General features: G+C 47.1%; 2 protein-coding genes across 3 annotated transcripts in view; both read left to right on the plus strand.

Annotated features, from left to right (window-relative positions):
- Nucleotides 1–5,821: 5,821 nt before the first annotated feature.
- Nucleotides 5,822–108,695, plus strand: STARD10 (StAR related lipid transfer domain containing 10). Its single transcript, XM_030199981.1, has 6 exons — nt 5,822–6,654; nt 92,058–92,205; nt 96,358–96,461; nt 99,433–99,550; nt 102,551–102,603; nt 108,125–108,695. The coding sequence occupies exons 1-6, from the start codon at nt 6,496–6,498 to the stop codon at nt 108,350–108,352; spliced, it is 810 nt and encodes a 269-aa protein (XP_030055841.1). The 5' UTR covers nt 5,822–6,495; the 3' UTR covers nt 108,353–108,695.
- A 24,129-nt stretch (nt 108,696–132,824) lies between these two features.
- The window catches only part of ARAP1 (ArfGAP with RhoGAP domain, ankyrin repeat and PH domain 1), a 319,552-nt gene continuing 308,197 nt past the window's right edge, over nt 132,825–144,179 (plus strand). For both annotated transcript variants that reach the window (XM_030199983.1, XM_030199984.1), the window contains exon 1: nt 132,825–132,950. The gene's annotated coding sequence lies outside the window, so the exon portion shown is untranslated. The remainder of the gene's footprint in view (nt 132,951–144,179) is intronic.

Consider the following 144,179-nt stretch of genomic DNA (forward strand, 5'->3'; position numbering starts at 1 on the left):
GTGGCTACGCCACTGAGAATAGCTAGTGGAGGGAGGGGACCACTGGATCACCAGGGCATATTCTTTTTTTTTAATTGGGAGAAGGGGAGAGGATCATGCTCAAAATGGGTTAGGTCAGATGGGGGTCATTAGACTACTAGGGTATTTAAGGGGTGCCAGAGCAGCAGGATGATTGGAGAGAAGGGGAGGGTGCTGCTAGACAACTGCTCCTCTCAATTAACCCTTTGAATGCTGCCCTGGACTTGGCAAAAAGCTTCCACATTTATAGAAACTTTTTTTTTTTTTTTTAGCATGGATGCGGGTGTATAATGGCCTCATTAACATGTATTTTAATGTGGTCTGCATTAAAGGATTTAATGCCCAGCGGTTTAGTGTATCTGGGTTTAAAAAAGGTTTGGAAAAATTCCTGGAGGAAAAGTTCATAGTCTGCTATTGAGGTAGACATGGGAAGAGCAATTGCTTGCCCTAGAATTTGTAGTATGGAATGTTGCTACTTTTGAGATTCTGGATGGAACCTTGTCACTCTTTAGGATTCCAGAATCTTCCTATTCTTTGGGGTTCTACATGGAATGTTGCTACTCTTTGGGATTCTGCATGGAATCTTGTTACTCTTTAGGATTCTAGAATCTTGCTGTCCTTTGGGGTTCTACATGGAATGTTGCTAATCTTTGAGATTCTGATTGGAATCTTGCCACTCTTTAGGATTCTGGAATCTTGCTATTCTTTAGGGTTCTACATGGAATGTTGCTACGATTTGGGTTTCTGCCAGTTACTTGTGACCTGGCTTGGCCACTGTTTGGAAAATAGGATACTATGCTAAATGAACCATTGGTCTGACCCAGTATGGCTACTGTTATGTTCTTATGAGCATTTCGCACACAATAACGTGTGCAAACCCAGCACTAACCCCCTTTAGCATCATAAATGACACCAGTGGCGTACCAAGGGTGGGGGCGGTCCACTCCAGGTGCACGCCACTGGGGGGGGGGTGCCGCGGCGCGCGCCTGCTCCGAGTTCGCTAAACTTTGTCGCTCATTCGCTGCAGCTCCCTCTGCCCTGGAACAGGTTACTTCCTGTACCGGGGCAGAGGGAGCTGCAGCGAAGCGAAGTTTAGCGAACTCAGAGCAGGCGCGTGCCGCGGCACCTACTACTACTACTTAACATTTCTAAAGCGCTACTAGGGTTACGCAGCGCTGTACAATTTTAACATGGAAGGACAGTCCCTGCTCAAGGAGCTTACAATCTAAAAGACAGGTGTACAATCTAAAAGACAAGTGTAGAGACAATATGATAGGGCATACTATATTTCTCGAAAGGTTAGGTGCCGAAGGCAGCATTGAAGAGGTGAGTTTTAAGCAGAGATTTGAAGATGGGTAGGGAGGGGGCTTGGCGTAGGGGTTGAGGAAGATTGTTCCAGGCATAGGGTGAGGCAAGGCAGAATGAGCGGAGCATGGAGTTGGCAGTGGTGGAGAAGGGTACGGAGAGGAGGGATTTGTCCTGTGAGCGGAGGTTACGGGTGGGAACATAGGGGGAGATGAGGGTAGAGAGGTAGTGAGGAGCCGCAGACCGGGTGCATTTGTAGGTAAGGAGGAGAAGCTTGGTATGCGGTAACTGATCGGAAGCCAGTGAAGTGACTTGAGGAGAGGGGTGATATGAGTATATCGGTTCTGGCGGAATATAAGACGTGCGGCAGCGTTCTGAACGGATTGAAGGGGGGATAGGTGGCTAAGTGGGAGGCCAGTGAGGAGTAAGTTGCAGTAGTCAAGGCGAGAGGTAATGAGAGCGTGGACGAGAGTTCGTGTGGTGTGCTCAGAAAGGAAAGGGTGAATTTTGCTGATGTTGAAGAGGAAGAAGCGACAGGCTTTGGCAGTCTGTTGGATATGCGCAGAGAAGGAGAGGGAGGAGTCGAAGATGACTCCGAGGTTGCGGGCAGATGAGACGGGGAGGATGAGGGTGTTATCAACTGAGATAGAGAGTGGAGGAAGAGGAGAAGTGGGTTTAGGTGGAAAGACGAGGAGCTCGGTTTTGGACATGTTCAGCTTCAGGTGGCGGTTGGACATCCAGGCAGCAATGTCGGATAAGCAGGCCGATACCTTGGCCTGGGTCTCCGCGGTGATGTCTAGTGTGGAGAGATATAGCTGGGTGTCATCGGCATAAAGATGATACTGAAAACCATGAGATGAGATCAGTGAGCCTAGGGAAGAGGTGTAGATTGAGAAGAGAAGGGGTCCAAGGACAGATCCCTGGGGAACTCCAACAGATAGTGGGATGGGAGTGGAGGAAGATCCATGAGAGTGAACCCTGAAGGTGCGGTGGGAGAGATAAGAGGAGAACCAGGAGAGGACAGAACCTTGGAACCCAAAAGAGGACAGTGTGGCAAGAAGTAAATTATGATTGACAGTGTCAAACGCCGCGGATAGATCGAGGAGAATGAGGATGGAATAGTGGCCTCTGGATTTGGCGAGGAGCAGGTCATTGCAGACTTTAGAGAGTGCTGTTTCTGTCGAGTGGGATGGCATGAGAGGAGAGAAAATCAAGGCAGCGACTGTGAACGGCACGCTCAAGTATTTTGGAGAGGAAGGGTAGGAGAGAGATAGGGCGGAAGTTGGAGGGGCAGGTAGGGTCAAGTGACGGTTTTTTTTAGGAGAGGTGTGACTACAGCGTGCTTGAAGGTGTCAGGGACAGTTGCAGTGGAGAGAGAGAGGTTAAGGATGCGACAGATGGAGGGGGTGACAGTATGGGAGATGGTGTTAAGTAAGTTGGTGGGGATGGGATCGGAGGAACAGGTGGTGCATTTCGAGGAGGAAAGAAGGCGGGAGGTTTCATCCTCGGTGATCTCAGGAAAGGAGGAGAAAGAGGCCATGGTTGGTTGGTTGTTGGATGGGGCTACAGGCTGAAGAGGAGGTGGTGGCTTGGTAGTGAACTCAAGGTTGATCTTTTGCACCTTGTCGCGGAAGTAGTCAGCCAGTGATTGAGGAGAGAGTGAAGGGGGAGTGGGAGCGGGGGGGGGGGCACTTTGAGGAGGGAGTTAAGGGTGGTGAAGAGACGACGAGGGTTGGAGCTGAGAGAATTGGTCAATTGGGTGTAATAGTTCTGTTTTGCAAGGAATAGGGAGGAGTGGAAGGAGGATAGCATGAATTTGTAGTGAAGGAAGTCTGAATGGGTATGAGATTTCCTCCAGAGGCGTTCAGCGGATCGGGTGCAGGAGCGAAGGTAACGGATGCAAGGGGTCAGCCAAGGCTGGGGATTAGTACGCTTTGTGGGACGGGAGGTGGATGGAGCAAGGGTGTCCAAAGCAGAGGAGAGAGCGGCATTGTAAGCGGAAACCGCTTTGTCTACAGTCTCGGAGGACATGATGGAGGGGAGGAGATTAGAGATACTAGAGGATAAAGTGGGGGGGGGGGGGTCAATAGCCTGGAGATTCCTGGAGGTGGTGGTTAAAGTTGGACGGGGCGGGGGGGGGGGGGGTTGAAGAAGTGTAAATGTGATCAGGTGATGATCGGAGAGAGGGAGAGCAGAAGCGTGGAAATTGGAGGGTGAGCCGGAGGAGGAGAGGACGAGGTCAAGACAATGGCCGTCACGGTGAGTAGGGGTGGTGGAGCACAGCCGGAGGTTGAAGGAGGATGTTAGGGTGAGGAACTTGGAAGCGTTAGGGTCGGTTGGGTCATCAACGTGTATGTTAAAGTCTCCGAGAATGAGGGACTGAGATGAGGGTTCAAGAAAGACGGAAAGCCAAGCATCAAAGTCGGTGAGGAAGGAAGAGAAGGATTTATCAGGGGGGCGGTAAATGACTGCGACTCTGAGTGGCAGCGGATAGAATAGCCGGATGGAGTGGGCTTCAAAGGAAGAGAAGCAGTGGGACTGCGGTAGGGGGAGGGGTTGGAAACTACAGGAGGGTGAGAGTAGTAGCCCAACGCCTCCACCGCGGCCAGCTGGGCGGGGAGTGTGGGAGAAGAGATAACCTCCATGGCAGAGGGCCGCGATTGAGGCCGAGTCTTCCGGGGAGATCCAGGTTTCGGTTACGGCGAACAGTTGAAGGGAGTGAGAGATGAAGAGATCGTGGGTGAAGGGTAGTTTGTTGCAGACTGAGTGGGCATTCCACAAGGCACATGAGAAGGGGAGGGAAGAGGGGGGGAGGAGGGGAATAGAGACGAGATTGGAGACATCCTGGAATCGTTCGCATGGATAGGACGGGGACAGGTGAGGGGGACCTGGATTAGGGTTAATGTCTCCCGCGGATAGCAGGAGGAGGAGCAAGAGAATGCGGAGGAGGGTGGGGGAGGTCGGGCGGCGAAGGCGACGAAGACGGGGTGAACTTAGGAGGAATGGGGATGGGTTAATGGCAGGAAGGAAGTGTTGAAGGTTAAGAGCTAGGAAGGAGGAGGGGGACAAGAGGGATGGTGAGGTGGTGGGGGATGAGGGTGAATAGGGTATTGCCGTGGCGGGTAGGGCGGGAGGGCAGCGAGTTCTAGTGGTAGACAGTGGGAGTGGGGAGGGGGGGGGAAAGAAGATTAGGAAGGGACAGGGCAAGGAAGAGAACGTGGACAGGGGCCATAAGTGTCTGAGGTGTAACAGGTGACTATGTAGTGACTGAGGTGTTAAGCAGTTAACAGGTGACTATGTAGTGGTTGAGGTGACTGAGGTGTTAAGCATATAGATAGAGCTGGAAAGCTGGGTTTTGGACTGGCGAGTAGGTAAGTCAATGGCTGACAAGCTAGCAGGCAGGTAGGTAAGTCAATGGCTGAGAGGTTCACGGGCAGGCAGGTTACTTGATGTGTTAACAGGCAGGCAGGCAGGTAGCAGCTGGAACAAGCAGTCAGGAACAAGCTGGGATAGATGGACAGGAGCAAGCTGGAACAAGCTGGGACAAGCAGGAACAGATGGACCCTCCCCCCCCAGCGGCTTGCACCCTGGGGGGGGGGGGTCATTTCGCCGGAGGGAGGGAAGGTGTAATTTAGCGGGGGGGGGGGCGCATCGGCGCTCCGCCCCGGGTGCCATCCAGGCCAGGAACGCCACTGAATGACACATTTAGATGCTACGAGTAGGGTGTCAGATTATAAGCTCTTTGGGGCAGGCACATAGTATAATGAACATTATACAGTACTGAGCCGCCCCCCCCCCCCATATTGAGCAAACTTCCCAAATTAGTGGGGAGGGATATTTTTTAATATGGCCTGTTTTTCTTGTAATAAAGATTTGATTTCCATTTATTACATCTCCTCCGGTTTTTTGAGAAGGAAGAGCCTACCCTTCCTACTCCTTGCTTCTGCATCTTTGACGTAGGATAGTAGGGCACCTCCACCCCCTTGGGGTGGTTATCCATTCCTCAGTCATGTGGGAATGTTGGTACTTTTAATAATAAATAAAGTACATCCCTAATGTCATGCCCTCTTCACTCACGGTGGCACAGCTGCTAAAGGCTGGTACCCCCCCCCCCCTCTTCCTTCCCGTTCACATTAATTGATTTGATTTGCTTACTTTATTTATTTTTTGTCTATTAGATTGTAAGCTCTTTGAGCAGGGACTGTCTTTCTTCTATGTTTGTGCAGCGCTGCGTACGCCTTGTAGCGCTATAGAAATGCTAAATAGTAGTAGTAGTAGTAGGTACCTGGACCTAGTGTCCAGATCAGAACCTGACCAGAGGCAGTGTGGGCAAGGGGAGAAGGGCAGCCGATCTTCTCCTCCTCCTCGTCTCGGAACCGGGGGAGTGTAGGACCCGGCGGCTGCCTGGAGGTGTGTCTGGCTGCGAGAGGGGCTGGATCTCTTGCCAGTTTTACCTCTCTCCGTTTGCGAGTCCGTCCTGCTTCCCCCCACCCCTCCCCCCTCCCGCATCCTGGAAAAGCGGAGCTGGCAGGCAACCTGCGCACGCACTGGCCCGGATCCAGCTCCAGCTCCAGCTCCCAGTCTGGACAGGTGCTGCCGGCGGCACAGCCACGATCCGAATTAACGGAGAGGGAGAGGGGCTGGGGGGGTGCGGATCGCCCTCTTTACCCCTCCTCCCCCCCCCTCCCAGGGAGGTCCGGCAGGGTGCGAGATCCTGAGCCGATTTGTGCAGCAAGAAGCTGAGTCATCTGTGGAGGAGCTGCTGCCTCATCACCCGCCTGCCACCTCCTCGCAGGGGGTGGGGGGAGATCCCAGGTCGCCCCACCTCAACTTTCCGCCTGCCCAAGTCACTCGGGGAGAGGGGAAGACGCTGCCACCGAAACTCCTGCAGGGTTGGATTAGTTTTTCAGTATATTTTGGCTTTCTTTTTCCACGAAGGAGCTGTTTTGAAAAATCAGTCTTTCTTGCTATCACCGATTGGGGGTTTTATTCCGCCTTCTCGGTTGCAAATCGATTCTCCTTATTCAACTTTACTGCGGAAAAGAAGAGAAAAACCTCAAGGACGAGGGGGGACGTCTGCAGGGGTCCAACACCTGCGATCGCTTTCATAAGACTTAAAAGGACAAGAACAGATCTACTTCTCAATTCCCCCCCTTCCCCCACCCTCGAAACATGTCTCGGGAGAGTGTGCAGATCCCCGATGACCGGGACTTCCAAAATTTCCGGACCGAATGCAACTCGGTGGCAGGCTGGAATCTCACTTACAACAAGTCCGGGATCGCGGTGTGGATTCAGATCCTGGAGGAGGAGCGGGCGCTGCACAAAATCAAGGTAACCCTGGGGGGGGGGGGGGGGTCTTTGGCAGGGTGGGGATGGGTCAGGTGATGCCGCAGGATCTAAGAGAGGGACACGTCTTCAGGTTTTCTCTGGTCAGGTCTGATCTGGCTGCCTTGAAGTGTAGCGAGCTGGGGCTGAGAGTGGCGCTCAAGAGTGGCCCTCACCACACCACTCTGCTTTTTTAGTCACTCCGTATTTGATACTGTTTAAGCGCTTGCATTCCATGAGCCTGGCTGTGAAAATAAGAAGCAACAAGTTCTGAGTGAGACCTGAGCAACTCAATACATGTGTGACAGGGGACAGAGACTCCCTTGAGATCAGTTAAAGAGACAACGCAGACATACTGGATTTAAGCATGACAGAGTTTGTCTGGATGTGCCATTACTGCTCAGGAAAGGTGCAGTGAGAAGGGTGACTTGTGACCCCCCCCCCCCCCAAGGACCTATATTTAATAATAGGTGAGAGAGGCAGTACTATTATTAAATCCTTCTGAGTCTGTTTTCAAATGTTTTGCCTTATGTACGCCTAAACTTCCGTTTAAGTAACTTGAGACCCAGCGACCTTGTGTTAATTGGCTTAAAAGGTAGTCACGGTCGGGTTAAATAAGCCCAAATAAAAAGTCCTGAGGTGGCAACCGGAAGACGCTTTTTAGGTTCAAGTCTGAGAGGAGTAAGATGCATCAGAAGCTTTCAGACCACAGGTCTCCTCCTCCTCCTTCTCTTGCGGGTGACCCAGTTCCTCCTCCTTTTCGTTTTCAACATGCCAGTTGGCAACACCAGAAACTTGTTGCACCAGAGGCTGCCTTCAGTCTGCAGTGGTGATCACAGCTTTGTGTCTGCCACTTAGCCGGCTGTGGTTCTGTCTGCAATATGGATCTTCCAAGGGGCAGCAGACACGCTGGGTGGCACTGGTCCACTTGCCAGCACCCCCTTTTCTTGCTTCTGTGGGTTCGTAAGGCAGGGAGGGCAGTCTGTCTGCACTGGTTAAAGAAGGGCATCTTTTTAGAGCTTGTTTCACCCACAGTGGGCGTAAAGCCAGGGCTGGATCGACCTGTCCGAAAGGAAGGTAGAATGCACCAGGCAGGAGTGGTTAGGAAAAGACAAACATTTTCTCTCTAATGTAGCTACATCAGAATTGTGTTTTCTGTGCAGGAGTGGAGGAGCGTCATGGTTAGGACAGTGGGCTAAGAACCAGGGAAGCCAGGGTTCAAATCCCACTGCAGCCCCTTGTGATCTGGGCAAGTCACTTAACCCTCCATTGCCTCAGACACAAAAATTAGATTGTAAACTCACTGGAGGCAGGGAAATACGTGGAGGGGCATAATTGAACGGGGGGGGGGGGGGGGGGGGGCGCCCAAGTTTTCCTGAGGACGTCCTCGCAAAGGGGCGGGGAAACCCGTATTGTCGAAACAAGATGGGCGCCCATCTTTCGTTTCAATAATACGGTCGGGGATGCCCAAATCTCAACATTTAGGTCGACCTTAGAGATGGTCTTCCCCGTTTTTCGGCGATAATGGAAACCGAGGATGCCCATCTCAGAAATGACCAAATCCAAGCCATTTGGTCGTGGGAGGAGCCAGCATTCGAAGTGCACTGGTCCCCCTCACATGCCAGGACACCAGCTGGGCACCCTAGGGGGCACTGCAGTGGACGTCATAAAAAGCTCCCAGGTGCATAGCTCCCTTACCTTGTGTGCTGAGCCCCCCAAAACCCACTCCCCATAACTGTACAACACTACCATAGCCCTAAGGGGTGAACAGGGGCACCTACATGTGGGTACAGTGGGTTTCTGGTGGGTTTTGAAGGGCTCACATTTACCAACACAAGTGTAACAGGTAGGGAGGGGATGGGCCTTGATCTGCCTGTCTGAAATGCACTTCACCCACTAAAATTGCTCCAGGGAGCTGGGTATGACATTTTAGGCTGGCAAAAACTATTTTTAAAGTGTTTTTTTTTTTTAGGGTGGGAGGGGGTTAGTGACCACTGGGGGAGTAAGGAGAGGTCATCTCCGATTCCCTCCGGTGGTCATCTGGTCAGTTTGGGCTCCTTTTTGAGGCTTGGTCGTAAGAAAAAATGGACCAAGTAAAGTCGCCCAAGTGCTCGTCAGGGACGCCCTTCTTTTTTCCTTTATGGGTCGAGGACGCCCATGTGTTAGGCACGCCCCAGTCCCGCCTTTGCTACCCTTCCGACACCCCCCCCCCCCCCGTGAACTTTGGTCGTCCCCGCGACGGAAAGCAGTTGAGGACGCCCAAAATTGGCTTTCGATTATGCCGATTTGGGCAACCCTGGGAGAAGGACGCCCATCTCCCGATTTGTGTCGAAAGATGGGCACCCTTCTCTTTCGAAAATAAGCCTGCTTGTGTACCTGAAAAAGGAGTGAGGTAAATGCAAAATCTTTTCCCTCCCTGTGCCTGAATTAGTTGTTCCTTTTATAATCCCTTGAATTATGCAACTGTACTGTCATAGCCATGTAACTTACTCATAGTCAGCACGGATTTAGTGAAGGGAAGTCTTGCCTCACCAATCTAATGCATTTTTTTGAGGGGGTAAGCAAACATGTGGACAATGGGGAGCCGGTTGATATTGTATATCTGGATTTTCAGAAGGCGTTTGACAAAGTGCCGCACGAAAGACTCCTGAAGAAATTGCAGAGTCATGGAATCGGAGGTAGGGTATTATTATGGATTAAGAACTGGTTGAAAGATAGGAAGCAGAGAGTAGGATTGCGTGGCCAGTATTCTCAGTGGAGGAGGGTAGTTAGTGGGGTCCCGCAGGGGTCTGTGCTGGGTCCGTTGCTTTTTAATGTATTTATAAATGACCTAGAGATGGGAATAACTAGTGAGGTAATTAAATTCGCCGATGACACAAAATTATTCAGGGTCGTCAAGTCGCAGGAGGAATGTGAACGATTACAGGAGGACCTTGCAAGACTGGGAGAATGGGCGTGCAAGTGGCAGATGAAGTTCAATGTTGACAAGTGCAAAGTGATGCATGTGGGTAAGAGGAACCCGAATTATAGCTACGTCTTGCAAGGTTCCGCGTTAAGAGTTACGGATCAAGAAAGGGATCTGGGTGTCGTCGTCGATGATACGCTGAAACCTTCTGCTCAGTGTGCTGCTGCGGCTAGGAAAGCGAATAGAATGTTGGGTGTTATTAGGAAGGGTATGGAGTCCAGGTGTGCGGATGTTATAATGCCGTTGTATCGCTCCATGGTGCGACCGCACCTGGAGTATTGTGTTCAGTACTGGTCTCCGTATCTCAAAAAAGATATAGTAGAATTGGAAAAGGTACAGCGAAGGGCGACGAAAATGATAGTGGGGATGGGACGACTTTCCTATGAAGAGAGGCTGAGAAGGCTAGGGCTTTTCAGCTTGGAGAAGAGACGGCTGAGGGGAGATATGATAGAAGTGTATAAAATAATGAGTGGAATGGATCGGGTGGATGTGAAGCGACTGTTCACGCTATCCAAAAATACTAGGACTAGAGGGCATGAGTTGAAGCTACAGTGTGGTAAATTTAAAACGAATCGGAGAAAATTTTTCTTCACCCACGTGTAATTAGACTCTGGAATTCGTTGCCGGAGAACGTGGTACGGGCGGTTAGCTTGACGGAGTTTAAAAAGGGGTTAGATAGATTCCTAAAGGACAAGTCCATAGACCGCTATTAAATGGACTTGGAAAAATTCCGCATTTTAGGTATAACTTGTCTGGAATGTTTTTACGTTTGGGGAGCGTGCCAGGTGCCCTTGACCTGGATTGGCCACTGTCGGTGACAGGATGCTGGGCTAGATGGACCTTTGGTCTTTCCCAGTATGGCACTACTTATGTACTTATGATGTTCACAGATTGGGGAAGGAAGTCCAAGATGGCTGACAGGTGGCCTTATCAGAGCTGAACCTCGATCCTGGGACAGCTTTGGAAGTTTTTGCAGGTATGGGGAAATGTATGGGGCAAATATGAATTTACTCCATGATGTCCTTGCATGGTCCCCAGCTTGGTACAGCCCAAAATTGATCGGTTTCCTGGCACTTGCTGAAGTGAATGTGTCTGGAGCCTGGGAACTAGGTGTTGGAGGGGACACCCAGAGTGGGGCAGAGACCGCACTGAGGCTAAAAAAAAGTCCATAGTTTGCTATTGAGAAAGACATGGGAAGCAACTGCTTGCCCTGGGATTTGTAGTATGGAATGTTACTACTCTGAGATTCTGCATGGAATCTTGTCACTCCATAGGATTACGGAATCTTGCTATTCTTTGGGGTTCCGCATGGAATGTTGCTACTCTCTGCATGGAATCTTGTCACTCTTTAGGATTACGGAATCTTGCTCTTCTTTGGGGTTCCACATGGAATGTTGCTACTCTGAGATTCTGCATGGAATCTTGTCACTCTTTAGGATTCCAGAATCTTGCTCTTCTTTGGGGTTCTACATGGAATGTTGCTACTCTTTGAGATTCTGCATGGAATTTTGTCACTCCATAGGATTACGGAATCTTGCTATTTTTTGGGGTTCTGCATGGAATGTTGCTACTCTGAGATTCTGCATGGAATCTTGTCACTCCATAGGATTACGGAATCTTGCTATTCTTTGGGGTTCCGCATGGAATGTTGCTACTCTCTGCATGGAATCTTGTCACTCTTTAGGATTACGGAATCTTGCTATTCTTTGGGGTTCCACATGGAATGTTGCTACTCTTTGAGATTCTGCATGGAATCTTGTCACTCCATAGGATTACGGAATCTTGCTATTTTTTGGGGTTCTGCATGGAATGTTGCTACTCTTTGAGATTCTGCATGGAATCTTGTCACTCCTTAGGATTACAGAATCTTGCTATTCTTTGGGGTTCCACATGGAATGTTGCTACTCTTTGAGGTTCTGCATGGAATCTTGTCACTCTTTAGGATTCCGGAATTTTGCTCTTCTTTGGTGTTCTACATGGAATGTAGCCACGATTTGGGTTTCTGCCACTGTTTGGAAAACAGCATACTAGGCTAGATGGACCATTGGTCTGACCCAGTATGGCTACTGTTATGTTTTTATGGTTAGCTGTTTTCCACAAGGACGGAACCACCTCTGTGGCATCCATGAGTTTGCCGATGAGTGAGCCTAGCATTAGTGCCTAGGACTGTGGAAGTATGAATAGAAGCTGCATTTGGCGGTGGATCAGATGTGGATTGAAACCTGGTCTATGTATAGATTATCGGCTAGAGCAGATCTCTGGTGGTCCCTTTAAAGACACTTTGCACTGCCATTGCTTTCTGGAACAGGCCTTCTAGAATTGACTGTGTCCTGGGGGTGAGTGCAAGGATCTAGCTTCATGTGAAAGATGAGCAAAGGTTTTGGGAGGAGAGCTGTGTCTTAAGTCATTAAAGCTGGATCAGGAGATTGCTGATCCGGGAAGCCTGTGATAATGTCTTAAGCACAATATTGTTATTCACCAATGGCAAGTCATTGTTAAAGGCTGAATCCCAGGGTTCTCAAGTTCCCCAAAACATCTTTGACTACAATCAGGAATAGGTGGGGGAGGGGGACTTTTGGAACATGAAGGGTTAAATGATTAGGTGCTCAGTGGATGCTGCTCCTGTGAGGTAATGCAGTACCTTCCTGCCACCAGCCCCTGTGGCAACACCTGAGGTACTGTATCCCAATTCCCATCCCCCTACCCCCAAAATAAAATTTGCTGTGAAACACAAAACATCTCAACACCATAAAGTGGATCACATGAGGTTATTTATCAAATTTTAGAGACCAGGCACACGAGAGCAGCAGGTGGAAAGGTGACTTCCGCCTGCATTGAATGGCCCACACCGGTCATCATGGTATCTCTCTCTCCTTTGTGGTCATCCATTAACATGACTTGAGCCCCATAGGAGCAACAGAATGCCCCCCCCCACCCTTTACTCCAGTACCGTAGTAAGCTTAGTACCCAGAAGGCTGGCTTGGACCCTGCAGTATTAGGGGGCAAGCTGGTTACTGTACCCAGCAGTCCTCCCAGATATGGAAATCTACTCTGGTTAAAAAGCAGTGAAAGGCAAGTGCAGACACCTTCCGGAATAGTCCTTCAGTAGAAGAGTCTTTCTTAAAGAACTGAATGAGAAAGTAACTTTTCAGTGACCCGAGGCCAGATGTTGCCTGCAGAATTCGAAACCTGCTGTTATGTCACAGGAAACCGGAGTCAGCCTGGGTACAGACTACTACTACTTATCATTTCTATAGCGCTACTAGACTTACGCAGTGCTGTACACGTGAACATGAAGAGACAGTCCCTGCTCCACAGAGCTTACAATCTAATCAAGACAGACAAACAGGACAAATAAGGGATAAGGACGAGTAGCAAGATTCTAGAATCCCAAACACTAACTACTACTTATCATTTCTATAGCGCTACTAGACGTACGCAGCGCTATACACTTGAACATGAAGAGACAGTCCCTGCTCGACAGAGCTTACAATCTAATTAGGACAGACAAACAGGACAAGTAAGGGATAAGGACAAAGAGTAGCAAGATTCCGGAATCCCAAAGAGTAGGAAGATTCTGTGTAGAATCCTAAAGAGTAGCACGATTCCGGAATCCCAAAGAGTAGCAAGATTCCAGAATCCCAAAGAGTAGCAAGATTCCAGAATCTCAAAGACTACTACTACTTATTTCTATAGCGCTACTAGACGTACGCAGCACTGTACACTTGAACATGAAGAGACAGTCCCTGCGCCACAGAGCTTACAATCTAATTAGGACAGACAAACAGGACAAACAAGAGATAAGGGAATATTAAAGTGAGGATGATAAAATAAGGGTTCTGAACAAGTGAATAAGAGTTAAGAGTTAAAAGCAGCATCAAAAAGGTGGACTTTTAGCTTAGATTTGAAGACGGCCAGAGATGGAGCTTGACTTACCTGCTCAGGAAGTCTATATGGTGCAGCAAGATAAAAGGAATGGAGTCTGGAGTTAGCGGTGGAGGAGAAGGGTGCAGATAAGAGAGATTTACCCAGTGAACGGAGTTCCCAGGGAGGAGTGTAGGGAGAGATGAGAGTGGAGAAGTACTGAGGAGCTGCAGAGTGAATGCACTTATAGGTCAACAAGAGGAGTTTGAACTGTATGCGGAAACGGATAGGAAGCCAGTGAAGTGACTTGAGGAGAGGGCTAATATGAGCTTAACGACCCTGGCGGAATATTAGTCGTACAGCAGAATTTTGAACAGATTGAAGTGGAGAGAGATGGCTAAGTGGGAGACCTGTGAGAAGCAAGTTGCAATAGTCTAAGCGAGAGGTGATAAGAGTGCGGATGAGGGTTCTGGTAGTTTGCTCAGAAAGGAAAGGGTGAATTTTGGTGATATTATATAGAAAGAAACGACAGGTTTTAGCAGTCTGTTGAATATGTGCAGAGAAGGAGAGGGAGGAGTCAAACATGACCCCAAGGTTACGAGCTGATGAGACAGGATGGATGAGACAGTTATCCACAGAAAAAGAGAGGTGCCTGCACCATCAGCCCTAGCACAGGCCTTCCTAGACCTGTCTTGGGGTCATCACGGCCAGTCAGCTTTTCATTACATTCACTATGAATATACATGAGGTACATCTAGGTCTCCAGGACACTCTGTCTGCATCCTGGGGCTTCTCTTGCCGTAGGGTAGCCAGAGCTTGACTTTTTTCACTGGGTAAAGTGATCACAGCTGTCTAGAAATGGAAGGATAGTTTCCTTAGCCATGAGAACGGTGCACAACCTTGTGGGTTGGCAAGCCGGTGGTCCCCCTTGCCCTCTCTGTGTACTGTTCTTCCTCCTGTGTTTGTGTGTGGCTGCGTTACCATGTGTGTGAGAGGTCTGTGCCCAGGAATAGAGCTCCTCGCCCTCCGAGGCCTGCTGGTAAATAGGGCATAGAGCGGAGAAGCAGGCACTGACGTGAGCAGAAACATCTCCAGAGGCTGCTGCCAGGGGAACCAGAGCACACGCATGTTTATTGAGAGAGAGAGAGAGAGAAGAGACAGTGAGAGCAGGCTTTAATTCCTCCTGAGAGGTGAAGGACAGGGAATTTGGCAGATTGAGATGCTGAGGGGGCTGGAGTTGTGCAGGGGCTCTGGTGAATGAATTGGGGTTCTCTGTCAGGATATGGTCAGGCTTGGTTATGTCCCTTAAAGTTAACTTAACCATCTCTCCCCCCCCCCCCCCCCGGGTCCTGGTTTTGCGCCGGTGTGTGAAAAGTCGAGTCGGTGGGGGGGACCGGGAGCAGGTGACTGTACATTATAGAGGTCTGGTGGGAGGAGGTCTTTACTTCCAGCCCTCTGTAAATGGTTTTAACTGTTCAGGCCCCCCCAGCGTGAGCTCATCTCGTTCAAGAAAAGTCTCTGCACTGAAGGTTCTGCCCCCTGGACTGATGCCCAGTTCAGGTCTGAGAGGGCATGCGGGGCATTTGTTCTGGGTTTGTAGAGGAGTGTCAGAATGATTGAATATTTTAACACCCAACAGAAAGGACTTAACAAGGATCTGGGGTTCCTAGCCCATTATAAACCATAAAGCTGTATGTCTCTGTTGATCACCCTCCCCTCACCTATCCACACCCATCCTGTTAGAATATCAATGATATGCTTTGATGTCCCCATGCATACCTCCGACCCACCCCCATCCTCCCACCCTGTCAGACTGTCATAGTAATGCTTGAATGTTTTCACTTATATACACTGTCAGCTAGCACATTTGGGCAACCTTCGAAAGCTAATCAAGAAATGTATTAAGTTATGTCCAATAAAAAAGGTGGTATCTTATTTTCTTTTCCATGTTTTATTTTGTTTGATTTCTATTGATAACCTTCTTGGTTTGTGAAAGTTATTTTTCTGCTCTGAGCCCTGTTGTAAACGGCTCTGTGATGCTGTGGCTTTGAGGGCAGTGTATCAAGTACCTGAGATGAATGAATGAATGAATAAATAAGGTACTTTCGATCGCTGACAGAATCCTGAACTGGTGAGGGCTGCCTGGAACAGACTGAGCGGTGTTAAAAAACAAACAAACCATTCACGCTAGCTCACTTTGCGGATCTTGTGCTGCTGGTGTTACTGCACATTATCTGCCATAGGGCTCCTATGTATGTATCAGTTTGACTCCGTTGCTTCCCCATTAGATCTCTTACCTGTTTTTTTTTTCTCTTTGCCCATTTTAATTTTGCAGACTTAATTTTTTTAACCCCTTCCACTCAGTTTGCAGTTACTGTACAGTACTTTGCTTATAGCCTATGGATCATGACTCACTTCCTGGCCTGGCCTGTAGATGTCACCGTGGAGCGACTGACTGAGATGCCTTTTCTTATGGGGGCTTGTGACTGGTGTCTCTGTGGGTCCGATTTGCATCCAGGGCTCATGCCCCGTACTTTTTATCTGGTGATACATATTTCTTTTTTTTTTTGTTACATTTGTACCCTGCGCTTTCCCACTCATGGCAGGCTCAATGCGGCTTACATGGGGCAATGGAGGGTTAAGTGACTTGCCCAGAGTCACAAGGAGCTGCCTGTGCCTGAAGTGGGAATCGAACTCAGTTCCTCAGGACCAAAGTCCACCACCCTAACCACTAGGCCACTCCTCCACTGTTGCTACTATTTGAGATTCTACATGGAATGTTGCTAGTGGAATAGCAACATTCCATGTAGAATCTCCAATAGTAGCAACATTCCATGTAGAATCTCCAATAGTATCTATTTTATTTTTGTTACATTTGTACCCTGCGCTTTCCCACTCATGGCAGGCTCAATGCGGCTTACATGGGGCAATGGAGGGTTAAGTGACTTGCCCAGAGTCACAAGGAGCTGCCTGTGCTGGGAATTGAGCTCAGTTCCTCAGTTCCCCAGGACCAAAGTCCACCACCCTAACCACTAGGCCACTCCTCCACTGTTGCTACTATTTGAGATTCTACATGGAATGTTGCTATTCCACTAGCAACATTCCATGTAGAAGTCGGCCCTTGCAGATCACCAATGTGGCCGCGCAGGCTTCTACATGGAATGTTGCTAGTGGAATAGCAACATTCCATGTAGAATCTCCAATAGTAGCAACATTCCATGTAGAATCTCCAACAGTAGCAACATTCCATGTAGAATCTCCAATAGTATCTATTTAATTATTGTTACATTTGTACCCTGCGCTTTCCCACTCATGGCAGGCTCAATGCGGCTTACATGGGGCAATGGAGGGTTAAGTGACTTGCCCAGTCACAAGGAGCTGCCTGTGCTGGGAATTGAGCTCAGTTCCTCAGTTCCCCAGGACCAAAGTCCACCACCCTAACCACTAGGCCACTCCTCCACTGTTGCTACTATTTGAGATTCTACATGGAATGTTGCTATTCCACTAGCAACATTCCATGTAGAAGTCGGCCCTTGCAGATCACCAATGTAGCCGCCTGCGCAGCCTTCTACATGGAATGTTGCTAGTGGAATAGCAACATTCCATGTAGAATCTCAAATAGTAGCAACATTCCATGTAGAATCTCCAATAGTATCTATTTAATTATTGTTACATTTGTACCCTGCGCTTTCCCACTCATGGCAGGCTCAATGCAGCTTACATGGGGCAATAGAGGGTTAAGTGACTTGCCTGTGCCTGAAATGGGAATCGAACTCAGTTCCTCAGTTCCCCAGGACCAAAGTCCACCACCCTAACCATTAGGCCACTCCTCCACTCATTTTGGAATTAGAAGTGTGTGCTTTTCCCACATGTCAGTTTCCTTTGTTCTTTTTTTTACTTCATTTCACTTGGAACCAGTTCTGGGGTCTGGTGTCTTGAGCCTTCATTCACTGTAACCCAGGGATTTCCCCTGCCCCATTTTATAGCCTCTCCTCAGGAGCCTAGTTTGGTCATTGTATGGCCCTTAGCCAGGACCATCCCTACACCACGCCTGTTTCGGGTGTCACCCTAAACAAGCAATGATCGTCCTCTCTTAGAAGCCGTGAATGCTGCCACCTGAGTCAGCTCAATTTTATATACATTAAAATGCCATTCTTCTGCTGTCCATGTTGCATTCATGCCTGCATGAAGCTCTAGTAAAGATCTGCTCTTCTGCTGTCCGTGCTGTATTCATGCTTTTGCGATGCCTGCGTGAGACTCTGGTAGAGATTTGCTCTTCTGTTCATGTTGTATTCATGTATGTGATACCACAGTCTCATGCAGGCAAAGATCTGCCCTTCCACTGTCCGTGCTGTATTCATACTTTTGTGATTCCTGCATGAGGCTCTGGTAGAGATCTGCCCTTCCATTGTCCATGCTGTATTCATACTTTTGTGATGCCTGCATGAGGCTCTTGTAGAGATCTGCTCTTCCACTCTCCGTGCTGTATTCATGTTTTTGTGATGCCTGCATGAGGCTTTGACAGAGATCTATCCTTCTGCTGTCTGTGCTGTATTCATGCTTGACAGGCATGGGGTTCTGATGACTGTCAGCACTTAGCTAGGTGTCTGATTTATCAGCCTGCCTCACAAGCGCTTTTATGATTGTAAACATTAATATCCCCTGAGGTATTTATTTTTGCTATTATAACAAGAATCCACACATAGGAAAGCAGCAAGATACGAGGAAATCAGGATGTCATAGTGATTTAGTGAGGAAATCACCATATTACAATGATCTCCCTCACCTATCGGTTAAAATAATAGAAGAATTTAAAAGGACTGTGGTGAGTTAGAAAGAGTTTAAAAAGGCAGCACTGACCCAGCCAGGGAGCTGGGATTGGGCTCTGCAGCCCTGGGTTAGCTGGTACTTCTGACATCGTCCACATGCTGTCAGCAGGGTCAGATGCCCAGACAGGTCACTTCTCTGTAGCTGTGGCCAAACTGCCCCTCTGGTGGTGATCTCCAGGGTCTCCAGGAGCACTATGAGTGGCACATGAGTCCAAAAGTGAACAAAGCTAGTCGTGACTGGGCTGGAGAGACCAGTATAAAGCAGGTTTATTTATTTATATTTTGCTCACACCTTTTTCAGTAGTAGCTGCCAACCCCCCCCCCCCCCCCCCGACCACAAGTTACCTTTGCTGGTGGGGGTCCCCAACCCTGCCAGACTTAGTCTTCTTCAGTGCCGGTCTCCAGCGCATTCGCTGATCTGTGCTGCAAGTCCTGACGTGCTGCACAGATCAGCAAACACACAGGATGTGGTTGAGATCAGATTTATTTGGATTTGCTCACACCTTTTTCAGTAGTAGCTGAAGGTGAGTTACGTTCAGGTACTCTGGATATTTCTCTGTCTCAGGAGGGCTCACAATCTAAGTTTGTACCTGAGGCAATGGAGGGTTAAGTGACTTGCCCAAGATCACAAGCAGCAGCAGTGGGATTTGAACCAGCCACCTCTGGATTGCAAGACTTGTGCTCTAACCACTAGGCCACTCCTCCACTCCAGAATCTTGCTATTCTTTGGGGTTCTACGTGGAATGTCGCTACTCTTTGAGATTCTGCATGGAATCTTGTTATTCTTTAGAATTCTAGAATCTTTATTTATTTATTTAGATTTTGCTCAAACGTTTTCCAGTAGTAGCTCAAAGTGAGTTATATTCAGGTACTCTGGATATTTCTCTGTCCCAGGAGGGCTCACAATCTAAGTTTGTACCTGAGGCCATGGAGGGTTAAGTGATTTGCCCAAGATCACAAGGGGCAGCAGTGGGATTTCTGGTGCTCTAACCACTAGGCCATTCCTCCACCCCAAATAATCTTGTTACTCTTTGGGGTTCTACATGGAATGTTGCTACACTTTGAAATTCTGCATGGAATCTTGTTATTCTTTAGAATTCTAGAATATTTATTTAGATTTTGCTCACACCTTTTTCAGTAGTAGCTCAAGGTCAGTTACATTCAACTCTGGATATTTCTCTGTCCCAGGAGGGCTCACAATCTAAGTTTGTACCTGAGGCCATGGAGGGTTAAGTGATTTGCCCAAGATCACAAGGGGCAGCAGTGGGATTTGAACTGGCCACCTTTGGATTACAAGACCAGTGCTCTAACCACTAGGCCACCCCCCCCCCCCCTCGAGAAGGAAGGTCACAGCACTTCAGGCCCTCCGTGGCCAAGTACTACTCCCCCCTGCATTGGGTACTGATGCCTAGACTATATAGCTGCCTCGGTTATTGGTTAAAAAACATAACATGGCAGATGATAGTAGAAAACCCAATTAACTTATCTGGTCTGTGCAAGCTGCCAAGGATGTATCCCAGCTGCCAGCCTAAGCACGTGATTACCTGTCGACTATTGCTTTTTACCCAGGATGACATTTGGCATTCTTGTTAGCATGCTGTCATTTTAGGCTGATAACCTGCGAGCCAGACCTGGCCACATGAGCACCTGTATTTCTGCTGGAATCTGGTTCTTACTGTACCTGCAGCCTGCCAGAAAGACCCGGCGGCTGGCTAATTCAGTCATCTCTATATATAAAAGGCACCACCAAGGTTCTAAATGAAGCCTCCAGCCGGAAGTGTGAAGGGGGAGAGATATCCGGTTTCCCCATGAGTGTCTGCCCCGCCCTCACTCTCTCTGTAACACAAACAGTGAAGGAAAACACAGCAAAGCAGGAAATCAAATTGCTCTCTCTGTAACAGTGAAGGACTCAGAGGGGGGAGGGGAGAGAGGGCAGAAGCCCTCACTATCTCTGTAACACAAACACAGCAGAGCAGGAAACTTAACACTCCGAGGGGGGAGGGGACAGAGAGCAGAGGGGAAGGGAGAGAGGGCAGAGGGCAGGGACACACACACTCCCACATGCACACAGAAGAAAACCTTGCTAGCCCCCGTTTCATTTGCATCAGAAACGGGGCTTTTTTTTACTAGTAAGTACATAAGTAGTGCCATACTGGGACAGAGCAAAGGTCCATCAAATCCAGCATCCTGTTTCCAACAGTGACCAATCCAGGTCACAAATACCTGGCAAGATCCCCATAAAATGCAAAACATTTTATGCTGCTTATCCCAGAAATAAGCAGTGGATTTTCTCCAAGTCCATTTTAATAATGGTCTATGAACTTTTCCTTTAGGAAGCCGGCCAAACCTTTTTAAAACCCCGCTAAGCTAACCACCTTTACCACATTCTCTGGCAACGAATTCCACAGTCATTACAGTGTGATCTAAATAGCTGCTAGTATTAAGGTAATGCTGACAAACAAATGTTGAAAGGAGAGATATAATTACACGAATATATATCTAACTATACTCCTGGTACTTGCCGTTGTTATATAACATATAAAGACCACCAAAGGCAAGTAAGATTCTCTGCGTAATCGTAATTTAGGTATAGAGGAAAAGACTTCAGAGACTCGGTCACAGCTGATGTCTGATTCATTAGCACAGCTGACCGGTTCGCTCAGAGTGTGTTAAATGAAACCTTAATGCACACGCTGGCGAGTATCGTCATTAGTCTAAAAAACCTCTGTTGACTATCTTAAATACAGTTTTATTCTAGGAAGTGCAATAGTACAATACCTAGTACTTAGCTGTGGTCTGTATCGAGACTATTGAGAACGCCCACGCCCAACAGTGAGCTCCTGTTTCGCTCAAGGCTTCATAAGGAGCTGGACCTCACGTGAGGTAGAATAAAACTGTATTTAAGATAGTCAACAGAGGTTTTTTAGACTAATGACGATACTCGCCAGCGTGTGCATTAAGGTTTCATTTAACACACTCTGAGCGAACCGGTCAGCTGTGCTAATGAATCAGACATCAGCTGTGACCGAGTCTCTGAAGTCTTTTCCTCTATACCTAAATTACGATTATGCAGAGAATCTTACTTGCCTTTGGTGGTCTTACTAATATATATCTCTCAAATGACTGTGTAGGACTCTCGCAGCCTGTTTGTACTGAAGTGACTACAAACAAACAGGTGACATCCTCTAAGTTTTAAGGGTAATATATATCACCATCTTCCTAAATGGTGGGTCAGAACCTGGCTGGGTTCTGTACCTGGTATAATAAATGTAAACCACTTTGCTTGTACCACAGAAAGATGCTATATCAAATACAATTATCTCTAATCTCTGTATAAGATAGCATTGGCCTCTGCCTATGGGGGGGGGGGGGGGGGGGGGGGGGGGGGGGGAAGGGGGGATCACATGCTTTCTGTGGCTCTGCAGATGGGGTCATGGGCACAGAAAGATTGATAAGCTCTACCCTAAGAGGTGTGGGATTATTTTTTTCCTCAGAGTTAGAACATAAGAGTAGCCATACTGGGTCGGACCAATGGTCCATCTAGCCCAGTATCCTGTTTTCCAAACAGTGATCAAGTCAGGTCACAAGTACCTGGCAGAAACCCAAATCGTGGCAACATTCCATGTAGAACCCCAAAGAATAGCAAGATTCTGGAATCCTAGAGTGACGAGATTCCATGCAGAATCTCAGAGTAGTAACATTCCATACTACAAATCCCAGGGCAAGCAGTTGCTTCCCATGTCTGTCTGAATAGCAGACTGTGGACTTTTCCTCCAGGAATTTGTCCAAACCTTTTTTTCAGATCCAGGTATGCTAACCGGTGTTAGTTCCTGAGCTTAACTACTCATTGAGTGAAAAAATATTTCCTCTTATTTGTTTTAAAGTATTTCCCTGTAACTTCCTCGAGTGTCCCCTAGTCTTTGTACTTTTAGAACAGTAAAAAATCAATATACTTGTTCTACACCAGGGGCGTAGCTATCATGGGAGCATGGGCCTCCGTAGATTTGGCCCTGGACCCCCCTGCCGCGACCCTCCCCCACCGCCATTGTGTACCTTTGCTGGCGGGGGACCCAAACCCCCGCCAGCCGAAGTCCTCTTCTTGGCCGTGCGGCGTTGCTTGCTGAATGATCTGATCAAGTTTCTGTGCATGCGTCTGACGTCAGACGCAGACACATAAACAGATTCACACTTGATCAGATCATTCGGCAAGGCCGCGCAGCCGAGAAGAGGACTTCGGCTGGCGGGGGTTGGGGTCCGCCGCCAGCAAAGGTACGTGGCGGGAGAGGGTTGGCGGCGGGAAGGGGGGGGGGGGTGAGCAACGCTGCGTGGCCGAGAAGAGGACTTCGGCTGGCGGGGGGTGGGGTCCCCTGCCAGCAAAGGTATGCAGCAGGGGAGGGTTGGCGGCGGGAAGTGGGGTGAAAATTGGCGGCCGGGGGGGGGGGGGGGGGACTAAAATGTGCCCCCTCACCTCAGGCTCTGGACCCCCCTCCCGTCGAAGTCTGGTTACTACTACTACTACTACTATCTGGCATTTCTATAGCGCTACAAGGCATACGCAGCGCTGCACAAACATAGAAGAAAGACAGTCCCAGCTCAAAGAGCTTACAATCTAATAGACAAAAAATAAATAAAGTAATCAAATCAATTAATACGCCCCTGTTTTACACCACTCAGGATTTTGTAGATCTCAATCATATCTCCCCTCATCTGTCTGTTTCCCAAGCTGAAGAGCCCTAACCTCTTTAACCTTTCCTCAGATGAGAGGAGTTTCATCCCCTTTCTCATTTTAGTCGCTCTTCTTTGAACCTTTTCTAATTCCGCTATATCTTTTTTGAGATATTAAGAGTTTTCTGTTGCCATCAGAACTAAGTCCATTCAAACGTGTACTGAAAAAGTGTTTACAGGATACGTTATTGGTGCATGTAGGAATATCAGAAAGTGATTCACTGTACTGGGGTTGGGGAAGGGGACACTTTTCATTGCTGTAGAGTTGTCTACAGACGGTGTTTTCATGCCGCCCGTGTTGCCAATTATCGTGGAGTGAGAAAAGATGGGTTGTGATGGGCCTAACCAGCTGTGTAATTAACGGAGGAGCTGGAAGATTTTGCATACAGAACGACTGTTCTGATCCTGTGATGGATGCAGTAGGTGGAAGTGTAGCAGGACTGCCGGAGTGTTACTTAGTTCGGGAGGACCTTTGGCGGTGGAGAAAGGATGGTGCCGCAGCTCTGTGACAGGAGGACAAACTGGACAGACGAGAGCTGCTGCCATTCCCTGTGTTTTCGGGAAGTCCGCTGCAGTGCTTGACCCGCTGTCCTAGAGTTGTGAGTACACCTTGGACCATTTGGTTTCCTGTCTTCGTCTTTCCTTGCACGGGTAGACCGAAGCAGACCTATTTCCTATGCTACAGACTGAAGTAGTGTGTCCTCATGTTGTGTAGCCCCCACTTCTGTGCCCTCATTCAGCAGAGGGGGGAGGTCTCTTCCCCAGCAGTATTCTAACAGATCACTTTTCACACATTCAAGCCGGTGTTTTAACAATTAACTCTGCTTAAAATTTGACTTCCCTAATGGTGACAATCTGAAACAAAGCACCTCTACATGAAGAGAAATCGGTTTCATCCACCTCTAAACTCACAAGGCACTCAAGCAGATTCGCTCTTTGCTTCTTTCTCACAGAATCTACTTATGGGTGTGATTTAGGGATTCCTTTACCACCATGTGCTCCATGGTACGTTATCTTAAGTTGGGTACAGTGTGGGTATAAGTTGCCTCTGTACCTCTGCACCTGTTCAATATTGACCCCTTTTCTTCCAGTTATGTGGTTGAAGAGCTTACTTGGAGACCCCCCCCCCCCACCCTTCATTCTTGAACCTTCTCTGTGAGCAGGATCTGTAACCTCAAGATCCCTTTCTGGTAAATCAACACAAAATTCATTCCAGTTCGAAAAGAAGGATTTTACTGTTGGGCAACAGGCTAGTCTGTCTCTCAGCCACGTCTTTGAGACTTACAGAAAAATCATGACTGGAAAACTTCAGGCTTGCTTTCCCCTCCAAGAGGGGCAGAGGACATGCAAGCCCCTTCCTTTGAACCAAGAGTTCCTGTGTTATCTGTCCATCTCCCGGCAGGGGTAAGAGGTAGAACTACTACATTGTTTCAGACTACCTCACAGGGCCACTGGAAAAATCTATTTTGGCCAACTTCCAAAAAGGCAGCCCCACAAACAGAGACTGTACCATCCTCCTGCCCACCCATAAGGGTCCCTACAGTGGCCTATGCTGAGGTAGTGAGAGGCTTGCTGATAGGGTCCCTTCCCATTGCACTGTTCTGAGTATTGTCACCTGTAGGCGATGGCATGGGGCAGAGAGATGTGTGAAAGAGTTACGTATCTAAAAATGAAGGTAGGTTCAGCCCCACTGTGTCTAAGGCATTCTTGTCCAAATTCAGTCCTCAAGGTCTGCAAACTGGACAGATTTTAAGGATGCCCCTAATGAATATGCACGAGAGAGGTTTGCGTGCAAATATCCCTCATGCATATTCATTAGGGAAATCCTGACAATCCGCCCAGGTAGGGAACAGGTTAGGAACGCCACTCGGGTCACAGAAACGTAGAAGTCTGCCCGACACTGGTCCTACTTCCCAGTCGCTGCAACTGCCGTCAAAGCCCACTCCATAAATCTGGACACAGCTTGTAAAAGTCTGCCTTGTTTTGCCATATTTTGGACTCAGACCTTAGAGTTCCGTCCAGTACTGGCCTCGCTCCCCTACTACTGGAACTGCTGTCCAAGCACCAAGGTTTTGTTTTCATTCCATCCTTTTTCCATAGAAGGACCCTTTGTGTTTATTCCTTGTGTTTTTGAACTCCTTCGCTGTTTTCTTCTCCACCCCCTCCCCCCTCGGGAGGGAATTCCAGGCATCCACCACCCTCGTGTGAAAAATGACTACCGGACATTACTCCTAAATCTACCACCCTGTAATTTCAATCCATGTCTTCTGCCACGTCCCTGTTTCTGGGAAAGATTTCTATGTATATTGTTAACCTTTCAAGTGTTTAAATGTCTGTATCATGTCTCCCCTATCCCTCCTCTAGGGTATATATAACATAGTAAGTGACAGCAGATAAAGACCTGAATGGTCCATCTAGTCTGCCCAAGCATAAAGACACAATGTACTTTCCCCTCCCCCCCCTTTCAGCAGTTCCCTCTCCCAAAGTCTCAAAACGCTCTTCCCTTGAAGAGGTTGACAGGCTACCAATCCACAGCAGTGCAGAGCCCTGCAGGGAGACCACAGGAGGAGTAGAGGGAGGGACCTGGCCACCTGAGTTTGACACCCCACCCTCGCCAAGGCTTAGGGAGACCCCCCCGCGGGCCTCAGCCTCCAGACACTGCACGAGACACAGAATAAAGTTACTTGCTACCAGTGGCGTAGCGAGGGCGGCTGCCACCCGGGGCGGTTCGCTGCTGCGCCCCCCTCCCGGGTGCAGCATGACACACACCCCCTCGGCGCATCAACCCCCCCCCTCTGCGCATCAAGGCCCCCCGAGTGCATTCTTGCCTGCCGTGTGCACGCCGCTTGGAGGGGTGTCAGTTCCGCTGGTTCCCTGCTCCCTCTGCCCCCGAACAGGAAGTAACCTGTTCCGGGGCAGAGGGAGCAGGGAACCAGCAGAGCCGACACCCCCTCAGCGGCGTGCACCTGGGGCGGACCGCCCACACCACCCCGCCCTTGCTACGCCACTGCTCCCTACCCCAAACAAAATAACATTTTTAATTTAAAAAACAGCAGAAAAGAAAAGAGACGAAAGACTGAAGGGCTCACCACCTTCCACCTGCTGGAGATATATTCAGGTCCTCATCTCTTCCTTTTGGCACACATCTCATTCCGTAGAGAGTGTCGCAGCATCAGAAGGTCCACATTTGCGCACACGTAAATCCAGAGCGGCCAAGGGGGTCAGCCTCCCGAGCGGGAGACTTAGGGCCCACCGATAGCTCCGCTCCACCCTGCCCATAGCTCCGCCCACAACCACCTCAGTTCTGCCCTGGCACCGCCTCCCTTTCCAGCGACAGCAGGAGACACCTTGTAAAACATAATTTCCTGCTGCTGCGAGGCCAGCGGCAGCAGGAGATGACGTTTAATGAAGGCATTTCCTGATGTCCCTTGAAAGTGGAAACGTTAGCTGTTCAGTGGGAGATCCCGGCACTCCGGCGGGAGGTGACTCGCAAAAGCGGGAGACTTGGCAGGCAGGGGCGTATCTAGACCTCGCCGATAGGGGGGTCCAGAGCCGAGGTGAGGGAGCACATTTTAGCTCCCCCCTGGTGAACCCCCCCCCCCAGCGCCACTGCCGCCATTGCCGCCACCCCCGCCGCTGCCAGAACCACCTTCAACAACTGTGGTCCGCCCGCCCGTTTGGCGACCCTCTCGACCCCCCGCCCGCTGTCGCCTACCTTTGCTGCCGGGGGACCCCAACCCCCGCCAGCCGAAATTGTCTTCCTTCATTCGTTTGGGTTTCTTCTTTCTGTTTCTGTGAGTCTGACGTCCTGCATGTTGTGTACGTGCAGGATGTCAGAGTCATACTCAGAAAGAAGAAACCCAAACGAACGAAGGAAGACGACTTTCCCCTGCCAGCAAAGGACGTTGATGGCAGGTTGGCGGTGGGAGGGGGGTTGCGAGGGTCATCGGTAGGGGGGGGGTCCAGGGCCAAATCTACGGGGGCCCTGGCTCCCGTGGCCCCATGACAGATACGCCCCTGTTGGCAGGTCTGTGAATCTGAAGCCTTTTTGCTTTTCCTCCGTTAAAACAACTTCACCCTTACCAGAATAAAGTATTTAAAACAGGGTAAGCACTGGGGCCTGTGACTGTCTGATCCTGACTAGTCCTCCATGGGTGGGCAGGTTACTGTACCTCTAACAGATGGGGAATCTGAAAAGCACTAGAAAGTAATTTGGGAGGAGGAGGAGAAGGTGGGGAAGGCCGATTAGCGGAAGATTTCAGGGTGTTATGCTTTTTTGAGGAGCGGCCCTTGTTATAAGGATGGATGGAAGGTACTAGCTGGAGAAGCCAAAGTGATCTGTTTCGTGGTAAGAGTCATGCTGGAAATTTCCTAAAATATTAACATAAAATATGAGAAAATTCTGCTCAAGTTCTGGCCTCACACCCACAGCGCCAGCTGCTTTCTTTCGGTCCTGGTTGTTCATTCTCCTCCCTTCCTTGCATCTTTCTCTGGTCTTCACTCGTTTCTCTTGTTGCCCCCTCCGTCCCCCCCCCTTCCGATTTTGTTCTCACCTTTTCGATTCTTGGGCGCAGACTTGCTGCAGCTGTAGGTCAGATTATTTTCAGGTTAGTTTGAGCAGTAACTGTAGAGTTTATGGGTTTTAGCTTTCAGAGGAAAATGAAATGCTTAGAGTTGAGTTTGAAGGGGGGGGGATGGGGGGGGGGTTAACCTGACAGTGCCGTGGGAGGTACAGAGAGCTGTGATGTGTGGTGGAGGGGAGAGAATCAACTTGGCAGAGATGCAAAAGCAGGAAGTAATTTGGTGAACTATTGCATGTATTTCTGGGTGTAGGTAGAGGAGTGGGCCTGATGGCTCAGAACCAGCACCTCTGTCTCTAAGCAGGAGGTTCTGGGTTCCAGCTGTGGGCCTGCTTCGGGTTTTCTGGGTTGGCAGGAGCTCCCTGTCTAACATGTGCCGGCTCCTGTCCCTGCAGCAGCTGCAATCTTGGTGATAGCTCCAGGGCTTTCAGACACAGGTATGCTGTGTTCTAACTGCTTTTACAATCAAACTGTAAACTATACTATTGAATACCTTTAAGTAATCATAGTGATATAAAAAGACCCTGAAATTACCTATTTAACCCCAGTTCCATCTTTTCTTTGAGAGAGAGAGAGAGAGAGAGAGACTGGGCGAATGCTGGGAGAGAGTACATGAGAGAGAGAGAGAGAGAGAGAGAGAGAGAGTCAGACAGACTGGGTGAAAGCTGAGAGAGAGAGACTGGGTGAACGCTGGGAGAGAGTACATGAGAGAGAGAGAGACAGACAGACAGACTGGGTGAAGGCTGGGAGAGAGACTGGGGTGAAGGCTGGGAGAGAGTACATGAGAGAGAGAGAGAGACAGACTGGGTGAAAGCTGAGAGAGAGAGACTGGGTGAAGGTTGAGAGAGACTGGGTGAATGCTGGGATAGAGTACATGAGAGAGAGAGAGAGAGACAGACAGACTGGGCGAATGCTGGGAGAGAGAGAGAGACACTGGGTGAAGGCTGAGAGAGACTGGGTGAAGGCTGAGAGAGACTGGGTGAAGGCTGAGAGAGACTGGGTGAACGCTGGGAGAGAGTACATGAGAGAGAGAGAGACAGACAGACTGGGTGAAAGCTGAGAGAGAGAGACTGGGTGAAGGCTGAGAGAGACTGGGTGAACGCTGGGAGAGAGAGACTGGGTGAACGCTGGGAGAGAGTACATGAGAGAGAGAGACAGACAGACAGACTGGGTGAAGGCTGAGAGAGAGAGAGAGACACTGAGTGAAGGCTGAGAGAGACTGGGTGAACGCTGGGAGAGAGTACATGAGAGAGACAGACAGACTGGGTGAAGGCTGAGAGAGAGACACTGGGTGAAGGCTGGGAGAGAGTACATGAGAGAGAGACAGACAGACTGGGTGAAAGCTGAGAGAGAGAGACTGGGTGAAGGCTGAGAGAGAGAGAGAGACACTGGGTGAAGGCTGAAAGAGACTGGGTGAACGCTGGGAGAGAGTACATGACAGAGAGAGAGAGAGACAGACAGACTGGGTGAAGGCTGAGAGAGAGAGAGAGACACTGGGTGAAGGCTGGGAGAGAATACATGAGAGAGACAGACAGACAGACTGGGTGAAAGTTGAGAGAGACTGGGTGAAGGTTGGGAGAGAGTACATGAGAGAGAGAGAGAGACAGACAGACAGACAGACAGACAGACAGACTGGGTGAAGGCTGAGAGAGACTGGGTGAACGCTGGGAGAGAGTGAGAGACACTGGGTGAAAGCTGGGAGAGAGAGAGAGAGAAGGAGTAGCCTACTGGTTAGTGCAGCACACATTGTCCCAGGTACAATTAAGTACCTGTATATACTATGAAATCCGCTTTGTAGTTGCAAAAACCACAGAAAGCCAGTAAATCAGGTCCCATTTCCCTTTCCCTGGTTGAGATTCAACAAAACAAATAGGCAGGTGATTCTCAAGATCCAGCATGGAACAGAAAAAAGATGTGAATCGCCAATGGCAATGTTGAGAAAAATAATTTATCCACCACATTATTTAAAATGGGCCCGACACGGCCGTGTTTCGCCCTCCTAAAGGGCTGCATCAGGGGCTGGCATATAACAACCACGAAATGCTTCTGCTGCTTCTCAGGAGAGGAATTGGTTTTACTGCACCACTGGGTTGTTATATGCCAGCCCCTGACGCAATCCTTTAGGAGGGCGAAACGCAGCCGTGTCGGACCCATTTTAAATAATGTGAAGGATAAATTATTTTTCTCAACATTGCCATTGGCGGTTCACATCTTTTTTCCTATTTGAGATTCTACATGGAATGTTGCAAGTGGAGGAGTAGCCTAGTGGTTAGTGCAGTGAACTTTGATCCTGGGGAACTGGGTTCAATTCCCACTTCAGCTCCTTGTGGCGCTGGGCAAGTCACTTAACCCTTCATTGCCCCAGGTACAAATAAGTACCTGTATATACTATTGGGCTCATTTTCAAAAGAGAAGGGCGCCCATCTTTCGACACAAATCGCAAGATGGGCGTCCTTCTCACAGGGTCGCCCAAATCGGCATAATCGAAAGCCGATTTTGGGCATCCTCAGCTGCTTTCCATCGCGGGGATGAACAAAGTTCATGGGAGTGTGTCGGATGCATAGCGAAGGCAGGACTGGGGCGTGCCTCACACATGGGCATCCTCGACCGATAATGGAAAAAAAAGGGCATCCCTGATGAGCACTTGGGTGACTTTACTTGGTCCATTTTTTCTTACGACCAAGCCTCAAAAAGGTGCCCGAACTGACCAGATGACCAAATCAGGGATGACCTCCCCTTACTCCCCAGTGGTCACTAACCCCCTCCCACCCTCAAAAAAAAACTTTTAAAATATTTTTTGCCAGACTCAAATATAATACCCAGCTCCATGACAGCAGTATGCAGGTCCCTGGAGCAGTTTTAGTGGGTGCAGTGCACTTCAGGTAGGCGGACCCAGGCCCATCTCCCCTACCTGTTACACTTGTGGTAAATGTGAGCCCTCCAAAACCCACCAGAAACCCACTGTACCCACATGTAGGTGCCCCCCTTCACCCATTAGGGCTATGGTAGTGTTGTACAGTTGTGGGGAGTGGGTTTTGGGGGGCTCAGCACCCAAGGTAAGGGAGCTATGTACCTGGGAGCAATTAATGAAGTCTACTGCAGTGCCCCCTAGGGTGCCCAGTTGGTGTCCTGGCATGTGAGGGGGACCAGTGCACTACAAATGCTGGCTCCTCCCATGACCAAAGGGCTTGCATTTGGCCGGATTTGAGATGGCCGGCCTTAGTTTCCATGACCATCTCTAAGGTTGACCTAAATGTTGAGATTTGGCTGGCCCCGACCGTATTATCGAAACGAAAAATGGCCGCCCATCTTGTTCGATAATACGGTTGGCTCCGCCCCTTCCCAGGGCCGTCCCCGGAGATGGCCGCCCTTAGAGATGGGCACCCCCGTTCAATTATGGCCCTCTAGGTCACTTAGAGCCTTTGTGCGGACATAATGTGTGTAGTTGCTAAGAAGCCTATTTTATACCTATGGGACTTAGCGTTTTGTGCAAGTTGGGTCTCTAATGCCCGTGTGAAGGCCCAAACTTTGCTTGATGAATTCCCCCTTTAATCCTTTACCATCTCGGGTAAAAGAAACTCTCTAAGCCCTTTGGCTCAAAGAGATACCTACTGTATTTGTATACAACTCATCCAGAGCTCAGATTGGGAAAGTAATCGCATTTAAATCTAAAATCCAGTATCTCCAGTAATCTACTGCTTTCACCATTTTAGCCTGCACCAACGTCAGGCTCACTGGTTTGTAACCTCGGAGCCTTTTTAAATATTGATGTTGCATGACCCACTTTGCAGTCCAGTGATAGTAGGTTATGCATTACACCTTTAGACCACATGTTGTCTGGGACCTGTTTCAGTGCAGGAGAGAACACAAGATGAAAACCATCCAGCGGTACCTGTGGAGGAGTGGCCTAGTGGTTAGAGCACCGGTCTTGCAATCCAGAGGTGGCTGGTTCAAATCCCACTGTTGCTCCTTGTGACCTTGGGCAAGTCACTTAACCCTCCATTGCCTCAGGTACAAAATTAGATTGTGAACCCTCTGGGGACAGGGAAATACCCAGTGTTCCTGCATGCAAAAGTTGTGAGCAAAATCCAAATAAATAAAAATACCCTAGAGAGATTTGTAGCAGGTAAAGCTTTGGCTGCTGTGAGAGTCTGTTTCTACCCAGATTTGAAAAGGCCAGAGATTAGATCACGAGTCCTGGGCTGAATTGAACCATCCAGAGCAGTGCATGCGTCACAGCAGGGGTTGTGACTTTGTAATTAGCTGTTGCTGGCTTCAGGACCTCTCTCATGTAAAGCTTTCTAGGTTACAGACATTTCTGAGTCTACATTTCAGTGGCAAGGTTTTGCCACCTCATGAATCCTCCCACGGGCCTCCTGACCTGGAGGTGACAATTTAATTTCCAGTTGTTTTAACGCCAGCATGTTATAATTCTGCTTGTCTTGTTCTTCTGTAGTGGAGGATGTCCTCATGGGCCCAGTGATAAGCAGGCTTGTTTCCTGTTCTTAGAAGAGTCAACAAGCTTTCATCTCCCTCTCACATGCGAAGTTTGATAACCATGTTAGCTTCCTACTCTGAGGGAGAGGAGTGTGGTAGCCGTGTTAGTCCACTCTTAAGGTTATCAATAGAAATCAAACAAAATAAAACATGGAAAAGAAAATAAGATGATACCTTTTTTATTGGACATAACTTAATACATTTCTTGATTAGCTTTCGAAGGTTGCCCTTCTTCCAGATCGGGTTCTACATGGAATGTTGCTACTCTTTCAGATTCTGTGTGGAATCTTGTCACTCTTTAGCATTCCAGAATCTTGCTGTTCTTTGGGGTTCTGCGTGGAACGTTGCTACTCTTTGAGATTCTGCCTGGAATCTTGTTACTCTTTAGGGTTCCAGAATCTTGCTATTCTTTGGGGTTCTACATGCAGAGAGGTGTGGTAGCCGTGTTAGTCCACTCTTAAGGTTATCAATAGAAATCAAACAAAATAAAACATGGAAAAGAAAATAAGATGATACCTTTTTTATTGGACATAACTTAATCCATTTCTTGATTAGCTTATTTCCGATCTGACGAAGAAGGGCAACCTTCGAAAGCTAATCAAGAAATGGATTAAATTATGTCCAATAAAAAAGGTGTCATCTTATTTTCTTTTCCATGTTTTATTTTGTTTGATTTCTATAGATTCTACATGGAATGTTGCTATTCCACTAGCAACATTCCATGTAGAAGTCGGCCCTTGCAGATCACCAATGTGGCTTTCTGCTTCTGTGAGTCTGACGTCCTGCAAGTACGTGCAGGACGTCAGACTCACAGAAACAGAAGCCTGCGCAGCCTTCTACATGGAATGTTGCTAGTGGAATAGCAACATTCCATGTAGAATCTCCAATAGTAGCAACAGAATCTCAATAGTAGCAATATTCCATGTAGAATCTCCAATAGTAGCAACATTCCATGTAGAATCTCCAATGGTATCTATTTTACTGTCATAGTAATGCTTGAATGTTTTCACTTATATACACTGTCAGCTAGCACATTTGCTTATTTCCGATCTGAGGAAGAAGGGCAACCTTCGAAAGCTAATCAAGAAATGTATTAAGTTATGTCCAATAAAAAAGGTATCATCTTATTTTCTTTTCCATGTTTTATTTTGTTTGATTTCTACTCTGAGGGGTAACGATGCTCTGATCTCCCCCTCAAACTCAAGGTGCAATAACCGTGTTAGCTTCCCACTTGGAGGGGGGGGGGGGGGGTAACAGTTCTCTGATCTTTTCCTTGTTTGCACAATGCTGCTCATGTCTCATGACCTAGGCCCCAACCTGCTTGCTTTTCCCAGCCCTGTTGCTGTAATCCTGTGAAATATCCCTAAGTAAATTTGTTCCACCCCTTGAATACACTTTCAGTTTGCCTGTTCCTTTCAGGGAACACTGTACTCTCATGCCCTGTGGGAAAATAAATCTTTCCTGAAGTAATCTCTGAGCTCCAGGCCTTGTTCAGTCCTTCGCTTTGCTCTAGTAGTTTTCACAAGGTCACTCCGCTGGCCTTGCCGTTGTTTTCCCTTTGTCATTCGGTATTTTTCCATGCTTCATTTAGTGACAGGTTTTAAGGTAATCGATAGAAATAAAATAAACCAGAGAAAATAAGATGATACCTTTTTTTTATTGGAATAACTTAATACTTTTTTTGATTAACTTCCGAAGGTTGCCCTTCTTCATCAGATCAGAAATAAGCCAACGTTGATAAATAACAGTATATATAAGCAGTGGCGTAGCAAGGGGGGGGGGGGGGGCGGGAGGGGCGGTCCGCCGCAGGTGTCAGCTCGGGGGGGGGGGGATGCTCCCTGCCAGCTCCCCCCCCCCCGGGTGCAGCACGATGACACCCCCCCCTCAGTGCATCAACACCCCCCTCCTCAGCTCCCTCCAACCATGAGCACCCTACCTTTAAAGACATTTCGGAAGCCGTGGAGAGGCGAGGCGCAGCGCCTCGCGCCTGCAAGTAAAAGAAGCGTGGATCGCCATCGGGCCTTCCCTCACGCTGTCTGTCCCGCCCTCCGCTGACGCAACTTCCTATTTCCGCAAGGGCCGGACAGACAGCGTGAGGGAAGGCCCGATGACGATCCACGCTTCTTTTACTTGCAGGCGCGAGGCGCTGCGCCGCGCCTCTCCAAGGCTTCCGAAATTTCTTTAAAAGTAGGGTGCTCAGCTGGTTGGAGGGAGCTGAGGAGGGTAGGCACTGGGTCGGGGGGGGGGGGGGGTGTCATCGTGCTGCACCCGGGGGGGGGGGAGCTGGCAGGGAGCATCCCCCCCCCCCCGAGCTGACACCCGGGGCGGACCGCCCCTCCCGCCCCCCCCTTGCTACGCCACTGTATATAAGTGAAACATCAAAGCATTTCACTGACAGTCTAACAGGATGGAGGGTGGGTGGGTTAGGTGAGAGACAGGGAGGACCGGGTGGGTGAGGGACAGGGAGACATGCATGGTGATAAGAGGGTGACAAAGCAGTAGAAGTTTATGGTTTACTAGTAAAAAAGGCCTGTTTCTGTATGAAGCTAGCAAGGTTTTCCCCCCCCCCCCCGCTCTCTCCCTTGCTCTGTCCCTGTGTTCCGTCCAAGTCCCATGGCCCCCTTTCCTCCCCTTTGATTTCCATGGCTTCCTCCCTCCCTCTGTCACTGTCCTTCACTCTGTCCTCCCAGTCCCCCCTCCTCCATCCCCCAACATAGACGTCGCCCCCCCCCCTCCAAAATCGCCATCCCGCTTCTCCCCCTCTCTTACCGGGGTCCCGGCGGCAGCATTGAAGAGCGAGCAGGCTCAGCGAGTCTGTTGCCTTCCCTTCTGTTCGCTGTGACTCTGGTCCCGCCCTCATTTCCTGTTTCCGCAAGGGCGGGAGCAGAGTCACAGCTCAGAGCGAACAGAAGGGAAAGCAGCAGACTCGCTGAGGCCTGCTCGCGCTTCAATGCTTCCTGGCCAGTGACGTCAGAGTTATCTACTGCATGAAGCAGACCACCTCCGGCGGAAGCCACGGTCCCAGGCAGCTTCAGAACGTTGGAGGTGACAATTATTATATAGGATAATGGACTAGAAAACCCAGATCTTTGTTAAGTCCTGTCTGGTGGATGTCAAAATATTTAATCATTCTGACTTCAAAGGTCTTACGTTCCTGGATTGTCTTAAAGTTTCCTTTTGTGTTCTGGTTTTGTGAAGTGCTGCCCCATAGAGGTGACATCCTGGTTGGCACTGGCATTTTTCACGTGATGTCTATGTAAATTAAATCTCTTCTTTAGCAACTTTCTTTGTTCAGATTTCTTGGTATCGGGCAGGGCAATCACCTCTCTCCAGCGGCGTAGCCAGACTACAGACTTTGGGTGGGCTTAAGCAAGAAGTGGGTGGGCACCAAGTGTTCTCCCCCCCCCCCTCCTCCACTACGCTGGCGGGAAAACGCTTCTTTCCACCTGGGCAGTCTGCAGCAGGCTTGCACTGAAAACTGAGCATGTGCGGGTGCCGGTATCGTGGAGAGTAGCATTTTCATTACCATCAGGGGGGAGTCTTCTGCTGGCAAAGCTTGGGATCCCTACCAGCTACCGCTAAACATGTGCTACTGTTGGGTGGGCCCTGGCCCACCCAGGCCCACCTGTGGCTACGCCACTGCCTCTCTCTCCTGTCCCGAATGGGCCTATAGTTAAGGTGTCCTCTCTTCTGGGGATTGTCTCGGATTTCAGACTTATGTCCCTGGCTCTGATGTCTTCGGCAACCTGCTGTCCCTAATTCTGACACTGGGGGACACAGGCTCCGGGCGGGAATTCTCCGATTGCTCCATGGATCAGTGAAGCCTGTTCCCCCCTCCCCCACCTGCTCTGGAGCCTTTAAGAGGGGCAGCAGTGTTTCCTGCTCATGGCCTGCTTCCTGGGACGGTCCCTACGGGATCGCACTGGTGCTACCATTCAGGAGAGCTTGGGGGAACAGGAAGAGTGAAAAAGAAGGAAAACAGGGGTGATAGAGAAGATAAAGCATGGAGGAGAGTGTGGTGGGAGTTAATGATAAGGCAGGGAGAGGGGAACCTTTTAGAATTGAAGGGAGGGATGGAGAGAATAGAGAAGGAGGGAAGGAAAGAGTGAAGGAGAGGAGAGGGAAAGGAAGAATGGTCTCTGTGGGGGAGGAGCAAGTGAGCAGTGTGTGATGGACAGGTGGAGGGGGAAAGCTGTATGTGTTTGAAATTTAGAGAGGGGGGTTTGAAGTGTGGATGCGAGAGAGGAAGGGGGAGATGTTTATGTGAAGACCAGGGGGAAGGGAAGAGTGTACTTAACGCAATAAACGAAGTAAAAATACAGTAACCCAAAATACATGATCAAAAAGAAATGGGAAGCAGAAGATAACCTCCTTAAAAATAAAAAGGCTGAGGGAATAGAATGGGTAAGAAAGGGAAACAGAAATCAGAGGGCAGAGGAAATGTAGCAACATAGAATAAAAACATAAATGAATAAAGAAAGGTTCGTTTTCAAATATTTAAAAGGTATTAATCCGCAAACGAACCTTTTCCGGAGATGGGAAGGCGGTAGAACGAGAGGGCATGAAATGAGATTGAAGGGGGGCAGACTCAGGAAAGATGTCAGGAAGTATTTCTTCACGAAGAGGGTGGTGAACGCTTGGAATGCCCTCCCGCGGGAGGTGGTGGAGATGAAAACGGTAACGGAATTCAAACATGCGTGGGATAAACATAAAGGAATCCTGTGCAGAAGAAAGGGATCCTCAGGAGCTTAGCCTAGAATGGGTGGCAGAGCTGGTGGTTGGGAGGCGGGGCTAGTGCTGGGCAGACTTATACGGTTTGTGCCAGGATTGGTAGTTGGGAGGCGGGGATAGTGCTGGGCAGACTTATAGGGTCTGTGCCAGAGCTGGTGGTTGGGAGGCGGGGATAGTGCTGGGCAGACTTATAGGGTCTGTGCCAGAGCTGGTGGTTGGGAGGCGGGGCTAGTGCTGGGCAGACTTCTACGCTCTGTGCCCTGAAAATGACAGATACAAATCAAGGTCAGGTATACACATAAAGTAGCACATATGAGTTTATCTTGTTGGGAAGACTAGATGGACCATGCAGGTCTTTTTCTGCCGTCATCTACTATGTTACTATGTAAAACGTTTAGACAGGCCTCAATGCAGAGAGCCATGTGCTAAAGCTCAGTGCGTGGTTTTGTATTGCATGTGAAAAAAGAACTGTGCGCAACGCAGTAACATTTCACATTGCATGCGAAAAATGTACAGACACGAGAATACGAGTCTGTACTGGCTGCAGCCGTCTTTTCAACAAACGAAAATCGTATCGGCGCTCAGAGTGCGTGCACATGTGCTTTGAACGCTGTTCTGTGCTTAAATATTATTGGCATCATTTCAGCGTCTGCAGTCCAGCACTTTACTGGTCATGGCTGCAGTACCTCCCCCTTAGTTCCTTATCCCCTGCCAAAACAAGGTGTAAGGTGTGTGGGGGGAGGGGGTCTGTTGCTTATGCCCAGAGACTGTATGGAAGGAACCACTCGGATAACAAATGTATTGATTTGGGACCATTGCCGGGACTGACAAACGCCGGGAGGCTGTAAGCAGTTAAGTCTACACACACAGCACATGCTGTACAGCAAATGAGTCAGACCTCTCTGGGATTGCTGTTCAAAATCAATTCGGTCAGTTAACTAGGGCAAATACAATACAAAAGGCAGTCACTTTGGCAAAGCAAATAGTATTTTTGCAAAGTTTCTCTAAATCCCTTGTAACCTGTCCTTTTGCGAGAATATCCTCTTCTTAATTCTCCTTAAAAACTGTGTATCGAGTATTCGAAGTATCTTTCAGTCGTCACTTACAGTGTCAGGGCCAGATGCACTAAACTTAACGAGCCAGCAGCGTGGTTTTTAAACTGGTTCTAGCCAGTTTAGCGCGCAAGTAGTAAACCGGGACATGCACAAAAGGGTTGTCCGAGCCATTTCCCTGTCACGGTAGCAGCTAACGAAAACGGAATGCAAAACAGCAAATTAGTATTATAATGTGTACAATTCGTATTACAATGAGATTCACTACCCTTTTCCGATCCCCTCACCGTGGAAAACCTAATGGGAGGTCTGCACCTCTTGTTGGGGCTGCTGTGAGGGAATCGGAAGGAAAAAAAACGTCCAAGTGCTCGTCAGGGCCGTCCTTCTAAAGTGCCTAACATGGACGTCCTTCACTAAAACAAAAAAGGACGTCCCTGACAAGCACTTGGACGTTCCCCCCCCCCAGATTTATTTGTGATGGGTGTCCTTTTTTAGTGCATCTACCCCTTAAAGACATATTTCTGACTAGGAAAAGGGACAACATGCAGCCCCCCTCCCCCACAGGAAATTACCCCCACCCCCACCCAGGGGTGTAGCTAGGTGGGTCGCCAGGGGAGCAGACGCTCCCCCAAATGGACTTCCAGTGGCCACAGTGCCTATTTTTCACATAATGTCGCGTTTAAAATATGCACTGGTGCCGTTGGCAGTCCGCTCTCCGTTCCCCCGTGCCCTGGCTACGCTTCTGCCCCCACCACACGTAGCTTTGAGATAATCTGAGCCAAAAGGGGTAAGGAAGAGACAGAGTGAGGACGTTCTTGGCATGTGAAAGTCTACAACGATTATGGGGATGACTTGGGTTTTTTTTTTTTAAGTGAAGGACGTCCATAAAGGACGTCCTTGGCATGTGCAGAGCAGCCAGCATAACGCTTGGCTGCTTTGCGCATGCTCAGCTGGCCAACTGGCTTGGAAGGAAATCGCATGCAAATGAGCTAGCAGCGACCAGCTCATTTGCATGCGATTTCCTTGATGCATGCCCGTTTCTTACCGACTCGCTAAGGAATCGGTAAGGGAAGGGCTTTAACGATTTTTTTAGTGCATCTACCCCTGAGTCTCCCAAGCAATGCTTTAGGTGATGTAGTCCAGGATGGAAGGTGAAAATCTCCAGGAGTCTTTACTTCGGAGCTGTTCCAGGAACCTGCGTAGACGGTGGACGTCCTGGCCACCCTGTTGGAAATACACAATTGAGCCAAGCTTATCCTTTACTCCTTTGTCCCAGGAATGGGAGCAGCAGGGTTCCCATTCCCAGTGTCCTAGTCACAGCCCAGAGGTTAAGTTGTTCCTGTAACTGAAAGGGGTCCTAAATTGTCCTGGCTAGACAGTTTATCCGTCTCCTATGCTTGGTTGGGCTTAGGTGGCTTGGGCCTTTGGACTGGATTGCCTTCCCTCACATGCAGGTCATTCAGCCAGGGAGGCAAGGAGCTAAATATAAGGATGTGAATTGAGTGCAGGGTTTTGTACCCCAAGCAAGTTCCCTCCAAAACCAGTCTCCTCCATGATACTGGTCCCTGTGGAAGCTCCTTTTCTCTAGCAACCAGTGATGTCATAGTAAAGTTAAGGGGAAATGAATTTTACTTAGGACAGCCAGTGGGTGTCACCGTGGGAACCCTTAAAGCAGGACCCCACGGTCTCTTTACATGCTTCAAGTTTATTTTAATTTACTGATCCGCCAGCTGGACATACCGTCAAGGCAGCTTACAATAAGATCAAATAATCAAATATAATGTGGGATATAAATGTCTAAATAAAATACATAAATATAAAGTAAGCAATAGTAAGTGCATACAAACAGACAATAGCGAGGTAAAAAGGGAGGAAATCCATATACTACTACTACTAATAACATTTATATAGCGTACGCAGCGCTGAACATGAGACAGTCCCTGCTCAAAGAGCTTACAATCTAGGTAAAAACAGACAGACAAGACATTTAGGGGCAAGAGAATTACTGGTAAAGAGGAACAGACGAGAAGGAGGGCAAATGAGTAGGGTTAGGAGCCAAAGGCAGTAGTGAAAAGGTGGGTTTTCAGCATAGATTTAAAAACAGGCTGAATATTTACCCATTATGTTTCTTCTTTTCTTAAAGATATATTTAAGAAAAAGAAAGAGGAGGGAAGAAATTCTTTCAAAGTGTAACCAGAAGCTCTTCTAATGAAGTAAAGGCATCCTTGAATAGGTACGTCTTGAGGTTGGATTTAAAAGTTGATAGGGAGGTCTGATTCCGCAAAGTAGAAGGTTCCATAGATAAAGGTCCCTGTACTGAGAAAATGGAGGCACGAATATGTTTGTGTTAAAGCTGTTTGTAGGTTGGAACAATGAGCAAATTTTGGTCGAGAGGGAGCGTAAGGGAGCAAGGGAAGGAGCAAACGGTAGAGATAGAGGGGTTCTATTGAAGCCAGAATTTTATAACCATAAGTAACAGTTTGTATGTGATACGGTGAGACACAGGAAGCCAATGAGAATTCTTCAAATGTGGAGTGATATAGTAACATAGTAGGTGACGACCGAGAAAGACCTGCACAGTCCATCCAGTCTGCCCAACAAGATATACTCATATGTGCTACTTTATATGTATACCTGACCTTGATTTGTCCCTGCCATTTTCAGGGCACAGACCGTAGAAGTCTGCCCAGCACTAGCCCCGCCTCCCACCACCGGCTCTGCCACCCAATCTCGGCTAAGCTTCTGAGGATCCATTCCTTCTGAACAGAATTCCTTTATGTTTATCCCACGTATTTTTTAATTCCGTTACCGTTTTCATCTCCACCACCTCCCGCAGGAGGGCATTCCAAGTATCCAACACTCTCTACATGAAAAAATACTTCCTGACATTTTTCTTGAGTCTGCCCCCCTTAAATCTCATTTAATGTCCTCTAGTTCTATCGCCTTCCCATCTACGGAAAAGGGGGTGTAGATTAACATTCTTCGCATTGTGTATTAATCGAACAGCAGTATTTTGGACGAGTTGTAGACGACGTAGATCTTTAAGTGGAAGGCATTTATAGAGAGAGTTACAGTAATCGATTTGAGACATGACTAACGAACGTACCAAAATAGTCAAAGCGGAACGGTGTAGAAGTGACTGAACTGAACGGATTAGTCACAATCGAAATAACAAGTGCTTTACCGCTTGTCCTATTGGTTCTCTGAATTCAAGTTTGGTATCTGTGAGTACTCCTAAAATACGGGTGACCGTCTGTTGTGAAACTGGAGCGTTACATAAAGAAACCGTTGATTGAGGATTATGAGTAATGCGGTTTGTAAAATGTAACTTGCTCACAGAAGGGAGAAGAAATGGACATGAAATCCTCACCAACGCCAGGGACAGAAGTACGAGCTAACTCCTCCTCAGACCGGGTGTTAGAAAAGCGTGTGCTCGGCCTTGCGCGCTTCTTTGCGTTGGGTTTAATCGCTAATGCCTTCATTGCCATGCGCTGATGCTTGTATGCAAAACGCTTTTTAGCACTGGGGGCGGCCGCAGTAGAACAGAAACTGAGCTAATCTGTGTGAAAAGCAGGGGTGTAGCTGCTATGGGGCCACGGGGGCCTGGACCCCTGTAGATTTGGGCCTGGACCCCCCTGCCGGTGACCCTCTCAACCCCCCCCTCCTGCCGCCAACCTGCCGCCTGCTACATTTGTTGGCGGGGGACCCCAACCCCCGCCAGCCGAAGTCTTCTTCCTTCGTTTGGTTTCTTCTGACTGAGTCCTGCTTCCTCCCGATCCTGGTCTTCACTGCATGTCTCCCCTCCCCCACTCCATGCTTCATCTCCAGTTACCATGGGGTTTGAAGGCTTGCAGTGAGACCAGGGCTCTTATCACACCCTAGCAGCAGCCTGAGATGAAATCCTTAAGCTGCATTGGGGGGGGGGGGGGGGGTGCGGGTGGGGGGGGGGGAGAACAGTGACGACCAGGATTGGGAGGCAGTGTGTTAGAGGTAAGTGCTGTGTTCATCTTCCAGGTCCACCACCGATGCCTCAGGTGCATAGCCAGACTTCAATTTTTTGGTGAGGGGGGGCACATTTTGCCCTACCTCCCCGTTGCTTTTCACCACCCTCAGCCACCAGCAGAAGCCTTCCTCCAGCGCTGTTCGCTGCCACGCCGCCTGCCCTGCTTCCCCCCCCCCCCCCCGTGGCACACGTGCTGAATTTCACTGAAACTGAGCATGCGCGTGGGGGAGTGGGGAAGCAGGGTAGGCAGTACGGCAGCGAACCGCGCTGGAGGAATGCTTCTGCTGCCGGGGCTTGGTGGACTCCTGCCAATCAAACCAGCAGACCTTGGGGGCAAAAGGCCCCCACCCCCACCCCGTGGCTACACCACTGCCTCAGACATTTTGTTACCAAAATAAAGCAATCTAGGTCCAACAGCAGTCAGCCCGATGGCAATGGTAAGTACACCCCTGCAAGGGGGTAGTAGAGAGAAAGAGAGGAGATGCTGGATGGAAGGGGAGGGGAGAGAGAAGGATGGAAAGCTGTACGTAGATGCAGTAGTGGCAGAAAAACAAAATGAATAAAAGCTGAAATGTCAGAGATGGATGAAGTGCAGGAAGTGAAGGAGAAAGATGACAGGAAACCCTGGAAAGATTTAAGAGAAGACAGAGGAAAGCAGACACCAGAGACTGGGTCCAGCAAGATTAGAAACCAACAAAGGTGAAAACAAGAATTTCACTTTTAAATTAGAATAAAGTAGTGTGATAGCTGCGTTCAAAAATAAAATAAGGTGATTTGCTTTTTATTGGACTAACTTAATAGATTGTTGATTAGCTTTCAGAGGCCAAAACCTCCTTCATAACGGCAATATATTGTCCTGACCTGAGGAAGTAGGTTTTGGCCTTCGTAAGGTAGTCAAATAATGTATTAAGACTCTCTCACCGTATTTTCTCTTTTTGTTTTTATTTTATTCATTAACTTTTAATTTAGTGATGAAGTTGCTTTGCACAGTACAGGGGGTCATGCATCACTGTTTTTCTTTCTCTAGTGTTGCATTGTATTCAGAGTCTGGCTCCTTGTCTACAATATTTCTATTTTTAATTTGTGGTTACTTATTCTATACTTGGTGAGAATTCATCTATGTTCAGCATGTGCGAAAGAGGCAGGTGTTCTGTTAGCAACGAGCTAGTAAGCCTGTGGTATGCTTGTAAACCCTTAGAAATCTTGTACTGCATATGGAAATACTTGAATAGTAACATAGTAAATGACAACAGATAAAGACCTGTACGGTCCATCCAGTCTGCCCAACACGATAAACTCATTTTACATGGTATGTGATACTTTATATGTATACCTGACCTTGATTTGTCCTTGCCATTCTCAGGGCACAGACCGTAGACGTCTGCCAAGCACTGTTCCTGTACTAAAAGTTCTGAAGATTCTGGAATCCTAAAGAGTTACAAGATTCCGGAATCCCAATTAGTAGCAACATTCCATGTAGAACCCCAAAGAGTAACATAGTAAATGACGGCAGATAAAGACCTGAATGGTCCATCCAGGCTGCTCAACAAGATAAACTCATTTACATGGTGTGTGATACTTTATATGTGTACCAGAGTTTGATTTGTCCCTGCCTTTCTCAGGGCACAGACCGTAGAAGGCTGCCCAGCATTCTTCTTGTACTAAAAGTTCTGAAGCTAATGTCGAAGCCACTTAAAATTTACATTCAAGCCCATCCGTATCTATTCAGTTACAATCAGGGCGTAGATCGTAGAAGTCTGCCCAGCACTGGTTTTGCTTCCCAATTACCAGCGTCGCCACCCAATCTCCGCTAAGATTCCGTGGATCCATTCCTTCTAAACGGGATTCCATTGTGTTTATCCCATGCATGTTTGAATTCCATTACCGATATATGTCCAGTGTGCACCTATGCGTGTAGCATCGATAGTGCGTAGTTTGAGGATGGGTGAAGTCTGGACATGTGTGCAAAGTTGCACATTTAACTTACAGAATACTTGAAATTATTGTGTTAGATTCTGGTTTCTCATGTAAGTCACAAGTTCAGTTGTTGATTCGCAGTTTTTATGTTAAGTTGCGACTGTTGAGTAAGTTAAATCCATTCTTACCTTGGTCTGTTTTTAAGCAGGTTTTACAGGCGATAGTACTAAGTGGAATAGATTATTGCAACATCATATTTGGGAGTGCATGTTACTTGTGTTCAGTCGCCTCAGATTGTGTTAAATTCAGCAGTATGATTACTGTTTGGTTTATCTAGGATGGAGCAGAGGAGTAGCCGGTGGGGGGGGGGGGGGGGCACATTTTGGTCACTGTCTCCCTTCCGCCACCCCCCCCCTGCCACATCGCTGCCCTGCTGCTCCCCACCCACTGCCTCCGCTGTACATCTTGGATGGTGGGGGTCCCCAAGCCCCGCCAGCTGAAGACTTCCAGCGCTGGACAACCCCCACCAGCCACCAGCCACCCATGGTCAGTCTTACTATCTCTGTCCTGAGAGGTCAGCCAGGTATGACCTTTCCCTCCAATCGAGGGCCGTCCTCTAGGACCACCCCTTGCTACCCGATGGCAGGCTCTGTCCCCATTGGTCTTTACCTGCTCCTCCCTGAGCCTGTGTGAGGCTTCTTGTTCTTGACAGTGTGTTTTTTTCTAGCAAAAAAGGTGCCAGTACTCAAATGCTAGGCCACCCTTCAGGAGAAGGGTGATCACTGAGGGACCCCCCCCCATAATAACCAGGCCGCCTGCAACCAGTTACAGAATCTATGACAAGGCAGAAATGGTGTGTAGAGCCTGAGCTCTATCATTAAAACTTGGGGTCCATGGGTCAATTTTGGCAGACAGTGGAAAAGGTGCTGGTACTCAGTACCCCCAAGTATCCCCTCAAAAAAAGCCCTGCTTCTTGACCTCTTTGTCCCTACAGACATGAGGCATTCACCATCTTACTTCAGACAGCTGTGTCCTGCTGAAACTCCCTGCAACGAACTTGGTTTTTTACCTTGAAAATATCTCTTCCCTAATGAGATATCGCACATTCCAGTCACCCAGCTCTGAGATACTTCTATCTGAACTATTTCTCACCTCCAACCACTGAAACAGCTCTCAGAATTACGGAGTCTCTGTGCCCTGGGACAGGACTTCTGAACATCTGACTGTGAGTAAATTATCATTTGTGATTTATTCAATAAAAGAGACTTCAGAAAAATATTAGAGACTTCAGGTGAGATTGGTGTGCCAAGGTTATACTCCAAGATATCATAGACTTTGCAGTAACAAGTCTATGAGAGGGTTGACACTGATTCTTCCATTACGTTTCCCAAGAAAAGCAAAACACAGTGCGTTCAGTGGAGTAAAACTAGGACTGGATTAGACTGTTCCTGGTGATATGGATGATATGGAGTCAGGTGGTCACCCAACAGTCCAAAACAGCTCCTTGTGTTATGAGTTTAGCGGTGGTCCCTCAATCCCCCTATAACAGGGGATGTCAAACTGGCATCAGAATATGTATGAGATGTATTTCCATACAGTGGAGACAGAGCATACAAATATTTCTCAGGATATTCTAAAATCTGACTGGCTTGTGACCCTACTACTACTACTCAACATTTCTAAAGCGCTACTAGGGTTACGCAGCGCTGTACAGTTTAACAAAGAAGGACAGTCCCTGCTCAAAGGAAATTACAATCTAATGGACAACATGTGCAGACAGTCAAATTGGGGCAGTCCAGATTTCCTGGATAGATTTCCAGGATGCCCCTTGAATACCCTGTCATAAAATGTCTTTTATTGGGAGTTTGGATGGTAGCAGACCTGTTAACGAAGTTACTTACCTGTAACGGGAGTTCTCCCTGGACTCTTTCCATCCCATGGGAGTGTCAGAGGATGTCACCTATATGTGGCTGACACATTCTGCTTGTCCTGGGAGACCCCCCCTCCCCTTTGTCTCCTTTCTTACCTCTGTGTTTGCATTTCTATGCTTGCACCTCAGGTTTCCATTCTCTTCCACTGTTTACCTAAGGCTGTGGAAAGCGGTGAGGTATGCAGTTTAGGATGACAGAGACGAGAGACCGGTGTGGGTGTGAGAGGAGAGAGCTGCTGAGTGCACAGGTCTGTGTGCATTAGTCGGAGGAGGAATTTCCTTCCAGGGCTGGGACGCTGCTTTCCCTGTAATGAAATGTATCATAGGGTCCGGTTAGGCAGGTTTACTTAAGCAAATAACTGGTCTGGAAGCGATTTGTTGGCTAATGTTTTGTATCGACTCTACCTGCTGAGGCCTGACCAGGCCTGGAGAAAAGTCAGTAAATTTGGAATCCATTTGCTGCAACCCAGAACAATGGAATTTATTTCGCATTTGTGCTGGAAGGAAGAACATGACCATACCAGCAACAACAACAAAAAACCCAAAAGCAACAAATATTTCAGCTGGCAGCTGAAATCACTAAGGTTTTATTTCTCCATTCTTTCTGCATAACAATTTAATAACTTTTTCTATAGGTTTAGACAAAACATGTTTTTTTGTAAAACTTGCCCACAGACAGAACCTCATGTAGACATGCTGCACGTAAAGCATGAATACAGCACGGACTGCTGAAGAGCAGAGCTCCATCAGAGCCTCAGGGAGGCATCACACTGCGTGAAAACAGCATGGAACTTTGAAGAGTGGATTTTAACCATAGCGCCACCTAAAGGTTAATACTAGTACGGGCCTAACACACCTTAGGGATCCTGGTTGCTGAGACTTCGTCCCAGTACTGGCCAAGTGCTCGGAACACCAACAATTATAACAAGGGGGTGGAATGTTGGACTTGGGAAAAATCCACAATTCCAGGAATAACATGTATAGAATGTTTGTACGTTTGGGAAGCTTGCCAGGTGCCCTTGGCCTGGATTGGCCGCTGTCGTGGACAGGATGCTGGGCTCGATGGACCCTTGGTCTTTTCCCAGTGTGGCATTACTTATGTACTTATGTAATGTTATTCTGGCATACATATGAACAGCAGAACCAAAAGGGAAACTTATTAACCCTTTTCTCACCAAGTTCTTTGTTTGCCTAGCAGGGGGTACAGCATATCTGCGTGCCAGTGCTGTTAAATGTGTATATTTTTGTTTTGATACTGTTTCACGGTAGTTCTGTTATTAGGTTTCAATTTACTGTTTTCAAGTTTACTTCATTTATTGTGTTTATGTTTATGGTTGGTTATTTTACTATGGTTATGCTGTTAACAAAATTGTAAGTTTTATGTCAAACTGTACCCGCTGTAGACCGCCTTGGGTGAATCTCTTCATAAATCCGGTTAATAAATCCCAATAAATAATGAGAAATAGGATTAACATGATAACAGTATCAGAAATATATATAATTAAACAGTACTGTAAAACAGTAATATAAAAATACTAGTAAAAAAGCCCCATTTCTGATGCAAATGAAACGGGGGCTAGCAATGTTTTCTTCTGTGTGCATGTGGGAGTGTGTGTGTCCCTGCCCTCTGGCCTCTCTCCCCTCCCCCCTCTGAGTCCTTCACTGTTACAGAGCCAGTGATTTGATTTCGTGCTCTGCTGTTTTCCTTCACTGACTGTGTTACAGAGAGGGCGGGGCAGACACTCATAGGGAAACCGGATATCTCGCCCCCTTCACACTTCCGGCTGGAGGCTTCATAGAACGTTGGTGTTGCCTTTTATATAGAGAGAGATGATAAATGATACATTTGAGTTTGGGCCCCCAAAATTGAGGCATTATTTTCTGCTTTGATTGGAGGTGGGCTCGGGGACTCTTGCCAGCTAAAGCCTGCCGCATTCTCCTGGGTTTTCCGCCATGTCCCCCCTACACAAGCTTGTTTTTTTGGAGAAACTAAGCATTCATGAGGGAGGCCTGCCTCTCACGCATGTACTACTACTACTACTTATCATTTCTATAGCGCTACTAGACGTATGCAGCGCTGTACACTTGAACATGAAGAGACAGTCCCTGCTCAACACAGCTTACAATCTAATTAGGACAGACAAACAGGACAAATAAGGGATAAGGACAAAGAGTAGCAAGATTCCATGCGGAATCCCAAAGAGTAGCAAGATTCTGGAATCCCAAAGACTACTACTACTAATCATTTCTATAGCGCTACTAGACGTATGCAGCGCTGTACACTTGAACATGAAGAGACAGTCCCTGCCTGACAGAGCTCACAATCTAATTAGGACAGACAAACAGGACAAATAAGGGATAAGGACAAAGAGTAGCAAGATTCCATGCGGAATCCCAAAGAGTAGCAAGATTCTGGAATCCCAAAGACTACTACTACTTATCATTTCTATAGCGCTACTAGATGTATGCAGCGCTGTACACTTGAACATGAAGAGACAGTCCCTGCTCCACAGAGCTTACAATCTAATTAGGACAGACAAACAGGGCAAACAAGAGATACGGGACTATTAAAGTGAGGATGATAAAATAAGGATTCTGAACAAAGTGAATAAGGGTTAGGAGTTAAAAGCAGCATCAAAAAGGTGGGCTTTTAGCTTAGATTTGAAGACGGTCAGAGATGGAGCTTGACGTACCAGCTCAGGAAGTCTATTCCAGGCATATGGTGTAGCAAGATAAAAGGAATGGAGTCTGGAGTTAGCGGTGGAGGAGAAGGGTGCAGATAAGAGAGATTTACCCAGTGAACAGAGTTCCCGGGGAGGAATGTAGGGAGAGATGAGAGTGGAGAGGTACTGAGGAGCTGCAGAGTGAATGCACTTATAGGTCAGTAAGAGGAGTTTGAACTGTATGTAGGAAAACCAAGCATGCACAGGAGGCGGGCCCTCTCCTGTGTATGCTCAGTTTTGTGAAACCTGAACATGCACAGGGGAGAGGGGGGCCTTGTGAACTGGTGGCCCAGGAAAAGCACTAGGCTTCAGCTGAAGGAGGGCCCCCCCCCCCGCCAGCTCAGGTATGTGGGGTCATGGCATGTACTAAAGCCCAAGTTTCCTAGTACTGGTCTGTTAGGGGCTGAGATAACTAGATTGTGGTAACACAGGTAGTTGTGTGGCTGTAGGTTTTTTTTTGCCTCTTGGAGGGGTGCATGAGGATCTTTGATTTACTAGGCTGAGACACAATCTTGTTATTACCATAGGTAGACTGTGAAAGGAGTTTCATCTGTGTCAGAGGACAATACATTTGTTCTCAGCTGTTTACTGGGCAGAAGTAGAGATGAGATCACAGAGCTCTCTAGCTATAACCAAAAAAGCCAGTTTCTTTGGCTGCAGTTAACAGTGGAGTGTTAATTATGCAACCGGTACTTGCTGAGAGCTTGTTTCCTGCAAGGGAGGATGGGTAGTCTCAACTCAGTCCTCAGGGCACACTCAGCCAGCTGGTTTTTCAGGATCCTCAGATAGTAACATAGTAGATGACGGCAGAAAAAGACCTGCACGGTCCATCCAGTCTGCCCAACAAGATAAACTCATATTTGCTACTTTTTTGTGTATACCTTGCCTTGATTTGTATCTGCCATTTTTAGGGCACAGACTTTAGAAGTCTGCCCAGCACTAGCCCCGCCTCCACACCACTAGCGCCCCCCCCCCCCCCCCACTCTGCCACCCAATCTCGGCTAAGCTTCTGAGGATCCATTCCTTCTGAACAGGATTACTTTATGTTTATCCCACGCATGTTTGAATTCCGTTACCGTTTTCGTCTCCACCATCTCCCGCGGGAGGGCATTCCAAGTATCCACCACTCTCTCTGTGAAAAAATACTTCCTGACATTTTTCTTGAGTCTGCCCCCCCTTCAATCTCATTTCATGTCCTCTAGTTCTACCGCCTTCCCATCTCCGGAAAAGGTTCTTTTGCGGATTAATACCTTTCAAATATTTGAACGTCTGTATCATGTCACCCCTGTTTCTCCTTTCCTCCAAGGTATACATGTTCAGGTCGGCAAGTCTTTTCCTCGCACAGTTTGCAGTGCAAATCCCATACCATTTTCGTAGCTTTTCTTTGCACCGCTTCCAGTCTTTTTACATCTTTAGGAGTGGCCTAGTGGTTAGGGTGGTGGACTTTGGTCCTGGGGAACTGAGGAACTGAGTTCAATTCCCACTTCAGGCACAGGCAGCTCCTTGTGACTCTGGGCAAGTCACTTAACCCTCCATTGCCCCATGTAAGCCGCATTGAGCCTGCCATGAGTGGGAAAGCGCAGGGTACAAATGTAACAAAAATAAAATAGATACTATTGGAGATTCTACATGGAATGTTGCTACTATTGAGATTCTGTTGCTATTATTGGAGATTCTACATGGATGGAATGTTGCTACTATTGGAGATTCTACATGGAATGTTGCTATTCCACTAGCAACATTCCATGTAGAAGGCTGTGCAGGCTTCTGTTTCTATGAGTCTGACGTCCTGCATGTACGTGCAGGACGTCCAGACTCACAGAAGCAGAAGCCTGCGCGGCCACATTGGTGATCTGCAAGGGCCGACTTCTACATGTAGAATCTCAAATAGTAGCAACAGTGGAGGAGTGGCCTAGTGGTTAGGGTGGTGGACTTTGGTCCTGAGGAACTGAGTTCGATTCCCACTTCAGGCACAGGCAGCTCCTTGTGACTCTGGGCAAGTCACTTAACCCTCCATTGCCCCATGTAAGCTGCATTGAGCCTGCCATGAGTGGGAAAGCTCGGGGTACAAATGTAACAACAACAAAAAAAACTGAACACAATACTCCAAGTGGGGCCTCACCAATGACTTGTAGAGGGGCATCAACACCTCCTTTCTTCTGCTGGTTATGCCCCTCTCTACGCAGCCTAGCATCCTTCTGGCCACGGCCGTCGCCTTGTCACATTGTTTCTTCACCTTCAGATCCTCTGACACCAACACCCCAAGGTCTCTCTCCTGAGTCGAGCTTACTAATCTCTCCCCTCCTATTCGGTATCTCTCTTTTGGGTTTCTGCACCCCAAGTGCATCACTCTACACTTCTTGGCAGTAAATTTTAACTCTAAAAGTTATACAAAGAAACCAGTGTTCATACAATGCTTAAACAGTGCAAGTGTCAAATATTTGTTTTCTTTTTTTTATTGCTAACCGTGCTCAGTAAGGAGGGGTTGTATTCACAGAACTCTCATGCAGTTTACTACTGCTGACACCCTTAACACATCACTGCGCTCCTTCCTCCTTACCACTTCACCATACTATGCAGAGACTTCTCCTTTTGTAGGTGACAAAAAATGAACCTGAATTCAAGTTGTACTTAGCTTTTTCCGCAGCGCAGGGGGTCACTACTGTATCAGGCGTTCTGTGGGGATCCCCATCCGTAATCGTGACTAAAATTATATCGGTAGCCTGCGCTACTCCCTAAAGTCGGGATTAAAATCCAGCTTCCAAGATGTTACTTATTGTTGGTTCCCAACACGCTGGCGTGTTTCGCTATAGTTGCGTCCTCAGGGGAACATTGTCTGCGGTGAGACTTCTCAGCTTCCACCACCCGTCAAAAAGACGCCGGGACATTTTAACTGCCAGACCCTCGACCATTCTTCCAATGTTCGGAGATCCCTTCTCATCGTTTCTACTCCCTCCAGGGTATCCACTCTACTGGCTATTTTCGTGTCATCCGCAAAAAGGCACACCTTTCCTTCCAACCCTTCAGCAATATCTCCCACAGTGGATATACAGAAGATAGATCTTACATATATTGGAGGCTAACCATGCAAATCTATCTTATGCATTTTCACTGTAGAAATTCTGGAAACCTGACTGTCCCGAGTGTGCCCTGAGGAGAGGGTTGACAACTACTGAGCTAGGAGAAAGAATGAGGTCACCTAGCTGAGTTCATAGCTTCCTGGTACTTTATACAGAGAGGTTACTTAACTCTTTGACCTAATTCTGCAGGCACTGGGTGTGCCATATTGACCAGTCTCTTCCCAAGATGCTACCCATTGGTGATGTTACCAAAGACAACAGTCCAATCAGCACCAACACGCCTCATTAAGGTGCTACTTTACATAGTAACATAGTAAATGACGGCAGATAAAGACCTGAACGGTCCATCCAGTCTGCCCAACAGTCACACTCATTATCAGTTCATGATTAAATCAACAGTGCGTGTGATATTATATACTTTTATCACAAGATTTTCTTTGGTGTTTCTGGGACATAGACCGTAGAAGTCCGCCCGGCTCTGTTCTTACGTTCCATCTACAGGAGTTGCCGTCAAAGCTCACTCCAGCCTCTCAAATCCGTCTTGTCATCAAGGCCGGTCTTAGCAAGTGCGGACCAATTTGGTGGGGCCCCATCCTAGCCCCTCCCCGCCCTAGCAAATATAATATAAATATATCCAATACAATAAAAATGAAATGAAAAGTTATACAATAAAATAAAGTGATGTGTAAAATATAATGTACAATATAAAAACATACAGACCACCAAGGTATTAAAATTGTTTTAAAATATATACCACAACTCTCTGACTAAAGAAGACTCCGACTCTGTCTGCTACTCTGTCTCTGACTGGCTGCGGCTGGAAGCTCAAGCTGGAACTCTCTGAACTCTCTCTGCCGGTCCCGCGCGGCCCGCCCTTGAAGAAGGAAGTTGTCGCGGGGGTGGGCCGCATCATCAGTGGCAGACCAGGACTGTCACTCAGGAGGACCGAGCAGGATGAATCTACTGCTCTGCTGCAGACAGTCTGTGGCACTCACGCACGCAGCACGCGTCGTGACCATCATGCCACGCGGCCCGGGGGGGGGGGTCATAGGTGCGGACTCACTCAGGAGGAGAGGTACAGTCCGGAGCAGTGACTGGGCGAGCAGGGCCAGGGAGCGCTGCAGCCCGGCTGCTGCAAGTCTCTGGCAGGCAGCCGGCTCACGCGCAGCAGAGCATTCTGGCTGGGTCTGGGTTGCGGGTGGTTGGCAGCGCCCTCTGACGTCATTTCGTCTTTACGCGAGGGCGGGACAGTGAGAGGGAAGGGAACGCTGGAGGCTTGCTGACGTCAGGATGTTAACGAACCCAGCCAGCCATGGAACGTTGACGGTACAAATTATTATATTAGATGATTGTATAAGATCGCACTTAGGAATTAAAGAGAAGGTTTGAATAGGAGACCAAACTTTATTGAATGATTGTAGAGATCCATTTTTTTTCGGCAGCATCAAGTCTTTCCAACAATGACATATCTTTACTGCTATTTGCATTAATATGTGCAATAGTTTGGCTGCATGGGGTTGATAGTAGTAGTTAATCCATGTTCGCCAAGGATTATAATGGTACTAGTAAAAAAAGGCCCGTTTCTGTTTGAAAGGAAAGGGGCGCTAGCAAGGTTTTCCTCTGAGTGTGTATGTTTGAGAGAGTGACTGTGCAGTGTTGCCAGGTGGAAAATTTTTTTCCCACCCAATCTGGCATAAAACCCGCCCAAAACCTGCCCAAACTCAGACCCCGCCCCTGACACCCCCACCCCCGCGTCATCACCCCCGCCCCCGCCGTCATCACCCCCGCCCCCGCCGTCACAGGCCCCGCCTCCCCCATCACCGGCCCCGCCTCCCCCGTCATCGGCCCCGCCTCCCACGTCATCGGCCCCGCCTCCCACGTCACTAACCCCGCCCAAAACGTCACTAACCCCGCCCAAACACGTCACTAACCCCGCCTCCCGCGGCTGAAAAAGCTGCCTAAAAAACCGCCCCGAAGCCCAAAAAGCAGCCCAAAAAACCGCAACCCGCCGCGGGCAAAAATTTCCCACGGCGGGTTGCGGAAAACTGCCCAATTGGGTGGGAAAACCGCCCATCTGGCAACCCTGTGACTGTGTGAGAGAGGCTTCTGTTCCTGCTGCTGTGCATTCCCAGTGTTGTGCTGATTCGCTGCTCCCTGTATCGTGGCTCCGCCCCTCTCCCTTCTACTGGCCAATCTGGTGTGGGTTGTGTGACATCACTATTATCTACTCCAACATGATCCACGGTTCCAGGCAGCCTCAGAATGTTGGAGGTGAGAATTATTATATAGGATAAGATAGAGAATCAGGAATATCTAAAATTCGTGATGATGTGCTCCACACTTGATTCCAATATGCTGTCAATAGTGGACAATCAGGGCCGTGCCAACACGGTAAGCGAGGTAAGCATGGCCGCACCATGCTTACCTCGCCCTCTTCTCCCCATATCCTTTTCCTTTTTTTTTTGGTTTAAATTTACCTCTGTCCGGTGGCAGCGTAGCGTTAGTGAGAAGGAGGCGGCGCTCCCCCTCCCCGACGTGTCAGTCTTCCCTTCGCTCAGTTCCGCCTTCTTCTGACATCAGAAATGACGTCAGAAGAAGGCGGGACACTGAGCGAAGGGAAGACTGACACGTCGGGGCGGGGGAGCGCCGCCTCCTCACTAACGCTACTCTGCCGCCGGACAGAGGTAAATTTAAACAAAAAAAAAAAAGGAAAAGGATCAGGGGAGAAGAGGGCGGGTAGTGTAGCGATCATTTTCGGGGGGGGGGGGGGGGCGCCAACCGCAGGGGGGCGCCGGAGACCCTAGGCACGGCCCTGTGGACAATAGTGGTTCCCAGACCTGGTCCTGGAGGCACCCCAGCCAGTCAGGTTTTTGGGATATCCACAATGAATATTCATGAGAGATCTTTCTATGCAGTGGAGGCAGTGTATGCAAATCTCTTTCGTGAATATTCCTTGTGAGTATCCTGAAAACCTGACTGGCTGGGGTGTCTTCAGGACCGGGTTTGGGAACGACTGGTATAATAGGTGGTCCAAATCTCCCACTTGGTATTACAGGACCAACATTTATTTTTTTGTGATTTTAGATATTTTTGATAGTTTATTCGGTGTCCGTAAAGCTCTGTGTAGTATAAAAAAGAATTTCTGAGTATTAGCTGCTGATTTGGTAGTTTTCTAAAGTAAAACGGGGGTCAATTTTCAAAGGGTTTTTTAGTGGGCAGGATCAGAGGGCTGTGTCCCTGAATATTCTGCAGTGCTTAAGTACACAGGGCCACTGAATATGCGGTTAGTGCCAGGGCAGAGTCAACAGCTAACCGGACAGATCGCACAAAAGACAGTGAGCATTGACCAGTGCTGGCATAACTTCTAGATCTGCAACTGACCAGGATGCTTCATGCCGGAATGACGAGTGAGTTGATTCAATTTGCAGATGACTCAAAACTATTCAAAGATATCAAAATTGCAGGAAGACCTTAGAAACTGGAAGACTGGGCATCAAAATGGCAGATGAAATTTAATGTGGACAAATGCAAAGTGATGCACAGTGGGAAGAATAACCCGAATCATAGTTGCCTCATGCTGGGGGGGGGGGGGGGGGGGGGTTCCACCTTAGGAGTCGGCACCCAAGAAAAAGATCTAGGTGTCATTGTAGACAATACGCTGAAATCTTATGCCCAGTGTACGGTGGCAGGCAAAAAACAAAAAGTGATGCAAAATAAGACCAAGAATATTATAATGCCTTTGTATCGTTCCATGGTACGACCGCACCTTGAGTATTGTGTGCAGTTCTGGTTGCCGTATCTCAAAAAAGATATAGTGGAATTAGAAAAGGTTCAAAGAAGAGCGACTAAAATGATAAAGGGGATGGAACTCCTTCCATATGAGGAAAGTCTAAAGAGGTTATAGCTCTTCATCTTGGAAAAGAGACGGCTGAGGCGGGATATGATTGAGGTCTACAAAATCCTGAGTGGTGTAGAACAGGTAAAAGTGAATCGATTTTCACTCTTTCAAAAAGTACAAAGACCAGGGGACACTCGATGAAAGTACATAGAAATACTTAAAAAAATAGGAGGAAATATTTTTTCACTCACTGGAGGGTGTGATAACAGCAGTTAGCGTATCTGAGTTCAAAAAAAGGTTTGTACTTTTTCCTGGAGTAAAAGTCCATAGTCTGCTATTGAGGCAGACATGGGGAAGCCACTTCTTGTCCCGGGATTGGTAGCATGGAATGTTGCTACCAACTGGGTTTCTGCCAGGTACTTATAACTGGGATTGGCCACTGTAGGAAGCAGGATACTGGGCTAGATGGACCATTGGTCTGACCCAGTTTGGCTGTTCTTATGTTCATAATGCAGAGAACTATTACTTGTCCTGGGATTGGTAGCATGGAATGTTGCTGCTCTTTGAAATTCTGCATGGAATCTTGTTACACTTTAGGATTCCAGAATCTTCTGTTCTTTGGGGTTCTACATGGAATGTTGCTACTCTTTGGGATTCTGCATGCAATCTTGCTGTTCTTTGGGGTTCTGCATGGAATGTCGCTACTCTTTGAGTTTCTGTCAGGTATTTGTGACCTGGATTGGCCACTGTTGGAAACAGGATACTGGGCTAGAAGGACCACTGATCTGACCCAGTATGGCTGTTCTTATGTTCATAATGCAGAGGACTATTACTTGTCCTGGGATTAGTAGCATGGAATGAGATTCTGCATGAAATCTTGTCACTCTTTAGCATTCCAGGATCTTCTGACCTTTGGGGTTCTACGTGGAATGTTGCTACTCTTTGGGATTCTGCATGGAATCTTGCTGTTCTTTGGGGTTCTGCATGGAATGTCGCTACTCTTTGAGTTTCTGTCAGGTATTTGTGACCTGGATTGGCCACTGTTGGAAACAGGATACTGGGCTAGAAGGACCACTGATCTGACCCAGTATGGCTGTTCTTATGTTCATAATGCAGAGGACTATTACTTGTCTTGGGATTGGTAGCATGGAATGTTGCTACTCTTTGAGATTCTGCATGGAATCTTGTTACACTTTAGGATTCCAGAATCTTCTGTTCTTTGGGGTTCTACGTGGAATGTTGCTACTCTTTGGGATTCTGATGGAATCTTGCTGTTCTTTGGGGTTCTGCATGGAATGTCGCTACTCTTTGAGTTTCTGTCAGGTATTTGTGACCTGGATTGGCCACTGTTGGAAACAGGATACTGGGCTCGATGGACCATATTGGTATGACCTAGAATGGCTATTCTTATGTTCTTATGCATGTTCTTGTCCAGGTCAGAATCAGTCCACAGTGGCCAGTGTCTTTAAAACCGCTGACCGCTGTGGGCTGAATATTGTTCCAGTTAGTTGATTAGAAATATTTTAATAATAATAATATGACAAATTACCAATCTCAGTGTAGAAACATCATGAACACCCAGAATAAAATAAATTAACAATAAAATATAAACAAATAACACAGAAAAAAATCCAGTGCTAAATACTGTAAAAATACTAAAACTGTACAATACACTTCATTGTTCTGATTTTTTTTTTCTTGCCATGGCAACTGAGCTGTTACCTGAGTAAATCCTCAGAACGGAATATTTCCCTCCACTCAGTGGCTGCAAATAGGCTCAGGGGAACTTTTGTAGCTGTAAACTTTGCTGCTCCAAATTTTCAAAAGGAAATTCTATTTATATGACATTGTCTCCAGTATAGGGACACAAACACACGCATAGACCGAGGGGGAGACACAATACAGATGGTGAGAAAAAGGAGCCCACCTACACAACTAGAGGAAGGAGAGAGATGCACAGATGGAAAGCATCAAAGGCAGTCACAGACACAGATGGAGAGGGAGAAAGGCAGAGATGGAGGCAGAGAGACTTAGATGCAGAGACATTGCACACAAGTCCTTTGATCTAGAAACTGCTGCATCATTTTTACGCTGAGGGCAAGGTTCAGTATATGGTGCTCAAAAACCAGCACCAAAATACATTGGCATTCCAACACTATTCTGAGGAGTGGAGGAGTGGCCTAGTGGTTAGAGCACCGGTCTTGCAATCCAGAGGTGGCCGGTTCAAATCTCACTGCTGCTCCTTGTGATCTTGGGCAAGTCACTTAACCCTCCATTGCCTCAGGTACAAACTTAGATTGTGAGCCCTCCTGGGACAGAGAAATATCCAGTGTACCTGAATGTAATTCATCTTGATCTACTACTGAAAAAGGGGTGAGCAAAATCTAAATAAATAAAGATTCTAGAATTCTAAAGAATAACAAGATTCCATGCAGAATTTGAAAGTGTAGCAACATTCCATGTAGAACCCCAAAGAGTAACAAGCGCCTTTGGGGTGGAGGACTGGCCTAGTGGTTAGAGCACTGGTCTTGCAACCCAGAGGTGACCGGTTCAAATCCCGCTGCTGTTCCTTGTGATCTTGGGCAAGTCACTTAACCCTCCATTGCCTCAGGTACAAACTTAGATTGTGAGACCTCCTGGGACAGAGAAATATCCAGAGTACTTGAATGTAACTCACCTTGAGCTACTACTGAAACAGTGTGAGCAAAATCTAAATAAATAAATGGGCACTGAAAGATAACACCTATTGCAGAATAGCATTGAGTGCTGGGATTTGTGCCAGCTGAAACCAGGTGTAATAACACTTTTGGGTTGCGCTCAGTGGGATTTGGGCGCGTATTGTTGTAGTGTGTATCAAGCTGTGCGCACAGTTCCAAATTGGTGCCGCTCATTGGCATCCAATTATTGTCACTAATTGACTCTTCAGCCAATTTAATTAGGGGCACATTTTGGCTTGGCGCACACTTTGGATGCCATATATAGAATCAAAGGGTTAGTTCACAAAGTTGTGTGCACAAGTTACATGTGTACCTGAATTGATAATTAACTTGTAATTGGCATTAACCACTGATAATTGGCTATATTTGGTGTTAATTGACACTAATTAGCTGTTACGCACATAACTGCTCTTAGTCGGGATTGTACAAATTGTGCACTTGAAATCTATAGTGTGCAGTTGGAAGGGGGTGTGGACCTGGGAGGGGTGTGGTTAACACTTATGCACACAGGTTATAGAATACGATCAGTTATGTGCCTAATTGGCAGCAGTTATATGTAAGCCTTTGCCCCAGCCAGGGGCATCTCAAGGCAATCTGCTGCCTGAGGCAGAGATGGAATGATGCCCCGGCCCCCCCCAGTCCAACAAGTCACTTAACCCTCTATTGCCTCAGGTACAAAATTAGATTAGGAGCCCTCCAGAGACAGGGAGATACCCAGTGCATCTGAATGTGACTCACCTTGAGCTTCTACTGAAAAAGGTGTGAGCAAAATCTACATAAAATAAAAAATAACTTGTTTCCACACTCTCTGTGCCAACTCCTTCCCGCCTCCCCCCCTCCTCACAGCCATGGTCTTGCAACTCTCCCCCCCCCCCCCCCCCCTCCTGAGCCTTCCTTCCTTTTTTGTCGTACTGTGGCCCACCTCCAAGGAAACAGGAAGTTACATCAGAGAGGCAGGCCGCCTTTTGAAAAACAAAAAAAGAAGGTAGGCTGTGGAGGGGAGTTGAGGAAGGAAGGGGGAAAGATGCCGCTCCACAATGAGTGTCGCCTGAGGCCCCCACCTCAGGTGGCCTAATGGCAGGGCTGCCACACTGAGTGTAGCTGTAGATATACACTTGTTAGGAGCGCTTCATCCTGGCACCTAACTTCAGGAAACCTGTAAAGAATTACCCCCATGCTCTTTATATACCTGCCTGTCTATTTTAATGGTTGATCTTTATCATACCTTGCCAAGGATTGTATGCAATAGGCAGGTGATAAGTGATTACATGCAAAATGCATGCATATGCACATATGGGATGCTTGCAGACTGCTTAGCTTGGTTTCCATGCACACATTCGCCTGCTCCCATGGGTGCCCTATACTCAAAACAATATTGCATACAAGCTACTTGTGCGTAAAGATTTGAATAGCACACAGCCATTTAAATGCAGTTGTTAGAGAAGGAGTTGGCTATTAAACCTAGATAAAAAGAATTGCACAGAAGACCTGAAGGGAGGAAGGGGATGTGCAGACTCCTCACTGGTCTCCCACTTAGCCATCTATCCCCCTTCAGTCCGTTCAGAACTCTGCTGCACGTCTTATCTTCCGCCTGGACCGATATGCTCATATCACCCCTCTCCTCAAGTCACTTCACTGGCTTCCGATCAGGCACCGCATACAGTTCAAGCTTCTCCTTCTAATCTACAAATGCACTCGATCTGCAGGCCTCCTTACCTCTCTACCCTCATCTCCCCTTATGCTCCTACCCGTAACCTCCGCTCTCAAGACAAATCCCTCCTTTCAGTACCCTTCTCCACCACCACCAACTCCAGGCTCCGCCCTTTCTGCCTCGCCTCACCCCATGCGTGGAACAAACTCCCTGAACCCATACGCCAGGCCCCCCTCCCTGCCCATCTTCGAATCATTGCTCAAAGCCCACCTCTTCAATGTCGCCTTTGGCACCTAACCACTACACCTCTACTCAGGAAATCTAGACTGCCCCAACTTGACATTTCGTCCTTTAGATTGTAAGCTCCTTTGAGAAGGGACTGCTCTTCTTTGTCAATTTGTACAGCGCTGCGTAACCCTAGTAGCGCTCTAGAAATGTTAAGTAGTAGTAGTATGTGCCACAGAACAGGAGGTGGAGGGAAGAAAGGAGGAGAGTGGCGGGGATGGAAAAGTATGGGGGAGGGGGAGTGCCTGCACTGGGCTTCCATTGCAATCTGACATCTTTATCCCTTGCCCCTCCACCCCCCCCTCCAAATCAAACAAACTATGCCTGTGGGATTGGGTCTCAAGATGGCATATTACTAAAGGTCAGCTGTTCCCCCTCCCCCCATGGGAAAGATGCTCTGTCTCTTCTGATGTCACTTGGCCTTCTTAACAGACCTGATAAGAGCCTTTCACTGTGGCTGGTTACATAGTAATAACCAGATAAACACCAGCAGTGGTCCTTCAACTCAAGTGACAGACAAAGCTGTGCTTTTGCCCCTGGATGTCCTTTTATTCCTAACTAACATCCAGGAGTCTCTTCCTTCTCTCGCTAATACTGTCAAGCTAAGGTTTATGATCTGGCCTTAAAATCAATGTTCTGAAAGTAGGAGGGTTTTTTTTTGTTACAGCTCTGAGTTTCAGGCTTGCTAAAGAATCCTTTTCACAGAAATAAATTACTGCTGTTTTCAGCCATCAAAATCCCCTTAAAATGTACTTCTCTCTGGTTATCGAGAAAATTAAACTGGACTGAAGCACTGGATAAACCATATTTATTTCTTAAGCGGAAGGTTCTGCCGTGTTTACTGTACCTTTCTCGCCATTTACCCTATCACACACTTGATAAAATTGACCCCTTTCAGTATTAGTAATTCAACTTAGGTACAATAGGTATCTCTCTGTCCCCCAGATGGTTTACAATGTAGAGGGTCAATGCAGTAAGCTGTGCTACCCATTAGCACAACGGTTTCACTTGATTTCAGTTTAGTACCCTTGTTTTATCATTCCCACCTTAGTAATTCCCTTATCTCTTATTTGCCCTGTTTGTCTGTCCTAATTAGATTGTAAGCTATGTGGAGCAGGGACTTTCTCTTCATGTTCAAGTATACAGTGCTGCGTACGTCTAGTAGTGCTATAGAAATGATAAGTAGTAGTGTTTGGAATTGTGGAATCTTGCTACTCTCTGGGATTCTTCACAGAATCTTGCTACTCTAGGATTCCGGAATCTTGCTACTCTTTGGGATTCCGGAATCTTGCTACTCTTTGTCCTTATCCCTTATTTGTCCTGTTTGTCCTAATTAGATTGTAAGCTCTGTCGAGCAGGGACTGTCTCTTCATATCCAGTGTACAGTGCTGCGTACGTCTAGTAGTGCTATAGAAATGATAAGTAGTAGTGTTTGGAATTGTGGAATCTTGCTACTGTCTGGGATTCTTCACAGAATCTTGCTACTCTAGGATTCCGGAATCTTGCTACTCTTTGGGATTCCGGAATCTTGCTACTCTTTGTCCTTATCCCTTATTTGTCCTGTTTGTCCTAATTAGATTGTAAGCTCTGTCGAGCAGGGACTGTCTCTTCATGTCCAGTGTACAGTGCTTTGTACGTCTAGTAGTGCTATAGAAATGATAAGTAGTAGTGTTTGGAATTGTGGAATCTTGCTACTCTCTGGGATTCTTCACAGAATCTTGCTACTTTAGGATTCTGGAATCTTGCTGCTCTTTGGGATTCTGGATTGTTGCTACTCTTTGGGATTCCGGAATCTTGCTACTCTTTGTCCTTATCTCTTATTTGTCCTGTTTGTCTGTCCTAATTAGATTGTAAGCTATGTGGAGCAGGGACTTTCTCTTCATGTTCAAGTATACAGTGCTGCGTACGTCTAGTAGTGCTATAGAAATGATAAGTAGTAGTGTTTGGAATTGTGGAATCTTGCTACTGTCTGGGATTCTTCACAGAATCTTGCTACTCTAGGATTCCGGAATCTTGCTACTCTTTGGGATTCCGGAATCTTGCTACTCTTTGTCCTTATCCCTTATTTGTCATGTTTGTCCTAATTAGATTGTAAGCTCTGTCGAGCAGGGACTGTCTCTTCATGTCCAGTGTACAGTGCTTTGTACGTCTAGTAGCGCTATAGAAATGATAAGTAGTAGTAGTAGATTTTCCTGTATGAACTCCCAAGGCAGGAAGAAAGATTGGCATGGGAAAATCAGAGTAAAATCACCGTGCTAAAGGGTAGCACAGTGGGCATTCAAAACACATGCAAACGGTTGAATATTAAAATTGCTATCCAATGTAAAAAAAAAAGCTTTTTACTCATGTTATAACAGTGAATCTTTACGGCAGCTCAAGACTAGTATAAAGATGCAGCACAGGAACAGAGGATTCCACACTCCCCCCTCCTCCTCCCTGAAACATCTCTGGTGGTGGGCCACGTGGGTTCTCTGACCTCCTGCACCTTTAAGAGTTGTTGGAAGACAGGAGGCATCATTTTCAAGGATGGCAACATGGAGGCAGAAGCAATTGTGCATCACTCTTGCCTTCCAACTTTTAAAGGTGCATGAGGAGGGGGCCCAATTAGGCTACTAGGGTCATTTGTGGGTCAAGTTGGTGGGAGGTCTGGGGGCCCGCTTGGGCCACCAGGGGTGTTTTTAGGGTCAGAAGATGGGGATCCAGTGGGCCCACTTAGACCAGAAGGGATGTAGCTGTCAGGATGGTGTGGGGAGGGGGATCGTGAAGTTGGGTCTGTGCTAGTGTCAACTGGAGGTCGTTGATGTTGAGAAACAACCCTGTAGTGGCACATACTCTCAAGATCTGGAGATGAAGCTGCAGTGTGGTAAATTTAAAACGAATTGGAGGACATTTTTCTTCACTCAACGCGTAGTTAAACTCTGGAATTCGCTGCCGGAAAAGGTGGTTAAGGCGTTTAACTTAGCGGATTTCAAAAAAGGGTTGGATGGCTTCCTGGAGGAAAAAGCCATAGAATGTTACTGAATGGACGAGGGAATAATACAGTATTTCTAGGACGGGCGGGACAAATTGCTTGTTCTTTTGGCCGCTGTCGGTGACGGGGTGCTGGGCTCGATGGACCCTTGGTCTGTCCCAGCATGGCGATGCTTACGTACTAGTTGCTAGAGTCCTCAGCATACCACCTAAGCACTATTCTGGAAATCCCCCCTTAGCTTACATGGCATCTATTTGCAAAGGGGCGCATACAGAGGAGGAACATGGGTGAGGCTCCCACTTATGTGCATTATTTAGAGAATACTGACAGGGATCTGCCACACTTACACCAGCAATTTGGCTAGCACGAATGGTGACTCATGCCTAAGTGTGCCCTATGATGTCCCACATTACCTTCAAACTTTGTACTCTAGTTCACAAGATACTCTACGGTGATGCCCCTGGTTATATGATTGGCCTCATTGATCTACCAGCCAGGAATACTGGAAAAAGACCAAGGATCCATCAAGCCCAGCATCCTGTCTCTTGACAGTGGCCAATCCATTCTTCAAGAACCCGGCAACCCCCCCCCCCCCCCCCCCCCCCCCCCCCAATTTTTTAAAATAATGTTCAATGGACTTTTCCCTCAGGAACCTGACCTAACCCCCTTTAAATTCCGTAAGGCCAGCTGCTGTCACTACATTTTCCAGCAGCGAGTTCCAGAGTCTAACTACACGCTGAGTAAAGAAAAACTTTCTCCTATTTGTTTTAAATCTACCATATTATTTATTTATTTATTTATTACATTTGTATCCCACATTTTCCCACCTATTTGCGGGCTCAGTGTGGCTTACAATACATTGTGAATGATGGAAATACAGTGTGTTACAGTACGATTATGGGTTACATTGTGAAGAGTTATGGGGAAGACAAAGTCAAAGTCAAAATATCATTTGGGAATAGAACAATGGAGTATTGTAGCTTCATCTTGTGTCCCCTGGTTTTGTTGTTGTTTGAAAGTGTAAACAAACGCTTCACATCTGTCCGCTGTACTCCGCTCGTTATCTTGTAGACTTCTATCATATCACCCCTCAGCCGCCTCTTCTCCAAGCTGAAGAGCCCTAACCTTCTCAGCCTTTCCTCATAGGGAAGTTGTTCCATTCCCTTTATCATTTTCGTCGCCCTTCTCTGCACCTTCTCTAATTCCTTCATATCTTTTTTGAGATGCGGCGACCAGCAGCTCATCTCGTACCTATATGAATCTTCACTATTCTAAATGCATTGGCCTTAAATATAAGACAACCCACGCGTCCAATTTCACTTATTTAAGTATGCAAATGTGGAATGCATTACCAAAAGCAGTGAAAAGGATACATGACCATCTACAATTCAGGAGAACTTTGAAGACCTATCTGTTTTGTAAGGCCTACCCTGCTGTTTCTGATTAGCAGCCTCAACACTGTACTGATTTAAGAGACACTGTTATTTCTTATATTTTTGCCATTTATTGTTCCCATTTACCCCTACCTTCCCTTTCCCTGATTCTATTTGTATTTTTTAACATCGACCGTATTGGAGCTCCCAAATACGGTGACTTGTAAGCCACATTGAGCCTGCTAATGTGTGGGAAAATGGGGATACAAATGCTGCAAATCCTATATAATAAAACGCACCTCCAACATTCTGAAGCCGACTGCATGGCTGAGGCATTCCTGCTCTCTGTATCCATCTCCTGAATTGACATCACGTACTTCCGGGTTCGTCACAAGCAGAAGTGACCAACCACACGAGGTTTCTCGGCTTCAGAATGTTGGAGGTGCATTCTATTAAATGGGATTGGTCAGTTCCTTGAAGCACAGCCAGAGCTCAGCGTCCTGCACAGTAACGCTCAGACACCAGAGAAAGGGGGGGGGGGGGGGGGGCTGACACCAGAGAGAGGGAGGGAGGGGGGCCTGACACCAGAGGGGGGGGGGGAGGTATCTCTGTCACACACACACTCTCTCTCTCACAGTCAATGTCTTTCTCTCTCTCACTCTCACACACTGTCTCTCACACACTCTATGTCTCACACTGTATCACATTCACTCTCTATGTGTCACACAGTCACACACACTCTCTTGGTCTCATACACTCATTCTCACAGAGAGTCTGTGTCTCACACACACTCTCTCTCTCGCACACACTGTATCTGTGTGAAACACACTCTCTCTCTCACACTGTGTCTCACATACGCACTTGTACACACTCTCATTCTCACACACACTCTCTCTCTCACAGACACACTCGCACCCAGACTCACTCTCTCTCTCTGTCACACACACACTCGCACATTCACTCTCTCTCTCACACACAGTCACTCTCACATACACTCTCTCAAACATACACACTCCGAGGAAAACCTTGCTAGCGCCCGTTTCATTTGTGTCAGAAACGGGCCTTTTTTAACTAGTAAATAAATAAATGCTATCAGATATATACCTGGTCATGCTAGCATTCCGTTAAGGAAAGTTGACACCTACTTTATTACATAGAATACCCCATACCCTCTGGCAGTGCCGTAGCGATGGTGCCTGACACCCGGGGCAGGTCGCCGCTGCGCACCCCCCCCCCCCCCCGAAACGCACCCTACCTTTCAGCGGGGGCAGGCGGGAGGGCCGATCCTCCCCCAGTGCACGTCACTGGGAGCTGCGTCGGCTCTGCTGCTTCCCTGCTTTCTCTGCCCCGGAACAGGAAGTAACCTGTTCCGGGGCAGAAAGAGCAGAGAACCAGTGAGCCGACACCCCCCAGCGACGTGCACCCGGGGTGGACCGCCCCACTGCCCCCCCCCCCCGCTTCCTACGCCACTGCCCTCTGGATGCCTAATCCTGGGTGGCCTGATCTTATAAGTACAGTTGAGCCAGGTCTGGGGACAAGGTTGAACTTCTGTGTGTGAGATCTAACTTCAAGTCCGTGGACCAGTCACCAATTTGGTGTCTTGAGGTTTCAGTCTCAGTACAAACATTATTTGTATTGTAGTTAAGACCAGTTATACAGGGTAAGGGATGGGCACTTAGAAAACCCAATGTTATAGGACTGTCCCTTTGTTCTAACCGGATAAATTCTAGGTGAACCACTCAATATAAAAAGTGTTGAAGTCCTTTCAGATCCTTGAAGTTGAATTTTTTGGAACTTCGGCAGTTTGATGTTCTTATGCAGGGGGCAAAAGGGAACAATATGCCATGCTGGATCTGACCGGTAGTCCTCACCGGCCCCCAACATCCCGTCTTCAACAGTAGTCAGACTCCATTAATCAGGAATGCCCATCAGAACCAAAACAGAAAAACCCATTCTAAGTTACTCACTGAAGAAATATGAGGTGGAGAGTCCTAAGGCTGTTTTACTAAATAAGGATTAATTTTATTTTTTGTTAAATTTGTACCCCACGCTTTCCCACTCATGGCAGGCTCAATGCGGCTTACATGGGGCAATGGAGGGTTAAGTGACTTGCCCAGAGTCACAAGAAGCTGCCTGTGCCTGAAGTGGGAATCAAACTCAGTTCCTCCCCAGGACCAAAGTCCATCACCCTAACCACTAGGCCACTCCTCCACTGTTGCTACTATTTGAGATTCTACATGGAATGTTGCTATTCCACTAGCAACATTCCATGTAGAAGTCGGCCCTTGCAGATCACCAATGTGGCCGCGCAGGCTTCTGCTTCTGTGAGTCTGACGTCCTGCACGTACGTGCAGGATGTCAGACTCACAGAAACAGAAGCCTGCGCAGCCTTCTACGTGGAATGTTGCTAGTGGAATAGCAACATTCCATGTAGAATCTCCAATAGTAGCAACATTCCATGTAGAAGCCGGCCCTTGCAGATCACCAATGTGGCTGCGCAGGCTTCTGCTTCTGTGCAGGATGTCAGACTCACAGAAACAGAAGCCTGCGCAGCCTTCTACATGGAATGTTGCTAGTGGAATAGCAACATTCCATGTAGAATCTCCAATAGTAGCAACATTCCATCTAGAATCTCCAATAGTAGCAACAGAATCTCAATAGTAGCAACATTCCATGTAGAATCTCCAATAGTATCTATTTTATTTTTGTTACATTTGTACCCTGCGCTTTCCCACTCATGGCAGGCTCAATGCGGCTTACATGGGGCAATGGAGGGTTAAGTGACTTGCCCAGAGTCACAAGGAGCTGCCTGTGCCTGAAGTGGGAATCCAACTCAGTTCCTCAGGACCAAAGTCCACCACCCTAACCACTAGGCCACTCCTCCACTGTTGCTACTATTTGAGATTCTACATGGAATGTTGCTACTATTGGAGATTCTACATGGAATGTTGCTATTCCACTAGCAACATTCCATGTAGAAGTCGGCCCTTGCAGATCACCAATGTGGCCGCGCAGGCTTCTGCTTCTGTGAGTCTGACCTCCTACACAGAAACAGAAGCCTGCGCAGCCTTCTACATGGAATGTTGCTAGTGGAATAGCAACATTCCATGTAGAATCTCCAATAGTAGCAACATTCCATGTAGAATCTCCAATAGTAGCAACAGAATCTCAATAGTAGCATCATTCCATGTAGAATCTCCAATAGTATCTATTTTATTTTTGTTACATTTGTACCCTGCGCTTTCCCACTCATGGCAGGCTCAATGCGGCTTACATGGGGCAATGGAGGGTTAAGTGACTTGCCCAGAGTCACAAGGAGCTGCCTGTGCCTGAAGTGGGAATCAAACTCAGTTCCTCAGGACCAAAGTCCACCATCCTAACCACTAGGCCACTCCTCCACTCCATGGTCTGCCCTCTAGAAGTTCCCAAACCTTTTTTTAAACTCGGATAAACTACTAACCTTCTGATTACTGCAGCCATGGTGGAAGGTGGAAGTCGGTACCACTGGCCCCTCCTGCTACTTTATTTCTTTGCTAGAAAACGACACAGTTTAGATGTTTCTTGAGGTTAAGCTTGCAAGGGATACTCTTAACACCTTTTCCATCAATGAACTACAGAGTTTAACACAGATCTGGATGTTCTGAGAAGTTCTGGCGGGTCCTCTTCAGGATTTATTTAATAGATCTTTAGAGATAGGAGAAGTTCCTCAGGAATGGAGACGAGCTGATGTGGGAAATTACAGGCCAGTAAGCCTCTCATTGGTGGCAGGATAAATAATGGAGTCACTGCTGAAGAAAGGATAGTTGCTCGACATACAGCTTCAAGGACTTACGTTTTGCTTTCGATATACGAATATCTAAAGTTACTGTACTGTTAATTGTAATTGTATTGTTTTCAGAAGCTGGTGTTCTAATAAATGACTCCATTGTTATTTGTGTCAGCTTCACTTGTGTTTCAACAGTCAGTTGATGTCAAAATCAAGTGCCTTGGGACTGGTCCTTTTGGAATCTGACTGCCTACTTGGGATGGAATTGCATTATCTATATGTGCCGGTTGTTTCCTGGGTCACGACCCCTGTGTTGATGCAGTGTTGCTGCCATTCCCCCCTCCCCCCCCCCACACTTTTTGTGTAGTGGGCAGTAAATGAATGATTTGTCAACCTGTTGGTTCAAGTCAGAGCAATGTAGTTGCCTCATCCCTCAGTAAAACAATGTGTACACATTTACAGGTTTCCCTTGGGACAGTAGTGATGGTTCTGATAAGGAGAAAGAGCCCCTTCATTTCCTGACTTTCACCAGTTCTTAATGGCCTCTGGAACTAGTCCAATTGCATTTAATCAGAGCAGACATTTATAATGGCAGCTGCTTTGCCCTGGAGTTCCCCCGACTTCTCTTTGGATTGAATTGATTTGGCTACATGTGGGGGAGGGAGAAGATTGATGAGCTGCTTTTGGTCTAAAACCACTTCAGCAGCAGTGAAAATGCCTGAGTCGGAGAGCTTGCCATCACACGGTAGGCATAGAGGACATGAATTTTTCATCTTGCAGTTGTGGGAAAATGGCAATTGCCAGAAACTTCTTGGGACCTGAGGGAGGCTGTCTCTTTTGATGATAGCAGAGCCGGTAGTGGGAGGCGGGGATAGTGCGGGGCAGACTTATACAGTCTGTGCCAGAGCCAGTGGTGGGAGGCGGGACTGGAGGTTGGGAGGCAGGGATAGTGCTGGGCAGACTTATACGGTCTGTGCCAGAGCCGGTGGTGGGAGGTGGGGATGGTGCTGGGCAGACTTATACAGTCTGTGCCAGAGCCGGTGGTGGGAGGTGGGGCTGGAGGTTGGGAGGCGGGGATAGTGCTGGGCAAACTTATACGGTCTGTGCCAGAGCTGGTGGTGGGAGGCGGGGATAGTGCTGGGCAGACTTATAGGGTCTGTGCCCTGAAGAGCATAAGTACAAATCAAAGTAGGGTATACACAAAAGTAGCACACATGAGTTGTCCTGTTGGGCAGACTGGATGGACCGTGCAGGTCTTTTTCTGCCGTCATCTACTATGTTACTATAATATGTTACTATGTCACACGGCCTCCACATCTTTCTAGGAGAACCCTTGGAGGCCTATGAGATAATGTGTATGTGTGGCAGGGACTTGGGGGGGGGGGGGGGGGGGGTGGTGAAGCATCACGAATAAAAGGCAGACATCTGCTATCATTATATAACCCCAGGCACACTTCCGGCTCAGCTGCGCCCCGGGGTCTCGCTCACATGCCACCCGGGACCAGGGTCGCACAAACTGAACACTCCGCTTTCTCCGCCATGCACTCACATCTCTCCCAGGCAGATTCACATGAGCTGGGCGTGGGCCGGGGCCGGAACCAGTTTGGTAGGCCGAGGGTACTCTTTCTCTGGGCTCACTCTTTCCAAGAAATAGTCAGTAGGCTCAGTTGCAAAACCTTAACCAGCTTTACTATTAAAAAAAAAAACAGTTCATAACACTTGGTCTGTAGAGTCAGGGATTCTTCCAATAGTCAGCACAGCGCAAACTAGTTTCACTGATGACAGGGCACATTTAGGACCCCAGTTCAGCTCTTCATCAAAATATTCTCTCTTATCTAACCAACGTGGTGCTTGGTGATCTTTTCCGCTTAATTTGATTTAGTTCGCAATAATCGCCACACTCACAACTGTTCCAAGTCTATAAGTAAAGTCTTTCAAGTCCCTTTTTATTCTCTTCCAATTTAGTTCCTCAGGGAAACCAGCCTCATCATGTCCCTTTAGGCCATTAATCTGTTATCCATTTCTCGTGCTGGTAAGGTAGTCTTGTGGAATTATGAGTAGCCAGGAAAGCACGTGGGTGAGCTGCACTTATTCCGCTTATACCAAAGTCCACACACACAATAACATCTTATCTCTGTCCTATCCTGGATCAGGGTACATCTGCTGAAGTCAGGCCCGTCCACTCCAACTTCTCCCTACTGGGAACTCTTTCCCTCAGGTTCTCCTAAGTCATTCCCTCGTTGGGAATTCCACAGCAGGTTCTTTCTGCTCTTCACGGAAACGCCAACACCACGGTGACAAAAGTTCCTCTTGATTTGGTATCCGAGACTCCCCCTCAGTGTTAGGGGTCCAGGCAGAGGTGGGCTACCAAAGGCCCAGAACTTTTCCCACTCATGATTTTTATTAACTCCCTGGCTCTGCCCCCATGGGCTGGCCCTCAATGATTCTAGCACGGGCTGTCAATAGCCCCTACCCTTAGTGAGCGATCTTGGGTATTATCTACCCTCTTTGAAGGGTTGAGTTTTCTTTTTTTTTTTTAATGGGATAACAGTGTCAGCCCATATTTACTTTAAATATCCTTCTGAAAGAATACTTTATCTAAAGGACTTAATCACTGTATTTCTTTTAGTAATTTCATGGCCCCTTCACTAAAGGGCATTAAACTCTTAACATTCGGTTAACTTGCAGAAGCGGACTACTGCATGACCACACTGAGGGGTTTCGTGGTAGTGTGCCTGTTTCTACCTGTTAAACTATTTTTTTTTTATTACATTTGTACCCCGCGCTTTCCCACTCATGGCAGGCTCAATGCGGCTTACATGGGGCAATGGAGGGTTAAGTGACTTGCCCAGAGTCACAAGGAGCTGCCTGTGCCTGAAGTGGGAATCCAACTCAGTTCCTCAGGACCAGAGTCCACCACCCTAACCACTAGGCCACTCCTCCACTGTTGCTACTATTTCAGATTCTACATGTAGAAGTCGGCCCTTGCAGATCACCAATGTGGCCGCGCAGGCTTCTGCTTCTGTGAGTCTGACGTCCTGCACATACGTGCAGGACGTCAGACTCACAAAAACAGAAGCCTGCGCAGCCTTCTACATGGAATGTTGCTAGTGGAATAGCAACATTCCATGTAGAATCTCCAATAGTAGCAACATTCCATGTAGAATCTCCAATAGTATCTATTTTATTTTTGTTACATTTGTACCCTGTGCTTTCCCACTCATGGCAGGCTCAATGCGGCTTACATGGGGCAATGGAGGGTTAAGTGACTTGCCCAGAGTCACAAGGAGCTGCCTGTGCCTGAAGTGGGAATCCAACTCAGTTCCTCAGGACCAGAGTCCACCACCCTAACCACTAGGCCACTCCTCCACTGTTGCTACTATTTCAGATTCTACATGTAGAAGTCGGCCCTTGCAGATCACCAATGTGGCCGTGCAGGCTTCTGCTTCTGTGAGTCTGACGTCCTGCACATACGTGCAGGACGTCAGACTCACAAAAACAGAAGCCTGCGCAGCCTTCTACATGGAATGTTGCTAGTGGAATAGCAACATTCCATGTAGAATCTCCAATAGTAGCAACATTCCATGTAGAATCTCCAATAGTATCTATTTTATTTTTGTTACATTTGTACCCTGTGCTTTCCCACTCATGGCAGGCTCAATGCGGCTTACATGGGGCAATGGAGGGTTAAGTGACTTGCCCAGAGTCACAAGGAGCTGCCTGTGCCTGAAGTGGGAATAGAACTCAGTTCCTCAGTTCCCCAGGACCAAAGTCCACCACCCTAACCACTAGGCCACTCCTCCACTGTTGCTACTATTTGAGATTCTACATGTAGAAGACGGCCCTTGCAGATCACCAATGTGGCCGCGCAGGCTTCTGCTTCTGTGAGTCTGACATCCTGCACGTATGTGCAGGATGTCAGACTCACAGAAACAGAAGCCTGCGCAGCCTTCTACATGGAATGTTGCTAGTGGAATAGCAACATTCCATGTAGAATCTCCAATAGTATCTATTTTATTTTTGTTACATTTGTACCCCACACTTTCCCACTCATGGCAGGCTCAATGCGGCTTACATGGGGCAATGGAGGGTTAAGTGACTTGCCCAGAGTCACAAGGAGCTGCCTGTGCCTGAAGTGGGAATCAAACTCAGTTCCTCAGGACCAAAGTCCACCACTCTAACCACTAGGCCAATCCTACTGCATTTCTCAGATTATTTTCCTTAGGGGGCATGACATGGGCATAGAGTGAGAATGGAAGTATTAGCGAGCTAGGCTGTTACACTTACTGAAACCTTCTGCTCAGTGTGCTGCTGCGGCTAGGAAAGCGAATAGAATGTTGGGTATTATTAGGAAAGGTATGGAAAACAGGTGTGAGGATGTTATAATGCCGTTGTATCGCTCCATGGTGCGACCGCACCTTGAGTATTGTGTTCAATTCTGGTCGCCGCATCTCAAGAAAGATATAGTAGAATTGGAAAAGGTGCAGCGAAGGGCGACTAAAATGATAGCGGGGATGGGACGACTTCCCTATGAAGAAAGACTAAGGAGGCTAGGGCTATTCAGCTTGGAGAAGAGACGGCTGAGGGGAGACATGATAGAGGTATATAAAATAATGAGTGGAGTGGAACAGGTGGATGTGAAGCGTCTGTTCACGCTTTTCCAAAAATACTAGGACTAGGGGGCATGTGATGAAATTACAGTGTAGAAAATTTAAAAGAAATCGGAGCAAAAATTTTCTTCACCCAACGCGTAATTAAACTCTGGAATTCGTTGCCGGAGAATGTGGTGAAGGCGGTTAGCTTGGCAGAGTTTAAAAAGGGGTTAGACGGTTTCCTAAAGGACAAGTCCATAAACCACTACTAAATGGATGGGAAAAATCCACAATTCCAGGAATAACATGTATAGAATGTTTGTACATTGGGAAGCTTGCCAGGTGCCCTTGGCCTGGATTGGCCGCTGTCGTGGACAGGATGCTGGGCTCGATGGACCTTGGTCTTTTCCCAATGTGGCATTACTTATGTACTTATGTGTGTTAACTGGCTAATTCAGAGTTAATGCTGGACCACTGAACCACTTCCAAAACAGGAGCCGGTAAGTGGTTCAGCAGGTTACCGTGCGCTAATGGAAGCATTAACTTACGACCCGCAATAAAAATAATGGGAATGCCCCCCCCCCCCCCCCGAAGGTGCTGTGTAAAATTTTCAGCTACCATGTGGTAAAATCCCACTTTGAGCCATGGTAAATACGATAGAGGTCTATAAAATGAGTGGAATGGAATGGGTGGACGTGAATCACTTGTTTGCTCTTTCCAAAAATACTAGGACTGGGGTCACACAATGAAGCTGTAAAGTAGTAAATTTAAAGGGAATCGGAGAAAATATTTTTTCACTCAATGTGTAGTTAAACTCTGCAATTTGTTGCCGGAGAACGTATTAAAAGCAGTTAGCTTAGCGGAGTTTTAAAAAAAGGTTTGGAATGGATTTGATTGTTCAGGGAAGGAAGGTGCTGGAAGAGATGCATTATTTTTTTAATAGCTGGCATTACTTTGGAGCCCTGGCGACTGAAGTTAAGATCACAAAAAAATAGCAAGTAGGATACAGATCCCCCGATCCTGCCATGATTCTTGTCCTCATGCTGTATAAACCTCAATGCTTGTGTAATTCTTTTTCAGCTTTTAGACTTTCCAATTTAATTAAGAGCATTCTTGGCACATACAAAACTGAGTGATGATGTCGGCCACACAGCAGTTCAGTTACCTTGGATCTGCAAAGAAACTGTCCTTGGCTCTTAATATGTAAAATCCACCTATCTGTAATTACTCCTGCACTTATTGGGAGGCGTGGGGGTGGGGGGGTCAATTTAATAGAGCATTTTCCATTTATAAAGCCTGCCTAACTTGAGAAAAGTTGTGTATGCATAAAAGTAATGATTGTAACATACATACATAGTAACGTAGTAAATGACAGCAGATAAAGACCTGAATGGTCCATCCAGTCTGCCCAACAAGATAAACTCATGTTACATGGTATGTAATACTTTATATTGTGATATCCCCCTTCTCACTCAGGGTGACCTGGTTTTCAATATGCAAATCATATGCAGATTAATGTGCTACCCCTTCTCACTCAGGGTGACCTGGTTTCCACTCAGCACATTAAGCAGGTCTCACCAACTGCATATTTCTCAGGCAACTCTTTATTCCAGCCCCTGGGCACACTTCTTCTAGCTTAACACTTTATGCTTTCATAGATCTTCACATTGAGCCTCCCCACACAGATACATGGGCTCAGTACTATGCCAATACTTTGGGGACTCTCAACCCCAGGCTTTGCAGCCTGCTTCTCTTAGTATTTTGGACACACAGTCCCCTCTTTGAACACACAGTTCTAGACACACAGTCTTTTCTTCTTGGACACACAGTTCTAGACACACAGTCTTTTCATCTTGGATACACAGCCCCTCTTTGAACACACAGTTCTAGACACACAGTCTTTTCTTCTTCGGACACACAGTCCCTCTTTGAACACACAGTTCTAGACACACAGTCTTACTCTCTTGGACACACAGCCCCTCTTTGAACACACAGTTCTAGACACACAGTCTTTTCTTCTTCGGACACACAGTCCCTCTTTGAACACACAGTTCTAGACACACAGTCTTTTCTTCTTGGACACACAGTTCTAGACACACAGTCTTTTCTTCTTCGGACACACAGTCCCTCTTTGAACACACAGTTCTAGACACACAGTCTTACTCTCTTGGACACACAGCCCCTCTTTGAACACACAGTTCTAGACACACAGTCTTTTCTTCTTCGGACACACAGTCCCTCTTTGAACATACAGTTCTAGACACACAGTCTTTTCTTCTTGGACACACAGTTCTAGACACACAGTCTTTTCATCTTGGATACACAGTCCCTCTTTGAACACACAGTTCTAGACACACAGTCTTTTCTTCTTCGGACACACAGTCCCTCTTTGAACATACAGTTCTAGACACACAGTCTTTTCTTCTTGGACACACAGTTCTAGACACACAGTCTTTTCATCTTGGATACACAGTCCCTCTTTGAACACACAGTTCTAGACACAGTCTTTTCTTCTTCGGACACACAGTCCCTCTTTGAACACACAGTTCTAGACACACAGTCTTTTCTTCTTCGGACACACAGTCCCTCTTTGAACACACAGTTCTAGACACACAGTCTTTTCATCTTGGATACACAGTCCCTCTTTGAACACACAGTTCTAGACACACAGTCAAACTCTAATGCTTTAGGGACTTCTTACCCCAGGACTTTCAGCCTGCAGATCTCCATTGGACACCTAGTCCACCCCAAGTCCATAAGGTTAGCCAGTATCTTTCAGGGGCTCTCTCCTCTTCTGCTGCTAGCTCACTTCCCTTCCTTTCTCAACTCAGGTGGGGTATAAAGTGGTTAATTAGCTACACCGAACCCAGCCCATAACCGCCTGCACCTGTGGACCTCCCAGGGCTCTCCCCGGTCCTAGCGACCTCCATCTTCTTCTAGCGCCCTCTAGTGGCCTACACCGTATAGGACACCCTCTTACTTATCACAATATGTATATCCGAGTTTGATTTGTCCTTGTCATTCTCAGGGCACAGACCGTAGAAGTTCGCCCTGCACCGGTTTTATTCTCCAAATACCGGCGTCGCCACCCAATCTCCGCTAAGGTTCCGTAGATCCATTCCTTCGAAACAGGATTCCTTTGTGTTTATCCCAGGCGTGTTTGAATTCCGTTACCGTTTTCATCTCCACCACCTCCCGCGGGAGGGCACCCCACATATCCATCACACTCTCCATGAAAAAATACTTCCTGACATTAGTCCTGAGTCTGCCCCCCTTCAACCTCAATTCATGTCCTCTAGCTCTACCGCCTTCCCGTCTCCGTTACCTACTTTTGCATGATCTGTGCATTGTTTGAGTGGAGTTGTGTTGTCTGGACCTATTTTACAAATTATCCCCTGGATTCTACATATAAGGCACTGAAAAAATGTGTGCCAAAATTTGCATGCCGATTGACGATGCGCATGCAAAGTAATTAGCTAACAGGCCATTAATGTTAATAATCAATTATTGCAGTTCATTGGCAATCATTTGTCCACGCCCTATTCTTTAACTCCGTGCGCTTAAATCCCCTAGCGCGCAACTCAAAAGGAGGTGTGGCCATGGACGTGGCAAGAGCATTCCAAAAAGTTGTGCGTGGGGTTATAGAATAGCCCCATTTCTGCCCCAAAATTGTGCTGGCATTTACAGCAGGTTTCAGCTGGCGTAAATACAGATGCCCGACTGTTCTGTTCTGTAAATGGCGCTCAACCCAGTGTGCCATTGATAGAATAGCGCTCCGTGTCAATTTTTTTCTGGTGCGGAAATCTTGGCTGCAGAAAGAGGAGTGGGGGATGACTCGGTGACTTCCAGTGGGCAAATTGATGCAGACACAAACTTTGGTGGAGAAGCACCAAACGGAGACCCGACACGGGACCGTGTTGCAGCGGAGAAAGCCACCTGTCTCAGGAGTCACAAGATACTTTGGAAGTCATTGAGTCATCGCCTACTCCTCCTTCTGCATCTTGGATTCGACGTAGCTTTTTTTTTTCCTGCCGAAATCTCGGTACCATTTATTGAATATGTGCACCTATGGAGTAGGTGGAAATTTGTGCAAGAGAATTTGTACACTATAAAAGGCAGTGGCGTAGCTACGGGTGGGCCTAGGTGGGCACAAGCTCACCCATTCTTGGCTCAGGCCCATCCTGAATGGCCCACCAAAAAGGTTCAGAGGCAGCCACCTTTCTCTGCTCTTTCCTATCTCCGGATCCAGCATTCTCCTCCTGGTGCCCGGAAGCTCCCCTCCCCCCCCCCTCTCTCTCTGAAGTACCTCAGTGTCTTCACCAGCGCAGCAGCGAGCGACGTATCTCTGCTGACAGGCTTTCCTCTGCCATGTTCTGCCCTCAATGACATCACTTCCTATTTCCTGCATGTGGCAGAGGGAAGCTTGCGAGGCCAGTGCAGACAATGAAGGTGCATCGTTGCTGCACCGGCGAAGACGCTAATGTAGATGAGGAGGGGGCTAATACTGGATCTGGAGTTGGAGTAGAGGGTGCGAGATGCAGGACAAAGTGTGTGTGGGGGGGGGGGGGGGGGGAGAGTTTTGGAAGGCTCACCCATCCTAACTGTGGGCCCATCCAAAATGATAGGTCTGGCTGTTTCACTGCTATAATGGATAATTCTGAGAGACTAGTCCATAAAGACACATATAGGTGCCTATATTGCCTTTACAAAATAGGTACATTTTTGGATATTTTACATGTGTGCTGTGTTTCTACTGTAAATTGCCCTCATGTTCCGCACACAGTAACAGACTCATTCAGGGACTGAGTTAGAAGAGGTTTGAAACTTCTGAGCAATAGAGCTAATCATCACGTCTTCAATTGGGTACTTATTTTCGCCTGTATTGAAGAAATTGATTGTTTTTAAGGATGAATTTTAAGGCCAAGGTCAGTAAAATAACTAGAAGGAAATGGCCCCGAGTATCTGAAGAATAGGATGATCCTCCACACACCGCCAAGGACACTAAGGTCCTCCCAAGGACTTTCACTAACTACACCCTCTCCAAAAGACATTACACATAGTAAATGAAATGACGGCAGATAAAGACCTGAATGGTCCTTCCAGTCTGCCCAACAAGATAAACTCATTTTACATGGTATGTGATACTTTATATGTATACCCGAGTTTGATTTGACCTTGCCATTCTCAGGGCATAGAACGTACTAGTCTGCCCGGTACTGTTCTTGTACTATAGGTTCTGAAGCTAACGTTGAAGCCCCTTAAAATTTACACTCCAGCCCATCCGTATCTATCTACACGATGTGATACCCGCAAGCGAGCCTTCTCCGGAGTAGCCCCCGCACTCTGGAATGCATTGCCTGAAAGGCTCCGCTTAACACAAGACTATCTCTACTTCAGGAAGCAGGTGAAACCTTGGCTCTTCAACCAAGCCTTTAATGGAAGAAGTAACTAACTTGTTAGTCTCACTCACACACACAAGGATTGACTCGGGCTGCACATACTGCAGCGGGACATGTTTATCCACTCCTACCCTAGCTGAGATCATATTTAACCCTCTCTCTGACCTCACGTGCAACTTTCTTCAAATCAGTCACCTTACTTTCTAATTCTTCCTACTGTCTTACCAATTATAATGTTCTAGTACGTATTGTGTTGTCATTGCAAGTAGTATACCATGCCATACTTTGTGTTGTTGTTCGAATATTTTTACTGCTCTAATTGCCTCCTGCTCATGTTTGATCTATTCTTACTGTACACCGCCTTGAGTGAATTCCTTCAAAAAGGCGGTAAATAAATCCTAATAAATACTTGGAATATATTACATTTGACTTGATTGGAAAGAATTCCATGAAGCATGCTCTGCATGCTTTCCCTACTTGTGTGCAGTATGTGCTAGAGTGCGGCCATGCAACTGATGAGTTAAAGTTGTCGTCACTAAATAGAAAATGTATAACGAAAGATTTTTGGAAATAGAAATGTATGAATTCAGAAGATGTATGTAAGCATTTGAGACCTCCTAGGGTCATATCTAAAGAAAGACTGGCACAAATGGGTAGCCTGAGTGGACCAGGTGGTCATCATTCTGTGGTGATATTCTTGTATGGGGAATCTCAGCGTATCATCTTATTCAGTCTTAATAGAAGGTATCGCAGCCTGCGGAGAAGCCACTTATCGGCCTGAAAAGCATCCGCTGGAAAAGTGCAGGTGTTATTTTAATTTCCCTGTTTCTCTGTGAGGAAGAGTCAGCTGATCCTCCTGGTTCTTGCATTAATTAGCTGGTGTCTGGTGGTGTTAACGAGCTGGATTTAAATTCAGCAATAGGCCCGTGTTTCTCTTGAGGGCAGGTACTGCAGCAAACCTGGCATAGCTAGTTTTCTGGCATGTCTGCTTGGATAGTGAAAAATCAGGTTTCTTTAAAATGGAACGAAGGGATGTTTTTTTTTTTTAGTTTATCATATTTTTATTAATGCCAATGATATACATATTTCCAACATCCAGATTATGCAAAATGATTCAATGTGAAAAGACACAAATCCAGTTGAATGTACAGAAGGAAAAAGAAAGAAACAATCCTCATCACATTTTTCATTTTTTCTTCCCCCCCATCCCCCACCCCTCCCTCCCTATATCCCCTTGGACTTGTACTCTTATAGCCCAAGGGAACCCTCTCCCCCCCTCTCCCGGGGATGTGCATGTTAGGAAGCAGCATTAATTACTCTAAAACATCCTGCTATATCATGTTAAGAAGCAGACTACGCCCTCTGGGACTCAGCACCGACAAATACGAAGAGATGTTTTTAAAGTCACTGGATACTGAAAACCTAAAACATTATACCGGAGTAGACAGACAAGACCTGCAGATCTGTATCATTAAAGACCTACTTGTTCTGCAAGGCCTACTCAACCGACCCAACTTAAATTACTCAACTCTGCAACACAACAAAACCTTAGATTGTATTGGTCATTATATGTTCCTTACTATCTTTGACCCTTATTGTACCTTAATACCCTCCCCTTACCTTCCCCTTACTTCAAATCGTATTAGTCTACCCCCACCGGACTTGGCGATTGCCTTTATGGTAATACGTAAGCTGCATTGAGCCTGCTAGTGGGTGGGAAAATGTGGGATACAAATAAATAAATACATTTCTAAAGAATAAAATATTTTGTTGTATTTCTTTTTTTCTAGAAACTTAATTAGAAGAATTCCTGGTAAAAATGATAGGTACTCTTCCCCCTCAACCCATAAGTACATAAGTAATGCCATACTGGGAAAAGACCAAGGGTCCATCGAGCCCAGCATCCTGTCCACGACAGCGGCCAATCCAGGCCAGGGGCACCTGGCGAGCTTCCCAAACGTACAAACATTCTATACATGTTATTCCTGGGATTGTGGATTTTTCCCAAGTCCATTTAGTAGCGGTTTATGGACTTGTCCTTTAGGAAACCGTCCAACCCCTTTTTAAACTCTGCTAAGCTAACCGCCTTCACCACATTTTCCGGCAATGAATTCCAGAGTTTAATTACACGTTGGGTGAAGAAACATTTTCTCCGATTTTGTTTTAAATTTACTACACTGTAGTTTCATCGCATGCCCCCTAGTCCTAGTATTTTTGGAAAGCGTGAACAGACGCTTCCACATCCATCTGTTCCACTGCACTCATTATTTTATATACCTCTATCATGTCTCCCCTCAGCCGTCTCTTCTCCAAGCTGAATAGCCCTAGCCTCCTTAGTACATAAGTACATAAGTAGTGCCATACTGGGAAAGACCAAAGGTCCATCTAGCCCAGCATCCTGTCACCGACAGTGGCCAATCCAGGTCAAGGGCACCTGGCACGCTCCCCAAACGTAAAAACATTCCAGACAAGTTATACCTAAAAATGCGGAATTTTTCCAAGTCCATTTAATAGCGGTCTATGGACTTGTCCTTTAGGAATCTATCTAACCCCTTTTTAAACTCCGTCAAGCTAACCGCCCGTACCACGTTCTCCGGCAACGAATTCCAGAGTCTAATTACACGTTGGGTGAAGAAAAATTTTCTCCGATTCGTTTTAAATTTACCACACTGTAGCTTCAACTCATGCCCTCTAGTCCTAGTATTTTTGGATAGCGTGAACAGTCGCTTCACATCCACCCGATCCATTCCACTCATTATTTTATACACTTCTATCATATCTCCCCTCAGCCGTCTCTTCTCCAAGCTGAAAAGCCCTAGCCTTCTCAGCCTCTCTTCATAGGAAAGTCATCCCATCCCCACTATCATTTTCGTCACCCTTCGCTGTACCTTTTCCAATTCTACTATATCTTTTTTGAGATACGGAGACCAGTACTGAACACAATACTCCAGGTGCGGTCGCACCATGGAGCGATACAACGGCATTATAACATCCGCACACCTGGACTCCATACCCTTCCTAATAACACCCAACATTCTATTCGCTTTCCTAGCCGCAGCAGCACACTGAGCAGAAGGTTTCAGCGTATCATCGACGACGACACCCAGATCCCTTTCTTGATCCGTAACTCCTAACGCGGAACCTTGCAAGACGTAGCTATAATTCGGGTTCCTCTTACCCACATGCATCACTTTGCACTTGTCAACATTGAACTTCATCTGCCCCTTGCACGCCCATTCTCCCAGTCTCGCAAGGTCCTCCTGTAATCGTTCACATTCCTCCTGCGACTTGACGACCCTGAATAATTTTGTGTCATCGGCGAATTTAATTACCTCACTAGTTATTCCCATCTCTAGGTCATTTATAAATACATTAAAAAGCAACGGACCCAGCACAGACCCCTGCGGGACCCCACTAACTACCCTCCTCCACTGAGAATACTGGCCACGCAATCCTACTCTCTGCTTCCTATCTTTCAACCAGTTCTTAATCCATAATAATACCCTACCTCCGATTCCATGACTCTGCAATTTCTTCAGGAGTCTTTCGTGCGGCACTTTGTCAAACGCCTTCTGAAAATCCAGATATACAATATCAACCGGCTCCCCATTAGTCTTTCTTTTTCCCATCCCCAGCACCCTCTCTTCACCCCACCCCACCTTCCCAGCCTCCGACATCAGGATCTTACCCTATAACTCTCCCTTACTTTAGAGGACCATCTCCAACCAATGTGAACTGCTCAGCTAGTAGGACAACCTCCTCCTTCGTGTCGCCCATGTCGTCAACTGCCTTCACCTCCTAAGCTAAGGGCAATCAAAAACTTGTTTTATTCGTTTGCATGCCCATGTTTTGAAGCTAACCACTCAGACAGTTTACAGAACAAATTATTATCAAACATATAAACGGCGAGTGACCGACTCACTCGCAAATGCGCAGTAGAGACGTCCCTCTCTGTCCCACCCCCGCGTCAATACGTGATGACGAGGGCGGGACAGAGAGGAAAACTGCGCCGCCGAGGTTGATACCGCTCCCCCCGCCCGCCCGCCTGAGATCGCCGCTACTGTTCCTCCCCCCCCCCCCACCCGGCCCGGGCCCTCTCTCCGCTACTAACACATCCATTCGCCGGAACGCAGCATGCACATCAGCTGAGCTGCCGTCGGCCTTCTTTCCCTGCCTGTGTCCCGCCCTCGCTGACGTTACGTCACAGGAGGGCGGGACACAGGCAGAGAAGGTAGGGCCGACGGCAGCTCAGCTGATGTGCGTGCTGCGTTCCGGCGAATGAATGTGTAAGTTTAGTAGCGGAGAGAAGGCCCAGGCCAGGTGGAGGGATGGCGGCAACTCCGGGGGTGGGGCTGGGGGGACGGTAGCGGTGGCGACCTCGCGGGGAGGGGGGAGGAAAACCCCAATACCAGCCCGTTTTTAGGGGCTCAACGGCTAGTTATTAATAAAACGGTTTTACATGCAGCTTACAAGTCAGCAAGAAAAAAATATTACAGTGGTGTACAGATAAAAGAAGTTGACCCATCCCCCCCTCTCAAACAACCTCCTTCCTCCCTAAAACATTACAAATTCTCACCCTACTACTACTACTTATCATCATTTCTATAGCGCTACTAGACGTACGCGGCGCTGTACACTTGAACATGAAGAGACAGTCCCTGCTCGACAGAGCTTACAATCTAATTAGGACAGACAAACAGGACAAATAAGGGATAAGGACAAAGAGTAGCAAGATTCCGGAATCCCAAAGAGTAGCAAGATTCTGTGCAGAATCCCAAAGAGTAGCAACATTCCGGAATCCCAAAGAATAGAAAGATTCTGTGTAGAATCCTAAAGAGTAGCAACATTCCGGAATCCCAAAGACTACTACTTATCATTTCTATAGCGCTACTAGACTTACGCAGCACTGTACACTTGAACATGAAGAGACAGTCCCTGCTCGACAGAGCTTACAATCTAATTAACCCTCCCCATGATATCCCACAATACCCACCTAACATACCCAAAGGTTATCTTTCAATAAACGTCATATTATTCTCATAGTTAAAAACTTAAAGCCAATACAATTTCTTCGTACCCTCTATATAACAGCAAGATTGAGGTTCCCCTCAATACCCTCCACCCCGCTAGCCCAAGAAGGACACAGAATCTTCCAGTTTGCCTATATTGTACTTTCTGGGACAAGCCAAATTTTTAAGGCTTTCTGGTGGGAGGCAGTGATGGTGCTGGGCAGACTTGTACGCTCTGTGCCAGAGCCGGTGGTTGGGAGGCGGGGATAGTGCTGGGCAGACTTATACGGTCTGTGCCAGAGCCGGTGGTTGGGAGGCGGGGCTGGTGGTTGGGAGGCGGGGCTGGTGGTTGGGAGGAGAGGATAGTGCTGGGCAGACTTATACGGTCTGTGCCAGAGCCGGTGGTGGGAGGCGGGGCTGGTGGTTGGGAGGCGGGGATAGTGCTGGGCAGACTTATACGGTCTGTGCCAGAGCCGGTGGTGGGAGGCGGGGATAGTGCTGGGCAGACTTATACGGTTTGTGCCAGGGCTGGTGGTTGGGAGGTGAGGATGGTGCTGGGCAGACTTATATGGTCTGTGCCAGAGCCGGTGGTGGGAGGCGGGGCTGGTGGTCGGGAGGCGGGGATGGTGCTGGGCAGACTTATACAGTCTGTGCCAGAGCCGGTGGTTGGGAGGCGGGGCTGGTGGTTGGGAGGCGGGGCTGGTGGTTGGGAGGAGAGGATAGTGCTGGGCAGACTTATACGGTCTGTGCCAGAGCCGGTGGTGGGAGGCGGGGCTGGTGGTTGGGAGGCGGGGATAGTGCTGGGCAGACTTATACGGTCTGTGCCAGAGCCGGTGGTGGGAGGCGGGGATAGTGCTGGGCAGACTTATACGGTTTGTGCCAGGGCTGGTGGTTGGGAGGTGAGGATGGTGCTGGGCAGACTTATATGGTCTGTGCCAGAGCCGGTGGTGGGAGGCGGGGCTGGTGGTCGGGAGGCGGGGATGGTGCTGGGCAGACTTATACAGTCTGTGCCAGAGCCGGTGGTTGGGAGGCGGGGATAGTGCTGGGCAGACTTGTACGGTCTGTGCCCTGAAGAGCACAGGTACAAATCAAAGTAGGGTATACACAAAAAGCAGCAAATATGAGTTATCTTGTTGGGCAGACTGGATGGACCGTGTAGGTCTTTTTCTGCCGTCATCTACTATGTTACTATGTTACTATAAATCTCTTGTAATGGTCAATCATAAGTTCCCAAATCAATTTATTCCACAGCATGGAGGCAGCCGCAGAAAAAACTCTGGCTGTCAAACGAGAGCCCCTAATATGACCCACCAAGGGAACTTCTGAATGTTCTTTGGCTGGAATGATGGAAATGAACAGGTCTATTTTACACCAACCTTTGAGTTGGGTATAAAGGGCTTTTATCACATAAAGCCTGAGAACTATACATAATACCGTAAATTGCACCTTTGTCACCAGGAAAAAAAATGTATACATGGACTCGGGTCCAAAGACACAGACTCAAAAGAATGCACAGACGATGCTTCCAAGCATCTAAACGGTTATTGTCCAACAAACAAAGACTCGACACGGCCGTGTTTCGGCCCCTCCGACCTGCCTCAGGAGTCTCCAAATGTTTTCTGTCTGATCATGAAAGGCCGCTATGGAACAGTGTGCTGTAAAATATGTTCATCGCTAACATTAGCCTTGGCAGGAACTGCTGCACGCCAGGAATGCGAAACTATGCTGTCTTAAGTACCGCTTTGCAATACTGACATCAAAGCGTCTGTAGTCAAAGACCGTCTCTGCATTCTTTTGAGTCACATTTGCTGTTTTTTGTGTGTCCAACAAAAAAAATACATAAAGGTTAAACATCTGAACGAGCAACAGAGAAACCAATGAATGTTAATATACAGAAGAGGGTGAGGCTGGTGGCCACTAGGACTCGTGTCATTCAGTGGGGGGGGGGGGGGGGGGGGGGGGGGGCCGCAGGGAATGCACCTCACCTACATAAGTACATAAGTATTGCCACTCTGGGACAGACCAAAGGTCCATCAAGGCCAGCATCCTGTTTCCAACAGTGGCCAGTCCAGGTCACAAATACCCGGCAAGATCCCGAAAAAGTTCAATACATTTTATGCTACTTATCCCAGAAATAAGCAGTGGATTTTCCCCAAGTTAATTTAATAATGGTCTTTAGACTTTTCCTTTAGGAAACCATCCATATCATTTTAAAACCCTGCTAAGCTAACTGCCTGGTGTTTTTTTTTCTGGCTTTGGTATGTAGGTAATGGGGGGGGGGGGGGGGGCAAGGGAAGCAGCGTATACACCATGGCTGCCTGCACGGCAGAAAGAGAATTTTATTTATTTATTTGTAGCGTTTGTATCCCACATTTTCCCAACAATTTGCAGGCTCAATGTGGCTTACATTTGCCGTAATGGCGGTTGCCATTTCCAGGTAACAGAATTACAAATGGTAATGTGTTAAGTTGCATATATACATGGTAACATACACGTAACATAACATACGTGAACAGATCATGGTATAGATATATATCATGTGCATATATATGTTAAGGAAGAATAAATTATGGTAATACATGAAAGTTCCTGAGTAAGAAATTGGGTTGTATCATTCTTTAGGTCATCGACTATGGAGAGACCATATTCGACATAGAGATTGAAGTGGTTATGCTTATTCATTAGTGGTAAGGAGGTTGATCAGTCAAGTGATAAGATTTCAATTATGTCTATGTCGTGTAAAGTCTTATTTTTTGGTGTTTAAGATGGGTGTTTATGGTATGCCTTCTTGAACAGATCTGTTTTCAGTAGCCTTCGGAAGATAGTTAGGTCTTGCGTTATTTTTATGGCCTTCGGTAGTGCGTTCCATAGCTGCGAGCAGATGTATGAGAAACTGGTCGCCAGAGAAGATGTCGAGCGAGGGAGATGAAGAGAAAATGGTGAGGGAAATGCTATCATGTGCAGCAGTGTTCATGTTTCACCAGTGAAGGGTATATTTTTGCTACAAAAGAGAAGAATTTTTCGTCCAAAAAATATAAAGGTTAACCTCAGGTGAGGAGGAAAGAGTGAATGGAAAGTGACAAATTGTAGGTGATTATTTAGCATGAGAGACAAGAGTTGACAGCGAGTCCGCTAGCAAATTATTTAAGTGAGTGTTTTGGGCTTGTTCCAATGTGTTATGGGTAGTGGGGAGGAGTTATAAGCAGGTGAAAGGGCAGACATCTTGTGACTCAGGAGCAAGAACATTTAGAGGTGGAGATGGAAGGGGAGATCAGAACGAGGACCCCTTTCTGCTTCCATCTTGGGTTTTTGGCTGCTGTATTCCCTAACATGCTAACAGATTGAGTCTTGAAAAACATGGTGGTTGTAGCCAAAAGAACATCTGCTAATTGTAAACACAGAAGAAGAAAATTACAGTACGAGCAGCCATTATGGCTAGAAGATGGAGTATCGCCAATCCTGTTTCCAATATATTAACTCGTCTCATGTCTGTGCCTGCTGAATCCTTTTCTCTTTTCCATCATTTTTTTTTTTATTTTGCGTGTTTGGTTGTCCATGTTTGTCCTCCCCTTCTGCTATGAGATGCGAGATGTCAAAGAAAAATGGAAATGAAATACACATTGGTTTGTTGGCCCCCCCTGCCCTCACCATACAGAGAAGGGCGACGAAAATGATAAAAGGGAATGGAACGACTTCCCTATGAGGAAAGGCTGAGAAGGTTAGGGCTCTTCAGCTTGGAGAAAAGGCGGCTGAGGGGTGATATGATAGAAGTCTACAAGATAATGAGCGGAGTAGAGCAGACAGATGTGAAGCGTTTGTTTACACTTTCAAACAACAACAAAACCAGGGGACACAAGATGAAGCTAGAACATGGTAGATTTAAAACAAATAGGAGAAAGTTTTTCTTTACTCAGCGTTTAGTTGGACTCTGGAACTCGTTGCCGGAGAATGTGGTGGCAGCGGCTGGCCTTACGGAGTTTAAGGGGGGTTTGGACAGATTCCCAAGGGAAAAGTCCAATGAACATTATTAATTTTTTTTTTTTTTTTTTGGGGGGGGGGGGTTGCTGGGTTCTTGAAGCCTGGATTGGCCGCTGTCGGAGACAAGATGCTGGGCTTGATGGACCCTTGGTCTTTTCCCAGTATGGCGGTGCTTATGTACTTATACCCTCTTGCCATTCAGGTGTAATATGGATTCCCGTGTGTAAATTATGGTTTTCTAAAATTACTTTTACTGTGTCTGAGCATCGACACATGTAAAAGTTGTTATTTAACTTTCTCTTTATCTTGCTGGAGGGTCCTTTAACTAAGGTGCGCCAAAAAAATGGCCTCTGCTGTAGTAGATGCCTGTATATTGGACGCGCGCAGGTCCATTTTTCAACGCGCCTGCAAAAAAAAAAGGCCATTTTGGGGGGGGGGGGGCCGAAAATGGACGTGCGGCAACATAAAAATTGGCGCGCGTCCATTTTGGGCCTGAGACCTTACCTCCACCCACTTGACTTAGCGGTAAGGTCTCACGCGTTAACCGGGCGGTAATCGTCAGAGGTCATACACTGCCAGTTACCGCCCGGTTAGCGCCGCGCGGTAGAAAATAAAAAATATTTTTGGACGCGCATATCGGACGCGCATTTAAAAATGGAATTACCGCCTGGAGCTCGCAGTAGCCGGGCGGTAGTTCTAAGTTGACGCGCGTTGGATGCACGCTGGCGCCTACGCACTTTAGTAAAAGGGCCTCTGGATTCTTTAAATGGAAGGAAAAGCCTCAACGAGCTCCAGATCAGGTGGTTTTTGGAGCTATACAACGATTTCTGCCTATCGACAGCAATAAGAGTGAAACGCTGTCCTGTGAGCCCCAGTAAACTGGACCCTGAAGCAGCGACGCGAAACGCTAGCCACTGTTGGTCCTAGGGGGATCGTGAGTGAGGTGGCTCTTGATACTGCTTTTCAAGATAAGTGCATCTCACTCTCTAAGAAAACGTATTGCACTATTTAAAGTTGAATTGAAGATTCTGTAGGATAATTTTTGTGGAAGGTTTTTGCCAATGATGAAGATGTGATCCCAGAGATCATTGTACAGCTCCTAAAATCATGTGGTTTGGACAGTACGTTTTTTGAGGGAAAAAGGTGCCGCTACTCAAATGCCAGGCCACCCTTCAAGGGTGGGGTGACCACTGAGGGACCCACCCCACAATAGCCAGACCCCCTGCAACCAGTCACAGAATCCATGACCAGGCAGAATTGGTGTTTAGAGCCTGAGCTCTTTCATTAAAACTTGGGGTCCATGGGTCAATTTTAGCAGACAGTGGAAAAGGTGCCGGTACTCGGTACCCCCAAGTACCCTCTCAAAAAAAAAGCCCTGGATTTGGAGCTCTTTGAGGCTTTTCTTTCCATTTAAAGAATCCAGTAAGATAAAGAGAACGTTTGATCTTCTGTTTCATTGTGGACTATTAATATTCCACAATGTCTGTTGGTGATTTCCACACCCCTATTGTGTTTTTAAAGCTGGTATTTGCACATGGGGATAGTTCTAATCTTGGGGGGGGGGGGGGGGGGGGGGTTAGGGGGAGGACTGAGACCCACCAGGCCAACCCATTTACTGGTTAATGCAGTAGTTACAAATGTTCATTAAGTAATCCAAAAGACCAAGAAAGATTTAAAAATACAATTAAAAAAAATCATATCTAAAATAGAAATTCAAAAAAGTAAAGCTATAATATCATACAAAAAAAAACACCATCTTAGGCACAACGTATTTGAAGTGCAAAAGGCCTCAAATTGCAATCATATATTTACCATATCAGTCAGAGAATATTAGAACTTAAATTAAAATCTTGTACATTAATTTGATTAAAAATCACTGTGGAAAATGCTGCTCTTCATTCAAAAGACCCAACAGCAATGTTTCAGCCTGAAGGAATGATTTTTCTGAGTTCTATTTTTTTTGTTGTTGTTGAATATTTTTGATTCCTCACTGCCCATTTGGATTATATGCATTAACCATCATATGTGATGCATCCTATTTGAACTCATGAAAAGCCAGAGACCTAGGGCTGATCTCTCCATTTTGAGCTAATACTCACCTAAGCTTTAAGCCTGCTCATCCTCCCCAGTAGCAGCTAAGACCTTCAGGAGTGTGATGGGGTGTATATCCCATCATGGAGATCCGAGAAACCCAAAGGAGAGGAGATGTTAACCACAGAATTTCATCCCTAGAAGAAAGACCGAGGAGAGGTTAGGAGAGAAGCAGGAAACCAGGAATTAAGACCTCAGCAGAAGGAGCTGAGTGGGGCGGGTTCCCAGCCAATCACAAAAGCGCAAGAGTTAAAGCCTGTATCTTTGGAATGAGGAACAGACTCTAGGAGATAAGCCTGGCCTTTCTCTTTCGTTTGATGTGATTACAGTACAATCTTGATTATCCGACCTAAACGGAATCGACCCGTTGTCGGATAACTGAGACGTTAAAACACTGGATAAACCCTTCAAACAATGCAAAGGCCTAGAGTTCCTGATTTTCAAAAATTGTTCTAAAACGATTTTTAATAGAAATAAATGCGATGATGTCACGGGGGGGGGGGGGGGTGGCTCTGTCGGATATGCTGGATAGTCAAATTACCAAAGGTTGGATAATCAATACTGTATTGTACTTGGAAACTCTTTTGAACCAAGATATCCACAAGGATTGTTGCCACTGGTTTTTTTTTGTATGTTTGAACATCAATGTGAACTGAGTAAAACCCTAGTGATGTTTTCAAATCCCTCTCTCCCCCACCCCACCCCACAGGGGCTCATGCTGCCTGAAGGAACTTAAGTCCAGAATGGAACCTGAATACAGTGTTTGGGAAAGACTGGGTGACTGTTTGATAAACCCTTTATTTTGCGGGAGTGCAAGAGTCCAGTCATAGGAGTGGAGGAGTGGCCTAGTGGTTAGAGCACCGGTCTTGCAGTCCTTGAGATCTTGGGCAAGTCACTTAACCCTCCGTTGTCTCAGGTACAAAATTAGATTGTGAGCCCTCCTGGGACAGAGAAATATCCAGAGTACCTGAATGTAACTCACCTTGAGCTGCTACTGAAAAAGGTGTGAGCAAAAGCCAAATAAAATTATTTGAGATTCTGTTGCTACTATCTGAGATTTTACATGGAATGTTGCTACTATTTTAGATTCTATATGGAATGTTGATATTATCTGAGATTCTACGTGGAATGTTGCTACTATTGAGATTCTGTTGCTACTATTTGAGATTCTACATGGAATGTTAATGTTGCTATTCCACTAGCAACATTCCATGTAGAAGCCTGCCCTTGCAGATCAGCAATGCGGCTGCGCAGGCTTCTGTTTCTGTGAGTCATGGAATATTGCTAGTGGAGGAGTGGCCTAGTGGTTAGTGCAGTGGAACATGGAATGTTGCTACTATTGAAGATTCTAGATGGAATGCTGCTGAGTGGAGGAGTGGCCTAGTGGTTTGAGCACTGGTCTTGCAATCCAGAGGTGGCCAGTTCAAATCCCACTGCTGCTCCTTGTGATCTTGGGCAAGTCACTTAACCCTCCTTTGCCTCAGGTACACTTAAGATTGTGAGCCCTCCTGGGACAGAAAAGTATCCAGAGTACCTTAATGTAACTCACCTTGAGCTGCTACTGAAAAAGGTGTGAGCAAAAGCCAAATAAAATTATTTGAGATTCTGTTGCTACTATCTGAGATTTTACATGGAATGTTGCTACTATTTTAGATTCTATATGGAATGTTGATATTATCTGAGATTCTACGTGGAATGTTGCTACTATTGAGATTCTGTTGCTACTATTTGAGATTCTACATGGAATGTTAATGTTGCTATTCCACTAGCAACATTCCATGTAGAAGCCTGCCCTTGCAGATCAGCAACCCGGCTGCGCAGGCTTCTGTTTCTGAGAGTCATGGAATATTGCTAGTGGAGGAGTGGCCTAGTGGTTAGAGCACCGATCTTGCAATCCAGAGGTGGCCAGTTCAAATCCCACTGCTGCTGCTTGTGATCTTGGCCAAGTCACTTAACTCTCCATTGCCTCAGGTACAAACTTAGATTGTGAGCCCTCCTGGGACAGAGAAATATCCCGAGTACCTGAATGTAACTCACCTTCAGCTACTACTGAAAAAGTTGTGAGCAAAATCTAAATAAATAAATAGTAACCGCTGGTCAGCCAGAGTATATAGAGAAGCCATCTAACATTCAGGGCCGCAGAGAGGGGGGGGGGGGGCAGAATTCCCCGGGCCTCCAATGGGGGCCTGGCACTTTGGTCTCTTTCTTGCTCCTGATGGGACCCAGATCGCGTCCCGACAGGAACAGGTGAGAAAACTCTGGTGCCACAGCCGAGCTGCCCTTGGAGGCTGGGAAGGACTCGGAGGAGCACCTCTAGCGCTGCTGTTCTGCGCAACTGAGCGGCTGCTTTTCCTCTCAAGCGAGCATGCCCTGAGAAGGAAAGCAACCGCAGGGGTAGGTAATTGGCAGAACAGCAGCGCTGGAGGAAGACGTCTTCTGCTGGAGGGGCCTCTGGATCCCCGCCAGCCAACAAGGTATTTCAGAGGCAGCAGTGATGGTTCGGGGGGGGGGGGGGGGGGGGAGTGGCCGTGATCCAGGGGGTGGCGGCCCTGCCCTAGGCCCGGTTTAGTCTCTCGGCTGCCCCGCTAATGTTGAAAGGACTCCAGAGCAGAGAACGCATCACAAGGAGCCTAAAGTAATGTGAGCACTTTGACTTCATCATGCACAGAGTTGAGCTAGATGGTCCAGTTTTGGTTCCCCTCCCCAAGTGCCCCTTATTTTAGGTTATCACTGGCTTTATTGGAATTTTGTACAACAATAGGTGGCCGAATCCTAGATCAGTGCACGTGTAAACTGTCGATGAGCCCGTTGTAATGCTCTTGTTGGTTTCTTGTGTTTTCCAGTGTAGAATGGAGTGCAAAGACGTTCCAGCTGACATCCTTTATGATGTTCTGCATGACGTGGAGTATCGGAAGAAATGGGACACCAACGTTATTGAGACATTCGACATTGGTAAACTGACGGTCAACGCCGACATTGGATACTATGCATGTGAGTTGGGGTGCTCTGTCTTTTTATATCGGATATGTAGAAAGGCAACATAACAGTGAACATGGGGGGGGGGGGGGCGGAGGGGGGGCTGGATGTTTTGGAGAGGAGCTTCACTACTTTTGGTGGCTGTGGGCTGGCGCAAGGATATTAGGTGCCCTCGGGAAACCGTAAGCCTTGCTTTCCCCCCTCAACAATCATAATCATCTCAACACACCACCCCTCCCAAAATAAATCTGGGTAAATGGTTGAAAATTGCCCACCCTCCCTGTTGGTAAAGTAGCTCTTGCTATTTCTTTGAGTTTGTTCTGTTGGTGGGACCAATTGTTTTGCTTTCACTGCAGCTGCCCTTTGGTGCCCCCCCCCCCCCACCCCAGAAGCTGCTGCTCTAGGCAGTTGCCTGATGGTCACACTGGCTGTATTGGTAGCAAGAGATGAGAAGGGGCCTAGTGCTGGATGGTCTGGACTTTGTCAGAACAAGAAGAAGGCTGATAAGGCCTTGAATGGCCTTCTAGCACAGGTTAATGGAGGTCAACATTGTAAAAAAGTTTTTAAAAATTATCTGAAATATTCAGACCTTGATGAAACCAGTCAGGTGTTGGAATCCATTAACCCTGTTTATTAATTTTATTTCTTTTAGAAAGTGTGCCTCTGGAAGACTTGTTTTGTTGAAATGACACCTCTGTACAATATAATCAGGAGGCAGGCTCAGAGATTATGTTAATTGGTGGAGGTTTTAGTATGAGTATAATGATTCTGTGTTGTGTATGTTTGACTTTTGAAAGATTGATTGTGATTTGTCATGTTGTCAGAAAAGATACATAAGTACATAAGTAATGCCACACTGGGAAAAGACCAAGGATCCATCGAGCCCAGCATCCTGTCCACGACAGCGGCCAATCCAGGCCAAGGGCACCTGGCGAGCTTCCCAAACGTACAAACATTTTATACATGTTATTCCTGGAATTGTGGATTTTTCCCCAGTCCATTTAGTAGCGGTTTATGGACTTGTCCTTTAGGAAACCGTCTAACCCCTTTTTAAACTCCGCCAAGCTAACCGCCTTCACTACGTTCTCCGGCAACAAATTCCAGAGTTTAATTATGGGTTATGAGAATCATTTTAAATTAAATTAAACAGGGGTTCTCAACCTGTGCCCTTAGGACACACCCAGCCAGCCGTTTTCTGAGGACATCCATAATGCATATGCGTGAGATAAATTTGCATGAACTGCCTCCATTGTACACAAACTAATCTCATGCATATTTGTGGGTATTCTGAAAACCTGACTGGCTGGCTGAGGACCCCTGATCCAGAGGGAGAGGTGAAAACGGCTGGCTGGGTGTGTCCTAAGGGCACAGGTTGAGAACCCCTGTTTAATTTAATTTAAAATGATTCTCATAACCCATAATTAAACTCTGGAATTTGTTGCCGGAGAACGTAGTGAAGGCGGTTAGCTTGGCAGAGTTTAAAAAGGGGTTGGACGGTTTCCTAAAGAACAAGTCCATAAACCACTACTAAATGGACGGGAAAAATCCACAATTCCAGGAATAACATGTATAGAATGTTTGTACATTTGGGAAGCTCGCCTAAGTCCACATACGCCTCTGCGCGGTAGTCGGGCAGTAACTTCATTTTGGCGTGTGTAGATGCTCACACGGCTTAGTAAGAGGGTCCCTTAGTGCTTTACTACTACTACTATTTAGCATTTCTATAGCGCTTTTTGGCAAAATTTTTTTTAAAAAAGGTATTTTTTTGCAGGTGCGCTGAAAAATGGATCTGCGCGCCTATACTTCCGCAGGCCATTTTTCAGCGTACCTTAGTAAAAGGACCCCTAAAAGGGGGGGGTTGGTGCTAGATGAAGTGTAAGAATTTATGCTCATTCAAGCCCTGATGATCAAAAGTAAACGCGGGCGCTAGAGGCCGTTAGTGACATGCCAGCGTCCGTATTTACCAGTGCAGAATGCTCAGAGGGGTCTAGCGCAGCGTTCCAGGCAGTGGTGTAGCTATGTGGGGCCTGAGGGGGCCTGGGCCCCCGTAGATTTCCGTGGGGACCCCCCCTCCCGGTGAACCCGCCCCCTACCTTCCATTTTGCTTGCGGGGGACCCCACTCCCCACCAGCCGACGTCTTCTCCCGTAAAACGCAGCAGCCGGCAGGCACTGGCAGAGAAAAGTCATCATCCTCGCATGCTGACGTCCTGCACGAAGTACATGCAGGATGTCAGACTCAGAGAACAGAACGTTCTGTTCTCTGAGTCTGACGTGCAGGACGTCGGCATGCGAGGATGAAGACTTTTCTCTGCCAGTGCCTGCCGGCTGCTGCGTTTTACGGGAGAAGACGTCGGCTGGCGGGGAGTGGGGTCCCCCGCCAGCAAAACGGAAGGTAGGCGGCGGCGGGTTCGCGGCGGGAGGGGGGTCGGCAGAGACGGGGGGGCGACGATGGCAGCGGGGGGGGGGGGGGGGGGCTAAAATGTGCCCCCTCCCCTCGAGCTGTGGACCCCCCTCCCACGCAAGTCTGGCTATGCCCCTGGTTCCAGGCCTTAGTGCAGATACATGCAAATGTAGTCACGCTCATTTAAATGAGGTCATTTTTGTATTCCTCCCCAATGCTCAGAAAAGAGCGCCCGAAACAAAGGTGCCTTCCCGCTGTAAAAAATAACACCAGGTCGGAGCAGGCATTAGGGTGTTGGAAGAGAGGATTTCCCCATCATTCTCTTGCATCTCTCACGATTCTTTCTGCAAAATCTACGGGGTTTGATTGCTTTCGGAAGCGGAAGGAAGCCCGTGCAAGCCCTTGAGCGCTGGTCGTGAGAAACAGCAGACTCGCACGTGAAGCGCCGGAGTTTTGATCATCTGGGCCTCGGAGAACCAGAGGGGAAGAGAAACGCGCGATCCAGTTTGTCCTTATTTGCCATCCTTTGGTTCAAACATTTTATTGAATTTGTATAGCAAGCAAAGTACAACTCAGGAGAATTATATAAACTGTAACATATAAATAAAACAGAATTATCTCTACTACTACTACTACTATTTAGCATTTCTATAGTGCTACGAGGCGTACGCAGCGCTGCACAAACATAGAAGAAAGACAGTCCCTGCTCAAACAGCTTACAATCTAATAGACAAAAAATAAAAGTAAGCAAATCAATTAATGTGTACAGGAAGGAGGAGAGGAGGGTAGGTGGAGGCGAGTGGTTACAAGTGGTTACGAGTCAAAAGCAATGTTAAAGAGGTGGGCTTTCAGTCTAGATTTAAAGGTGGCCAAGGATGGGGCAAGACGTAGGGGCTCAGGAAGTTTATTCCAGGCGTAGGGTGCAGCGAGACTGAAGGCGCGAAGTCTGGAGTTGGCAGTAGTGGAGAAGGGAACAGATAAGAAGGATTTATCCATGGAGCGGAGTGCACGGGAAGGGGTGTAGGGAAGGACGAGTGTGGAGAGATATTGGGGAGCAGCAGAGTGACTACATTTATAGATTAGTAGAAGAAGTTTGAACAGGATGCGAAAACGGATAGGGAGCCAGTGAAGGGTCTTGAGGAGAGGGGTAGTATGAGTAAAGCGACCCTGGCGGAAGACGAGACGGGCAGCAGAGTTTTGAACCGACTGGAGAGGGGAGAGGTGACTAAGTGGGAGGCCAGCAAGAAGCAGATTGCAGTAGTCTAAACGAGAGGTGACAAGGGTGTGGATGAGGGTTTTGGTAGAGTGCTCGGAAAGAAAGGGGCGGATTTTACGGATGTTGTAAAGAAAGAAACGACAGGTCTTGGCGATCTGCTGGATATGAGCAGAGAAGGAGAGAGAAGAGTCAAAGATGACCCCAAAGTTTCGAGCTGAGGAGACAGGGAGAATGAGAGAGCCATCAACAGAAATAGAAAACGGGGGGAGCGGGGAGGTGGGTTTGGGGGGGGGGGGAAATGAGAAGCTCGGTTTTGGTCATATTTAATTTCTGTGTTACTATGAAATGAGGATGATGGGGAGGGAGGAGTGAGGACTGGGTGGCATCGAGCAGGGTGGGATGGGGAAAGCTTGTGGTACGGTCGCCCTGCCGGAGCGTGGAGGCGAGGGGATGTGCTAGGCTACAGAAACAGCGTGTTTTTCCTGTTCTTCTTAAAGACCCTCATGGGAAGTAGAAAACCTCTTTGTTTTGTTTTTTGTCACTTGACAGGGAAGTGCCCAAAGCCACTGAAGAACCGAGATGTCATCACGCTGCGCTCCTGGCTGCCCATGGGCGCCGATTACATCATCATGAACTACTCTGTCAAACATGCCGTGAGTACCACACTGTGGGGGGGGAGTGGGGGAGGAGGCATATTACAGAGCGTAACCATCAGAATGACTCTGTAGCAGTAAGGAAAGCCCCGTGGGGCGGAGGAGGGGTTTCATTTGCACACTGATTTCCCTAAGACAAACAAGACCACACTTTGATTATTGGGTTATTTATTTGTTGTTCTTTTATGCTGAAATGGTCATCTAAGAGTATAAATGAACATTAATTAGCCTGATATAGAACTGCTAAGGTATTTGCGGAATAGACGTCTGGTGTAACATAGAGGGGCATAATTGAACGTCGCCAGCGAAATAGGTCGCCGGCGATCTATTTTGGCGGCGGTGCAACAGCTGGCCGGAACCGTATTTTCGAAAAAGATGGCCGGCCATCTTTTTTTTTCGATAATACGGTTTAGCCCGGCCAAATGCCAGAGTTCACCGGGTTTGAGATCGCCGGTTTTGTTTTTCAGCGATAATGGAAAAAAAATGGCAGCCATCTCAAACCCGGCGACATCCAAGGCATTTGGTTGTGGGAGGAGCCAGCATTTGTAGTGTACTGGTCCCCCTGACATGCCAGGACACCAACCGATCACCCTAGGAGGCACTTCTAAAAATGTTTAAAAAATACACAAATAGCTCCCAGGTGCATAGCTTCCTTACCTTGGGTGCTGAGCCCCCCAAATCCCACTCCCCACAACTCTACACCACTACCATAGCCCTTATGGGTGAAGGGGGGCACCTACATGTGAGTACAGTAGGTTTTCGGGGGGGGGGGGGTTGGAGGGCTCAACACTTAGCACCACAAGTGTAACAGGTAGGGGGGGGGGGGGTGGGCCTATGTCCGCCTGCCTGAAGTGCACTGCACCCATTAAAAACTGCTCCAGGGACCTGCATACTGCTGTCAGGGAGCTGGGTATGACATTTGAGGCTGGCATAGAGGGTGGCAAAAAAGTGTTTTATTTTTATTTTTTTAGTGTGGGAGGGGGTTGGTGACCACTGGGGGAGTATGGGGAGTTCATCCCCCATTCCCTTCGGTGGTCATGTGGTCAGTTGGGGCACCTTTTTGAGGCTTGGTCGTGAAAATTAAAGGACCAAGTAAACCTGATGAAATACTGATTAACGCAGCTTTTTTTTTTCCATTATCCGCATAAGCCAGCCATCTGGTAGCCACACCCATGCCCGCCGATGTCCCGCCTTTGCTTCACCACTGACACGCCCCCTTGAACTTTCGCTGGTGCGGCGCCGGGAAAGCGGCAGCGGTGTCAAAAACGCTGCTTTCGATTATACCGATTTCACTGCTTTTGCGAAATCGCCGGCCATCTCCCGATTTATGTCGGAAGATGGCCGGCGATCACTTTAGAAAATAAGCCTCATTGTAAACATAGTAGATGATGGTCCATCCAGTCTGCCAACAAGATAAACTCATATGTGCTACTTCTTGTGTATACCTTACCTTGATTTGTATCTGCCATTTTCAGGGCACAGAACGTAGAAGTGTTGCCCAGCACTAGCCCTGCCTCCCAACCACCAGCTCCGCCTCCCCCCACCGGCTCTGCCACCCAATCTCGGCTAACATAACATAACTACTGCCTTCATCTTTTGTTTTTCTATCCATGTGCATCTCCTCCTCTGTCTTCTCTCCCCTCCATCCATGTCCAGCATTTCTCCTCTCTCCTCCATCCATGTGCATCTACTTCCTCTGTGTTTCCGTTCCTCCATCCATGTCCAGTATTTCTCCTCTCTCCCTTCCCCTCCATCCTTGTGCATCTCCTTTCTATGTCTTTCCTTCCGTCCATCCCTATCCAGCATTTCTCCTCTCTTCCTTGCCCTCCATCCATGTGCATCTCCTTCCTCCAGCATTTCTTCTGCCCTCCCCTCCATCCATCCATGTCCAGCAACTCTCCTCTCTTCCCTGCTTTCTCCATCTATATCCAGCAATTCTCCTCTCTCCCCTCCCCTCCCCTCCATGTCCAGGGATTCTCCTCTGCCGGCCCCTCTCCTCCCATCCATGTCCAGCAATTGTCCTCTGCCCTCCCCTCCCATCCATGTCCAGTGATTTCTCTTCTGTCCCCTGCCCTCCCCTCCCATCCATGTCCAGCAATTCTCCTCTTCCCTCCCCTTCCATCCATGTCCAGTGACTCACCCCAGCCCCCACCTGCCCACCTTTTCAGCCCCTGAGTTCCAGTTCCAACCCCAGCCCTCACCTGCTCGCCCTCTTCTCCCACAACAGCCCTCCTTTCCTTCCTGCTGCCCTGCGTTTAAAAACTTTTATTTTACCTCAAGTCGCAGCGGCGGTGGCAGTGAAGGCAGCAGGCTCACCTCCAGCCTTCCCTTCCTTTCAGTGTCCCGCCCTCGCGGAAACAGGAAATTATGTCAGAGGAGGGTGGGACACTGAGAGGGAACGGAAGGCAGGAGGCGAGTCTGCTGCCTTCACTGCCACCGCCGCTGCGACTTGAGATAAAATAAAAGTTTTAAATGCAGGGCGGCAGGAAGGAAAGGAGGGCTGTTGTGGGAGATGAGAGCGAGCAGGCGAGGACCGAGAGCTGCCTGCAGGAACTGTGAAGTCTCCCGGCGATGGCAGTAAGCATGGCTTGTGGCGCCCTCCAGAGGTCGGCGCCCCCCCCCTGCCATGTTTACTGCACTTACCGAGTTGCTCCAGCCCTGCAGTGATCGTGATTGTTGTTTAATTACCAAAATATGGGGAAGAGGCCTAAGGGCTAGAAGGATATTCAGGGAGAGGGTACAAGGTTTAAGGTTCACCTAGAGTGCCCAAATACCCCTGCATCAACGCTGCCAGTAACTACAGGAGTTAGCTTACCGTGTACTCTAAATGGAATGTAGTAAAAAAAAACCAAAAGGTTTCCCAATAAATGCCAGTCATTAGTTACTTTAAAAACATGCAATGTTTTATCATTCAAATTCACAGACTGTACCTTCTGCCTTTGTTTTCTCTTGCATTAAATATGGCCTACAGAAATATCCACCAAGGAAGGACATGGTGAGGGCAGTCTCCATTCAGACTGGTTATCTGATTCAGAGCACTGGCGTCACGAACTGCACCATCACCTACCTGGCACAGGTAGATCCCAAAGGTAAGGGACCTAGTTGACCAAGCTGCTCTCAGAAGCCACTTTGCTACCACCTACTGGCCATAGCTAGCAAATACAACGTGATGATTTTTTATTTGATGTCCCAGCACATTTTTCAATTTAATACAGTCAACCTCAATTTAATTTAACCGCAGGATTTAGTATACGAGTCCTAAACCCATCAGTCATGGGTGAGGTTTAGTTTGTCTTAGTCCAAAACCTCACCCATCTTCCTTTTAAGATCAAGCAGGATTTAGTACACATACCTGCTTATAATCGAACGAGAAAAACGCCCAAGTTCCGACCTAAATCGGGAGATGGACGTTTATCTCACAAAAACGAATAACGCGGTATAATCGAAAGCCGAACTTGGACGTTTTCAACTGCACTCCATCGCGGAAGCGTACAAAGTTGACGGGGGCGTGTCGGAGGCGTGGTGAAGGCGAGACTGGGGCATGGTTATCACCCGAACAGAGATGGGCGCCTTTCGCCGATAATGGAAAAAAAGTATGCGTTTGTAGCTAGAATTTAGGGCACTTTTCCTGGACCCTGTTTTTTCACGAATAAGGCCCCAAAAAGTGCCCTAAATGACCAGATTACCCCCAGAGGGAATTAGGGATGACCTCCCCTGACTCCCCCAGTGGTCACTAACCCCCTCCCACCACAAAAAAAATGATGTTTCACAACTTTTTATTTTCACCCTCAAATGTCATACCCACCTCCCTGGCAGCAGTATGCAGGTCCCTGGAGCAGTTGTTAGGGGGTGCAGTGGAATTCAGGCAGGTGGACCCAGGCCCATCCCCCCCTACCTGTTACAATTGTGCTGCTTAATGCTTAGTCGTCCAACCCCCCCAAACCCACTGTACCCACATGTAGGTGCCCCCCTTCACCCCTTAGGGCTATAATAATGGTGTAGACTTGTGGGCAGTGGGTTTTGAGGGGGATCTGGGGGGCTCAACACACAAGGGAAGGGTGCTATGCACCTGGGAGCTCTTTTACCTTTTTTTTTTGTTTTTGTAAAAGTGCCCCCTAGGGTGCCCGGTTGGTGTCCTGGCATGTGAGGGGGACCAGTGCACTACGAATCCTGGCCCCTCCCACGAACAAATGCCTTGGATTTATTCGTTTTTGAGCTGGGCGCTTTCATTTTCCATTATCGCTGAAAAACAAAAACGCCCAGCTCACAAATTGTCGAATAAAACATGGACGTCTATTTTTTTTCGAAAATACGGTTCGGTCCACCCCTTCACGGACCCGTTCTCTGAGATAAACGCCCATGGAGATAGACGTTTTCGTTCGATTATGCCCCTCATAGTAACATAGTAACATAGTAGATGACGGCAGAAAAAGACCTGCATGGTCCATCCAGTCTGCCCAACAAGACAACTCATGTGTGCTACTTTTGTGTATACCCTACTTTGATTTGTACCTGTGCTCTTCAGGGCACAGACCGTATAAGTCTGCCCAGCACTAGCCCCACCTCCCAACCACCGGCTCTGGCATAGACCGTATAAGTCTGCCCAGCACTATCCCCGCCTCCCACCACCGGCTCTGGCACAGACCGTATAAGTCTGCCCAGCGCTATCCCTGCCTCCCAACCTCCAGTCCCGCCTCCCACCACTGGCTCTGGCACAGACCGTATAAGTCTGCCCAGCGCTATCCCTGCCTCCCAACCTCCAGTCCCGCCTCCCACCACTGGCTCTGGCACAGACCGTATAAGTCTGCCCCGCACTATCCCCGCCTCCCAACCTCCAGCCCCGCCTCACACTACCGGCTCTGCTATCCAATCTTGGTTAAGCTCCCGAGGATCCTTTCCTTCTGAACAGGATTCCTTTATGTTTATCCCACGCATGTTTGAATTCCGTTACCGTTTTCCTCTCCACCACCTCCCGCGGGAGGGCATTCCAAGCATCCACCACTCTCTCCGTGAAGAAATACTTCCTGACATTTTTCTTGAGTCTGCCCCCCTTCAATCTCATTTCATGTCCTCTCGTTCTACCGCCTTCATATCTCCGGAAAAGGTTCGTTTGCGGATTAATACCTTTCAAATACGAGTTCTAAACCCATCAGTCATGGGTGAGGTTTACTTTGTCTTAGTCCAAAACCTCACCCATCTTCCTTTTACGATCAAGCAGGATTTAGTATACGAGTCCTAAACCCATCAGTCACGGGTGAGGTTTAGTTTGTCTTAGTCCTAAACCTCACTCATCTTCCTTTTACGATCAAGCAGGATTTAGTATACGAGTCCTAAACCCATCAGCCATGGGTGAGTTTTAGTGTATCATAGTCCTCAACGCTCTCACATCTTAACCTATTTTTAGTCCTTGCACTGGCTGCCAGTAGGTTCCCAGATAAAATTTAAGATTTTAGCATTAATACATAAGGCTTTTCAGCAGGATACTCCTCATTATCTCTCCACAGTCTTAGGAATCTGTCGACCCATGAGGGCACTCAGATCTGAAGGGACCTTCCCTCCTTGACCAAAGTGCATTTTGAAGATAGCGGATGTTGGAGCAGGTTGATCTTGGGTTTTGCTTGTATACAACTGTGTTTAAGAGGCCACTGGAAGTACGGTTCTTTTCCCGAGCATTTGGTGGTGATTCCATTGCCTGTTAATGCTACACGTGTTCATACGATGTCTTCGATTCCCTATTAGTGCAACATAGGTTTGTTTGCAGTGCAACCTCATATATACTGTGCTAGTCCAGTGATTTTGATATTTGCTGTATCTTTGTATTTTTAGCATTTTATGTAATTCTGCCTAGTATTTTAGTTGGACTATAAATCTGTAATTAAGTAAATCCTTCCCATTATCAGGACATTCTCCAGTGGGGTTCAGTGGATCTTACATTATATAAGAAAACAATATGTAGAAATTGGGGGGGGGGGGGGGAGGGGAAACAGCAAGTTCACTCTGTTTTGTATTCTAATTCTTCTTTTGTGACTCCAGGTCTGTCACTGGATCATAATCCACCTAAGACCTTGTTTTCTTCTTTCTTTCTTAAGGATCTTTGCCAAAGTGGGTGGTAAACAAATCTTCACAGTTCCTGGCTCCCAAGGTGAGTGCCCCGCAGTAACCACTCCAGATAAATCAAGTTTATTTTGTTTTCTATAGTAATCAGTCTGGATTTATGATGAGAACTTCAGTCATGGGATAGGACGCCGTGTTGTGTTGTGGATTAGGAATTGGTTATTGGACAGAAAAAAAGAGGGTAAGGTTAAATGGCTGTTTTTCTCAGTGAAGGAGGGTGCACAGTGGAGTGCCACAGGGATCTGTACTGGGACCAGTTCTATTAAACATATTTGTAAATGATCTGGATGACAGAAAACTATTCAAAGTTGATAGAACACATGCAGACTGTGAAAAATTGCAGGAAGACCTTAGAAAATTAGAAGATCGGGCATCCAAATGGCATTTGAAATTTAATGTGGACAAATGCAAAGTGATGCACATTGGGAAGAATAATCCCAATCATAGTTACCTGATGCTAGGGTCCACCTTGGCAGTCAGCACTCAAGAAAAATGATCTAGGTGTCATTGTAGACAGTACTCTGAAATTGTCTGCCTAGTGTGTGACGGTGGCCAAAACAGCAAATAGGATTCTAGGAATTATTAGGGAAGGGATGCAAAATAAGACCAAGAATATTATAATGCCTCTGTATTTCTCCATTGGGTGACCTCACCTTGAGTATTGTGATCAGTTCTGATCGCCTTATCTCAAAAAAAGATATAACGGAATTAGAAAAGGTTCAAAGAAGGGCGACCAAAATGATAAAGGGGATGAATTCCTTTCATATGAGGAAAAGCTAAAGAGGTTAGTAGGTAAAAGTGAATCATTTTTTTCACTCTTTCAAAAAGTACAAAGACTAGGGGGATTACATGGAAATACTTTCAAAACAAATAGGAAGATATATTTTTCACTGAAGAAACAGTTAAGCTCTGAAACGCATTGACAGAGAATATGGTAACAGCGGTTAGTATATCTGGGTTTAAAAAAGATTTGGACAAGTTCCTGGAGGAAAAGTCCATAGTCTGTTATTGAGCTAGACATGGGGAAGCCACTGCTTGCCCTGGGATTGGTAGCATGGAATGTTGCTACTATTTGGGTTTCTGCCAGGTACTTGTGATCTGGCTTGGCCACTGTTGGAAACAGGATACTGGGCTAGATGGAGCATTGGTCTGACCCAATATGGCAGTTCTTATGAGGCTGCTAGGAGAAAGCCTTTCTACACCCTTGGTAGGTAATGGTTGAGGTGAAGGTTGCTGGCGCACCTCAGAGCTTGAAAGAAAACCAAATAGTAAAAAGAGCTGAGGCCACAGGTGAGCAGGGTCAGGCCAAGATCAGAACCAGGAAGCCAGTCTGCCAAGAGCAGGCAGGGACCAACAGAGAAGGAACTGGGAACAGAGCCACATAGATGGTGCTAAGAACCAGCTACAAGGAAATTTGTTATATTAGTTATAGGACCAGCCTTAGCAGGGAGCCTGTGCTGGCTGTCATCTTTCTGACCCAGCCCACCAGCTAATTTAACAGGTTCTCTGGCCAGCACAATCAGTCCTCTGAGGGCCTGGTAGTGAGGGATCCCCACAGTGCTATGCTAGAATACTGCTACCTACATCACCCAGACTTTCACAGTGGTGGCAGTCGTGTTCCTCATGTGTAGGGTTACCATATGTCCGGATTTACCCGGACATGTCCTCTTTTTGAGGACATGTCCGGGCAACCGGGCGGGTTTTGCCAATCTGCCCGTTTGTCCGGATTTCTGGCCTCCCCTCCCCTTACTTACTACTGCCCTGGTGGTCTACTGACCTCTTCCGCTTTCAGGGCAGGAAAGAGCCCCCTCTTTCCTGCCCGGAGCGCTGCCCTGCATGCATCCTTCCTGTTGGTGATCTCGGCGCCGATTCAGAATGGCCGCCGAGAGTTGCAGTGACCTCGCGAGACTTCAACTCTTGGCGGCCATTTTGAAGAGGTCACTAGACCACCAGGGTAGTAGTAAGGTAAGGGGAGTGGGGTGATGGGGTGTGTGACAGGGGGGAGGAGAAAATGTGACAGGGGCGGAGTGAGGGTGTGAAAGTGGGCGGGGTGGGTGTGAAAGGGGCGGGACGGTGTGTGTGGTGGGGCGGGGCATGTGTCCTCCTTTTGGGGGGACGAAATATGGTAACCCTACTCATGTGCATCAAGATTTGCCCCTGTTCCTGTCCCCTCCTGGACCCCTTTCTAACCAGTTGGTTGGATGAGTCAAGAGGGTAGTTGGGCAGAAACAGGTGGCATTTGTTGAACTGTGACTTTCAACTGCAATAATATGAAGTTGATGTAAAATTTGTGATATCCTGATCAATAATTGTGGTCCAAACCCCCAGGAGTGAAAGCACAGTTTAGAGACTATACTTACCGCAGTCATTTAACCCAAGCCACAAATGTTTGGCCCCTTGCACGAGACTATGCTGGATTACTGTCTTGCTATCACGTCCCCAGTCTTGCTGTCAGTGGGGTTCTCTCCTGTCCACTTCTGTATGACCTCCCACCAGCAGGGGGAGTCTGTGAAGAGTTCCCTTCCTTCATTCTGCAGGGCCATCAGGTCTTTTGAAACTACAGGGGTCCATATGGTTTTGAAGGAAGCAGGTAGACAATTAAGTGCAGCTGGACTGCTTCATCTTGCCAGTGGGAGGCTATAAGGGGAGTGCATAGGGAAGATGGTGCTGATGCTTCTCAGGGCTGTCAAAAATGGCCAGTGTTTGAGAGGGAGATTTTAGTATTTAACTTCGGCCCCACCCACTCTACCTCATGGCTCCGCCCCTACCATGCTGCTTGAGCAGTGCAAAAGTCAATGATGAGGGCACTCCCCTTGCATGCTCAGTTCAGGCACTTGAAAATGGAATTTATCATGACACCTTTTTATTGGACTAGCCTAAAACATTTTTTGATTAGCTTTCAGAGGCCAAAACCTCCTGCTTCAGGTCAGGACAGAATACTGCTCTTATGGTATTTTTTTTTTTTATTACATTTGTACCCCACGCTTTCCCACTCATGGCAGGCTCAATGCGGCTTACATGGGGCAATGGAGGGTTAAGTGACTTGCCCAGAGTCACACCAATGTGGCCGCGCAGGCTTCTGCTTCTGTGAGTCGGACGTCAGACTCACAGAAACAGAAGCTTGCGCAGCCTTCTACATGGAATGTTGCTAGTGGAATAGCAACATTCCATGTAGAATCTCCAATAGTATCTATTTTATTTTTGTTACATTTGTACCCTGCGCTTTCGGCTCAATGCGGCTTACATGGGCAATGGAGGGTTAAGTGACTTGCCCAGAGTCACAAGGAGCTGCCTGTGCCTGAAGTGGGAATTGAACTCAGTTCCTCAGGACCAGAGTCCACCACCCTAACCACTAGGCCATTCCTCTCCTGACCTGAAGAGCAAAGTGTGGGTCTCTGAAAGCTAGTCAAAAATATATTAAAATTAGCCCAATATAGAGGTATCACCTTATTTTCCATTTTGTGTTTTATTTCTACTTATAAACCTTTATTAACACAGCTACCATATTACTTTATCCTAAATTAAAATTCTTTTTTCTACCTTAGATGTTTGGCAATTTTCTTTTTCTAATTGTGTTGGTCCCAGTTACTGGGTCTCCCCTCTTTCTCTCCCTCCTTCCATCCAGCATTTCCCTTCTTTCTGTTCCCATGCTTCCAGTGTCTCCCATCTTTCTGTCCCCCATTCTTTCATTGTCTCCCCTCTTTATCTCTCCATCAGCATCTTCTCTCTCTCCTGCCCTTTTCATCCAGCCCGTCCCCTCTTTCTCACCCCACCATTCCACTCATCTTCTCTGTCTCTACCCCTCTTCCATCTAGCGTCTCCCCTCTTCTGTCCATCTTTTCTCCTCCCCCCGTCCATCATTTCTCCTTCCCTCCTCATCATCATCTCCCGCTTCTCCCTCCATGCAGAGTCTTCTGTTTCCTGTGGGCCAGTGCTTCTTCTCCCAATAAGCAGCAAAGCAAAGCAATAGGAAGCAGATGCGAGGCTGCAGTCTTCAGGCGTGCGCTGTCGGCTCTGCCAGTCCCCTGCCCCGGGAACAGGAAATTGACGTCAGAGGGGACAGGGGTCTGGCAGAGCTGACAACGCATTCCCGAATATTGCGGCCCCGTTTCTGCTTTTTATTGCTTTGCTGCTGCTTGTCAGGAGAAGCAGCAGCCCTGGTGGGCTTGGCAGTGGTTCGGTGGGAGAATTTCCCGCCTTGGCTGGAGCGTAGGAGACAGCCCGCCAAAGCAGGGGACTGGGCAGGTCTGGCCTCGTCCCTGCTCTGCTCCGTCCTCGCTCTGCCCCCTGTTTCTGTCCTTCTCTCCCTTTCCCACAATTTCCTCCAAAAAAGAGAAAAAAATCACTAAAGAACAGTACAAAAGTACAATTCCACACAAGGAACCCACTCTATACAGATCTGCCAAGGGAAGCCCAATTTTTAAGAGAGATTTTAGTACATGACCCCACCCGCTCTACCCCTGATACCACAATCCCATGGCCATTCCAGGAAGTACCAAACAACACCAGTGGCAGCAGGGACGGTAAGAGGCATTGTTTCAGTGCGTTCTATTACACCTAGGGTTACCATATGTCCGGATTTACCCGGACATGTCCTCTTTTTGAGGACATGTCCGGGCAACCTGGCGGGTTTTGCCAATCTGCCCGTTTGTTCAGAAATCCGGTCAAACGGGCAGATTGCTAGCCTCCCCTCCCCTTACTTACTACTGCCCAGGTGGTCTAGTGACCTCTTGCGCCTTCGGGGCAGGAAAGAGCCCCCTCTTTCCTGCCTGGAACGCTGCCCTGCATGCATCCTTCCTGTTGCTGATCTGAGCGCCGATTCAAAATGGCCGCTGAGAGTTGAAGTGACATCTCGAGACTTCAACTCTCGGCGGCCATTTTGAATCGGCGCCAAGATCAGCAACAGGAAGGATGCATGCAGGGCAGCGCTCCGGGCAGGAAAGAGGGGTGCTTTCCCGCCCCAAAGAGGTCACTAGACCACCAGGGCAGTAGTAAGGTAATGGGGGGGGGGGGGGTGATGGGGAGGGGGGGTGACGGGGTGTGTGACAGGGGGGAGGGGAAAATGTGAAAGGGGGCAGGGTGGGTGTGTGGTGGGGACGGGGCATGTGTCCTTTGTGGGGGACAAAATATGATAACCCTAATTACACCCCTATCCAGCATCTATTCCCCCCAGGGATGTAACCACAAGGGTGCCTTGCCCCCCCCCCCACTTTGGACAAGCCCCCTTTAAAATTGTGGCAGTGGTTAAATAACTGGTGGAGATTTCCAAGCCCCGCCAGCCAAAGTACAGAACAACACATGATCCACCCATACAGAGCCCAGCCACTCCTTGTCTGAAAGGCCTTCTAATCTAGTTAAGTCACGATGGTGTGAGACATACAGCATGCCATGGTCAGGAAAGAAAAGGGAGATGCACCTGATGGTTCTCACGCAGGAGGAGTAGGGAACTGCAAGGTCTTCTAGAACTCTTCGCATCCCACGCTCCAAGGAAGAACGGTTGACTCGTTGTGCTTGCCGAGTGCTACAGGTTTTGTTTTTCTCCTTCCTAGGCCATGAAGAAGATGTACAAAGCTTGCGTGAAGTACCCAGAGTGGAAGCGGAAACACAACCCCCAGCAGAAGCCCTGGCTCTACCCCGAACAGAGCACCCTGCCCAGCATCTCCCTGGCGGAGCTCTCCATCCAGCATGCCGACTCCCTGGAAAACATCGATGAGAGTGGTGTGTCCGAGACCAAAGACGACCGGGGGGAAGGGAGTGACGAGGACAGTGTCAATTGACTGCAGCAAAGCATCCCGTGTGCGCTTCCCATCCGTGTAGTGTCTGTGTGTCTAATCCCGTCTGTGGAGCCAACGGTTCAGGGCTACAACACACAGTGTATCTCAGACTTGTTCGAAGGAAGTGAGGGAGTGGCAGGCCTGGGGTGTGGGATGATGGTATTATTATTCTGTAGCATTGGGGAGAAGCAAGTGGCAGCCTTCAACTCCGTGAGTATGGGATAGTGGCATTATGGTGGAATTCTGCCCATGGGAGTAGGGAATGGCAAGAATACCTGTCGTCAGTTCCTAGGATGTGGGATGTTGGTATTCTATCAATCAGGTAGAAGGGGGGGGGGGGGGGGGGTAGAGAAATAATATTTTTTCTTCAAAGTTGAGTAGGTGAAATTTTGTTGTGAGGAATTTCCATTGTACAGCTAATTGATGCTTTCCAATTTTCGTTTTTCCCTGGTCTGGATGTGCCTGAGATGGTTATACCATTGTAGACTAGGACCCAACGGAACAACTCTGACCTCTCCTAGGGATGTGAAGTGTTTGCTGCTTAGTGGGAGGTTTGCATTTTGACCCTACTCCATCAATTTCCCCTCAACAGAAACACAATGGGACTAATTAATGTTATTCTTAGAACAGAAATAAGTCCATCGGGGACACAGATGGAACTTTGAGGTTGATACGGTAAGTCACAACTGGAGAGTTCAGCTATTCTCACAGGCCTTGTTGAGGCATTGTATAAATGAGAATGTCACTGTATTTAGCATTACAGTTCATTGAATTGATGTGAAGCTGTGCCCTGAGGGGGAAGAAGGTTCACTGGATGACGAGGAGCAGGTTCAGCCGACTGATAATATCGTAGAACCTCAGTGATGACATTATTCCAAGCTGAGGTAGAGAGAAGCAGCGGTTTGGATTTGTTTTCAATGTGAGTGTCTTCACCTTACGCACTTGCCATTCTTACATGTCTCATGAAATTGGAGGTTTCTGCTGTTCTCTCTAGGTCATGTATTTACACTCATGCTGCTGCTTGGGAACCTTGGCCTTACAGCGATGACATCCTTGATAAATGTTTGACGAGTGTGACCATTTGTTTGTCAATGATAGTACAGTAGTTCCCTTCGAAGGTCACTCAGGAATGGCTTAATGTTGTAGACTCGGTCTCTTGTTTTTTTTAAATAATCTGCAGTACAGTGGCAAGGTGAAGGAGGCCTGTGGTTGGTGATGCCAGGGCTGATACCTTGCCACCGCTTTCCTGGGTTCCCCCTCAGCACTGGTTTGATCAACAATCTCCCCAGCAAGTCTGGTGACCCAGAAGAGATGCATTTCCACTTGGTCTAGCCTCTCACTTGTTGGTGACCAACAAAATGGCAAGGCCGAGGTTATCTTTACTGTACTCTTGTGATTACACCAATGTCTCTTGTCCCAACGGCACGCTTATTTACCATGCTTCCCAGTTTCAAACCAAGTGCAGGTGCCTTCCAGGGTATGAGAACCAGCAATATTGCAGTTTAAGAAGCCAATAGATTGAGCATTTCCCCATGGATATAAAATTTGGAAAACCTTTTCATACATCAAGCCCCAAATATGGTTTCAAGCTGGTTTCCAAGCTGACTCTTCTAAGCTGGATAACTGGGGGATAGTACTGTAGCTGCCGTCTGTTGCACTGGAGGTTTTCCATGCTTTGAGGGTGATGGCAGCTGTTGAGTTTGGCTTTTATCAGGGCATCATCGCTAGGGTTACCATATGGCTCCAGAAAAAGGAGGAGACATTGATCCAGTCCGGGTTTTGCTTCCATTGAAAGCAATGGAAGTAAAACCCAGACTGGCTCAATCTGTCCTTCTTTTTCTGGATCTAGGTAATTTGGGGATTTATATGTGGGTGGTTTCTTAGAGTGTCCTTCAATACATTGTAAAAAAGAAACCTGCTATATTGCGTACATTCATTCTGTCTGAATGCTAAGTAACTCACTTCTTGTTACTAAGAGGTATGACATACCAGTTACAATTTTTTCATTATTAAATAGTGCTCAGAAACTGGTGTTTGAGTTGAGCTATGAGCAGCTGTTTAATCATAACACCATCACCTCCATCGCAGCACTACCCTGCCTTCCTACCAATATATCTGTTGGTGATTTATTCGATATTATACAAAAATGGTACTTAGCTTTGGAGTGCTGTCCAAATGGAATAAGCTGCATACATAGACTTCAGCTCAAATGGTGATATAATTTTTCTTTCAATTTTTCAGTCTTGCCGGTAAACAAAATAGTGTCCACAAAACAAAAATAAAAATCTTAAGCTGATCTGAGCCAGCTATGCTGAAGTTTCACTCGGTTTCGTTCTCCTGATGACGCCTAAGGGCGAAACATGTGACCACATGTAGAGAACGTTGAAATAAGGAACACTAGCCACGGGAGAGGTGGCATGTTATAGTTTTGTGGACACCATTTTGGGTTTTTTGGACACTATTTTTGTTTACCGGCAAGATTGAAAAATTGAAAGAAAAATTATATCACCATTTGAGCTGAAGTCTATGTATGCAGCTTATTCCATTTGGACAGCACTCCAAAGCTAAGTACCATTTTTGTATAATATCGAATAAATCACCAACAGATATATTGGTAGGAAGGCAGGGTAGTGCTGCGATGGAGGTGATGGTGTTATGATTAAACAGCTGCTCATAGCTCAACTCAAACACCAGTTTCTGAGCACTATTCAATAATTAAATAATTTTAACTGGTATGTCCATGCTTCTTTTTCTGGAGCCATATGGTAACCCTATTCATAGGTGAATCACATTTTGAAGGGTAAACTGTAGTAGAGCTTATCTTGGACACTGTGGGTCCTATGAGGTTTGGAGGCCTCCGGGTACGCTGAAGGAGGACAGCCAGCATGACCCATGGAATGTACTCCATCTGCCTTGTCATCACTTCCATCATAGCCTTGTGGCCAGGCAGCAGTGAGCTATCAGGTAACGGGGGGTCTGTGGCTGGTGTTCATAGTCGGTTCTTGGGACCTGAGTGCTGGAGCCCTGTCACTTTTAACCTCTTCCACATTTCGGTGGAGTTGTGTGTCTGGCAGTACAAACACTACCCATCTGCAAATGTCATACCTTGGCCCACCAGGAGTATCACCCATAGACACTCCTAGATGGGGGAGGGGACTAAGGACTGGCTTTTGCTCTGAACGCTGCCCAATGTTTTACTTTTTGTGCTGCTGTCTAGTTTTGTGCTTTGATTGTTTAATTGAGGTTTTCATCAAAAATAATTGTCTCCACTAACTTGTTAAAAAAAAAATCAATAAATGGTGAAAGGGACCAAACCTTGCCGTGTGTCCTTTTCCACTGCAGAGACATGGGTGAGGGATGTGTGAACTGGGGAAGGGAGGGAAGAAGTCAACACAACACACAGGGAAAGCAGTAGAAGGTGATTTTGGCAAACCAGAAAACATATAAAACCTACCGTATTTTTCGGACTATAAGACGCACTTTTTTCCCCCAAAATTTGGGAGGAAAATGGGGGGTGCGTCTTATAGTCCGAAGGTAGCATTTTTGGACCTCCGTTCCGTACTTACAGGATTCCATGTTCCCTGGTGGTCTAGTGACGTCGGAGCAGGAAAGAGCCCCCTCTTTCCTGCCCATCGCGCTGCTCTCCGTGCTTCTCAATGCTTTCTGATGGTCTCGGCGATATTCAAAATGGCTGCCGAGATTCTCGGCGGCCATTTTGAATCTCGCCGAGACCATCAGAAAGCATTGAGAAGCACGGAGAGCAGCGCGATGGGCAGGAAAGAGGGGGCTCTTTCCTGCCCCGACGTCACTAGACCACCAGGGAACATGGAATCCTGTAAGTACGGGACGGAGGTCCAAAACCCGGACAAGACGCACCGGAGCACCTAGGTTTTAGAGGAGGGAAAGAGGAAAATTTTTTTTTCCTATTTCCCTCCTCTAAAACCTAGGTGCGTCTTATGGTCCGGTGCGTCTTATAGTCCGAAAAATACGGTATATATACCACGAGAGGAAAAATAGACCCGGCAATATTCTGGCAACAGATCTACCACAACGAATGGACAGCAACAACAGACACAAACCAGTTCCTCTTAGAATGGGACGACAGATGCAAAGCCATATTGGACAACATTGCTCCAACCCGAACCAGAACCTCGCACAGAAAAAATTCAATGCCATGGGTCAATGAAGAGCTGAAAAAACTTAAAACACAAGTCAGAAGGTTAGAACGTGCATGGAATAAAAAGAAAGACGATACCACACTTAACGCCTGGAAACAAGTCCAGAGAAAATACAAATATACCATAAGACAATCCTGTTCAGAAGGAATGGATCCTCAGGAGCTTAGCCGAGATTGGGTGGCAGAGCCAGTGGTGGGAGGCGGGGCTGGTGGTTGGGAGGTGGGGCTAGTGCTGGGCAGACTTCTATGGTCTGTGCCCTGAAAATGACAGATACAAATCAAGGGGCTGGTGGTTGGGAGGCGGGGCTAGTGCTGGGCAGACTTATACGGTCTGTGCCGGGGCTGGTGGTTGGGAGGCGGAATAATACTGGGCAGACTTATACGGTCTGTGCCAGAGCTGGTGGTGGGAGGCGGGGCTGGTGGTTGGGAGGTGGGGCTAGTGCTGGGCAGACTTATACGGTCTGTGCCGGGGCTGGTGGTTGGGAGGCGGAATAATACTGGGCAGACTTATATGGTCTGTGCCAGAGCTGGTGGTGGGAGGCGGGGCTGGTGGTTGGGAGGTGGGGCTAGTGCTGGGCAGACTTCTATGGTCTGTGCCGGGGCTGGTGGTTGGGAGGCAGAATAATACTGGGCAGACTTATATGGTCTGTGCCAGAGCTGGTGGTGGGAGGCGGGGCTGGTGGTTGGGAGGTGGGGATAGTGCTGGGCAGACTTATACGGTCTGTTCCCTGAAGAGTACAGGTACAAATCAAGGTAGGGTATATACAAAAAGTAGCACATACAGTGGGGGAAATAAGTATTTGATCCCTTGCTGATTTTGTAAGTTTGCCCACTGACAAAGACATGAGCAGCCCATAATTGAAGGGTAGGTTATTGGTAACAGTGAGAGATAGCACATCACAAATTAAATCCGGAAAATCACATTGTGGAAAGTATATGAATTTATTTGCATTCTGCAGAGGGAAATAAGTATTTGATCCCCCACCAACCAGTAAGAGATCTGGCCCCTACAGACCAGGTAGATGCTCCAAATCAACTCGTTACCTGCATGACAGACAGCTGTCGGCAATGGTCACCTGTATGAAAGACACCTGTCCACAGACTCAGTGAATCAGTCAGACTCTAACCTCTACAAAATGGCCAAGAGCAAGGAGCTGTCTAAGGATGTCAGGGACAAGATCATACACCTGCACAAGGCTGGAATGGGCTACAAAACCATCAGTAAGACGCTGGGCGAGAAGGAGACAACTGTTGGTGCCATAGTAAGAAAATGGAAGAAGTACAAAATGACTGTCAATCGACAAAGATCTGGGGCTCCACGCAAAATCTCACCTCGTGGGGTATCCTTGATCATGAGGAAGGTTAGAAATCAGCCTACAACTACAAGGGGGGAACTTGTCAATGATCTCAAGGCAGCTGGGACCACTGTCACCACGAAAACCATTGGTAACACATTACGACATAACGGATTGCAATCCTGCAGTGCCCGCAAGGTCCCCACATGTGACGGCCCGTCTGAAGTTTGCCAGTGAACACCTGGATGATGCCGAGAGTGATTGGGAGAAGGTGCTGTGGTCAGATGAGACAAAAATTGAGCTCTTTGGCATGAACTCAACTCGCCGTGTTTGGAGGAAGAGAAATGCTGCCTATGACCCAAAGAACACCGTCCCCACTGTCAAGCATGGAGGTGGAAATGTTATGTTTTGGGGGTGTTTCTCTGCTAAGGGCACAGGACTACTTCACCGCATCAATGGGAGAATGGATGGGGCCATGTACCGTACAATTCTGAGTGACAACCTCCTTCCCTCCGCCAGGGCCTTAAAAATGGGTCGTGGCTGGGTCTTCCAGCACGACAATGACCCAAAACATACAGCCAAGGCAACAAAGGAGTGGCTCAGGAAGAAGCACATTAGGGTCATGGAGTGGCCTAGCCAGTCACCAGACCTTAATCCCATTGAAAACTTATGGAGGGAGCTGAAGCTGCGAGTTGCCAAGCGACAGCCCAGAACTCTTAATGATTTAGAGATGATCTGCAAAGAGGAGTGGACCAAAATTCCTCCTGACATGTGTGCAAACCTCATCATTAACTACAGAAGACGTCTGACCGCTGTGCTTGCCAACAAGGGTTTTGCCACCAAGTATTAGGTCTTGTTTGCCAGAGGGATCAAATACTTATTTCCCTCTGCAGAATGCAAATAAATTCATATACTTTCCACAATGTGATTTTCCGGATTTAATTTGTGATGTGCTATCTCTCACTGTTACCAATAACCTACCCTTCAATTATGGGCTGCTCATGTCTTTGTCAGTGGGCAAACTTACAAAATCAGCAAGGGATCAAATACTTATTTCCCCCACTGTATGAGTGTATCTTGTTGGGCAGACTGGATGGACCGTGCAGGTCTTTTTCTGCCGTCATCTACTGTGTTACTATGTATATAGGAAGCTGATCTGGTATGGTCCATTCTGATACCCAGATGCACAAAACCTAACGAGCCAGCAATGTGGTTTTTACACTGGTTATAGCCAGTTTAGAGAGCAAGGAGTAAAGCGAGACATGCAGAAAAGGTTTCTCCGAGCTCTTTTCCCATCAGCACGGTGTGCTTGTCCTGTTATGTCTAGAGAAAACCGCATAGCATTCTCAGACCTCAGTGTCCTTCTTGGATGGTGAACATGCCAAACTTGTTTAAAATAAAAAGGAGCATTGGAATACAAAGTCTGATGAAGAATCATTAGTCCCTTAAACTGAATTCTTTGAACTATGGGTAACTAGGAGTGGCCTAGTGGTTAGGGTGGTGGACTTTGGTCCTGGGGAATTGAGGAACTGAGCTCGATTCCCACTTCAGGCACAGGCAGCTCCTTGTGACTCTGGGCAAGTCACTTAACCCTCCATTGCCCCATGTAAGCCGCATTGAGCCTGCCATGAGTGGGAAAGCGCAGGGTACAAATGTAACAAAATAAAATAGATACTATTGGAGATTCTACATGGAATGTTGCTACTATTGGAGATTCTACATGGAATGTTGCTATTCCACTAGCAACATTCCATGTAGAAGGCCGCGCAGGCTTCTGTTTCTGTGAGTCTGATGTCCTGCATGTACGTGCAGGACGTCAGACTCACAGAAGCAGAAGCCTGCGCTACCACATTGGTGATCTGCAAGGGCCGACTTCTGTTGCTAGTGGAATAGCAACATTCCATGTAGAATCTCAAATAGTAGCAACAGTGGAGGAGTGGTCTAGTGGTTAGGATGGTGGACTTTGGTCCTGAGGAACTGAGTTCAATTCCCACTTCAGGCACAGGCAGCTCCTTGTGACTCTGGGCAAGTCACTTAACCCTCCATTGCCCCATGTAAGCTGCATTGAGCCTGCCATGAGTGGGAAAGTGCGGGGTACAAATGTAACAAATAATCTCTACCCAACCTGTCTCAAGTGTGCCCAAACCCTGTTCGACATGCTGGTGCCAGGCCATTTCAAGCCTTGTCTTTTTCAACTTGAATTCGTACAAGGCCACTGCTAGGTCCAACAAGCAGGACCCTTTCCATATCTTATTGCCAAGTTTTGTCATGATCTCCACAGCCACCAACAAAAAAAGAAAACAAAGGGAAAAAATGGACATTCCCAAGCTCGCTGTTTGGGTTTTAACCAGAGTGCCTCTGCATAGGTTACCCCAATGTCTTTTCAGAATCTTGATACAGGTGTACTACTGCCGTTTGGATAGATAGAAAGAAATGAAAGAGGTCGCTTGAAAAGCATCTAGACATGTAAATACTCCCATTTCCATATTTAGATCATGTACATGTTCAAACAGAGATTTTAGAAAGCTGCTCTTTGGACGAGTACACATTCCAGGTTGCAGATTTTTAAAGGGGACATGGTTTGGGCATTCCCATTTTACGATGGAAGGCACATGTAGATTTGAAGACTGACATAGGCTTCTGCTCCTGCCCAGAGGAATTTGCAAATGCTAGTTCCCGGTTTAGAACCGGGGTGTTGAGCAAGATGACACCCCTTCACCCCCCTCCCCTGGATTCCCAACACTACAGGGACCCTGAACCCACCCCTTTCTTAGCAGGGGCTCTCTCTGGTATCTATCTGGGGATAGGAGCAATCCCCAGTCACTCCTGCCCCATCAGTGCCCAGGATTAAAATGGAGCCTGTGACCCAAGCAATGGTCTCGTCAAGGTTGGCTTCTAGAGGTTGTAAGACTACCACTAGGGGTTAGAGGTGGGTCATAGGTGCCATTTTGATCCCAGGCACCCAATGGGGCAGGAGCAACTGTGTATGATTTCTGCAATTAGCTAGACAACAGGGAGAGTCCAGGGAGAAGGTTCGGGAGGGGGTATGGCGAATGTCATGGAGGTCCAGACTTGATCCCACCACTGGTCCCTTTACCAGACAGTGGGTTTGACTTGGGCTTCTACGAATCCACAATGTTCCTGGCTGCAGGAACACGAAGGTGTGAGAGTTTGTAAGCTTGTTATCACCATCCTCTTCTTCAGGGTCAGGACAGGCATTAGTCACTTCACTGGCTCCCTATCCGTTTCCGTATTTAGTTCAAGCTTCTCATATTGACCTATAAGTGCATTCATTCTGCCGCTCCCCAGTACCTCTCCACTCTTGTCTCTCCCTCCGTCCCCCCCTCGGGTACTCCGCTCTGTAGATAAATCTCTCTTATCTGTCCCCTTCTCCTCTACTGCTAATTCAAGACTCCGTTCCTTTTATCTTGCTGCACTTCGCGCCTGGAATAGACTTCCCGAGCCTGTACGCAGTGGCGTTCCTAGGGGGACTGACACCCGGGGCGGATCGCTGATGCGCCCTGCCCCCCGGGTGCAGCGCCCCCCCCCCCCCGGTGCAGCGCGAGCTGCCCCCGGCGAAAGGATACCCCCTCACCACGGCGAAAGAACCCCCCCCCCGGGTGCACGCTGCTGGGGAGGTGCTGCGCGTCGGTCAGCTTCGTTCGTTTCCATGCTCCCTCTGCCCCAGAACAGGAAGTAGCCTGTTCCGGGGCAGAGGGAGCATGGAAAAGAATGAAGCTGACAGCACGCGGCACCCCCCCCCCCCCAGCGGCGTGCACCTGGGGCGGACCACCCCCCAACACCCCCCTCTTTGGCCGTTTTCAAATCCAGACTTAAAGCCCACTTCTTTTCCACTGCTTTTGACTCCTAACCATTACTCACTTGCCCTGTCCTTTTATCCTCACCTCTTTATTCCCTTATCCTTATTGTTCTGTCTGTTTTCCTGTCTTATCTAGATTGTAAGCTCTTTGAGCAGGGACTGTCTTTTTGTATATGGTGTACAGCGCTGCATATGCCTTGTAGCACTATAGAAGTGATAAGTAGTAGTAGTAATGTAGAAGCCTGCCCTTGCAGATCAGCAACGTGGCCGCGCAGGGTTCTGTTTCTGTGAGTCTGACGTCCTGCACATACGTGCACGTACGTGCAGGATGTCAGACTCACAGAACAGAAGCCTGCGCGGCCGCGTTGCTGATCTGCAAGGGCAGGCTTCTACATGGAATGTTGCTAGTGGAGGAGGAGCCTAGTGGTTAGTGCAGTGGAACATAGGATGTTGTTACTATTTGAGATTCTGGAATGTTGTTATTACTTGAGATTCTACATGGGGTGTTGCTACTATTGGAGATTCTACATGGAATGTTGCTACTATTTGAGATTCTACATGGAATGTTGCTACTATTGAGATTCTGTTGCTACTATTTGAGATTCTACATGGAATGTTGCTATTCCACTAGCAACATTCCATATTTAGATTGTGAGCTCTTTGAGCAGGGACTGTCTTTTTGTGTATGGTGTACAGCGCTGCATATGCCTTGTAGCGCTATAGAAATGATAAATAGTAGTAGTAGTAGTAGTAGTAGATGGGTTCGTAACCAGGGCAATTGCTCTGAGCAACTATGTGAAGGCTCCACGCCTGACTGAAGCTGGAGGAGATACAGCTTGCTAGTGGACTTTGACACCCCCTCCCATATTTCTGTCCAAGGCTCCTAACAAGCCCTGAAAGCAAGATCCCCCCCCTCCTCCTATGTTCTCTTCAGAACTTCACTTTACTTCTGGTGGAATTCTGCTCCCCCCCCCCCCCCCCAAATGGTCCAGTTCTGCAAAATTCTGCACTTTCCATATTTGTACATATTTTTTGCATAGAATTGGCCTGGAGCGATGAGCACGAATTTTTCCGGGTGTCATTTACCGAATTCAGTCCTCAGTCTTCCTGACTTATTATTGTTACTTCAAAGAGATACGTATGGAAGCTCCTTATAGAAATGATAAGAATAATCATAAGTGATTTTGTTAATCAATCAATAAAAAAAAAAATAACTCGCTAACTTTCATTCCTTCTCAAAACTAGTGGACAACACACAGTACTCGGGCAAAAGTGCATTTGTGGAAGTACAAGATACAAACACTGATCATTAAACAGAGCACAGTGTGGCCTCAGAGAAAATGATATCTTAACTTCATTAAGCCATCCAAACAGTTCTTTAACTACCCGGCATTTCCAGAGAAGATATAATTATAAAAAGAATACTAAAAATTTAATTTGACCATTAATCCAAAATGATTCCTTAATAGCCTCATTAGTTAAAAAATGCACACATATGTGGTTTGTGGTTTATTGAGTTTAACATAACTGTTTTAAGATAACAAGGTGGTTTACAAATCAGAATTAGAAACGGAAGGGAACTCTATTGCAATGATACTGCAGTAAGACAGAGGAAAGAAAATAGAGGCTGATTAAGGTTTATACTTAAGCGGATGATATGTTGTTGGTGGGTTTTTTTACCCTAAAGATCCGGATTTGTCCTCTATGGATAGTTGCGTCATGAAGATTAATAAATGGATTTCTACATGGAAAAAATGATGATATGTTGGCTGATGGGGCATTTGTGCCGACCAAGTTCCATTCTTCAGGGGTCCTTTTCTAAAGTGCGCCCAAAAACGGCTTGCGCAGGTGTAGATGCGCGTATTGGATGTGCGCAGGTCCATTTTTCAGCGCACCTGCAAAAAAAGGCCTTCTTTTTTGGCCGAAAATGGACGTGTGGCAAAATAAAAATTGGCGCGTGTCCATTTTGGGCCTGAGACCTTACCGCCACCCATTGACCTAGTGGTAAAGTCTCACGTGTTAACCGGGTGGTAATGGTCTACATGTGTACAATGCTGATTACTGCCTGGTTAGCGCCATGCACCGGAGATTCTCCAGCGCGCCTAGTGGACGCACGTAAAAGAAATTGCGGTATCTGGGCAGTAGTTCAAAATTGATGCACGTAGGATGCGCATACGCACGTATGCGGCTTAGTGAAAGGGCACCTCAAAGCTTTCTCTTTGTGACTCGTGGGAGTTACATTTTGAGTTGCAAATATCACCGGTGGTGCAGGTTGGTTTTGCTGCATTTCGAATGCTGAGGGCAGCTAGGGCTTTTTTTTTTTTTTTTTAATTCCATATTGCATGTCTTTTTGATATCAAAGTTGGATTATGGGAATGTGATATATTTGGGGCTCCCCCATTATTTGCTGCAAAGACTTAGAACTTTGCAAAATTCTGCAATTAGTTTGTTGGGGGGGGGGGTATTTATTTATTTAGATTTTGCTCACACCTTTTTCAGTAGTAGCTCAAGGTGAGTTACATTCAGGTACTCTGGATATTTCTCTTTCCCAGGAGGGCTCACAATCTAAGTTTGTACCTGAGGCAATGGAGGGTTAAGTGACTTGCCCAAGATCACAAGGAGCAGCAGTGGGATTTAAACTGGCCGCCTCTGGATTGTAAAACTGGTGCTCTAACCACTAGGCCACTCCTCCACTAGCAACATTCCATGTAGAAGTCTGCCCTTGCAGATCAGTAATGCGGACGCACAGGCTTCTGTTTCTGTGAGTCTGACGTCCTGCATGTATGTGCAGGAAATCCATGGGACCATTAGATTACGAAGGAGCGAAAGGGGTACTCAGGGAGGACAAGGCCATAGCAGAGAAACTGAATGAATTCTTTGCTTCTGTCTTTATGGAAGAAGATGTAAGAGATCTGCCTGTACTGGAAATGGTTCTCAAGGGTGATGATGCGGAGGAACTGAAAGAAATCTCAGTGAACCTGGAAGATGTACTGAGACAAACTGACAAATTAAAGAGTAATAAATCACCTGGACCGGATGGCATACATCCAAGGGTACTCAAAGAACTCAAATATGAAATTGCTGATCTGCTGTTAGTAATATGTAACCTGTAGTTAAAATAATCTGTAGTACCCAAAGATTGGAGGGTGGCCAATGTAACACCGATTTTTTAAAAAGGGTTCCAGGGATGATCTGGGAAATTACAGACCAGTAAGGCTGACATCAGTGTTGGGCAAAATAATGAAAACTATTATAAAAGACCAACGGACAATCGATGAAATTACATGGAAATACTTTTAAAACAAATAGGAGGATATGGTAACAGTGGTTAGTGTATCTGGGTTTAAAAGGTTTGAACAAGTTCTTGGAGGAAAAGTCCATAGTCTGTTATTGAGATGGACATGGTGGAAGCCACTGATTACCCCGGGATTGGTACCATGTAATGTTGCTACTAACTGGGTGACCTGGATTGGCCACTGTTGTAAACAGGATACTGGGCTAGATGGACTACTGGTCTGACCCAGTATGGCTATTCTTATGTTCTTATGCGATGAAGCTACAATGTAGTAAATTTAAAATGAATCGGAGAAGAATTTTCTTCACTCAACGTGTAATTAAACTCTGGAATTCGTTGCCAGAGAATGTGGTAAAGGCGGTTAGCTTAGCGGGGTTTTTAAAAAAGGTTTGACCGACTTCCTAAAGGAAAAGTCCATAGACCGTTATTAAATGGACTTGGGGAAAAATCCACTATTTCTGGGATTAGCAGTATAGAATGTATTGAACTTTTTTGGGATCTTGCCAGGTATTTGTGACCTGGATTGGCCACTGTTGGAAACAGGATGCTGGGCTTGATGGACCTTTGGTCTTTCCCAGTATGGCAACACTTATGTACCTTCCACGTCACAAAACCAAGACCTGGGCAAATGTTCCCTGCTCTTTAATTACCACAGTAGGCCATGTGGTCAAGAGAGTCACTGCTGCTTCCAAGTAAAGTGGAACAAGAGAGAACATGGCGGTATCCGACGCGGAGTGCTTCATGCATTATAACACTAACATGAACACACACACACACAGAGCATAGGGAATAACACGTGACAGGGAACTCATAATTTAGTTTTCGAAGGGATAGCAGGCACTTCCCTCCTTTTCCATTGCTCTTCCAACTCAACCAGAACCAGTCAACAGTCCCACGAATCTTCATTCCTCTTTTTTAACACCTCCAACCATCTAGCCCAGGCCCTATTGGAATTCAGTAAGCACACATTCTTAGTCCGACCATTAGGTGTCACTGTTGCGTAATGACTGAGCCTCCTTTTCCCTTCACCTTTCCACCCACAGTAGGGGCTGTGAATGCTGCTTCTGCAGCACCCCCCAGTCTTGGCCAACCTGGGGAGTAGAGAACTGACCCCAAATCAGATCCAGATTTCTAGCATGGCACCTTACAGTACCACCACTGGGCCAGCTGGTAATGTAATTATTATTTCAAAAGTGTTTTGAAAGGACAGTTGGGAACCAAGTACTGACCAGTCCCACAGTCATATACAATCTGTATGTCTCCTGCCTACTCTCTGAATGACTGCCCTGTGCTGAGCTGTAACAGAAAACAGACAAAAGGGTCCCGGGTTAGGATTTTCATTCGACTCTTGGCAGAGGATATGGAAGATAAATCTTCAGCAGGAAAGCAGGTGAAATACTCATGATGGGTCAGTCACAACAAGGGCATAGGCGGTCGGCGGCCCAACTGTTTGGGGAGGCTAAAGGGGGTGGGGGTGGGGCCAGGGGTGGAGCTTAAATCCATAATTGTCTGATAACACACAAAAATAAATAAATAAAAGTCACAATATCTTTTATTAAATTTAGATATTAGATATGTATCATATGTCAAAGAATAAAGTGGTTGCTCAAATCATAAACTAACCACAATCATTCAACTGCAAAACACTATGCACAACTTTGTGCAAAAACACACTCAGAACCTTACTGTACCATAAATATTACACTGAGCAGACCTAATACACCAGTATACCACCCATACGGAAAATGCAGACCGTCAACAATATGAAACAAGGGATCATATCATCACAATTCTCATGTAGAGCCACAAAACACCCTAATTCATGTGGGATAAAATGCCATAAATAAGTAAATAAATATAAACTTTTAATGTTGAGCACCTGATTCTCAAAGTGGAGGAGTGGCCTAGTGGTTAGGGTGGAGGACTTTGGTCCTGAGGAACTGAGTTCAATTCCTGGCACAGGCAGCTCCTTGTGACTCTGGGCAAGTCACTTAACCCTCCATTGCCTGCCGCATTGAGCCTGCCATGAGTGGGAAAGTGCGGCGTACAAATGTAACAAAAAAAAAAAGTGGACATATTCCAAACCTATAATGAAAATAAAATGATCTTTTCTACCTTTGTTGTCTGGTGACTTTTTCTGATCATGCTGGTCCAGTATCCGATTCTGCTGCTATCTGTCCTAATGCAGGTCAGGAAGTCATCCTTGTTAAATATCTCCCTGGCAACCCAGGACACCTCCAACCAACCCCCCCCCCCCCTCTCCCAGCAGTAAGGTAAACAAACCATAAACCAATTTCTACAACTGATTCACAAGGCTAGAGGGCTTTCACTGCAGCTCCTGCTGGGAGGATGGAGGTAAATCAACAATTTAAACCCCTCACAGCACAGCAGGGGAGGCTTAGCCTCTCCAAGCCTCTTATACCGGGCGCCTATGAACAAGGGTGATGGAAAAAAGAAAACGAACAGCAGACGATGTACAGACTTGCACTTTTATTGAACATCCAGGACTCGACACGAGTCATGTTTCGGCCCGTGAGGGCCTTCCTCAGCAGTCTCTTGGAATGGATGTGTGCCGATAATGAGATGAAACTCAAACCGAATGTAGATGGGTTCAATATCTCGTAATCAAAAAAAAAGAAAAAAGCTCTCACAGTAACTGTGGCACAGAAGAAAGTATTTAGATCTATCCCACTAGAGATTCTGTGGAATGTATCTGTTCTAATTTTGAAAATACAACAAGGAAAAAGCCTCAGAATTCCCCAACGTCCAGCCTATACATATACAAGGCTTCACATTGAGAGCCATGATGCTCTTCTAACATCGGAGGGGGTTGTCATCACAGACAGAAAAACCCTTGTGTTTCAAAAGGTAAAGGATACTAAAAGAATCCACAGAATCAAAAAAAGGGGGGGATCCATATCAGAAGAACTAATAATAATAAGTTGACCTTAACTTTTTAGCATGCAGGAATACGACGAAAAAAATGTTCCAATCGATGTGGAAACTCAAAAGAATAAAACCTTTTTTCCCAAGGAACATCTTCCGCACCCTAGTACAGTCACTGGTAATAAGCCACCTGGACTACTGTAACGCTCTGTACGCAGGCTGCAAAGAACAGACCATCAAAAAACTCCAGACAGCCCAGAACACCGCAGCCAGACTCATTTTTGGAACACCTAAATACGAAAGTGTGAAACCCCTCAGAGAGAAACTGCACTGGCTCCCACTCAAGGAACGAATTGAGTTCAAGATCTGCATGACTGTTCACAAAATCATTCACGCAGAGGTCCCACTCTATATGTTAAACCTAGTGGACTTACCGCCCAGGAATGCCAAAAGATCGGCCCGCAAATTCCTCAACCTGAATTTCCCCAGCTGTAAAGGAATGAAATACAAACAGGCCTATGCTACTACCTTTGCGTACAAAAGCACACAGTCTTGGAACGCACTACCCAGGGCCCTGAAAACCATGACCAATCTAACCAGCTTTCGCAAAGCTTTGAAAACACATCTCTTCAACAGAGCCTACAAAAGTCACCATCAATGAAACAAATCGTTCCTTAGACCACCCAAGTACACCAAAACACCTCTCACATGACCTTACCTAACAGCTTTCTACCTAAATTCCTCTCTCACCCCAGCTTGTGATCGACTGTTTTCTTAAATCATGTAATGACGTTCTCATTTCCATACTCTGTAAGCCACATTGAGCCTGCAAAAAGGTGGGATAATGTAGGGTACAAATACAATAAACAAATACATACTTTAGACTGAACGTAAGTGCATTTGAGAGTTTTAAACTGGCTGTAAAGGCATTACAATAAAAAATGTTAAGGGTCTTGGAGCAAAGTAAGGCTCTGGACAAATACTTAACGGAATTCAAACATGCGTGGGATATGCATAAAGGAATCCTGTGCAGTAGGAATGCATCCTCAGAAGCTTAGCCGAAATTGGGTGGCGGAGCAGGTGGGGGAAGAGAGGTTGGTGGTTGGGAGGCGAGGATAGTGGAGGGCAGACTTATACGGTCTGTGCCAGAGCCGGTGGTGGGAGGCAGGGATAGTGCTGGGCAGACTTATACGGTCTGTGCCAGAGCCGGTGGTTGGGAGGCGGGGATAGTGCTGGGCAGACTTATACGGTCTGTGCCAGAGCCGGTGCAGGAGGCGGGGCTGGTGGTTGGGAGGCGGCGATTGTGCTGGGCAGACTTATACGGTCTGTGCCAGAGCCGGTGGTTGGGAGGCGGGGATAGTGCTGGGCAGACTTATACGGTCTGTGCCAGAGCCGGTGCAGGAGGCGGGGCTGGTGGTTGGGAGGCGGCGATTGTGCTGGGCAGACTTATATGGTCTGTGCCAGAGCCGGTGGTTGGGAGGCGGGGCTGGTGGTTGGGAGGCGGGAAATACTGCTGGGCAGACTTGTACAGTCTGTGCCCTGAAAAAGGCAGGTACAAATCAAGGTAAGGTATACACATATGAGTTTATCTTGTTGGGCAGACTGGATGGACCGTGCAGGTCTTTTTCTGCCGTCATCTACTATGTTACTATGTTACTTATCATTAAAACTATTTGATAGCATCATTCAACCAGTTCTTTTATGGGAGTGAGCTCTAGTGTCTGATATTAAGCCCCACCTCTCTACGATTCTCTTCCTCTCTACGATTCACTAATGTGTCTGTACACACGAACCTTATTCTACCACAGCATTACTGTATTTGTTCATACCGGAATTGGCGAACGCCTTTACGGTACTATGTAAGCCACATTGAGCCTGCAAAAAGGTGGGAAAATGTGGGGTACAAATACAATAAATAAATAGATAAAGAAGTGTCATGGGTTCCAAACACACCGACTCAGGCCTCAGTTTCGCAAACAAATCGCTGTATCAAGGCGTGTATTTACCACAAATTTAGACCCAGGTCTGTTTCCTGCTTGTTAGAATAATATCTGCATGGATAGTCCTTGTTGTAAGTCATGCAAAACGCCTCGTTAATCCCTTGAACTCTCTGGTTATACTCATGATGGGGACCATATGGTGAGGAGAGTGACATTTCCAACCCTTAGCTGGCAAGAGGCACCAGGCTGGATGCCATCTCCCGTCCCTTGTCATCACTTCTCTGCCAGCACTGCCAAATGGCATAAACACAAACAGGCTTTGATCTCTGCCAAAGTGTAACTAGCTGGAAATGCAGCTTTTTCCTCTCTGTGCTGTCGCAAAATGCTGGGAGATACTATATTGGCATTCTGAATCCAAACCCCTCAAAAGGGCTGGCTGATTTAGGGCTATTTATATGTGTGATTTGAACTCCAGTTATATAGGAATGGGGATTTCTGAACCAGATGATGACATCATAATCCTCTTCTTGATACGAATGAGGAAGATTCTGTTAGTCCCTGCTCCTAAACTATCTCTATATTGATTGATTGATTGGGATTTATTAATACGATGGGCTAGTCTGTCCATGACTAACCAGTGTATTGTAGAGGGAATCACAAGACTTGCAGAAGCTGGATCTGGGGGATTCTGGAGAGGGGGTCGCAGAGGACACTGCCTGGAGGCAAAGATACCACAGGAGCCCAAGGGGGGCTCAGCAGCTAAAAGGGGAGCTGCCTCGATGACACTTAGGTTAGGGGTGGGCATTCCTCAGTCCTCAAGGGTCGCAACCCAGTCAGGTCTTCAGGATTTCCCCATTGTATGCAAATAGATCTCATGCATATTCGTTGGAAAAATCCTGAAAACCCGACTGTGTTGCGGCCCTCGAGGACCGAGGTTGTCCACTCCTTCACTAGTAGGTCGTATCTATACCTTTCAGGAAATCTAGACTGCCCCAATTTGATGACTCCTACTTGACTAACTGTGCATTTGTCCTTTAGATTGTAATCTCTTTGAGCAGGGACTGTCCTTATATGTTGAATTGTACAGCGCTGCGTAACCCTAGTAGCGCTTTAGAAATGTTAAATAGTAGTAGTAGTAGGTCGTATCTACCAAGGAGAGCTGTTTGCTCTAGGCAGGCTGTGGAAGGACAGGATGAGAGAACGTGGAAGATGCTGACAGAATCCTGGGAGCTTTAAGAGTAATAGAACAGCTGGGATCAGGGCTGATTTAACCATTGGGTACACTAGGCATTAGCCTAGAGCAGAAGTTTCTGCAGGATAAGTAACGAGCAGCTACAGTCGGAGCCATCAGTGCAGGGAGGGTGGGCGGTTTTCGAATAGCTCATTAATGTGGGTACATAGCTTTTGGCAAATGCCTTCACGTACTTAAATTGGATTACTGCAATGCACTGTATGCTGGCTGCAAAGAACAGACCATCAAGAAACTCCAAACAGCCCAAAACATCGCCGCCAGACTCATATTCGGAAAACCAAAATATGAAAGTGCAAAACCCTTAAGAAAGAAACTCCACTGGCTCCCACTTAAGGAATGGACCACGTTCAAGATTTGCACGATTGTACACAAAATCATCCACGGAGATGCCCCGACCTACATGCTAAACCTCGTGGACCTGCCTCCCAGAAATGCCAAAAGATCATCCCGAAAATTTCTTATTCTACACTTCCCCAGCTGTAAAGGACTAAAATGCAAATGTATACACGCGACCTCCTTCTCCTACATGAGTACACAGTTGTGGAACGCACTACCAGCTGACCTGAAAACAATCGCCGAAATATCCAACTTTCGTAAATCCCTAAAGACGTACCTCTTCAATAAGGCCTACAAAGAGGACCCATAGCTTAACTATACCGCCAAACCAATCCACCCCTATCCGAAAGTCATCTTTCTATATCTATTTTCTTAGCACTTCTTTTCATCCTTAATCTCTTTGCATCACCAATTGTATCTGACACCCTGGAATGGCAATGCCATAACAGACCTCTGTAAGCCACATTGAGCCTGCAAATAGGTGGGAAAATGTGGGATACAAATGCAATAAATAAATGTAAGTGCCATTCACATGGGTAACTGTTGGAGAGTAGCACAGGGACACAAATTTCACCCATCCGTGCCCATCCCTACTGGAATCTAACCCATACCTACCTGTACTCACTAAGATCCATTCCATTCCTACCTATCCCCGCAATTAATCTTCCTCATCTCCACCCACGTTCGCAGGAATCAACGCTATTACTTACCTCACAGTGCCCCATTTCCTCCCAAGCTCAACATCCTCCCACGTTTTTTTGGATGGCATTCACTATTCACTCAATTAATGTTCCAAGCCTCATTCTGGTGCTCCAACTGCCTCTCTCAGTGCGTTCCAAGCCTCATTCTGTCACTCCCAAGAAGGTTAGATTGAGAACAGGAGATAGTACGAGGCTATGTAGCCCATTATATGGGTTGAAGCCAGTAGGCGGAGATTGCCAACAACACTGGTTTACTCAAAACAATAGCAAATGCTATTGAAAATAGTAAAAGATTATTAGAAATAGCAGACGGCCTGTGCATGGTCCATCTGTAAAAAGTCGAAAGCTGTTCCAGTTGGATAAGCAATGCCTTAAAAAGTGGAGGACGAAAATTTTTTTTTTTTTTTTTTACTTATTTGATAGCTTCCCATATCTATATAAATAATTCTCACCTCCAACGTTCAGAACCTCACTGTGTGGCAGGGAAACACTGAAGCCCTGTAGTCTTCTAGGCTGTCAGCACCACTCACTCTCACTCATAGATCCGCCCTCAGCCACGCCCCATCCACACATAATTCACAACCCCAACATTCTAAATGTAAATTTGTAGTTGCAAGATCCCATGAGTGTCTGCCCCGCCCTCGCATCACAACGTGATGACGTGGAGGGCGGGGCTATGACACTCAGCCAGTCGCCAGTTCCACCGACCTCCGATGCTACCCCCCCCGACGCACTGCGAGAAACAGTGGCCTATGCAGGGCCTCCACCCTACCCCCACGCACAGCGACAAACACCAAGCTACACAGGGGGAGGAGCATCATCCAAACACCTGATCCGCCAGGACCCCGAAGCTGCCGCCCTCCCCCCCAAAAAAATACCCACCTGCACCCTCCTGACGCTGCTGTCCTGCGCCCTCCCGACGCTACCGCAGGTAAACCTTGCTAACGCCTGTTTCATTGCTCAGAGAAACGGGCCTTTTTTTACTAGTATCTATATAAATAATTCTCACCTCAAACATTCTGAAGCTCACTCTGTGGCAGGGAAACACTGAAGCCCTGCACTGTTGGTAGGCTAGGCTGTCAGCACCACTCACTGTCACTCATGCACCACTCACTGTCAGTCATAGACCCGCCCTCAGCCACGCCCATTCTGCACATAATTCGCAACCCCAACGTTCTAATGAAGCTGCAACTTCCGAGGTGGCATAGATCGGAATTTTTCCCCATGAGTGTCTGCCCCGCCCTCGTGTCACAACGTGATGACGTCGAGGGCGTGGCTATGACACTCAGCGAATCGCATCGCTCAGCCCTACACCCCCCTACGTTGCCACCGCTACCACCCTCCACCCCCCCAATGTCTCCGCACCCACTACTCAACCCTCCACCACTGATCGCCGCCGCTCCCCCCTCCGTCCGACGTCAGCTGTGTTAAAAAGGAAGCGGAGCACCGCAGGCAGCCGTCGCCTGTCGGCTCTTCATCCTCTACTCCTCTCACGTCGCTGTCCATGCAGTAGAACCCTGGAGGAGCGCAGCGACATGACACGTGAGAGCAGGAAAACCTTGCTAGCGCCCGTTTCATTTGTTTCAGAAACGGGCCTTTCTTACTAGTGCAGATATAACTATCTTGAAATCAAAACTGAATATTATTAAAACAGCTTCAAAAATTATTGCGGCTGGTGGAACCTTAATAAAGGCTGTATTTTGTGTTCGTTTTTCTATTCTGTTCTATACAATACAGTAATACATGGCCAAATTTCAGTAAGGATATTCCTGTGCAGAAGGAATGGATCCTCAGAAGCTTAGCCGAAATTGGGTGGCGGAGCAGGTGGGGGGAAGAGGGGTTGGTGGTTGGGAGGCTAGGATAGGGGAGGGCAGACTTATACGGTCTGTGCCCTGAACAAGGCAGGTACAAATCAAGGTAAGGTATACACATATGTTTGTCTTGTTGGGCAGACTGGATTGGACCATGCAGGTCTTTTTCTGCCGTCATCTACTATGTTACTATGTTTACTGATGGGTTCATCTTAACTGTTGTAATCTGTCTTGGGAAGCAAAATTCAACTCTCCTTTCATTAGGGCCCATTCCTCCACTCCTTCAGCATCATCTTCCATGACGTTTCCCACCACTGCGCTAAGGCTGACTGGTCTGTTGTTTTCCATTGGTTTTCTGTTACCTCTTTTATGAAGAGGGACCACATCAGCTCTTCTCCAATCCCACGGAACCACTCTGGTCTCCGAGGACCTGCCAACACCTGTCAGAGCTCTCTCAGTATCCCATGATCTATGTCATCTAACCCCACGGCTTTGTCCGCTTTCACCATTGCAAGTCGTTCGTATGCACTTTCCTCTGTGAATGGTGTAGTATCTACTCCACTCTCAGAGGGCTTTGACACATCCTCCGGCAACAGATTCCACCCCTTAATTATATGCTACATGAAAAAAAAGAACCACTTTCTATCATGTGTTTTCAATCAGCTTGTTACTTTCACGGAGTGTCAGTTTGGTGGTTCTCACTCTGGCAGGTGCCCTCCAGCACCACATCTGAAACCATCCATTTGATCATCCACAAAATCTCCAAACTAGGAAGGAAAAATGAACAACAGGATACAGCAACAAAGCACTTGATAAAGGAATGCAGCTGCAGGATGTGTGGCTTAATCTACCTTTTTGTAATAGTACATTCAAGGCCTAAGTAACAGCAGAGGGAGCAGGGAACCCGCTGGCCTGCCTTTTGGGTCCTGCCTGTGGACTGGGGAGCATTTCTGACTGGACTTCAGCTTTCTACCAATGCTCTGATTCAGCACTCACTGCACATTCACACACTATTAAAAAAATCCTCTGATGAGTGTGCATTGAAATAAAACTCTGATGAGTGTGTGCTGAGTGTGCACTGCGCTGACTCAACACTCACTGCACATTCACACACTAGTAACAAAATCCTCTGATGAGTGTGCACTGTAATAAAACTCTCTGATGTGTGCTGAGTGTGCACTGCGCTGACTCAACACTCACTGCACATTCACACACTAGTAACAAAATCCTCTGATGAGTGTTGGCTGTGTACTGCTCTGACTCAGCATTCACTACACATTCACACACCAGTAATAAACCCCCCTGATGTGAGTGTGTGCTGAGTATGCACTGTAATAAAACACTCTGATGAGTGTGCGCTGAGTGTGCACTGCTCTGACTCAACACTCACTACACATTCACACACTAGTAATAAAACCCTCTGACGTGAGTGTGTGCTGAGTGTGCACTGCAATAAAACTCTCTGAGTGTGTGCTGAATGTGCACTGCTCTGACTCAGCACTCACTGCACATTCACACACACTAGTAATAAAACCCTCTGATGAGTGTGTACTGTAATAAAAACCCTCTGATGAGTGTGTGCTGAGTGTGCACTGCGCTGACTCTCACTGCACATTCACACACTAGTAACAAAATCCTCTGATGAGTGTTGGCTGTGTACTGCTCTGACTCAGCATTCACTACACATTCACACACCAGTAATAAACCCCCCTGATGTGAGTGTGTGCTGAGTATGCACTGTAATAAAACTCTCTGAGTGTGTGCTGAGTGTGCACTGTTCTGACTCAACACTCACTGCACATTCGCACACTAGTAATACAATCCTCTGATGAGTGTGCACTGTAATAAAACACTGATAAGTATGTGATAAAACACTGATGAGTGTGTGCTGAGTGTGCACTGCGCTGACTCAACACTCACTGCACATTCACACACTAGTAATAAAGTCCTCTGATGAGTGTGCACTGTAATAAAAACCCTCTGATGAGTGTGTGCTGAGTGTGCACTGCGCTGACTCTCACTGCACATTCACACACTAGTAACAAAATCCTCTGATGAGTGTTGGCTGTGTACTGCTCTGACTCAGCATTCACTACACATTCACACACCAGTAATAAACCCCCCTGATGTGAGTGTGTGCTGAGTATGCACTGTAATAAAACTCTCTGAGTGTGTGCTGAGTGTGCACTGTTCTGACTCAACACTCACTGCACATTCGCACACTAGTAATACAATCCTCTGATGAGTGTGCACTGTAATAAAACACTGATAAGTATGTGATAAAACACTGATGAGTGTGTGCTGAGTGTGCACTGCGCTGACTCAACACTCACTGCACATTCACACACTAGTAATAAAGTCCTCTGATGAGTGTGCACTGTAATAAAACTGATGCATTCACTACACATTCACACACCAGTAATAAACCCCCCTGATGTGAGTGTGTGCTGAGTATGCACTGTAATAAAACTCTCTGAGTGTGTGCTGAGTGTGCACTGTTCTGACTCAACACTCACTGCACATTCACACACTAGTAATAAAATCCTCTGATGAGTGTGTGCTGAGTGTGCAGTGTAATAAAACACTGATGAGTATGTGCTGAGTGTGCACTGCTCTGACTCAACACTCACTGCACATGCTCACACTAGTAATAAAATCCTCTGATGAGTGTGTACTGAGTGTGCACTGCAATAAAACTCTCTGAGTGCGTGCTGAATGTGCACTGCTCTGACTCAGCACTCACGGTGCATACACACAGCAGTAATCTCTCTCTCTCTCTCTGTACGGTCCCCTGCAGCACTCATCCTGCAGTCTGTCTTGTGTCTGCTGTCAGCAAACCCTTGAAGAAGAGGAAGGAAAAGTTGGAGGCGGACTTTCTGCCCAGCCCCGGAAAAAGCGAGGGTAGAGAGAGAGTGGCAGAGGGAGAGAAGAGAAGGGGGTCATTAATGCTCTCCATCACGTGAGGGGCCGACGGAAGTGCCAGCCAGGCTCTTATTTATTTAATTCTGGGAGCTGCTTTTCCCCTCTTTACTTCATTCTCCGGATTACTAACAAGCCCTGCTGGGAGAGGAGGAGACGTCAGCAGCAGGTCAGTGTCCTCCCTTCCTTAAACCGGGGCTGATGTCTTTCCTGATGGTTCCTTGGCTCCCCCACAGCATGGGATGAGAGATCCAGGCTCTCTCGTAGCCTCCTTCCTCCTGGTGGATCTGGGGGTTGGTTCTTTGCATTTGGCAAGTGTTTGTTGTTTATCCGTCTGTCTTGGCACCTCTTTTGCTCGTCCACTGAATTTGGGTTTCCTCATCTTACCAAAGGCACCCGGTTGCCCTCTTGCTCCTGCCTTTTCCTAGGGATGAGAGAAGAGCCCTTGAGCCCCGGGTGGGGTGTGATGTAATGCAGAGGTGCCACCAGTCTTTCTGTCTGGGACTTTTGTTTCATTGTTACTGTTCACTGCATGACTGAACACAGTGTTTACTGCATGTGGATGAGTGATACTGTCAGATATGAGGTTTTGCCCCTTGTGACCAAGGGCTTTTGCCAGCCGACTGCCTGGAAATGGGTTAGAGGCAAGCAATATTTAACACGAGTGACAGTAATAGCGACACCCAGCGTGTTATTTATTGTATGTGGTGGTTCATAGCATAGAGTCCGTGATTCATAGGTTCCTGTTTCCAGGAGCTTACCACCACCCAGCTCAGTTTGGTAGTCAGAGGGGAGTTAAAAATCACTTTTAGTGATTTGGATTTTACATCTGGGAACCTATGCTGAAAATATAGGTGGGGAAGTATGATTTGAACCCAGATCTCAAGTGGTATCAGTGAAAACAACTTTCCAGTTAATCCTATTGGGTTTTCTGGAGGAATGGTCCGAGAACTAGAGAAGTCAGATTCAAATCCCAAATGGCGTTTTTGGCAAGTCACTTAACCCTCCATTGTTCAGGTACAAACTTGTGAACCCTCCAGGCAGGGGAAGTGGAAACCATTTATGTTTGGAGGGGCCGAGAAACTCATATTCAGCCCTAACCCCGAAGCTCTGTAGTTACTGATGCTGTGTTGGCCAAAATATCGGTGGGGCTTTAGACCCAGAGGCCTACCCCATTCTGCTGCCTATATCTCTGGAGACAGGGAAAATAAATCTTTGCTGTTTCTCCAGCTACAACTGAAAAAGGTGTGAGCAAAAATTCCTTCCCTCTTCTTGGGTTCATAAGCTTCTTTCTGCTTATCTTAGTAACATAGTAGATGACGGCAGAAAAAGGCCTGCACGGTCCATCCAGTCTGCCCAACAAGACAAACTCATATGTGCTACTTTTTGTGTATATCTTACCTTGATTTGTAACAGTCATTTTCAGGGCACAGACTGTATAAGTCTGCCCAGCGCTATCCCCGCCTCCCAATCACCAGCCCCGCCTCCCACCACCGGTTCTGGCACAGACCGTATAAGTCTGCCCAGCACTATCCCCGCCTCCCAACCACCAGCCCCGCCTCCCACCACCGGCTCTGGCACAGACCATATAAGTCTGCCCAGCACTATCCCCGCCTCCCACCACCGGCTCTGGCACAAACCGTATAAGTCTGGCCAGCACTGTCCCCGCCTCCCAACCACCAGCCCTGCCTCTCACCACCAGCTCTGCCACCCAATCTCGGCTAAGCTGGCCACCAGATCCACAGTATCCTCCTACGCCCTTAGCTTTCCATCTAAGATGGAACCAGGGCATGTGTCCAGCATCACCCCCCCCCCAGCTCACATATCTCACTCATTGTTAATATTTACATAACCCACTCATTGTGTAGACAGCAGGGGTTCTGCCTGAAACCACAGTCCCTAAAGCTGGCCACTAGGTGTCACTATTCGGTGATGATTATGACTCACGCCCCAGGGGCAGTGAGTGCTGCCTCTGCAGCAACCCCAGCTGCTTGGGCAGTGCAAGACCAGAAATTGAACCCATATCTCTCTGCATGGCAGTATGCAGCTGCCACTAGGTGGGTGGCAGATTCAGAGGTGGCAGCACAGTGCCGCAAAGCAGAACACTTCTGTCAGCGTGGCGGTGGGCCTTTCACCACCCATGTGCACTCAAGGCATGCAATGTCCCTACCCATCTGAAAGGAAGTTTGCATCAGAGATGATGGGGCCAGCAGACCATGACTGCAGACTCAGTGCTTGAAGACTTGTCTCCCTCCATACTAAATTTTCTTTTGAGGCAGACCTGAGTTCTGGAAGAGAATGGAGGTAGGGAAGGCGGCAGGGAGAGATGCTGGATACCTGAAAGAAGAAGAGGAGGGAAGATGCTGGACATAGGAGGGAGTAGGGAAGGAGAGAGAAGTTGGACATCTTGGGGAGGGAGGAAGAGAAGGGAACATGCTGGGTAGGGGGGAGATGGGGTAGTAGGGAGTACATATTTATTTATTTATTACATTTGTACCCCGCTCTTTCCCACATACAGCAGGTCCAGTGCGGCTTACATAGTAAAAGAAAGCATCTTACATGGTAAAGAATACAGTAAAAACAAGGAAATGCAGGAACAGTATTATAAATTGTGATGATCATAACTACTTACATTATGAAAGGCATTACAAAGGACATGTGAAAAGAATGTAATGAAGTAGAATAGGGAAGGTAGACAAGGATATGATAGGTGAAAGGGAAGGGGAATGGGAGGGAAATGGTAAAGGATGGAGTGAAGAAGATGAGGGATTGAGTATAACATTCTACATGGAATGTTGCTACTGTTTGAGATTTTGTATGGAATCTTGTCACTCTTTAGGATTCTAGAATCTTGCTATTCTTTGCAGTTCTACATGGAATGTTGCTACTCTTTGAGATTCTGCATGGAATCTTGTCACTCTTTAGAATTCCAGAATCTTGCTATTCTTTGGGGTTCTACATGGAATGTTGCTACTGTTTGAGATTTTGCATGGAACCTTGTCACTCTTTAGGATTCCAGAATCTTGCTATTCTTTGCAGTTCTACATGGAATGTTGCTACTCTTTGAGATTCTGCATGGAATCTTGTCACTCTTTAGGATTCCAGAATTTTGCTATTCTTTAGGGTTTATTTTATTTATTACATTTGTACCCCGCTCTTTCCCACATACAGCAGGTCCAGTGCGGCTTACATAGTAAAAGAAAGCATCTTACATGGTAAAGAATACAGTAAAAACAAGGAAATGCAGGAACAGTATTATAAATTGTGATGATCATAACTACTTACATTATGAAAGGCATTACAAAGGACATGTGGAAAGAACGTAATGAACTAGAATAGGGAAGGTAGACAAGGATATGATAGGTGAAAGGGAAGGGGAATGGGAGGGAAATGGTAAAGAATGGAGTGAAGAAGATGAGGGATTGAGTATAACATTCTACATGGAATGTTGCTACTGTTTGAGATTTTGTATGGAATCTTGTCACTCTTTAGGATTCCAGAATCTTGCTATTCTTTGCAGTTCTACATGGAATGTTGCTACTCTTTGAGATTCTGCATGGAATCTTGTCACTCTTTAGAATTCCAGAATCTTGCTATTCTTTGGGGTTCTACATGGAATGTTGCTACTGTTTGAGATTTTGCATGGAACCTTGTCACTCTTTAGGATTCCAGAATCTTGCTATTCTTTGCAGTTCTACATGGAATGTTGCTACTCTTTGAGATTCTGCATGGAATCTTGTCACTCTTTAGGATTCCAGAATTTTGCTATTCTTTAGGGTTTATTTTATTTATTACATTTGTACCCCGCTCTTTCCCACATACAGCAGGTCCAGTGCGGCTTACATAGTAAAAGAAAGCATCTTACATGGTAAAGAATACAGTAAAATCAAGGAAATGTAGGAACAGTATTATATATACTTACATTATGAAAGGCATTACAAAGGACATGTGAAAAGAACGTAATGAACTAGAATAGGGAAGGTAGACAAGGATATGATAGGTGAAAGGGAAGGAGAATGAGAGGGAAATGGTAAAGGATGGAGGGAAGAAGATGAGGGATTGAGTATAACATTGGGGTCAGAGTAAGCGTCGACGTCTTAGCAGGAGTATCGTAGGTGATCTGGTGGAATTAAGCTGGTCCATTAGGGTAAACTTGCTTGAAAAACTGGGACTAACATTTTCCCAAAAGGTAAATAGTTATTAATAGCTCGGATGGGTCTTGGGAGAGCATTCCAAAGTTGACTACCCAGAAAGGAGAAACTGGATGCATAGTATGTTTTGTACTTGACACCTTTGCAGTTTGGGAGGTGTAGATTGAGGTATGTTAGCGATGACGTTGTTCTGTTTCTAATTGGGAGGTCAATCACTTACATAAGTAAGTGTTGCCATACTGGGACAGACCAAAGATCCATCAAGCCTAGTATCCTCTTTCCAGCAGTGGCTAATCCAGGTCACAAGCACCTGGCAAGATCCCAAAACAGTACAATACATTTTATGCTGCTTATCCCAAGTCCCTTTTAATAATGGCTTATGGACTTTTCTTTTAGGAAGCTAGCCAAACCTTTTTTTTAAACCCTGCTAAGCTAACTGCTTTCACCACATTCTCTGGCAACGAATTCCAGAATTACACGTTGAGTGAAGAAATATTTTCTCAGATTCATTTTAAATTTACTACTTTGTAACTTCATTGCATGCCCTCCAGTCCTAGTATTTTTGGAAAGAGTAAACATGCGACTCATGTCTACCCATTCTACTCCACTCAGTATTTTATATACCTACTACTACTACTACTTATCATTTCTATAGCACTACAAGGCATACGCAGCGCTGTACACCATACACAAAAAGACAGTCCCTGCTCAAAGAGCTTACAATCTAAATATGGAATGTTGCTAGTGGAATAGCAACATTCCATCTAGAATCTCCAATAGTAGCAACGTTCCATGTAGAATCTCAAGTAATAGCAACATTCCAGAATCTCAAATAGTAACAACATCCCACGTTCCACTGCACTAACCACTAGGCTACTCCTTCACTAGCAACATTCCATCTAGAAGCTTGCCCTTGCAGATTAGCAATGCAGCCGCGCAGGCTTCTGTTTCTGTGAGTCTGACGTCCTGCACGTACGTGCAGGACGTCAGACTCACAGAAACAGAAGCCTGTGCGGCTGCATTGCTGATCTGCAAGGGCAGGCTTCTACATTACTGCTACTACTACTACTTATCACTTCTATAGCGCTACAAGGCATACGCAGCGCTGTACACCATACACAAAAAGACAGTCCCTGCTCAAAGAGCTTACAATCTAGATAAGACAGGTAAACAGACAGAACAAATAAGGATAAGGTGAGGATAAAAGGTGAGGATAAAAGGACAGGGCAAGTGAGTAGTGGTTAGGAGTCAAAAGCAGTGGTAAAGAGGTGGGCTTTAAGTTTGGACTTGAAAACGGCCAAAGATGGGGCTAGACGTACAGGGAGGGAAAGGGGACTTGATATACCACCTTTCTGAGGATTTTGCAACTACATTCAAAGCAGTTTACATATGTTCAGGTACTTAGTTTGTACCAGGGGCAATGTCATATCTTCTGTCAGCTGTCTTTTCTCCAAGCTGAAGAGCCCAAGCCAATTCTGCGTTTCCTCATAGGGAAGTCGTCCATCCCCTTTATCATTTTCGCCGCCCTTCTCTGTACCTTTTCTAATTCCACTATATCTTTTTTGAGATACGGCAACCAGAATTGCACACAGTATTCAAGTTGCGGTCGCGCCATGGAGCGAAACAAAGGCATTACAACATTCTCGTGTTTATTTTCCATTCCCTTCCTAATCATACCTAACATTCTATTTGCTTGCTTTGCTGCCACAGCACACTGAGGAGAGGGTTTCAAAGTACCGTCAAGGACGACTCCTAGATCCTTTTCCTGGTTGGTGACTCCTAACGTGGAACCTGGCATCACGTAGCTATAGCTCTGGAAACCTGGGGGAGGGTACAGAAGGGGAGATGCTAGATACCTTTTGAGGAATATAGGGAATGGATATGGAGATACTGGTCACATGTTGGGGTGGATAGGGGAGATAGAAAAGGGAAGGGGAGATGCTGGACACATTGGGCGGGGGAATAGAAAAGGGTTAGGGGATATGATGGAAACCTGTTTGGGTGTATAGGGAAAGGGAAGTGGAGGTACTGGACACAGGTTTGAGGGGGGGAGATGCTGGACACATATTTACTTACTTACTACTTAACATTTCTAAAGCGCTACTAGGGTTACGCAGCGCTGTACAGTTTAACAGATAAGGACAGTCCCTGCTCGAGGAGCTTACAATCTAAAGGACAAATGTACAGTCAGTCAAAATAGGGCAGCCAAATTGGGGCAGTCTAGATTTCCTGAGTAGAGGTGTAGTGGTTAGGTGCCGAAGGCGACATTGAATAGGTGGGCTTTGAGCAAAGATTTGAAGATGGGCGGGGAGGGGGCTTGGCGAATGGGCTCAAGAAGTTTATTCCAAGCATAGGGTGAGGTGAGGCAGAAAGGGCAGAGCCTGGAGTTGGCAGTGGTGGAGAAGGGTACTGAGAGGAGGGATTTGTCCTGTGAGCGGAGGTTTCGGGTGGGAACGTAAGGGGAGATGAGGGTAGAGAGGTAATGAGGGGCTGTGGACTGAGTGCATTTTTTAGGTCAGAAGGAGAAGCTTGAACTCTATGCGGTACCTGATCGGGAGCCATTGAAGTGACTTGAAGAAAGGGGTGATATGAGCATATCGGTCCAGGCGGAATATAAGACGTGCAGCAGAGTTCTGCACTGATTGAAGGGGGGATAGATGGTTAAGTGTGAGGCCAGTGAGGAGTAGGTTGTAGTAGTCAAGGCGAGAGGTAATGAGAGAGTGGACGAGAGTTCGGGTGGTGTGCTCAGAGAGGAAAGGGCGAATTTTGCTGATGTTAAAGAGAAAGCTATCTGCTGGATATGCCCAGAGAAGGAGAGGGAGGAGTTGAAGATGACTCCGAGGTTGCGGGCAGATGAGACGGGGAGGATGAGGGAGTTATCGACTGAGATAGAGAGTGGAGGAAGAGGAGAAGAGGGTTTTGGTGGAAAGACGATGAGCTCGGTCTTGGCCATGTTCATACACATATTTGGCAGAGCTGTCGTTACCCAGTTCCAGGAGAGAGATTTTAGGCCTGTCCTAGATTTCTAACAATTCTATACTGATGCATCATGGGACCTGCAGCGCTGATTTCAATTGGTGGAATCTGAGATACAAATACCACATTACTCTGGCCCAAAAGTCTCCCTCGGAGAACTGGGTAACTTGGCAGCTCTAGTTGGGGGAGTGTGTGAGTGATGGTTCATTGGGCAGGCCTGGTTTGTGATTTGTCAGTAGGAACATCTCCTTGTGTTTGTTGTAGCTCTCTGGCCTCCGTCAGTCCTGCTGGCTGGATGTTCTGGCTCCTTGCCATGCAGAATTCTGGGATAAATGGTCAGAAAAGTGAGGATTTTTGGACAAACAAGTTTCAGCAGCTTCAGGCTGGCACCTTCGCTGCTGTGTTGGCTCTGAAGAAAACCCGATTATCAGTGGGTTACAGTACTTTTCATTCAGCCGTTGTGAGAATTATCCAAAGATGTCTGCTTATGTGAACTCGTGACATCTGGAGGCAGGATCTGCGTGGTCTCGACCGCTCACGTGTAGCATCCCTTTTGGGTTCTGCTGGTGGAGCCTGCCGAGGGTCCGACAGTGACAGACTCTGGGCTGTGGGAGTCATGTTTCTTGATACAGGCTCTGGAAATGTTTCATGGTCCTGTACCTGCCTCCTTGATTCACCCTTAAGGAACAGTTTACCCAGAAAGAAAACCAAAATAAGTATTTGTGAGACTGTTCTGACCTGTCAGCAAGATTAAAATATTCCAGATTCCCAAGTTGCTGCTTTCTGTAAAGAGACTGTCATTCTTGTGCAACGGTGAATGAATGAAAACTCTTCTGGATTTTGTTTACGCTGGTTTTCCCTTTAGTCTAAGGAGGTCATTTCACCTTCTTCCCAGTTGAAGATGGTTGGAGTATGACTTAGGCACTGCGTGGTCTGTAGAAATCAGCAGCATGGTGGTAATGGAAAGTGTTTCATATTTTTAGATGTGAGCTGGTTGGCCTGCTACTCTCTCTCCCTCTGTTGTCCTATCTGTAGTACATGCCTCCAGGTGCAGGATGTACGGCTGTTACATACTCACCACGTAAATAGATTCGAAAGAGGAACTCGTGCAATATCCTGAGTCAGGGTCACTCTTGCGCTGACTTGTGGCCTGCACTGCACTTCTGCTTCTGCTTTCCGGGCTCAGCCAGTCTCTCGTGCACCCTGAAATTTAGACCAGATAGATGAATCCGTTCACAGGCTAGGTCACGCACTGCCCACTCCCTTCGCCAAATGAGTCCGAAAACGGATCAAGAGCGGCGTGAAAGCAGTTTAAAAATGTTTCGTGGGTGGCTCAGATGATTTGTACTGTGTATTGCCATGTGCAAGGTTCCTGGTTTGATTCCTAGGTCTTATGTTACTTGGAGGGTGGGGGAGTTGTGTCCATCCTGTGAAGGGATACCAACATAAGAATAGCCAATGGTCCATCTAGCCCAGTATCCTGCTTCCAACAGTGGCCAATCCAGGTCACACGTATCTGGCAGAAACCCCAATCGTGGCAACATTCCATGTTACCGATCCCAGGGCAGGCAGTGGCTTCCCCATGTCTGTCTCAGTAGCAAACTATAGACTTTTCCTCCAGAAACTAGTACAAACCCTTTTTAAACCCAAATATGTTAACCGATGTTACTACATCCTGGGCAAAGCGTTCCAGAGCTTAACTATTATGTGAGTGAAAAAATATTTTCTCCTATTTGTTTTAAAAGTATTTCCACGTAACTTCCTCAAGTGTCCCCTAGTCTTTGTACTTTTGGAATGAGTAAAAAATCGATCTACTTCTTCTACACCACTCAGGATTTTGTAGACCTCAGTCATATCCCCCCTCATCTGCCTCTTTTCCAAGCTGAAGAGCCCTAACCTCTTTAACCTTTCCTCATATGAGAGGAAGCTCACGTTAAAGGAAGCCACACTAATAAAATCGGTCACCCAACTTTATGGTTAGCATGCAAAGTCAGTTGTACACACAACAAAATGTAATAATTGGCTGTTAATTAGAGACAACAGTCAATAGGTTGAGCAACTGACGAAGATGGACGCTTGAAGTTTTGCTCTCCCCTGCTTCAATCAGAACATCGTCCTAAAACATAGTTTTTTTTCCGGATCTTCCTTCTTGAATACTCAACTAAATCGCTAACTTAGCCATGTCTTTATCCAAAACGTCGAAAACGGATCCGGCCAGCCTACCTCTGACGGGTTCTAAGCGATCGAAAACAGACCCGCTCACGCCGGAAAAGGTCTCACAATCAAGATTGCCACCCTCCATGGCTGATATTATAATGGCAGACATAAAAACACTAAAAGAACTCACCACAAAACATTTTCAAACAACGTGTGATCTCAAAGCGCATTTGCAATCCCTTTCTTCCAACCTAACAGCTTTCTCTCTCCGAGTGGAGTCGTTAGAGACACGTGCGGACCAAACTGCACTTTTGATGGCAACAACAGGAAAAATCTGAACAGCGTTTTCGTAAGCTGGAACTAGAAACTGAAGATCTCTCCAACGGAAATAGAAGAATCAACGTAAGGATTCTTCTATTTCTTCTTGAGTCTTGAGGAAGGAGTCGAGGGTACTGATGTCATTCAATTTCTCTCTACCTGGCTTGCGCAAACTCTACATTTAAAAACCGATCTCCCGCTTGAGTTCGAAAGAGCTCACAGATCGCCATCTCACTACAAACAAGGCCTGCAAAATCCCAGGCCGATTATTGCTAAGCTTCTCCGTTTTCAACAAGCCTTATCCACACTTACAGCAGTTGGCAAGGCAAAAGATCTTCAGTTTGACGCCTGGTTGTTCCCGACCTGGCAAAAGCTACTGCTAGAAATCGAAAAGCTTTTCTGGATCTTAAAGCCGGCCTTAAATCTCTTGGAGCTCGTTACGGAGTGCAATATCCAGCTCGCGTGCAAGTAACACTCCACAACGTTTTTTTGATTCTCTTGACCAGTTGTAAATATATCTAGACCAATTGCAGTCTCATGGCATGTCTCCATAATTCCTATTCTCATACGAATACAACAGCATTTTCTTTCTCATAGAGAGGATGTTTAAAGCTACTGCTTAATCATATTGTTCTGTTTCAGATCGTTATTTTGTGATAGCCCTTCATGTTGAACTTATATCTTTCTATTACTGCACTTGCTATCATAAATGGTTCTAAAGTTTTGTCTTTCTTTTCAATGTTATGTATTTTTATTTTTGTTACTTTTGTACCCCACACTTTCCCACTCATGGCAGACTCACTGCGTCAGGCAATGGAGGGTTAAGTGACTTGCCCAGAGTCACGAGGAGCTGCCCGAAGTGGGAATCGAACTCAGTTCCTCAGGACCAAAGTCCACCACCCTAACCACTAGGCCACTCCTCCACATTTGTTGGGCTATGTCCATTACGTGCTTTGGTTTCCTTGTGTTGCAGAGTTCAGACATTTAAGTTGGATCGGTAGGGTGTGCCTTTTTAAACAGGTTGGTTTTTAGTGATTTCCGGAAGCTTAGGTGGTCATACGTTGTTTTCACGGTTTTTGGTAGTGCGTTTCATAGTATGTAATCACAAAGAAACACCGAAAGTTGAAATCATTTTGTAACTGCAACACGGAGTGGAGGAGTGGCCTAGTGGTTAGGGTGGTGGACTTTGGTCCTGGGGAACTGAGGAACTGACTCAAATTCCCACTTCAGGCACAGGCAGCTCCTTGTGACTCTGGGCAAGTCACTTAACCCTCCATTGCCCCATGTAAGCCGCATTGAGCCTGCCATGAGTGGGAAAGTGCAGGGTACAAATGTAACAAAAATAAAATAGATACTATTGGAGATTCTACATGGAATGTTGCTACTCCACTAGCAACATTCCTTGTAGAAGGCTGCGCAGGCTTCTGTTTCTGTGAGTCTGACGTCCTGCACGTACGTGCAGGACGTCAGACTCACAGAAGCAGAAGCCTGCGCGGCCACATTGGTGATCTGCAAGGGCCGACTTCTAGTGGAATAGCAACATTCCATGTAGAATCTCAAATAGTAGCAACAGTGGAGGAGTGGCCTAGTGGTTAGGGTGGTGGACTTTGGTCCTGAGGAACTGAGTTTGATTCCCACTATGTAAGCTGCATTGAACTGGCCATGAGTGGAAAAGCACAGAGTACAAATGTAACAAAAAAAAATTTTGCTTGTGGCATATTAAGTACTTCTTGTTTTTCATATCTTTGAAATATACAGGGTTTCTCTTTGAGTGTCATCTCGTCTCTCCTCTCAGT

The sequence above is a fragment of the Microcaecilia unicolor genome, chromosome 4, assembly GCF_901765095.1.
Source record: "Microcaecilia unicolor chromosome 4, aMicUni1.1, whole genome shotgun sequence".
NCBI lineage: Eukaryota > Metazoa > Chordata > Amphibia > Gymnophiona > Siphonopidae > Microcaecilia > Microcaecilia unicolor.

Excerpts from the sequence above, each read along its gene's own strand:
- STARD10 (XM_030199981.1), top strand. The coding sequence starts at position 6,496 with ATGTCTCGGGAGAGTGTGCAGATCCCCGATGACCGGGACTTCCAAAAT. Across the intron at positions 6,655-92,057 it reads GGGCGCTGCACAAAATCAAG|TGTAGAATGGAGTGCAAAGA; the intron begins GTAACCCTGGGG and ends TGTGTTTTCCAG. Across the intron at positions 96,462-99,432 it reads ACTACTCTGTCAAACATGCC|AAATATCCACCAAGGAAGGA; the intron begins GTGAGTACCACA and ends TATGGCCTACAG.